Source organism: Cucumis melo, chromosome 7 (genome assembly GCF_025177605.1).
Source record: "Cucumis melo cultivar AY chromosome 7, USDA_Cmelo_AY_1.0, whole genome shotgun sequence".
NCBI lineage: Eukaryota > Viridiplantae > Streptophyta > Magnoliopsida > Cucurbitales > Cucurbitaceae > Cucumis > Cucumis melo.
The window spans coordinates 1555744-1660789 of record NC_066863.1 but is presented as its reverse complement, the minus strand read 5'-3'; the positions used below and the strand labels follow the sequence as shown (position 1 = coordinate 1660789).

The following is a 105046-nucleotide window of genomic DNA, read 5'->3' as shown; positions in this document are numbered from 1 at the left end:
AAAAGTTATTTTGTCACTATATTAACTAACTCAAGTATTTAGTTAAATTCGGTTGCAACCAAGAACTCCTTTTTTGAAAAATTGTCGGAAAAAAAAATTCGACAAAATATTTACCCTTCATATAAAAATCAATTACAATAAATTTTGTTTTTAGTTAACTTTAAGATACCAACGACGTTTGGGATTCAAATCTTCTATTTTTTATGATTATATTGAAAAAATCAAAACTTTTCTAAACTAAGGAATTAATTGTATTATATTTATACCGACAATTTAGCCTTTGTTTTTAGAATAAATTTATTGCAAAGGTTGAGGGTTAGATTAAAGCTAATTAATTTATTGGGTTTTTTATTTTCATTATTTTTCCAAGATGAGAAGCTTTTACTTTGAAAAATAAGTTGGTTGGTTGGTCGTTGCATAGGTTGAATATTCCAATCAATAATCCCTTTCTCGAAATTAGCAAAGGGTCACATGCTCACAGTCACATTCTAATTAGATTACAATGAAAGTAACATCGTCTGTGGAATAATATATTGTAAGTGAGTTCAATAGTATGATGTTATTTCATGTAATACTGATATCATAATTAATCAAACTATGTTTTAAAGCTAATATAGGTTTCACTTGTATAATTAAATTAATTTGCTAGTAATAGTTCACATCGAGTAGTTACTCCTATATTTTATATAATGTTATCTACATTTTTAACACGTATACATCAAATCATCGATTTAAGACGTCAAATTTAATTTTATAATAACATTTAATGAAAAAATCAAATTAAATTTTATAAAATGAAATAATTATCACAATTAAGGACAAAAAAATTTCATTTAATATTAAAAAGGCCATCTCGAAAAGAAAAAGAAAAAGTTACCAAAATGGGGTTTTTTCTTTTCCATAAGAATTTCATTCTTACAAAATAATGCAATAAAAATCAAAAGATGGTTTGAAATTTCTTCAGCAGTACTAAATAAATGATTGAAAAAGAAAGTTAATTAATCATCATCTCTATGCACATAATTTATGGGTTTGAAAAGTATGAAACAAATTTTTATTATATATAATGCAATAAAATAATATAAAATAAAAATGACTTTATCAGACACTTACAGATAATAAAAAATACAATAAAATTATAAAAATTAATTTAAAATAGACATAAAATTTTATTATATTTTATAAATATTTTCACTTATTTGAGACTTTATAATAATTTGATAGGGATTGAAATCAAATAAAAAACATTGATTATTGAAGTATGTAAGCAATTACGTAATGGAGGAGAGGGCAAAGTGGGTAATTTTCCATTTTTAAAAATTTCAATTTCTTTTTTCTAAAATAAAATATTTATAAAAGGAAAAGGAAAAGGAAAGGAGACAAAAGTAAGTGTTTGGATGATTGGAAAAGAAAAACAAAATGGGAAGAAACCCAAACAAGGAGCATAAGAATAAACCTGCCTACTCATTGGTCGGCTGCCCGTAAAACCCGCAATAACTTTTTTTTTCTTTTTCCCCCATAATTTCCTATTTTCTTCCCTATCATTAAAACTTATATTTAATTTTTGGCTAAACATTTTTCCTTTTTTTTTTTTTTTTTTTTTTATCAACTTTACTTCAATGCAACTAAAAATTGACCAAAATTAGTAAGTGTGGTGGGTTGAAGTTTTAAAACCACTACAAGTTAAGTTAAAACTTATCTGTTTTTGCTTATTACCTATGTGCAGTAGTACAACATGAACATTGTTAGTTGATAACTAACAATGTTCATGTTGATAGAGTATATGTGAATCTATGCAACATAATTTAATATAATTTTGTACCTCTATTGATAATAAATATTGCTGCATATTATAAGTATATATATATATATATATGCATATATGGGATATAATGTGTTTTGCCATGCTTCATAATTATGGAGTTGTATTTGTAGGTTATAGATTTAGTCTCCATGACCTTCATGATCCCATAGAATCTATAACCCATGATGCCAAATCATATATGGGTCCCACCTTCAACATCAGCTCCTTTGACAACGTGGCATCGCTTTCTACCCAATCAACATGACTATTCTATATTCCATTATTTTTCAAACAACAGTCTCTTCTTCTGTTCATATATTTTTATTTATTTTCTTTGTAACAAATTCTTTTAAGAATTTAATACTAATTGACAAAATATCATTTTAATTTTAGAGAGAACAAAGTTTGTTAGGTATCATATCAACTCCTTTAAATAGTCTCTTTCTCTCCACCTATCAAATCCCCAATAATTAGGTATAATTCAGGCAACTAATTTCTTGTTTGGTGGTACAAAATTATTATTTAATGATGTTGGTAGGTATATGGAATCCTTGTGCTAATTTATTTTTTTATTTAAAAAAAAAAAAAACTTTTTATCTTTCAAATGAATTTAAGTTTTTATGAAAATTTAGTGGAATAAAATAATTTTTTAATTAAAGGGAAGGTTTGAGAATTAAATAAAATATTTAGGAAGTTCCTAAAGCTTTACGGAACTTTTCTTTTTTCCCGCAAATGTGTAGTGGAGAATTTACCTTGTAAACTATGCTTACTCATTCGGTATGATACATCTAAGCCTACTAAACATTTTTATTATATTACTAATACATAAAGTTTTGATTAATTTATATATGATTTTAGTACTTTTTGTTTTTAAATGTCAAATATTGTATCATTAAATACAATTTTTCTTTCAACTAAAAAATCACGCCATTTATTTTCATCCCCACTTTTACTCGAATTCATTGTTTTTTTAAAGCCACAAACTCATTTATTATATAAGTGGTTTGCATTAAACAAATCTAAGAAACCAAATTAAAATTTGGGTCTAAACTAGAAGATAAAAGTTAAACTATTTCCAGCCATTGATATTATTAAATTATAAAAAAAAAAAATGCTTGTAGTTTATGTTACAATTATCCATCAACTTTCAAAAATTTCAAAAGTAGTCTTAAATTTTAAAAAATGGTTCAAAAATATATTAGCCAATTTATATCTTGTAATTTAACTTCAAGTTTAGTCTGAGTTAATTTTTATATATTAGCCAATTTATATCTTGTAATTTTTATATGTTCACTTTTCATAATCTTTCACAGACAAAAAAAGTTTAAAAACATACAATTTTATGAAAATTTAAATTTTCATTTGAAGTGGTCACATACCTCATTTAATGTCTCTATTTATGCATAAATTGTTTTAGGAATCCTTACTCAAAATACATATTTAAAACGTTTATGTAATTAAGTTGAACAATATTGTAATTTTGAATAAAATAATTGGATAATTTAATTTTACTTTTTGGTGATAATTATAATAGATATAATATAGATGCTATGCTACACACCACACCACGATGACTTAGGGAGAGAACCACAAACCAAACGACACCAAAATTCTTCAATTGGGCATCGAATTATTTATATATGCTTTCTTTTTGCTTTTATGTTGTTCTTTTTGGCTCTTTCTTTTATTAAAGTGATTTTAACTTTAATCTAAAACCTAATTATTCTCGACCCTCACATTACATAATACATTAAATATTAATAATAATAGGCTTACTGTTTCAAGGTCAATGCTTATCTATTTAACCCCACAAAAACTTGTCCATGAAGTCAAGAATATTTTATTTAATCTTAATCTTCTCATCACTTTCTTATCAATTACCTTTCATCTCTCTGTCCTAACATATCTTAGTGCTATAATTAAATTTGCTTAATCATGGGGTGAATTGTTTATATTTATCCTATCATTTTTATCTTCACTATTATCTTCCAAAAAGTCCCACTACGGTCTCATCCATATAATTATTTTTAGTGAATAAATTAAAAAGTGATCTTATACGAGGTAGGACAATAATAAATTATTTTCGCTCAATGATAATTAATATAATATTTGAACTTTATATATATATATATATAAAAGTTGTGTATCATGTGGTTTGATAAGTTTGTAAAACAATTTAAATAATTTATTGAATTGTTATCTTATTTATAATTTTACGCAATATTTACTAATTCATAATTAAATTGGTATAATTGTGATGAGTTTTCAATAAAGGCATGAATTATAGAGATGGATCTTAGGTTCTCAATAACAAACACAAGTGAATTGCTTTTGTTGATCTTTAGTTAAGCATTTTGTAAACATAATTTGAATATAGGTTTAAGTTGTTTATTGTGATAGCATTATTTGTTTATTATTACTACTGAAAGGTTCTGAGTAATCGTAACAATAACAATTAATTCATGGTTTTCTCAACGTATATAATAAAAATCATATTTATAAAAGTAACTTGTATTTGATACATTTGTTGCATGTCTAACGTAACTTTTTAAACACAACCTAATTGATTAATTATTCTTAACCCTACAATCTAATACGTCTGTTGATTATAAATTTAATTGGAGACTATATTTTGACCAACAAACAATCCAATCAAGTGAGATACTTTTCAAATTATTTGATGGATTGTGCTTTTGACAAATTACACATCTCCTTGTTTCAACCTAATTATTTTTTCAAAATAAAAAAGAAAAGAAAACCACATTTTAGAAATTAAGAGGATTTTCTTTTTGTTGCTTTGTGATGATCTCATGGAAAATACTCATTTGGTTGACATTATTGAACTAATCCGTTATACTAATGCATGTAAGATAAAAAGGTTCTTTTTTAAGTATTAGAGAATTTAATGTACGAAAACAACAAATATCAAATAGTAATAATAATAAATATAAATATAAATAGTTTGTTCATTTTACTCATTTTTTTTGATAATTTTTCTAATAAATAATAATAATAATAATAATTATAATAATAATAATAATAATAATAATAATAATAATAATAATAATAATAATAATAATAATAATAATAATAATAGTAGTTATGGAATGAATGGGTAAAAAAGGTTAAAGTTAATTGTGTGTAAGGTTAATTAAGGTTTAATGGAGGCTGGAAATTCAAAATTATTGATAATTATGAGTCCCATAAAGGGTGCATTGAACTTAAGGATTCGTCGGTGGATCCACCGTACCCTGTGGGTGTCACTTCCCATCATTTAATTATTTTCAATATTCAAAATCATAAAATGAAAAGCAAATTAATAATAATAATAATAATAATAATAATAAATAAATAAATAAATAAATAAATATATTATTAAAAATGATAATTGAATTATTTGGGAGTTTTCCTATTAATTCACCAACCGACAAGCTACCACACACCCAATCCTTATAACTAAGGTCAACTACATGGTTTTCCTAATTCAAACTTCACCATTACTTACTCCTCCATTTTAATCTTCTTCCCCAAAACATTGTCTTTTCCAATTTCCAAATAAATTCTTAAGTATCAATTGAATTCATAACGTTTCTACTTTCTACCTATGTATTCATTTGTATAATTGATTTTGATAGTTAAATTCATAGTTAATTACATGAACAAATTTTAATGTATTAATTTTATACTTTCTTCCAATTTAAATTTTAAACTTAAAATAATGTTAAAGTTAACCATTTAGAAACTAAATCAAGTATAGTGGAGTTTTTATTGTTTAATGATTGTCATGAAGTGTAAATTATTTATTATTTTATTATTTTTAAAATATCAAAAAAAAAAAAATAACTTTTAACTTAGTACGAATGGAGAGTGAATTTATTAATAAATCAATACTTTTTAACTTCATCTTTTTTTTTTCAAAATATAATTCTTTTTTTCTAAATCTACGAAGTATGATGAATCGATAAGTCTATCGAGATATCTCAATTAGGTTGACACATTTACGGTTTTTCTTTTTGTTTGTTTAGATTTAATTGGATGTTTCACATGACTACGAGAGATAGAGATAAACCAATCCATGTATATCCTAAAAGGTTACGTTTTCTTTTAGGAAGAGAAACCAATTTTATTGTATTAAGAATCAATTAAGGACCCCAAGTGTACTCGCTCCATACCTTGCCCATATTTTTGCTATGAGCCAAGAAATAATACAACCTAATGCTAAAAGGAAAGACAACTGATAACCCATGCTATATATATTACAATATATAATTTTTAAAATATATATATATTCTTTTTACTTTTCTTTTAATATATGCATCGATCTCTCATGCATGTTTTCTTATAAAGAAAAAAAAAAGACCTAATAATCATAGTTATGTTCACAATTTGTAAAATATTTTAAAGTTCAATCAACTGTATTACAAAACTTGAGGTATTTTTCGAGATGATTAATGTAAATAGATATTTGTTTATTGAATTAAGTAAGATTAGTAAAAGAAAGTATAATTTTATAATATATATATATATATATATATATGTGTGTGTGTGTGTGTGTGTGAAAGATCAAAGATGTGTAACGTATAAGACAACAAATTTATAATTTCATGATTCATGGGTTGTAGAAAGAAACGAGTGAATTTGTTTCTTTTCACCGAGGCAATGATGAAAAGGGAGCGTGATGAAAAGAAAAACAAAATAAAAGATGTTAGAAAAAGAAGAATATGATTTGAAAAAGATTAGTGCAAGAAGTATACGTTCAACTATTATTTTGGTCCTATGCTTTAAATTTGTTTAATTTTAGTTAAAATTAATCAAAATTTTATATTCGATATTTTCAATAAATATTTAATTCATTGTTATTATTTGTGTTAAAAAATTATTTTTGATACCTAAACTTTCACAAAACTAATAATTTAGCCTCTAAACTTTGTTATTTAATCTCTTACGTAAACAAAATTTAATGTCAATTTTTTAGTATTTTATGATGAAAACATTGTATTGTGTGACATTTTCAAATATAGCGTAATAAACCAACACATTTACAAAATATAGCAAACGTTCATATTCTATCATTGGTATGATAGACATTAATAGACTTCTATCGTCGTTTATCAATGCATTTAATGATAGAATATGATATTTTACTATATTTTGTAAACATTTTCAGCAATTTTGCTATCTTCAATAATTTTTTTCTAGTATCTTTTAAAATTATCGAGTCTCGAAGAAGTCTATTAATTTATTCATACAATAAATCACATTAAATTTTTACACATAAATTGATAATTAAAGACTAAATTATTACATACTAAATTGTTAAATTGTTATAAAATAAAAAATTGAGAAACTAAACTTTTTATTTTTTAACAAAAGTTGAGAACTAAATCTGATTCTTATCACTAATTTTTTTCTAAACTATAGTTAGTGACAGACTATTATAAGGGTAAAGTTAAGAAATTTGGATATGTAGAATAGAAGAGATAAAAGAATAAAGCATGACATTAAAAATCCAGTTGAAAGTAATAAATGTTAATTAAGAAAAAGTAAAAAAAGAAAATGCAATGAACCGGGAAGCCGACCCCGGTGCATGTACTACTACCCCATATGGTATATACCTAAGTATTAAAATAAAAACACAACTATACACTGTATTTTTAATTCCAAATTTTTTTTTAAAAAAAAAACTCTCAAAAAGGTAATTATAATTCAACTTTAAAATAAAAAATAAAAAAGAAATAAAAGAAATATTAAAAGGAAAAAGTTTCTTCTCTTATAATGATTATGCGTTCATTCTGTACACCCACAGCACACGCCTAATTCAAATCCATTCGCTCTTACAAGTCAACCGTGACACCAAAATCTATTTCCTTCAATTTCTCTTTTCTTTTAATAATAATAATAATAATAATAATAATAATAATAATTCAAAATTATTATTATTATTGGAATTTAATTCTCATAATTAGAGTCCCCACAATCCCATATTCCCAACCCTAAGAAACTTCCCCTCTATTTCTCCCCTTTATATTCCCCCCCTCTCAAGCTTACTTTCTTTTCATTTTTCATTTTTCATTTTGTCAAACAATGGATTCAGATTGCAACACGGGGCTTCTTCTTGGCCTAGGGAGGGTTTCCGGAGACGATATTAATGATTCTGTGCGGTCCGGTGTAGCCGGTGTTAATAAGAAGAAGCTGCAGGTTTTGAAGTTCGATGATGATATTTTGCCTTCTTTGACGCTTGGATTGTCGTTTGTTGTCGAGACTGCGACGGAGGAGGGATGTTCGGGTAGTCCGGTTTCGTCGTTTTCCAACTCGTCGGGGTTTAAGAGGGAACGCGCTGCTGGCGAGGATGTGGCGGAGACGGAGGAGTGTATGAAAGTGGGTGAGGAAGATGAAGATGGAAGTCCGAGGAAGAAACTTAGATTAACAAAACAACAGTCCGCCATTTTAGAGGACAATTTCAAAGAACACTCGAGTCTTAGTCCTGTAAGTTTTTTTTTTCCTTTTTTCTTTTTGCCCTTTTTCTTTTCCGAGGTTGAGTGAGAAATAGAGGAATGGATAATTGTCCTTTTTCCATTTTAAAAATAATAATTAAGATTTGTAATTTCCTTTTACTTCTTGATTATAATTTTAGATGATTGAGAAATTAATATGATAAAGTTAACTTATAATAAAAACTTATCCTTCTCTATTCTTTGAAAAAAAAGAATTCTTCCATCCAAAGAGCAAAATTAAGTTATTATTTTTTCCCTCAAATTTAATTTGAGAGAAATAAAATTGAATATATATACATATATATCAGACAAAATGTACTAATCGCTTATCCTACAATATGTTGTATTTAAAACAAAAGTTTATTTTATTAATAAGAAGATAAATAATTAACATAGATAAGATCTCACTTTTATTTTAAATACAACAATTATAGGGATACAATTAAACTCCATTTTTTGTGGTTTGTGATTGTAAATTTTCCATAAACAAGATTAATGCACCATTTAATAAGTTTCCATTTAATTTCTTATCCTTATATTCCATTTCTTTTTGCCACACTTATGTTTATTGAATAGAAGAAATATATAGGAAGCAATTAATTATGTTTAAATCCCTTCTTCATTAAATCTCTTTTTCAGTAATTTATTTCTCTTAGATTTTGACATCAATTAATCCATTTTTTAATCCCAACAAAACAGAAGCAAAAGCAGGATTTGGCTAGGCAATTAAACCTAAGGCCAAGACAAGTGGAAGTATGGTTTCAAAACAGAAGAGCCAGGTAATTAATTTTCTTAAAATGTTAAATTAATTTCCCAATTTGAGAACTATATATAATGAATGAAAAATAAATCCCATGCAGAACCAAGCTGAAGCAAACAGAAATGGATTGTGAATTACTGAAGAAATGCTGTGAAAAGCTAAAAGAAGAAAACACAAGGCTTCAAAAGGAACTTCAAGAAATTAAATCACTCAAACTAACGCCTCCACCGTTCTGCATGCAACTACAAGCCGCCACTCTCACCGTTTGCCCTTCATGTGAGAGCTCCATTTGTGGCGGCGGCAGCAGCGGCGGTGATGCATCTCCGGCCAATAACTTCTCAATTGGGTCAAAGCCTCAATTTCTCAAGTTCCCATTTAACCATCCATCGGCGGCTTGTAATTAGGCGGCAGCCTAATTTTAATTATAATATCATTAATTAAAATTGACCTGAAGACTGCTATTTTTCCTTGGGGCTTCTTGGTCAATATATATATATAACACTGATATTTATGTATTTAATATGTTATTATATGTACAAATATATTGTTGTGTTTTGAACACATTGGAAAAGATTAGGCTTTGTAGAAATCAAAACTATGAGTTATGACGACATACTTTGTATTTAAGTTTTCATTTTGGTGATATTAATAGTAAATTTTGTTATTGGTGGCGAAGTCCTTGTCCTTCATTAATCAATTTAGCTCGTCTAATTAGAGTGACATAATACCAATTAACTTTTAATAAAATTTAATTTATTTATACGCGTGATTAAGAGGAATGATCAGTTAAATAAATAATTGTTTAAAGAAAAGTGGACAGACTTTTTATTTTTTTAATTAAAAAAAAGTGAGACAAGTATCGACAAACCAGTTGGTGGGCTATGATTGGAATGAAGAAAAAGAATACAACAGAAGTAGAAACTATATGATTAAGAACAAAGATATACATTTATATATAATATATATTAAATTAAAGGATGTGGGAATTTGCCGACTTGATTATGTTGTATTTCCTAGATTGTTAAGATTGAATTTGACGACAATTAGGTGTCGGATTCTTGTGATTATTATTTAATAATTGTTCGTCATTATTGATTAAACAATTGAATTCTTTTCACCATAATTTAATCTAATCCAATTTGCTCAAGTATCTTACTTTTCGGAGCTAAATTCCTGTGGTTAATCATCGAACCCAACTGCCTTTCCTTTTTGGAAAAGAAATGAAGACTAATTGTGTTAGATCAATTTCATATCATTTTCCTAAGAAGGGGTGGTTCTTGTGTTAATCAAGTATGGTATCAAAGGTAATGAAACTCAAACAGAGATATTTCAATGGAATAAAAGAAAAAGGATCCAGATGCAAGAAAGGTAAACCTAATAAAAATCTATTATCAAAGGAAGATATTAAAGATCTCATTTTGAAAAGATTGAGAGACCTCGTAACTTTATAATTAGAAGAATTATAGAATAACTAGTAATTTGAATTTAATATTTGTTTAGTTGTTGTTAATTTAAGTTAATTAATATTTAATTACTTGTTGTGTGATTTTATGGTTATCCTTCAAAATAGAACATCCACTTCTTTTATCCTTCATAATAAATGTCTCTTGTTTGGCCAATATTAATTTGACCTAAAATCTAAACTTGCGCTATCACAGTTTTCACACAGAATTACCGAGCTTCAATAACGTATTTATTTTTCTTTTAAATACTTACAAATTGTGTTAAGTGAAATGTTACTCTTATTTCTAATTGGTTTTTAGATAGAAAATAAAATTTTAACAAATGATTTCGGAGAATTTAGGCAGGTTTGGAATTAGTTTAACAATTTCAAAATCATTTCGCTTAAACATAATGGTAATCCCATACTTCTATTGCTCATAATAAAAAACAATAAAAACGTAATAACCAATGATGTCAAAAAAATTGTTTTGAATCAATAGTTTAGAAATTTAAATCTCTCAAATTACCTAATGATATCTCTAGTAAATCCTATACTTTCCTTGTTTCGTAAAACGATCTTCTACCCTAACACCCGTGTTTGAATTAAAATATTTCAGAAATTGTTGCAATTTTGGAAAAGGTGTACACATCAAAACCTAATTTTCATAGAGTTAATCATAAAGAAAAAAATAATACTGGACATGATGTACTTATACATCAAATCGATTGATTATAATATATATGCATCAATTAGAAAAATTGCAATAGAATTAATTTGAACTTCACATCCTCAATTCATATTTAATGCTTTAAATTTTAATCTGACATAACTTGAGAATACTTGTAAAATGAAGAGGAAGGTCATGGCATCTAGAAATTCATATATAAACATAAATTTCTAGCTGCTAGAAGGATGTTTCAAATATTCAAATGAATATAATAAATATAACAATATATGTTTCATTGTCATCGAAATCAATCCAATTAATTATATAATGTACTAAAACAGATGTAATCTTGAGAGACAGATACATTACAAAATACAAAACTTTCGGAATTTTTTTATAAACACATAGCATGATTTTCCTAAAATAATATTTGTTTGTTGACTTATCATTATCCACTTTGTCGACCTCATATATAAAATATATTTTCCACAATAATAACATACATTATTACATTATATATAGGATAGATTTGTTTTTATGCGTCGGCGGGTAGATGGGCAGACATTAATTAGTAATTAAGATGTGATTATGATGAAAACACAAAAAATAAGAATATTGAAGGATAAGTAGAACAAAGTGGTTTTGGATTATTTGATTGACAATATGAAATAGATAACCTTTTTTTTTCTTATGTCATTACGGAATTAAAGCAATAAAATTTAGTAGCCCATGATAAGATATTGATTAATTGATTTTTTCCACTTTTGTTCTTTTAATGAGAGAACTTGCTTGTGTGGCCAATTATGAAATGTACCCCAATTTCTGAAACTAAATCTGACCCAAATTAGAATTTCACATACAGCCCACTGTCTTTGATTTTTCTTTTCTTTTTAGTTTGAACTCTCAATTTTCTTCCCTTAATATTTAAATTTGATTAATAGGTGTTTAATTAGTATTTAGAATTAATTAAAAATAGTCTTGTGAAGTAAAGTTATGAAAAGTTATCATTTTAGAGTTGTTAATAGGAAGGTTTTAAAATATCAAACAGAATATATTGTCCTTTGAGAGAATTCTCTCATTATTTTAGGGTTCAAAACTTATCTTGTCTGGTTATGGTTTTGACCTAATGCTCTCTTCCACCTGACTTTAATTTTGGAGTAAATTTTTCATTTAAGTTGGGTGAAAGGGATATGTAATTAAATTTTGAATTTACATCAATAAGTTGGAAAATATAATAAAAGCTTATATAGCCAATGAAAAATGACAAAAAACTCTAAACCACAAACATGGCCCTAGTGCCAAATACTAGTTGAAAGTGAAAGAATTATAGGATATACATTTGGCTTTCAACAAATAACAAATATTTCTCTTTTATTATACATTACTTCCTCAATGCATATTAAATAAAATGAAATATACTGGAAATACTACAATAAGTTTCAGCAACACAAACATTATGAAAATGAAAAAGAAGGGAAAAAACTAAAAGTAAATTATAAAAAAAAAAAAAAAAAATCTTCCATCTGTGTAACTTCCATAAAATATCAACTACTTTGAGTAGCCATATACCTTCTGCAAAGTGAAACTGAAGCTAAATTTACCCAAACAGGCTTTGAATATAAATGTAGGAAAAGTTAAAAAAAAAAAAAAAAAAAAAAAGATAAACTTAAGCATATATCATCTCTTAAAATCACACATATCATTATTATTTGTCACACTATTTGGTTGGTATTATATAAAAGAAATTAACCTTGTTGAATATTTCATAGCAAATCTGCATATACTTTTAGCAGTGTTTACGGTCGGTTACGGTCCGAGCCGATAATGGCCATCGGTCATGTAGTGACCGTCGATATAGAGTGCGGCACTGGGAGGATGAAGGCCATCCATCACCATGAATTGCATATCTTCAGAAGGTTTCCAGTGTCTCTTCCTTTGGTTAATGAACCAATTGTTTATTTGCTTTTGATCCAACCCAGTGGATTCAGCCAATGCCACCTTCTCCGTCTCCTGAGAAAAAGAAAAATCAAATTTTGAGTCGGTATGTTCATAATAACTTTTGAAGTGCTTAAAAATATTTTTTGTTTTACGGAAATATTGAATGAAGGAGGAATTGAGGAAATTACTGAAGGGTATGGCCATTTGTAATGTAACTCCCACCAATTAAGGAGTTTTTGCCTTGCTTCTTTTGGGAGTTTTCCTTTTTTCTTTTTCTTAGAAAGTTCTTGCTTGAGACTGCTCAAGTAACCACTGTACTTCCTCAGTAGGTGGTTCTTCAATTCTCTATCTTCAGCCCGTGGATCGATCTCCGGTAGTTCGGTTTCTCCACCGCTATTTTCTTGTTCCTCCTCAGACGATCCCATTCCTTCACACTTCTCATCTGTAATTAAAAAGAGAAATATCAAATTTTCAGGAATCCAGAAACTCAATGTATACTAATGAAGTATACTTTTCTGTTAGAGTCATCAATTTAGGCTGAAAACCTTGAAGTTTATAGATAGTACAAGATGAATCATAAATCTCTCATTGTTAGAAAAAGGAAAAGGTGTACACAAAACATGAATTATTCAAAGCTTCCTTATTAGGTATCACAAATACTGAAAAGCATTTTCTCAACTTATTTATGTATTTTGGAAAGACTTTTTAAGTGCTTAAAACTATTTCGTTAGACAACAATCTTTAATGTTACAAGACCGTGTTACACAAAGCTAAAGGTAGATTCATGAGGGTATAGCCCAAAGGGGCAAAGTGGATACTATAGTATGAAGTATCATAAGAGATATATTCAGAGGGTCATTGTCTCTAGCAAATGATATAATAGAATCCTCAAGTCTGGATAAAGAAGGGCGAGCCTTGTTATAACTTTTGAACCAACTTTGTATCACTAGTTTATATATACGTGTTATTTTTTCAAGTCTTGATAGATAGGGTCATAGTGTTGTTATGTGATTGAACTATATTGGATGGACAATGTATATTCTTATGAAAGAGGAATTGGCCTAAACAAGAGTTAGACAAATAGATGACACTATTTGAAACAATGAATAATGATCATGCACGTATAAATGAAAAAAAAGGATAATAAATGGTATGAGACGCTTTAGAAGAAACCAAAAGCAAATATATGAGAGTTGACACCCAAAAGAAACAAGATCATATCATTATGGATATTTTGAGGGCTGTTGTTTCTAATATTCTGTTAAGCACTTGAAATGCAGCATTTCAGATAGACCTTAAATGATGCAAATACCTCAAAATAGGCACAAAAGATTTTATTAAGCAGACATCCTACCACTTTTTCTTTCCCAATGCACAAAGAAGTACTTCAAAAAATTATCAAACTCGTTGTTCGATACACAACCAAATTCCTCGAAATATAAAATATAATGCTCCAACTACAATACTTAACCAAGCTAGCAGATAGTCAAGAAAAAACTTCACCTCATCTCAGTGATGTACAATAAGCAACATGTATATAAACTAATAATGAGAAATCGTTACAAGTTCAAATCCCCATACTCAGCTCATAATTACCGTCATCTAAAATTTTTCAGAAAAAACAAAAGAGAAAAACCCCCAAATAATGGTTCATATGTATATACTCATTTGTTTCAAGGTGCACACACATATAATTTGATAGAATTCCAAACATTCTAATTGATTATAGAAACAAGATGTTTCTCGGTACTTTCATGTTCCAGAATATTCAGCTCCTTATTAATTAATTAATAACAAAAATATTCACTAAGTTACATAATTAATATATCAGAATATGACAGAATGCGTTGTATCAAATGCAAACAAATTCCTCATTCATCTTCGAATATATCAAAAGTTCAATTCTTTTATTAATTTAATTAGCACAACTGATTTTGCATGCATGTGGTTAACATTTCAATAGCTTACAAAATCAACAACAGATAAAATTATTGATCTAAATACAAGAAAACAAGATGAAAAAACAAATGGTGAGTGAGAATAATAAAGAGGAAAGGGGAAAAAGGGGTTGATTTAGAAAATTTGGAAGAACACACAACACAGACGAGAAAAAAATGACACATTTTACAGATTGTAAATAAATTAGTAATATATTTTTTTCACTGACAGGACCTACATGGGGTAGGGTTTGATATGAACAGAATCCTATGTTGGACTAAATTTACTTAATTAAGCTTCAATTTGAATGAGTTTAAGCTCGTTAATAAGACCCATTTAAGTAAAATAACTAAAACAATGATACCATCAATCTCGGAATTGTTAACATCACCAAAACCAATAAAGATAATAAATAAACAAATAAACCTAATCAAACATATGGTCATAATTCAACATAGCTCATTAATTTAAGCATAATAATCAAACAAAATTACAGTGTCAGAGATCTGATTCTACATTAAAAAAAAATACCCATAGATTACAGAACAAACGTGGGAAGATTATGATTTGTTTTATTACACACCCATGATAAATATCAGTGCGTTTCTATCTTCATTATCATATAAATTAATAAATAGTAATTTGTGACTAGGGTTCCATTAAATTAATTGATTTCTACAATAGAAAAATTTACCAGAATTGAAGATCCGAACTGGGCCATTACAGAGAGATGTAAGCTGAGATTCAATCCTTCGCATAAAATCCATAGCTTCTTGAATCGGCCTTGAGAGTTCTTCCCGATATTTCACCAACATATCATAATAAGCTTCCTATTTTTTAATTTAAAAAAAAAACCATATATTTATAAAGTCAAATTATTTTAATTAGCACAAAAAAAAAAAAAAAAAAGAAAGAGTATAGGCCATGATTAATTTGTAACACACCATGAATTGATCAAGTTCTGGATCCTTAATGGTCTCTCCAGAAACCATGGAAGATCGCTGTCGTGCTTCAAATTCTTGTCGGGCCGCCACCAGCCGCTCCACCACTTGCGGCGGAGCACCCACCTTAAAAAAAAAAGTTTAAAAAAATTAAGATTGTTTTTTAGAAAAGGGTAGGGGCCCGTTTGTAACTTTATGAATTACCTTCTGACATTCCATGTAGGCTTCGAGGAGGCTGGAGTATTGAGGATGAGCAAGGATTTTTGCCTTAATGGCTTCAAAATCAACGACACCGTTTTGTTCGGGACGACATGTCGTTTGCGGCTGAGGTGGTGGTGGTGGTTGTCGGATTAAAGGGTAATGGAATTTGAGAAGGTGGTGATGTTGTGAAGTAGTAGCTTCAGTCTTGACAATCGATTGATGATGAGGTGTTTGAAAACAGTCGGCTCCTTGTTGAAGATGAAAATTATTAACATTCATCTCAGCCGTTGATCTTCCGAAATTACTTGATGAAGAATTCCCTGATCCATACAAGAAATTCCCTCTCCCATTTGAGTTTTCATTTACATCATTATTATATTCCTCCATTTCTTTTTCCTTCTCCCTCTTCAAAGCCCTAATTCTAAACCAAAAATTAAAAAACAAAAAAAACCAAACAAAAACAAAAAAAAAACCCTAATTTTGAATCGCCGTTGCCACGTGGCTTTTGAAGTACTCGCCGGGAAGAAGAAGGGTTATGATGAAGGGAAAACCATTTTGGTTTTTGATAAATGAGTGTGTGGATAAACTAAGAAACTGTTTTTAAGAATCGGAATTTTTAAGGAGGTTTTGAAGTGAATCTATTGCATGGAAGAGACATGGCTGAGGAAGAAGATGATGAAGGGATGTCGGATTTCACGTGGAGATGCGAAAAAATTAAAATAAAAATTTTGAAATTTGTAAACTGAAAAGTTGAGGTAACAAAGTTTCAATGCTCTGAACTTTAGAGCAAAGCTCTGGATTATTTTTCTTTTTTCTTTTTTTTTTTTTGCGTTTTTTCGTTTGGGGTTTAGGTGGTAGTTGACAAGTCTTTCTTTGTTCAAAGTGATTTTTAGAAAAATGAAATAAAATAATTGAGAAAATTAGAGGGACTATATTATTGATTTTGATTTAATTAATTGTTGGAATTACTAAATTGGGTATTTCTTACAAATAGAAAAAAGAAATGAGTGTTTCAAATCCAATTCCACAACCAAGACAAAGACTTTATTATTATTATTATTATTTTAATTTAATATGAAAAGTACTTTTATTGAAGTGTATTTTCTTTATCTATTTTTATTTCTACTCATTAGTTTCATTATTTTAACTTGTTTAAGTAAAATTTTCCAGCATACATTATTGAATGTCCTATGTTATTGAGAACAGTGTAGGGCAACTTAGACTGTTGAATATAACAAATATATTTATATATATATACATGACATTTTTAGAATCAATCCTATAATCTAGGCTTTTGCTTCATTTTCATTATTATCATTTTTCTTACTTTCCTTGGAAAAGAGTATGAAAGCTTAGTTTTAGTATTACTCTCCCAGGTCCTAACTACCACATAAAGAGCATATGACATAACTTTGTGTGCTTTTTAGCTTTCAAATATTTGAAATGTTTATCGATATCTTATTTATTGTTGAATTGACATAATGAATTGATTTTATTTTAAACAAAGTTGTGGCATAAAGATTGTTTGGGACATTGATTTTATTGTTATGGTATGTATTGAAGTCTTATTTTGACATGGATTACAAATGAAGAGAGATAAACAGTATATATAATGAAAGAATATGTGTGGTTTTGAGTTTCATATCATCTTTTCAAGAACAATTAATAAACCCAACTCTATTTTTATATTAGAAAAATGATAAATAAACCAACTTAGTTGTGCAAATGTGTTACCCATCAAATTCAAGATTTGCATCGATTAAAGAGAAAGGAGGAACATTCTTGATTGTGAAAATTATGTGATATTTTATTAAACAGTAACACAATAATTTAATGTGAAATTTAATTAAAGTTTTTTAAGTCATATTTATTTAAAGGTTTTGTGCAACAAGCTTTTTGTTTGTACTGTGAACGAATTGATGATGGTATATATATATATAAATATATTTATGGGGTTCATTAGTTGTAAAGTTGAGTTTATATATATATAAACAACTTTCAATAACTCCATAGCGATTTGATTTATTGACTACAAGTCATATTGGTAAAACACTGTCGCTCTTTGATAGAAAATTTCAGTGGACAAATTTTGGACTATTTCTTTAATTACATAAATTAATACACTTTGGTAAAATTTTCAATTCTTTTGTCATTTGCCACATTGTTTTTCTCAAGAAAAACATGTATGACTTTTTTTAAACTTATTTTGATTAAAATGAGAGAATATTATGTAATATAAGAGTAGATGTTTTCTTTTAAAGTTGTAAAGGAAACTGCTTAAATCATAAGGTAACATGAGAAGGTATTAGGACCATAGGTCCTGAATTTCTACGCGAATCAAGATCGAGAAAAGGAAGTTTTCTCAACTCCTTCCTTGTTCATTCAGGCTCCTTCTAAGTGGCAGAATAAGGAATGAGCTTGAAAATTCTTTGAACCTCTCCTTTCAGATGAATATGGATTTCTGAAATTCAGGGGGTCCGGACTAGCTTGAAGAACATATATGTCTCCAAAAAACGAAAAAAAAATAAAAGTCAGCGTTTTAGGATTTAGGTCAATCAACCGAGTCAAATAAATATATACCGAGATTCTTTGACATTATTTCTTGTGTGTGCTTAGATAAATTATACACCGTCGTTGTATTAATTTAGGCATTAGCTAGGGTTTCTTAGATTTGACACCACATCGATTCGAGAATCTCCTATTTCTATTAATTCAAAGACAAGATATAACCTATAAAAAGTGGTAGAAGGTCATGCTTATGGGAGGCTAGCCAACATCAATTAATGAAAATGTGACCTAATCGTTAATAAAAATATATAAAATGATTAATGATTAAATGTTAGTTTGAACAATAATTTTTTATGTATAATCGCTTTAATGCATGTTGAAGTTTGACAAAGCAAATTAAGCTATAACTTAGAAGTTTATAAAAAACTCAACAAGTGAAAAATCAACGGTTGGTAACAAGGTATGATAAATTTAATTATATTGATGCTATAACGCTTCTCGCTTGTCTTTCTTGTCTTTCTATCGTTTCTTGCTTTTTCTTAAAAAAACAGAAATGGAGTACTAATCGGTGAGGCAAACGACGAAACTGGAACTCGAACACAATTCCGATAATATTTTAAATCAACGAGTAATTCAAAAGGTAAATTACAAAGGAAAGGTTAAACTACTTAATTAGTACTTCAATACTACTCCCTAAATCCAAATGCCAAAATTCAGACACTAAACAACAGAGCTCTTAAGTATACAACCCAAAACTGAAAACAGGTTGGGAAGCTCTTAATGACAGAAAGAATAAAAATGTGGTACTTTGAAATGCCATTTTACATCATCACCACCATTCACAATTTTCCTTCATATATCACTCTTTAATGTAAGTTTTGCCTGACAAGTATTTGTACTGTATATATACATAAAAGAAATGAAAGAAAAAAAAAAGGCATCTCTCACTTGGAAAAATAAAAGAAGAAAAAACCAACAACAACAGAACATGGGGTTGGGAAATTAAACTTTGCATCCAAAGGACATGAAGAAATGAAATGTTACAAAATCCATATACAAAAATGAGAACTTTCATCTTTTTTACAACTATTATGTCTGTCATGTTAGATGTTTCTTTTAGTACCACACATTTGGTTTGCCCATTTTATTATTGAGTTTCCTCTTTTTAACATTTTTTTTCTTGGTTTAATTATGGCTGGAAAAAACATTTCACTTTTACGGCCTAATTAAATAATCATAAAGAATTGAAATAACACACAGATGAAATTAAGTGAAAAAGTTTCACCACTCACAGTTACACAAATTTCTTCTTTTGTTCGAATTAATATATATATATTATATCCAACACATTTACTATAATTTTCATGAACAAGTTTTATCAAACTCAACTCTACCCACTAAAATGCACTAAAAAAGTATTAGGAATTTGAACAATTGAAAATAAAAAATTAAAATGATATACTTCTTTTATAATATTTAGAATTCGTAATTTTCCAACCTTCTCTTAATTAATTACAATAAATTAAAACAAACGATAGTCACATCATAACTATTTGATAGATTATATATATATATATATATATATATATATATATATATATAGGAAGAACATGGGTATGCATCAACAAGAAAAGATTTTGAAATATCAATTTCTTCAAGGGCCACGTGAGCATACTTTCCTCCGCCGGCGGCTCCCTGATCGCCGACTAAATCCTTAGAAACAGCAATGAAAATCATAAACGTTTTGACAAACTCAATTTTTGCATCCATTACTTTCTTTTGTGTTTGCTGCCTCATTTTCTCTTACTCTTCCAAAAGATCATTCATATCTTTTAAAAACTGTCTAATAAATTAACTTTCAAGTTTTCGCAACGAATCTTTGAATTTTAAAAGTACTTAATAATTTTATACACTTTAATTTAGTCTTATCAAATATGTTAGAGATTTGGTGTTTGGCTATACTTTTAAGGATGCTGTGATCTTTGGAGATTTTTGAGGTACTGGTCCTTTGAAATATCTTTGCCCCCAATAATCATTTATGGGAAGACATCATAGACTTAGTTGCACACTGGAGATCTATATCACATACAACTCTGGTGTATATCCAAGGCTTTAATTTCTCTAGCCTCTACTTGTATTCCAATTTTGAGTTTCTTATCCCCTTTTTACATTTTATTATTTTTTTTGGATATAGGCATAATGAGGATGTTGGAAATGTGTAAACCTAATTGAGATATTTGGGTGTATCTACTAATTCCTTGACATGTCGTATTTTGCTAAAAGAAAAATCTGATAAAATGTCTCTCGAATTTTAAATTCTAAAAGAAATTTTTTTATATTGAAAAAATTGTGTGTTTATTTTTTGGATATTTGCTTTCTTTGTGCTTTCCATTTTGTTGAACAGGTTTGTTTCTTTTTCCTCCGTTGTGCGTATTTAAGAGGTGGTTGTAAGGTTGCTGCTCTCTAAGAAATTTTTGTGTTGTTGTCTCATGTGTTTGATATAAACAACAAGCTTGTCAACCTTAGTAATTGTAAAATAAGAAATCTCGAGGTGTTTCTTTAGATCGTCTTGAAGTTATATTCGTTATTTTGAGAAAATATTCACAAACTTAAGGGAGTCTAAATTTATAAAGTTAGAAACATCTAAGTTCTAATTGACAAAATGTCTCGTCTTTACGAAGAACCCTAAATTTTAATTGTAAAAGCCAAGCACTCAATAAAAACCATACAAATTTCAAAAACCACTCTAAACAATCAAATCCCAGCACTCAAACTTACGTAATTAAAAAAATTGTAACAATTATATAAGTTTGATAAATCAATTTATCATTTGAAGATCTAGTTTCTACGACAATTTTAAGTTTAATTATAAGAATTCAATTTAATAATACATATATGCAAAAGGTACAAAATGCACATGTGAACATTAAAGAAAAAAAGATAGACACCAACAATGATTAAGCTATAGATAGAAAGGGAAAAAGGGGGTTTAGTGAAGAAGGGAATGGGTGGATGGGGAAATTAGGAGGGTGAAGAAGAGAGTGATTAAAAGAGGAATGGGAGTGTGGGGCTAAAACTGAGAAAGAACTGACAGCCACAGCACCCACCCCCCGAGAGTCCCGCGGTGTAAAGGGGGCCTGGTGGGTGGTATTAGCCATTAGGGTTTTAGAGATAAGACAAGTCCATATATTATTAGTCCACACTCACACTCAGCTGCAGCTTCAGCTTGGGGAAATGGTCAGAGAGTATAGCACTACCACTCGCCCCATCTTTTCCTGATCTATTTTTCTTATTATAATTTCATTTGACTGTGTGTACGTAAGTGTGTAATAATGATGAAATTGTACTGTGTACAACAGAGTGCAACGCAGTGCGTGTGCTGCCCCGCCCCCCTCTCGCATCTTCCCCGTGCATTCCACTATTTATACATACACACACACTCACACAACTCCTACTGTACTACTGCTCAAATACGCTCCATCCCCAGGTGTTTTCCCTTTCTTTCCCATTTCCCAATTGCCTCTTTTCTTCTCTATTTTCACCCCCCCCCCCTCTCTCTCTCTCTCTTCCATTTACATTCCTTTACCTAACTAGGGAACACCTCTAAAGCAAAGAGCCCAATGCAACAGGAAGTTATTACTGTTTATACTTAGATTCTGTTATTATCTTAATTTGGATTAGTTTAACATTTGAGTTGTAAATTGTTTTAATTCGAGAAGAAAAAATAAATACTATAATAAAACATTAAAAAAAAATGATGATTGCATGTAAAATAAGAAATAAGAAATTTTGAAATAGTGTTAATTATAGTTATTTGAAAGTACAAAATATCATTTAATTATTATAGCAAGAGATGAGTATTATTGTCTTTGGATAATACTTACACAAAAATACATCTAGGAAGATTTGAAGTTACAAGTGACTCATCATTTGCAATAGTTTATGTACATCATTGGTGTGATGGTTAATGTATACACAAATTCACGTTGTCAATTATATTGATTGCACGCTACCTAAATAAATAATAATAGTTGATGACAACTCGAAAATTGATAGTTGAGGAGACATTCTATATAAACGGCAACAATTTTGTTTTCTAAAATTAAGTCGATAAGACACTACATCCACTCATAACTTTCTTTGCTTGTTATCTAATTTGTACCATTTGTTTAAAAATCAAACTAAATTTTAGGAGAAGGAAAAAAAATTGAGAAAACGCACACTTATTGTTATATACTATTTGTTGTATCGAGAGTTAATAACAGAAAGAACAACTACGGAAGCACGTTAAAATATAGAGAACACATCCAACTTTGGTAATCCAATTCGATGACACAACAAGGGGGTCTTAGACCTATGATAGGAGATTATATTGTTCATGTAATCAACATGCTGACCATAGACTGACTTCAACAATCAGAACTATATTGTACAATAACAATTGTCATAGAATTAATAAAGGCAACTCCCCCTTAAACAATATTCACGTGTAATCCTAGTTTCAAGCATCCTTGAATAGCGGATTGATCTTTTATGTTTAGAATGTTATATCGTCATATATTAGTTCTTAAAATGCATCCAAACACTTACCACTTGTCAGAATATTATATTCCAACGAACACATAAAGGCGAAGACTTCTTTTCCAAACAGTTGTGTACTCATAACCAACTTTCAAATAATCCAAAAGAATAAAGATCCAAACCCTCTAAGAAAGGTGGTATATTGTAAGAGTAAGCCAAAGAGTCTCAACCACCATATTTAAATATATAATTAATAAATCAATCTAATAAAGGGAGTGAGATCACATCATAACAAAAGAAATTTTAAAAAACTTGTTTTTATTTTTGAAATTCGACAAAGAATTCAACCATCATTTTTAAGAACGATGTATGAGATGGGAAGAAAGTAGACTTAATTTTTAAAAACAAAATGATTATCAAGTGAAGCATAAGGAACCTCACAGTTCTTACCAGATAGACGGATTAACACACTAATCATCGATTAATTTTTAAACGGAAACTCGTATTATCAAATATTGTATTATAAATCATAAAACCCATGTGGATATTCAATTCAATACAAATAAAATTCAAATACATCTCACTTACTCCTTATTGAGTTGAATTTAACCCAATTCATAGCAATTCATACTCTCGTTCCTCTTGATATGTTTCGAACTTAATCTTATCATGGGTAGAATAAATAAATAATTAAGGATGTTATTTGTGTTTGTTATTTATTAATATGTACGTATCTTTAACGAATTCAATAAAGCAAACAAATAATTTAACCCAGACACACTATTGGTTGTCCATAAATTGAAACAATAATGCTAAATCATGTCCAGATAGTTAACGAAATAATGAAAATTTTGTTTTGAGAAAAAAAAAATGATGTTGATAGTATTAATTATTTAAGATGATCGATAGTGACAATTATACGAGTCATATCTACTTTATAATTAAGTCATAAAATCTAGCTAGCAACTACTTGATCTATAATTTTTTAAAACAAATTCAACAACATGATAGTCCTATAAAAATCAAAATCTAAAAAATATTAATGGCCAATGTATAAACATCATTTTGAGTCACGTTGAATTAATACAGTTTAATGAAAATTTTACTATATATACTATAATTTTTATTTTCATGATGAATTATATAATTTAGAAACTAAAAGCATGTAATTTTGTCCATAAATAATGTAACGACGGATAGTGATTGTATAGGTGAAACCCACATTCAAATAACTAAAGTTATACAAATTTGGTCAAACTAGGAATTTAATTTGATTTCTAGATCTTGAAAAGCTATACCTACATTCGAGTTAGATCCTATTTCTATTGAATTCTTAAACTTTTAAAATTATATCTATGTAAGACAAAGAAAAATAAAACACTTATATGATGCTCACTATAGAAAATCAAGCAAGAAGTAGGAAGAACAATAACTTACTTTTGGAGGGAATTACGGTCTTCTATGTTATAAATGGAAGGATTTTGAATTATCTAATCAGGTAAAGATTCAAGATGTTAATTTGAAATGATCATGAAGACCCAGAAGAAGTGGATCCCTATCAAAAGATGAGAGTGTGTCATCGGCACATTGAGATTTTACCACTAATTTTCTATAATATTTTTTCTTGCTCTTGTTTAACCATCACACGATTGTTATTCGGTTTTACTTCTAAAATTTTCTCTCTTACACACACTTGTAGTATTTTTTAGAGTACAAAATGACTCATAACAATTTCAAATAAAAGTAATTATTGAAACAAATTTACTAAACAAAACTAAAAGTGGATAGAATACCACCTACACATTACCGTAAAATATACCAACCAAACCAACACAACCTTAATATCAATCATTTATTAGAGAATTATTTCGATTCTATAAATTCTCGACCAAAGTTACCTTTATAGAGTTGGATAGTTTGAAATTAGACATTTCATTTCATGATATCATGTGATTACATACATAAGCAAGCAAGCAAGCAAGCTAGCTAGATCCACGGGATGTAACGGTTTGACGTGGCACATTGTAATCCTAGCTAGTTGAATTGAAGTCGTATTATTTGAGAAATAAAACAGTTGAATCAATGGTATAATAATTGGAAATTGGGGGTTAGAGTTGTGTAATGGCCTTAGAGTTTAGAGGCCCTTTTCACTATCAAATCATACCGTCCTTTTTTAAAAAAGAAAAATTATTGATGATATCATATGAAATGAGCTGTTAGTGTCGCATCTCTATATGTCACACCCACACATTAAAGACTTCAAATTTCATGTTTGATATTTGTAAGACATGTTTTAACAATCTACCAACTCTTTTTGTTGATATTTGGCAACATAACGGTCAACCCCACCACCCCCCCATTAACTGCCCCCTTCCTTCTCCTCCATCCATATTTCTCTATTTTCTTAATTTTCCTCCCCCCTTAATCACTCCTTTATCCACTCTCATCATTCTTTACCTTCAATTAATTTACTTTAATTATCCACCCTTAATCACACCCACATCCATAAAAACATATTAACCTTTGTTTGAAGTCAAATATGAAAAAATGATGTTGAATTTTGATTTTAGAAGTTTAATTAAATTTGATTATATGAAAATTGCATTCCAAATTAAAAACTATGTCAAATTAGACTTTTTTTTTTTTTGTATGCATTGAATATTGCATATGAAATCATAGTTCTTGGCTAGTTACAATATGTTGTCTCCTACCTAATCATACAATGAAATGAAACATCTCCAACAACTCAAACTACTTTCTATGTGTTTTCACTTTTATCCAAATTAAATATATGTCTCGAGTTGTTGTGATTTTTTTGATAAAATGTTTTTAAGGTTTCGAGTTGATTGAATTAAAATGAGGAAGAAAAAACAAAATTGAATAGTAAAATTCACAATTATTGTTATATTTGTTTTAATTTTTAAAAATATTATTTATATGTAAGATGCAGCCTTGGATTGGACAGATCCTACGCAAGGCAAATTGGTTTTGGTTTGAAATTAAAAGGAAAAGATTATCATTTCTTGATTGACATTTCATTGTCTCATCATATCTATATATATACACATAGAACTGTGTCGAGTACATACATGGAGTATACTAGATGAGCATTGTTCTTTCAAATTATGGGACACACTTCCTACTCCTTCCATGTCTATTTATAAATAAAACATAAAACGCCAAGATTGCCTTACACATCATTTTTTACAAATCGTTTCGAGAAAAACGATGATTATCTTAAAATTATAATAACCACTTCTTATTGTAATAAAATACTATTTAAAAATTTTCAATTAGTTATAATAAACTTTATTTCAAAACTAATATAAACCTAACTCAAATTGCTCTAAATATCCATATTTGGTTTTTCAATTTTAGTTAAATTTTAAAGACAAAAATAGAAAAAGCTCGTAAATCCATAATGAAAAATATATATAAAAAAAAACATTTTGAGTATTTTACTTTTATGAAAAAATTTCAAATTTGATTATGTAAATGGTAGATAAATTGAATGGACAGCTCCCATATCTTGACCGTCCGTTGAGTACATTAAAAGACGAGAAGATTAATAAAGAATGAACAGTTTGCTATCTATATCATAATGGTAAAATCTGGATTTAATGCTTCCTAAAATAATAATTAAAATTAGTACTATTATTAATAATAATTTTGATTATTTAAATTCTTATCACCTCATTTATGATGTGAATTTAAAAACAAATTGAGGAAAATCCTCTATTTGTGAATTTACGTTATTTAATTTATTGTCCATCAACCATATAGTAATTTTAGCCATGTAAATTATTTCGATAAAATTGTAAAGAAATAAAATATTTAAATTTAATAGAAAAATTAAGCGTAATAAAATTTGTCTTTTAGTGATTTTATTGTATAAAATATAAATAATTTATCAACATTTTCTATTTTTTAAAAAATCTATAATTTTAAACGACTATATATATATATAGAGGAATGATATGATATGATACTTTATACATATATTAAATATCAACTAAAACATTGTTCGGATGAGTATTTGTACTTTAATTTTTCCTCTTTTTTTAGTATAGCTTTAAATAATTTTGTTCCTCTATCTTTTAATCTTAAATACTATAAACAAAAGAGATCATGACTCAATCGACATAATTTATAAAATTAATTTCTTATATTGATTCTCTCTAAAATAATTAATTATACTTTAGACTTCATTATTGAAATTTTAAATACAACTTTCCTAAAACATGCTCTATTGTACAATTTTTTTCTTCTTCCATCATTTATAAAATAGTCTTATATATAATAAAAAGGTATGTTTTACCTAAACTTTATAGAATCAATGATTGAAAAGGGTATAATTAATTTTCTAAAATCTTTATTTACTACTACTACTATTATTATTATTTGTTGATAATTATTTGGTACTCATTCTAATAGTCCCCACTTCATTAATTTTCATGGAAAACATTGGCAAGTTTTATAGTAATTAAATTGAATTGATGCCTCAAAAAGAAAGAAAGAAAGAAAAATGGCCTTATAAAGTCACCCTTTCATGAGCTTATTAATGGCCTCTTTTTGCAACCAAAAAATGCTTTATAAAAGTAATACAATGACGTCCATAAATTGAAAGATAGATTTGCCCCTTTAGAATCACTTATAGACAAAATTAAATAGTCATATCCAACTTTATATTCATTTCAAATTAGTAAAATCACAACCAATTATAGAAAGTTCTCCGATCTTAATTTATTTAATCATTGTAAACAAAATTAGTTTCTTCGATTTTTTTCTCTAAATTTACAACTTTTCCCCGAATAAGTCGCTATTTAAAACAATGCAATAAAATAACATGGTAATTGTAATTGAAAGTTAAAACGATAAAATTACATGGTAAGTAGTTAATTTCAATTAGATTCTTGAAGTCTATTGACCTTATCGTGTAATGCTCAATCATTAATTCCTCTATTATTCTACTTTATTGAATATAAAAATATGTAATGATAACAAATATGAGATAAAATTCATTAAATAAAATAAGTTTTAAAATCTCGAAAAGTCAAAATTAGGGAAACAAAATGATGGGAACATGGTTTTGTAGAAGAAACGAGGCGGGACCCACTAAATCATCATTTGATATATATTTTTTTAAAAAAAAAAATCTACAAGTACATATTACAGTATGCAAGATCTAGAGATCGAACGTCATGCCTCAAAATTTATAGTATAAGATTAACTTATTTGAATCACAAATAACATAGTATATGATATTTTGGTATTTTTATTTTTCTATATTTTCTTTTCATCTTTATTTAAATTTTTTTATCTTTTTCGTTATAGTAAATCAGATTATCATACAATAAAATGATTCGAAGAAATGTAACGTTTTATATTAAAAAATTTACATAGCTAAGTAGTTTACATAAAGATGTAATTAAAAAATTAAATGGAAAATGTAGAAATGATTACAACATTAAAAAGAAATTGATACTTTAGAATAAAAATATTTAAAAGGTGAACAAAGGTACAAAAAATAAAAGGACTAAAATTATGATTTATAATACTTTTATAAATATAATATAATATGGGACCCCAATATGTTTAAGTTTTTTAATATTTATATCTATACCCATAATCTAAAAGAGATTCTTTCTGAAAATATAATAATAAATAGTAAGACTTTGGTAACTATATATATCACTTTGTATAAGTATATTTGATATTTATACTTTTATTATTTATTATTTTCTCTTAATATTTAGAATAAAATAATTTAGATCAATCATTACTTCTTTTGGAAATAGTAATATATTTTCTAATTCAAGCATAAGTGAAAATTGATGTATCCACAATTTTAAATTATAATATTTATTTATTTATAACTTAGTTTAATCGATGCAATGAGATAATAAAGAAAAAGAAGTGATAAATTGATATAATTACTTCAAAGCGGGGGAAATAAATTAGGGTTAATTTTCATGAATGTAACAAAATTTTAAAATATTCACGATATGTATAACAAAATAAAAAATTTATGAAAGTATCATTTTTTAAAAAATATTTCATATTTGTTTTTGTTGTTTTTTAATTTCGTGTGGCTCTGATTGTCTCCTCCTTCCTTTCTATCTTCTTCGTAGCGGTAGTGTTCTTCATGCCTTATTCTTCTGTAATTTTTCTTTTATATTTTTTTGAAATCATGATCATTATTCTATAATTAATTATTTTGTATTATACTTTCGTTATTATTATCTTTGTTTTAGATCAATCATCAATCTTGTATTATTTTTTTTCCAATGTGTTGTGTACAGATATGAACTACATGATCATTAATTACCATAGGGCTTTTCAAAACCATCGTTTATCATGAACTATGTGATCGTGTATCACGAACTACACGATTGTGTATCATAAACTACACACGATTATGTATCATCATCCACACGATCATTTACTGGGGCTTTTCAAAATAATCGTATATCATGAACTAACAATCGCGTATCATGAGTAACACGATCAATGATCATTTCCTACACGATCGCGTATTATGATTGTTTAGAAGAAGAATTACACGCATGCATATAGTCGGTGATACTACCTACACGATCGTGTATTATTTTTTATATGCGAATATGTCGCGTATGTGGTGTATTATTCGCATATTGATTGGGACTTTTGTTGTATTTCATATTGGTTCTTCCATTTTCAATTAGATATCAATTTTCACTTATGTTGATTAATTATTATATTTTTATAAAAAATCCCTTAGATCAAGTACAATTAAATATTAAAATTTAAGGATATGTTTGGGGTGGGGTTTTAAGGGAAAAATGATTAGAAAATTGGGTCAAATCAATTATGATAAATGGAGATTAAGGTTATCTTAATCTCTAAATAACTCTATCTTATCATCTCTTCTACTTTCTTACAACCATACATTATCCTATCCAAATAATTCAATCCAAATTCTATTATTATTTTTTAAATTACTATAATCATAACGCTCCCTTAAACTCATATTATTATAACCCTACTATTATAATCTTTCCTCCAAACACATACTATCGTAACACTATCTTTCATATTTTTTCCTCCAAACACATTACTGTAATACTACCAATAATAATCTTCTTCTAAACATATATTATCATAACATAGTATTATCATAATCCTTTTTCCCGTAACTTTTTTCTCTCCCGAATGGACCTAAGAGAGTAAATAAACGTGAGAGAAGGAATTAGAAAGGGCGTCCGTGAAGCACGGGAGAAGCAGTGGAAGTGGCAGCCGCCGCAAGACACCACAGAACCACTTCCCCAAATTCCAAAATTGCTATTACCTTCCACTGCCACTTCACTTATGACGTCTCACTTTCCTTTTCCCTTTATTTTTCTTCACCATGGCATTAATTAAAATTTTGAATTTCTTCTGCGGTTCATCTTTAAAATATTCCTTTCAAAAAAAAAAAAAAAAAAGGTTCGATATATCTATCCACTTTTATCAAAAACAGAATTTTGCAACTTTTGTCCACTTCATCAAGTCTTTCTCCAACTTCTCATTTGCTCTATTTATAGTTGCACTTCTCGTTTTCTCTCTCATAAATGAAGGAAAGAATTAGACAATTTTGAAAAGAGTTACACAATCATACTAGAAAATTTTGGATCAAACGACATCTTCATTCTATCTTTTAGGATATTAATACGAAAATTTCCCATACTAATCTATGTGGAATAGGTAGTAGGCAGCTTGAATCTTATGGGCCTATGGCTAGATTCCTTATTAAATATTGGAAGCTTGATGGGAGAAAAGCAAAAAGGATGACCAATACGAAGATGGAAGAACCAATAAATTTGATCTTATATTAAGGAAAACATATATATTAGCTTCATCATTAATTAAGAATGAGAAGAAATTTAATAGCATTAAATAATTATTTATAGGCACACAGATTTAACTCGAGATTACGGCACTCAATAATTAGGGTCTTACATTGATCTCTAACCATATGACACTAAACTTTTCTTTTTCTTGATTATTATTTTTTATTTCAACAACTATAAAGTAAGAAATATAATCAACTTTTGAGTTAGAAAATGAATGCCTTTTTAACTAACTTTTGTTCGGATCAAAACCCCCCATGGTTTTATAGTATTGGAACTATGAGGATTTATAATATATCGTGTTGAGGATGATCATATCTACCGTAGTCATAGTTATCTCTAATCACAAACTTCATTTTTCACCGATATTTATAAAAAACACAACATACTATAAGAAGGACGAGAGAAGACATAATAAAGAGATTGAAATGGTAATATCCTCGACAATTTCGTTAGGGCTAAGGTAGACATACTCATTCTTTCGATCACAAGAGCATTTGTATCATATAAATTTTTCTTCTTAAAGGAAAACAAAACTTTGAGATGGATAGTTACGAAAGAGAAGGAGAGACAAAGATTAGAAAAGTGAAAAAAGAGGATTGAGAGTGTGGAGTGGGTGGAGGTGTCAGTACTAAGGAGAAGAGAGGAAAGGAAGGAAAGGGAGCGCGAGAACACCGCGGGGGGTACTCTCTCTTTATTTATTTGTTTCTCCATTTTTCCATTTTCGATCTCTCATCTTTTTCTGCAAAAGACTGCCAACTTCTCCACTTTTCTTTTCAAAACTCTCTCAAACAGACCGAGACCCCAACAAATTTTTGTTCTTCAACCTTTCCCTATGAAGTAGGACCCACAATTCATCCCCATCATATCAAACCTTTTCATCCTTTCTTTTTCTATACGACTTCGTTTCTTTCTAAAAGAAAGAACATGTCAATTATCTTTAGTATAAGACTTAAAATATATATATGCAATAATAAGATATAAATTTGAAAGTGGAGGAAGAGATGTGGACATTGAGATGGGGTCCTCAGTGTAAACCCATGTGGGAGGTGGGGCCTAAGTGAACCAGGTATTTAGGGACAAGGATGGGACTCTCTCTGGCTCCCATTCCCATCCTCTCCTTCTTACTTTACACAAAAAATATAATAGAGATTAGAGAGGGAGAAAGTTTTTTTTTTCAGTAGATGGTGGGAGCCTATCACTTTGATTTGATGCTCTATGGGGCCCTCCCTTATACTAATTCCAATCTCTCCTCCTCCTCCTCCTCCTCCATTCCCCGGGGAAACTGCTACCATTTTTACTTGATCTCTCCCTTTCTTTTAACCCAAAACAATCGAATATTACACATTTATCATCTCTTTTCGTCCAATCCATCAACATTTATTTATGTGGACCCACCCATTTGGGCCTATACCCTACTCCAGCCCAATACTTTTTTCCTTCATTGGGCACACAACTTAATACAGGTTATTAAGGATGGTTGCGTTCAACGCAACATCACCACATTCACAAAACCAACAAACAACACGCCTGTATTTATTGTTTTGAATTGGGAATATTACAGATTGGTATATGGCAGGAAACAGGATGGGGAGGTGTTTTAATTGTACAACCCCACATCTTTTGAAATGGATGCTCAGTGCTGCTTCATGCGTTAGCAGTGGGTTTGGTTTTACTTTCACAGATCAATAGATATCTCCACAGGTGTATCTCCCTTTTCCACTATAAATGTCTTTGACGTCGTCTTGGAGCCATTAACAATCTGTACCTCGTATGTTCCTTGAAACCCTCTGAATCTGAATTCACTTTTCTCATCGATTTGTCCACTTGCATGTGCAAGCCATTCTTGCTTTAGAGCCAAGTATCGTTTCCCAGCTTCGTTGATCTCGCCTTCTGCATTCACTAAATGAGAATTGTCCCGGCACATAAACATCTCCCAAAATCCCCATAACATTATACCCTCTACTGCAGGATGAGCATAAGCCTCTCGAAGCATCACTTCTAAATCGTCGGCCCTTACGTGTTCGTTGATGGACGACACGTCGAGTTCTGTGAACCAGATTGGAAGGCCTAGAATTCCAATTTTGTCCAAAGCAGAACAAACAATTGGTCCCACTGGACAATCAATATGCCCCTGGATACCAACTCCACCCACGGGAGCCCCTTGCTCTTGTAGTTGAAGAATTTGCTCGACGTACTTCTCAGGAGAAGATCTTGCATCACATCCATCCTCAATGTGATAGTCATTCACAAATAGGAGAGCTGATGGATCGAGTTTGTTGGCGTTCTTAAACATGTCTGCCCGAATATCTTTGCCAAGATGATCTTGATAGAATGATCCATGCAACATCTCATTGTTGACATCATAGTGCCTGAACTTTCCCTTGTAGCGTGTCAATAGGCCTGTAAGGCGATTGTGAACAGCAGCCATCATATCATGCTTGTTTAAGGACTGAACCCAATGTTGCACACTATCTTGCACTTCCCAAAAGATGCAGTGACCGCGAGTCTCTATGTTGTGGCTCTTGCAAAAATCCAATAACTCATCAGCGTCCCTATAGTTAAAGTTTCCTTGTTGCGGCTCTGTCCAATACCACTTGAGCTCATTTCCAAACACAGCCCAATTGAAATTCTTCACGAAAAAGTCAACAAAATCTTCGTTGTCAATGTTTGTCCTACTAATACAAGTCCCAAAAGGGAAACTGTTCTGCATTTGTTTAACTTTTACAAAGATGCCACTGGAGCTAGACCCTAAGAACTTGAGGGTGATATCACGCTTGCGAATCTGCACTTGTCCAATTAAAATGACAAAATCGAAATTAGCAATACCAAGTTGTTGGAACCAGAAAAGTTAAGCGCGTGATGCAAAACACAAGACCTAAACTAATCAATGAATGTTAAAAACTACTTCTCCACGTCAAACTAGATAACCATTTAAGAACTGTAAAACACTTCATGCTAAAAGTACTGAACCGAGACGCTAGTTTTCATTCTTCCGGTAGTTAATGTTTTATAATTTCTTTTTCTATGTGGACTCTGTGTGTGCGAATCTAAATTTTACCTTATCTGTCTGTGTCCTCAAATATCTTAACCTTGCACGGCGATCAACAGGAAATACTTGAAGTCCAGCAACCATCAAGTCAACACTTGGAGCAGGACCTTGTACATAAACTGTTATCTTTTCTGCTTGCTTCTCAATCCTAAAGGAACCCCCAATTTCATGCCATCTATCATCACTGATTTCAACTTGCCCTCCATTGACCCATTGGTTATCCACTCCGAGTGCAACATTGACAATTTGTGCACCAGTTGCCCTAGAGCCAATCTTTACCCAGGCAGACACTTGATATGTGTGAAAGAGTTTCACCTTATCTGTTATCATTTGAGCAGGACCCATCCAAGTTTCCGTGCGATTAGTTGCAAGAATGTAGCGGCCAGTTAGAGGCTGAGAAGGGCCAAGGGGGTCTCTAGCCATGGGAGGAACAATATGCGGGGACCCAGTTCCAACACCAAGTGTACAACTTCCAAGCGGAAACCATCCATTAGTGCCATTACTTAGATTGTTGTTCTCAATTATGTTAAATCCATAGGATAGATTCTGCATAAATAAACCATGAACAATAAGTCATTCTGAAACTCACACAATAACTCAAGCATGGAAACTCATAAAATCGATTTTCAATTGCTCGTTCAAAAAACCTCAGCAGGTGGTGGGGGTGAAGAAGAAATCTTCTGTGCCTGCTTGACAACAAAACTATCAATGAGAATATCAACTCCTGAAGGTGGACCTTCAATGTAGATGACAACCTTTGATGGGGAAGCATTTAAAAGAAACTTCCCCTGTAATTGTACCCAATCCTTATCTGTTGCCTGCACACTTAATCAAATCAATTGTTTTTTAGATTCTTCATAAATGGTACAAGTTTCTTTTGTATGCGGGTGGAAGATAAAAAGAGACACTGACTTGGCAATTCCGATATATTGGTCGCGAGAATTTGGTGTTTGCACCCATAAAGTAGCCCGTACATCAGTAGAGGTGATATTATTTCCAAATACACGAACAACAGCAGCAACATCATAAGCAACCTTTCGCTGCACCCTTCCCGTGATCTCCTGCTGAATCCCATTCCAGCTTTGTAGCCGCTCTGTTGCGGAGGCAAAAAACTTACCAGACTGTGGGAGAACTTTTCCATTTCCCATTGAATCATGTAGAGCAATCTTGCATCCTCTTCCAGACCAATTTTTGAGGTAATCATCAAATTTTGGGTTCAGACTAATGTTCTCGCCACCAGCGTTGGCAATTCCAGTCTTATCATAGTCATGAAAAGAGAGTTAAGTTAAAATCAACCACAAGCTTAATTTTTTCCTGAAAGAAAAGCAGGAAATTATTATGGATGACAACAATACATATAAGAACTATCGACAAGATTCTATCGAAGTTTTGGATGTGGACTGGAAGGGTAGGCAGACAAGGGGTTTCTGAATATAATTTCTCTTACTAAATCAGAGAAGGATGAGAGGTTGCAAAAAGAAATATAATTACCTCCAATTCATTTGGACAAGTACATGTAATCTCAACGGACTGTATGAGCAAATCAATACCCGGAGAAGGCCCTTCCAGATAGAATACAACACGGTCTGGCATGGTTGACAAGGAGAATGTCCCCTCCAGCTTCTCCCACTTCTCTTTCAACACAGAAGTTCTGCATGCACTTTTTTCTATTAGTCTTCCAAATTCAATTGTTTTCTTCTCAAGGAAAAATAATGGATATAGGACAATAAAGTTAGTTACCTCCCAATGCACAAATAGTTTGTAGTAGAATCTTTGTAAACTAGCTTTAAAGTTGCCAGGACATCAACAGATCCTTGAAGGGATCCTGATACCCCAACACTTGCTGAAACTGAATAAGTAGTACCTGGGAAAATTTTGTTGGTGATTTCCTGTTCCAGTCCGTGCCAACCTTCATTTCGATCAGTAACAACAGCATACTTAGCACATGTATTGATGGATGCTTCATCCAGGTTATGTGACTCGGCCAAATTTACGTAACCATTACAGCAATTGGGGTGCCAATGTTGCAGCCCCATTGAGAAGTCATGGTTCAGTAAGATATTGGCAGCACGTGGAGGACTTAATTTGGTCAGAGCTTCTTCCACACCCTGCCATAAAAATATAAGTTATGAAGAGAAAGGAAACCATCTATATAAATAAACTTTAGTCAAAATCAGAGTTCAGCTACAGGAACCCCTTTGATCAGGAAGATCGCTATGGCATATTAGATGATAAAGGGGATCTCAGCCTGGAAAAAGAACAATTGTAAAAATGGTGAAACAAATCAGTACCTCTGGAACTCCACTAGCATTATTTTCCTGGGTGCTCATCATGGTCACAATAGAGCTCTAGCCGAATCCAAATGCAAAACCAATCGAAAGGAATAATATTAGTTAAAGAGAAATAGAGTTTCTTGAGGAAGGTTAAGTGGCACCTGTGAAGGCTTGTCACAGTCGGTGTTTTGAGGTTTGATGTTGGAAGATCGGCTCGTGAAGCAGCATGTACATGCCCTCCTCATTTATACAAACTGTAATCACATTTACGAGTAAATTCTAAGGAAAGCCAAGATCTTTTATGTTGCTGATTCAATGACAATATGTACCACAAATGATTCGACGACGTAATGCGAACCTTAGTTCGACTTTTATTGCTTTTCTTAATTGGCTAATTTGCGTCAAAAAAGTTGGAAAGTAGCAAATCAAGTCCAATTTTTCATCTAACATTATTTAGGAAGAAGGAACAATAACTTCATATCATATATATAGACAGCGTAAAACAAGGTTTAGAGTTTACTTGTTTAGATTATAGTGAGGCCTTTATTAGGTATAGTTTAAGGCACAGAACTAATGAATATAAAGTCATATTAAAAATTGGTATCAAAGCAACATGCTACTTGCCCAGACCTGAAACTGAGTAAGACTCTCACTTGGAGGCCCTGTATAATCAATCTACCAATTGTTGTGTGATGGTCGATCCCCTTAAACCAACCATCATAGTGGAATTGTTGACTCATATTCCCCTGGATCGTTACTGACCAGCCTCATAAGTTCACATATGCTTCTTCCTCATAAGTTCACGTGTCTTATACACACCTGCATATATATAATATACACACAAACTAATGATGCGAAGTCTTAATCACACAATCCTGTAATTGAGAGAATTGGCATAGAAAAAGAAATTCAAGTAAGCACTTCACATTTAAATTGAAAAAGCAAGGTACATTGTTATTAGACAGAAATAAAAATAAATAATTCAGAAGAAGAAGAAGGAGAAGAAGAAAATCAATAGAAACTGATGTATACTCAGGGAAACTGCAGATTTGAGGATCATGTAATAATTTGCAGGTCTTGATCAACTTTGGCTGCTTATATTCTAAGTTCTGTTTACACATGAAAGACACTTCCCATTTGTTCATACACGTCAGGAGTAAAGATCAGAAGACGAAGTACCAGAACAAAATATTTGATGCCCCTAAATTTCTGCCTTTATTTCTTAATAACTCTAAAGAAAGACAACGCAATTGACCAAAGGAAGGACCTGAAAAAACAGGTCAATGCCTTATAAGTATGAGACAAAGATTTATCACTTTGATGCCACCAAATTTCTGCTTCGATTTCTTAACGCCAACAAAAAGAGAATGCAACATTCTCCTTTAGAAAAAGAAACAAAAGAAATCTGGCTATGGCATTGCTAAATATAAAATAAAATTTTGAAAAGCACTACTCTATAGTTCTTCGTACTCTTCTTGCACACGGAAACTACACCTTTTACTCTTAGCATTTCCTCTTATGTCCTATCCTAGATGATAGTGGCCTGGTGGTAATCTTTTCTTGTGCCATGGACATGAATAATTAGCTTTTCCCCATCAGAAGTACCAAGCATCTCAAGTCTATTTGACACAAACGATCTCAAATGCAATCATTCATTCTAAAACTATTTCCACAAGAGTTTGAACAAAGGCTCTAATACAATGCTAGATCAACAATCAACCACTTTGTGGGGCTGGTTCTTTTTTTGTATACCCTTATATTCTTTTGTTCTTTCTCAATGAAAGTTGTTGTTTTCATTAAAAAAAAATGCTAGATCAGCAATCAACCAGAAAATTTAAGTGGAGAGTTACGGTAAATATAACAAAATTGATGCACACAATCCATCTGTGACACCCAGACGAAAATTTTCAAGCAACTGATTGACTAATTAACAACTCTACTAATGAACTAAATCAAAACAAACGAACGATTTATATTATTCTATTTACGAATCTAAAACAACCTAAACTAATTACCTTAAATCCCCAGTAATTCTCTATTTCTTATTCTTCAAAATCTCATCAACTTTTACCATGAAAGTTTTGCAGGGCATCATAAGCAATGCGATTATACCAATATTTCTGTAAGAAAAAAAATAAAAAAAATCTGCACACAATTGGCTTCTTTAAGACCTGAAGTACTCTTTGAAAAACTAAAGAAATGCCTAAAAGGAATTAAGGCAAGAAGACAGAAACGACTAAATAAATTATGGAGCTGAATCAGTTCATTTGGTAATTCATCATAAATCAAGAGAGACAAATAAACAAGATTTATACCCTGGACGTGGGAGATAAGGAGAGAGCAACATTTCATGTTCCATGCTTTCGCCGTTGACCGTTATCGTCTTGTGTAGGGTTGGGTGGGTATGCTCCGATTCGGGTTCCTAACCCAAAAGGATTCTCCGATCAGGGTTGGGTTAATAAAGTACTGATATGAAGATGTTGAAGAAAACTGAAAATGCATGGGCCAGGCCCTATTGCTGAAGTAGCTCTCATTTGCAGGCCTAAGCCCGTAAACAAATTGAGATGAATAAGTTCAATTCCAGGCCCAAACCCAATACGTCTGAACGGTTGGGGCTTAAAGAGTATAAAATGGAAAGACCACAGGATCCAACCTCGATCCGAATCGGCGTAATGACAAAAGAGTATAACACAATGATACGAAAAAAGATCGACAAACTAAACTCATTATATTTTTGGTAGTAAATAAATACACAAAATGTTAACCAAATATTAACCAAGGTCTTCTCGTGAACATCATATCTAATAATTGTGTTTAACCAAATGCTTATTAGGGGCTTGAATTTCCAACCACTTGAACATTCTAACAAAACTCATATATTTGGATTCTTATATATTTGCTAGAATACAGTTTGACATCAAATCTAAGACTTAAAGAGGTCAAACTATTTAGATATAATTTTCTTTTTAGAAATTGAAGGAAAAAAATTGTAATTATTTGTTAATGAGTATCATAATTCATTGACAATTGAAATTTAGCGAAAAGCAGGGAGCACAAGGAACGTAAAACACGGACCCCTCGAAGACCGTACCCCCTTCCAAAACTATGTTCTTTATTTATATAATATTCATCTATGTTTCTATTATAAAAATAAATGTTATATATATATATAATATATATATATATATATATTCATTAAAATAATAATAGTAACAATAATAATAATAATAATAATAATAATAAAAGCAATATTTTTGGTACTAAAAAAGTAAAAGATTCTGGACAATCTTCCTCGTCCAAGGGGCGTGTTTATTCTTGTTTGCAACTTTAATATAAAAATATCACTTTAGGGCGACTTCTCATACTTATATAAAATTACAACTTGCAATTCTTTTGTTATTATATTATTGAAGAAGATAACGTTTCTTTAAGTCATCTTGTGGATTTGTTGATTAAAATATATTCCCCAAACCTCAAGTATGTGATCAGTTAAAGTAAACATATCTTCCATGTACAAATATATATATATATATATTTGTAAACCTTTGCTTAATAATAATAAAATTACTCAAATGTTGTGAAGTGATAAATCAATCTTATCGTTTTTTAAAATCACCGGAATAACATAACATATTTTAAATAATTTTACATCAGTTCTAATTATATAAACAAAAAAAATGTGATTAGAATTAAATTATAGGTAATTAAGTATGCTATTAAAAAATGAAATTTTATCAATCTATTCTTCATATAAATTACTTGTTTAGGGTTTAGGCTTAATTTTAACAAAGAAGAAATACAACATTAGGTTGTTATCTAAGATTGTCTTCATTTTTGCTTTTTTTGAAAATTACAGAAACTTAATCCATATAATGACACTTTTCATCAGAATTAAGGATCATAAATTATATTTTACATTTTAGTTTGCAAATATGTTTGAATCCTTTTTAATTGATTACTAGATTTACATATAGGTAAGAAATTCAATTAAACTTTAACAAACATGTGATTGAATTTAATAGCATGTGAACCATGCATTTAATAAATATTCTTTTCAGAACTAAATTGCTGTTACTTTAAAATATCCAAATTTAAACAATAAGATTGTTGAAGATATTAAGATATGAAAAAAAAAACAAAAAAGAAAAAGTTGATGAAATGAGTAAAACGTTTGTGATTGAATTACTATTGAAAACAGTTTAAAGCTATTGATTTATTAATGTGGTGTATAGTGAAAATGATCGAAAGTTGGATCTGAAAATGATATCCAAAGTTGCAGTAACCTTTTGATTAATTAGGTGACTTGAAAAATAAAAGCATAATAACATTTACTTTTCTTAAAATTATTTTGGTAAAAAAAAAGTTTAAAACATATTTCAAAAGTTGCAAAGTGATATAGTTTTCAAAGTGAAATAATATTTGTTAATATAAATTTATCAACGATGGACCATATTGTTAATAGGAGTTTAACGATGACAAAATCTATCATGAATAAATTTTATTATATTTATAATTATTTAAAATTTTTATAATAAACTTAATTATTAATCTATATGGAAAGGTTTATTTCAAAATTAATTAAAAATATAAGATAAGTAGTTGGTTATATATCTTCGAATATGTCCTCTTAACTTGATTTTACTAATATTAAGTTTTTCAACATCTCAACAGAAATTATCCATCAAAGATTGAATAAGATTGGTTTTAAGTTTTAATGATTTAATTTGGTAAAATATGTGGGATTTAACCGTGGGGTAAAATTGATTGCAAATTAAAACTCATTCAAATGTTTATAAAGCTTAGAGACAGCATTATGAACACTTTGGTCCTGATGAACTAATGATAAATAAAGTGTCTCCCTATAATCCAATCAAAATAATTGCATGAAAGAAGAATTAAAAGTAAAGTAATTAACAAAATAATTGTTAATTTTACTCTTATCTAATCAACAAACTTAATAAATTCCTAATTATTTTTTAATTTTATACATAATTAAGTTAAAAGGTTGTTTCCATTAATTCGTTTGCTCATATTTAATTTTTATAGTTCATTTTAATTTTTGTTATTATATTCTTTACATTGAATTCAACGATAAACAATGACGAGAAAATTCAAACATGACTTGTTCAATTGTACTTTTAGGTTAATTAATTGTTACATTTATGGTGAATTTACCTAAACTCAACAAAGGAAAGTTTTTGTTTTAAAATAACAATTTAACTATATGAATTAAATTTGCAATCTTAAAAACATTTAACCAAGTTTTAATTTATTTTTATCTCTATATATATATACTTTCACTTCCAATAAATATTTTGATAACTTCATTTTTAAGGGACCAAAATTATCATTTATCCAAAACTCAATAAAGTCAAAATACACTAAAATTGAAAGTATAATAGGAACAACTAGGGTGAGCATGATGGGTCGAAAAACCGAAACGAACAATCGAACTTAACGAACCGAGGTCGGAAAGTCGAAATAGTACAATCGGCGGTCGGGTTTCAGTTCTATAAACTCAAAAACTGAGTTATCCATCGATCGGTTTGGTTGATATGCCCGGTCAATTGGTTTGAACCGGCCCATGTATATCTTGGCCGGTCAATTAGTTTGAACCGGCCCATGTATATTTTTTTTTTGAAAAAATAATATATATATATATATATATATATATATATATATATAATATTATATAATTGTAAGTTTAGGTTTAAAAAAGAGAAATAAAATAAAACAATGAAATTCTTAATTTTTAAAATAAAAATTTTGCCCCAACCATAAACCACAATCCACAATATTTGTAAAAGAAAATTCAAATGTGAAAGAAAAAAAGAAATTGAATCTATATATTTTACATTTCAAAAAACAAAAAAAGGAAAAGAAAAAAGAAAAAAGAAAGGTAGGAAAAGTAAAAAAAAAAGTAAGAAAGATAGAAAGGAATAAGAAAAAGGAGGGAAAAAAACCAATCAAAACGGACCTACAGACCGAATGTGGGACAGGTCGGTTTTGTTGGAAGCAGTGGCTGAAGGCGGTTTTTCAACATATGTGTCCACTTGTGGTCGGTTTGAGGTGGTTTGATCTGAAAATCGACTCCGACCATCCGTTGCTCACCTCTCAAAACAACATACTTTTTGGAATAATATGGACCAAATTGACACGAGTTAAGAAAAATATATAAATCAAAATGAACGTTTTAAAACTATATAAGTAAATATTATGATATATTGTTGTGGGTGAAAATCTTGAATATATTGCTTTGGGTTACCCATGCAAAGCCTAAAACCGAACAGATCTATGAAGACAAGGGATTAACATCGGCAACTACAAATCTTACAAGGGAAAAAGAGAGAAACCTTAAGATATCAAGTAAAAATAATCAAGTCAAACTCATGATCACATTCATTCTAAAACTATCAAAGTTATTAAAAAAACCTAAGAGAAACATAAGGCCAGTAAGTAGTTTTAAGTGAGAAATTGTGACTTTTAACTCAAACATTATCATAATTTGAGAAGAGACAGACGAACAACACCGTATTTATAACTAAAGAAACAAAATAAAGGAATAAGGGAGAGAGGAGAAAACATTGTGGAATTCAAAAAGGAAGAAAGGATTAAATGGATGAAACTGTAGAGGACAGTTGCTTCCATGTTATAAAAAGAATAGAAGTTGAAAATAATGTGATTAAACAAACAAATAAATAAGAAAGTAGAGAGAATAAGAAAAGTAAAAATCTGGGTGGCTTTGCAATTAAAATTGGATTTAATTTGGCTGGTGTCTTGTCTTTGCAAAAGAAATTAGTCATCCAATCCCAAGTTGTCGCTATCCGAGTTTACTACACCAAATAAATTATTTTAATTCATTGCGTTGACAATTAATAGTTTCATATCCAAAAAAGTCAAACACGTGTATTTTCATTAACACTTTACTCCCCTATGTGAGCTCACACACGCAATCATAAAATCATATCTTATCGGATAAAACTTCATCTCCATCCATCCATTTCATTTCCAAATCTTCTATTAATATATATATATATATATACATTTTCCCAATGGAAAAATGAAAAACAAAAGAAAAGAAAAAGACGTGGTAGTTGGTAGCGACTTAGATCGTGGAGATCTCGAGGAACAGAGACAAACCAAAAGCTAGTGCCACCTGTACACATCACTGAGTCAGTGAGAACTATTACGACGCCACCTCACTCTCTACTTCGGTCCCATCATCTACGTGGATAAACATGAAGCTCCAACCTCTTCTTCAAGCACACGTGGCCTCACCGTACAGCTTTCTCCCTCGTCGTCTAAATTTACTGAAATTAAACTTTTCTTCAAATTTTCATTACATTTCTTTAATTTCTCTTATGTACTTTGATTTTTTAATTTATGATCTAACATCTTCATTTCACTTTCTTCCATAAAACACTTGGTTAGATTGTATGGTCCCATTTATCTATTCTTTGTTTGGATTTGGGTTTTAGGATGGTTTCTTGGTCTAGTGGTGATTTTGATGTTACCTGTTTTATTTTTAGTTTTATGTATTGGTTTTTATTAAAAATTCGTCTAGATTGTACTTTTGGGTTGACGACTTGAGAACTAGTCCAAGTAAAAATTAAGCGGTGAGTTCGAGTTAATGTCTCAAATACTGATCGGTAGATCAGTATCTGTTTTGTCTTGAATAAGAGGTCTACAAAGATCGAGGGATCCTTGATAGTTCTATTGCCTGTGGCGGCTGATTAAGGGAATTAACTCTCTTGGTGTTATGACATTAAGTTATGATGTTTATTATTTTATATGATCTTTTATCTGATGTTCTATCTATCTATCTTATTTAAGTGTCTCTTGAGTTGTTGTTCAAGTCATCAATGCAAATATTAACAACTGATACAAAATTAATTAAACGTGTGTTTTCTCACTTTTTTACTCGTGAACAACGAAAACTTACGTGATCATTTTTTTTTTATTCAAATTCATTTTATTTATTTTGATTAATTAAAATTTGTTTTCATATTATTAAACTTTTGAGAGAGTACATTAAGAGATATTTTGTGTAATATATATTCTATATATTGAAAGAACGCCGGCATCAAATTTCAACCTTTTTCTTTTTAGGTTTCAATTATTCTATCATTTTCAACAAGAATTGTTTATTCTTTTTTACCTCTTAGCTTTGACTAATTATTTATACTCTCAATTCCTACGTTTTGTCTACTTTTCTCAAATTAAATAATTGTTTAACTAATTTAATTTTCATTCTTTAATCTACGTTTTTCCATAATAATTTCAATTCAAACATATTAATTAATACCTTAATAAAGCTAACCATCAAATTGACCCAGTATTCCATTGTGTAATAATCAAATGGATACTTTAACTTAAAATTTCTATGAACCAAAGAATACAATGATTAAAATTCATAATTAAAAAAAGAATATAATAGTGAAATTTAACCATCAAAATTGGCTTAATTGTAAAAACTGAAAAATTCTCAATAATTAAATAATTAATTTTTTTTTTTGACATTCAAATCTCGTTAGGACCGGATGGATGGTAAAGACTACTCGTAAAGAAATGAAAATAAGATAGGTTAACAAGAACACAAATCGATGATTAAAAATATAAAATAAAATATAATGAATGATTAAAAAGTGAGTAGTTTCTTTAGTTGTTTTGGGAATGGAAGGCATTGTGTTGATGTGCATGCGTAGTGATTTGATTACTAATTAATTAATTAATTAGGCCTGCCTGTTTAATTCCAAACCAACAAAACTCATATACTTTTCTATGGGAGAAATTTGATTAATGCCAATTAAATTTTGCTTTTATGAAACCTAAAAGTAGACAAATAGGTTATTAGTACCTAAAACAACACCTCTTCCTTCCCATCGGGTAAATATTAATTATATTTACCTACTCCCTTTCTCTTTTACAACTACTTTAATTAAGACAACTTCCAAAATAACCCCATTATTAACAATTTAATTAATTACCAATCTAATATTCGCTTTTAGATTAAATTAATTTTGAATTAAGAAAATAAATACGAATTGTTAAAAGGAAAAAGGACCAAATTGTCATTTTAAGAATTAAATCAGTGGGACTGTTTTAAAACGGTGGGGTAGTATTGGACTTTATTGACGTTTTGTGTGATTAATATTTTAACCGAACCACGGTTAAAAACTTAACTCTTCTCTTTCCTTTACTTGGGTTTATCATTTATAAATCCGCAGCCGATCTTTTTCATTCTTCATTCACACCACTCGGCTCCAAGATGATGATCGGAGAACAATCTAGATTCAACCACACCATTCAAGTTCCTCCTTGGGACCCACTTGAAGACCATCATATAACCGGAGTTTCCTCGCCGGTTTTCGTTGCCGGTGGGGTCGATTCATTCATCGACTCTTTTTCCTCCATTCACCGGTACCTACCCTCTGCGGCGGATTCTGATGAATTGGATGGGGTGGGAGAGGCGGTGGACGGTTTTTCCTGCGATCATTTTCGGATGTTTGAGTTCAAAATCCGGAGATGTGCACGTGGGAGGTCGCACGATTGGACAGAGTGTCCGTACGCGCATCCTGGTGAGAAAGCTCGACGGCGTGACCCGAGGAAGTATCATTACTCCGGTACGGCTTGTCCGGAGTTTCGAAAAGGAAATTGTAAGAAAGGGGATTCTTGTGATTTTGCTCATGGGATATTTGAGTGTTGGCTTCATCCAGCTCGGTATCGGACTCAGCCGTGTAAGGATGGGTTAGCTTGTCGCCGTCGTGTCTGTTTTTTCGCGCACACGCCGGAACAGCTTCGGGTTCTGCCGCAGCAGAGTCCGAGAACCCCTGTTTCGGCTGATTCCGTTGATGGGTCATCACGAGTTGCACATGCATTCGATTCATATTTTAGTAAAGGGTCATTTGTGACTTCACCCACTTCAATTCTATCAACGCCGCCTGTATCTCCGCCTTCTGACTCACCACCCCTATCTCCGAATTGTCCGTTTAATTCAATGAATGGATTGGTCTCGTGTATGCGCAATCTTCAACTTGGGAAATTAAAAGCAACCGGTCCTCATTGGGGAAGGATTCAATTAGGATCACAAAACCCTCTCTCTCCCTCCGGCTCTGGTTTGTACAACTTACCGTCAACTCCAACCACCGGAAATTACGAATTATGGGGGAAGAATTACGAGGAAGAACCTGCAATGGAGAGAGTGGAATCTGGGAGAGACTTAAGAGCTCAAATGTATGCGAAACTCAGCAAAGACAACTCTGTGAAGGAGATGGATTCGACATTGACACCCGATGTCGGATGGGTTTCGGAGCTATTAATGTGAGAAATGGGTTCAAAAAGAAAAAAAGAAGAAGAAGGAAACTTGATCAATCGGTGGCCTTTTTGGGGTTTGTTTGTGAATACATATTTTGGTGGTGGGTTTGTGGAATTTTCAGCGTTTATTTTACAATTGTATTTAAATTTAATTAGGAGAAAAGAATTACTCTGTTTTTATTGTAGATATGAAAAGACGGGATTTTTAGGCTGCCGAGAAGTAAGTAAGGGTACATAAGGAAGGTTGTTGTCGGCTGGGCTTTGATTTAATTTAAAATTGTAATATGATATTTTCAGATTTCCAGTAAAAAACGAAAAAAGAAAAAATATGTAAAAATCTTCTTCTTTTGTCTCCTGATTAAATTCCCAAGTTGACTAATTAAACTCCGACAAGAATCTGAATTTGGTGTCTTGTGTTCGTTTATGTCAATGAAAATTAAGAAATGGGATAATGGAAGGAGATAAACAGATAAGGTTGTGACCTGGAAATTGAAGCTTCAAATTTACTCACCAACTCAGGGAGGCAGTCCTTATCTTGAAACAAAAAAAAAAGTTTTTTAATTTTATGTGTTAATTAAGATGGAGAGTGGAACCCACTTGGGTTTATTTTATTATATATATATATATATATTTGTTATTTACTTTATTTGGGTGCTAAATTGTATAATCCGCAATCTATAAAGATTTGAAGAGGACAAGATATGGTCAAGAGTAATGACCCTACCCATCATCACTTGAGTTTGGATGGGTCCCTACTACTGCTTCCCAGAAAATAATATCTATTTCTTCATTGTTTCTGGTCCTGCCTTTGCTTCCACATAAAGATAAGCTCAAATTGTTATTTATATATATATATATATATATATATATATATATATATATATATTATATTAAAGTCAATATTATTTAAATTTTGATTTAGTTATCATGAACTAAGTAATAAGAAAACTATCATATTTAAATGTATTTTATAATGAAACGTTTTAGTGAGGGTACTTCTTTGTGGCTTGTGTGTACTACTAACTTTATGCACGACTATAATTCTTGTTCTAATTTTTGACATATGGCTATATAGTTCTAAGAGAGTCAAAATGTAATTCTACCACAATTTGAAAGTTATCTTTACTAGGTGGCATCTTGATCTTGGGAAGGTTATATCATTCTATAATAAAATATCAATACTTCATTTGGTAAAAGCTATGATGTTTACAACTTCAGATGATTGTTTTCAACAATTTTTTTTCTTCTTTCAATTCATAAAGAAACAGAAAAGTTCGCATGTAAAAAATGTGGTCTTGGGTGAATTTAGTATGATTCTTTAGAAACTCTCGAATTGAATTTGTTTGGAGTCGATTGGTGGTACACTAAAGAGTAGTGTAGTTTGGGAATAAAAGTGGAATTATTGTTAAACCGGAATAGGAACAAACTGGATGGGGTTTAGCAAAAATTGTAATTTAAACAAAGATACGTAATCTCGTAACCAAACACACCCACATCTTGATTGACCAAATGCGACAACATTTGGAATCCACAATATGGATAAGTGGGCCTTTCCTCTCTTACGGCCCCAACGTTATTTTCACACAACAACCAAACATCTTTGTCTCATTCCCCTTACTCTATTTGCTACCTCAAACCCTACATTTCAAATTTCAATCTCATACTCTATTGTTTTTATAATGGGCCAAAGTCCCGCATCGATTAGATAAGAGGATGATCGTGAATATGTAAGTGAGAACAATTATTTTTATCGCTATGAGAACCTTTAGAATGATACCAAAAGCAAAGTCATGAGGGTGTATACTCAAAGTAGACAATATCATACCATTATGGAGATTTTAATTTAATAAACTAAATTTAAGATTTATTAGGTATGTAGAGACTAATAAACTTCAAATATGAGGATCAGAATGATGCTTTAATCTTGATTAACATTCAACAATAATAGATGTTCTATAGTATCGTTGACTATTAGATAAAAGTTTAAATCTTATCTTTTGAAAAGTAGGCATCTTAATTATCTAATGTCTCCATCGAAATTTTTGTTGAATAATTTATCGTAAAAAGAATGAGAAAAGAGTTGGTGAATTTTGTAGAATAATTTGAAGATGAAAGTACAATAATTTCAAGGAGTTTGAAAATATAACCATGAATTCAGGAATGTTAACTAAACCTTTCTCCATCTATATGACAAGACTTTGGATGTGTACAAAATTGGATTAAAAACCCCCCTTGGTGCTATTAAAGTAAAGTGTGACATCCATAATGTAAAATGTAATACATATTTTCCAAATTATATATGAATTTGTCTTATTATTACAAATTAATGCCTTTCTAATTTCTTGCATTTTGCGTGTGTTATTCTTTTTCAAACTTTATCTTCCCAATTCTAAATCATCCTCTTTGGTTTATTCTCTTAGAATGTCAATAATTCAAATTGAAATTGAGTTTCTTCCCCATTTCAAATCCCTCTCTATTTCGGAAAACAAGTTTTAGTTCGTTTGTACTTTTGTGAAATTCGAACCTATACATTACGCATTGAAATAAGTTCACTTAGAATAAAAACGATAAAAGAATTTTATGGAGGGTTTATAAATTTTAATCATTCAAATCTTAATTATTTACGTTCTCCTTAGTTAAGTATTTGATTTTTTAATTGTGTGTCAATTAAAAGAATCGGTTAACAAGCGAAGCTCATAACAAAAATTTGTGACCTTTCAAAATGAAAAAAAAAAAATGAAAGAATGAAGTCAAACGATTTGTTGGAATTCAAAACAAATGTGTTTGGATCGATTATCTAATTATTTATAAACATGTAATTAAGATTCTTTTAGATATCAACGACAATCATGACTACGACCAGGACCACCAAAGTAGAAGATAGGTTTAGTAGTATAAGATTTTTGGTAATTATAAGCAGAATAACAATTAGACTCATCAGCCCAAGTTCCCACTTTTTGTGGATACTTTAATTGTAATGAATTATCTACGATCCTTGGATATCTGACATAACAAGCATATTTGTTAGAGCCTACTTGTGTAATCTCCACTCCTCATGGCCATACCTACGTGCGGCACTTTCCTTACATTGGAGCTAAAAACTTCACCACCCCATTCCACTAACGTGGCGCTATGGTCCAAGTATCCAAATAATGTCTCCGACCAATACCCCACCGGTTTCCCTTGCACCTTCAACCACCAATTCTTTCACAAAGGATCCTACGTATACTAACACACATTCGTTTCTTTAGTACATTAAAATTTGAGTTTTCTTTTTTAGGACAGAAAACGTAATGATAAGGAAAGGTTAAAAGTATGTTCATTTGATTTGTTTAATTTTCTATTTAAAAATACCTTTTTTATTATTTAAAAATATTTGTATAAATTTTAAAACTCATGAAGTAAACACATATTCATCAAAAACTTGAAAACTAAGTGATTTTTGATTTGTAAATAATAAAAAGTAAGAACAAATAAAGAAAGAAAATCATATTTATCCATTTGAAAATGAAATTAGAGTAAATCTAAGAAGGAAGAGACGTAGAAAGAAAGTAGTTAAATAATGGAAAATTGCAGAATAAGAAAAGTTATAATTCAAGGCTTGAATTCTAGTTGACTTGAGAGAAGATGAGTGAACTACACATCAAATCATATTTATCTAAAACTTTATGTAATTTTTTGCCTTTCATTATATAAAATAAAAATATTATAATTTTCTCTCAATTCTAATTTCTTTTTAAAAAGATGGAGCAATGGATCGTAGTGTAATGGATTGACTATTAGTTGGTGATATCATTGAAATATTTGTTTTTCTCTTCTACTTATTTAAGAAAAGATCAACGTAAGTGATTAAATTAAAAAGTTTGTGATTTAAATTCTCCACATCGAAAAGAAAATTAAAAAAAAAAAGTTCTTGGATATATAGGTAAATAATAAATATTTAGATTAACCATTAAAAGAAAAGGTTTAGATGAGAATTTTTGTTTCCTAATTTAATTGCAAAAAAGAAGATGATGAGAAACAAATGGGCCTTGGAATTCAAACGTTTTTGGGCCTTTAAGAGCCCGATGTTACCTCAGCATTATGCATATTGGGCCGGACTATCAGGACCTTCCATTCGAGTTTGGGAACAAAGCAACGACGTCGTTTTTGTTTTTCTCATTGCTTTATTAAATTTGAGAGTTGGAATTTCTTTTAAATATACTTTTTGAGTTTTTGTTGAAAACCGTAAATATTATATCCCATATGTTTTTAAAAAATTGATTAAAAAAAAACACACACAGATGAAGTTAAACAACGGTTGGATCGAGATCATGATATATATGATTCTTAATTGTTTGGATTCGAAACTTGTATTAAAGGTTGCACAAATATTATTGTGCTAAGAAGATATATAAAAGACAAGAAAAAAAAGGGTGTAGATGAAGATGGTATCAATGACAGTCACGACTGAGACCAGGACCACCAAAGTAGAAGACAGGTTCGCTTGTATATGTTCGTTGGTAATTATCAACAGAGTAACAAGAGGGCTCATCAGCCCAAGTTCCTACTTTGTTTGGATATTTCAATTGGATAGAATAGTCCACAATTCTTGGTTGTTTGACAAAGCTAGCATACTCGTAAAGCCCACTAGCGTAGTCTCCACTCCCCATACCTGTCCCTGTGTGCGGCACTACCTTTATGTTTGAGCTAAACACTTCCCCACCCCATTCCACTAATGTTGCACTATGGTCCAAGTACCCGAATAGTGTTGGTGGCCAGTACCCCACAGGTTGGTCTTGATACTTCAACCACCAATTTCCTGACTTAGGATCCTACAATACATCAATTAGCAATCTCAACAAAACCTTAACTAAATATGTCTATTTAAAGCCTTATTGAATGTAATTTCATTAACAAAGCTAATTTATATAACCAACCTGAAAGATACCAAGGAAGATAGTGTATTGTTGTCCATTTGTAGATGACAAAGGATCGATGACTGCACCAATTGCGACACTTGGGTTCGTTTGGACGAACCCACTACAAGTTAGATCAAAGCAGCCTGTGGATTTGTAGGAGTCCACCTAATCCAATTTACAACACTTCGTCATTACAAATTCTTAATTAACCTTTGTTATTATTATATGCTAAATAAAAGGAGATGAGGGGATATATATAATTGATTAGCTTAATCTTACTGTCCAATAGAGACTAAATCGAGTTTTTGCATCTCCATATAACTTGGGATTTACCTGTACCAAACAAATATAAATACTAAATATTTTTAACCTCATTACTATATCTTAAATATTATTATGAGATTTTAGTTATAATTTAATGTAATATAAAACGAACCATCCACCCTGCTTCTACACTTTCAAATTTCTCGGAAGGCCCATTTTTCAACCAAATTTTAGAAGCTGTGAAGTCATTAGGTAAATCAACTTTAGGGTTCCAAACATTGATATTTCCTGAAGCTCCAATATAATTGAGTCCCGTTGTGATCAAGATAGCTGTCTGATGATATCATATTTAACACCAAATTAAAACAAAGAAGCAAATTAATCCATTAGATTATGAATCCATAACAAATAAGTGAACAAACTTTCAATTTATATATATACATACAGAACGATTGAACTCTTGGCCGAGTTTGGAAGTTCCATAAGGAAATTTCTTGCCAAAGTGATGGACAGAATTGGCTCTCAATAGGTCTTCTCTACGAACCCTGCGAATGGGAATTGTTCCTTTGGGACAACTCCCACTTTTTTGCCATATTTGAAACGGATTGGATTCGGATCCAAATGATTTGTTTTGTGTATTCGACATCTTCAAATCAATGTCCAAATCAGGTTTCATCTACATGCAATCCACAATATTTATTTGAATTGTTGGTTCATTTTCGTTCAAAATTATAATGAAACATAAGTTTTTATTTTTTAACTTTGAAATTTGAAAAAAAAAAAATAAATAAGAGACTTTTAACACAGTTGCATTTAAAATTTCAAGACCACATTTTTTCGGTTCTATTTAAGATACGTTTTGTACGGTTATTTTTTGGTGCAACCCCTTTTGGTTATCAAATCAAACTTAACAATAATTATGAGCAATCTTAGTTACAAGACTGTCAATTAGTAACTAAAGAGCATAAGTTTGATAAAAGGTTTAAATAAACATTGTGGTTGAAAATCATTTTTGTTAGTTTAAAATGATTTATAATCAACATCAAGTTTATGCATAAAAAGGTATGAGAAGATGTACAAAAAGAGAACCTGAATAGTATGATTTTTAAGTAATGGATGGTCAAAAGCAGGTTGCTTGTAAATATCTACACATCCAATAACATCTCCATCTTCACTCTGCAAAATTACAAATCAACAGAAGAATAATTCATTCATTCATTTCTACTAATATATATTACTTTCATTTCAAAATGTTAAAAATAAAACAATAAAACAAATGATAAAATATTATATTTACATAAATGGTTTTGATGGAAGGCTTATTTAGAAGCTTTAACTTATTCTCAATCTGCAGCAAATTAGACAAATCCATCTCCACATTGGTTGCATTTACATTAACAATGGCAACACCAACAACCAAAGCCACCATTGTTAAAACCATCACTGCTTCATCATTTCTCTTCCCCATTATTTTACCCAAACACACAAAACCCAATTGAAAAGTTCCAAACTTGTTCTTTTCTTTTTATTCCCCTTTGAAAAATAGAACAAAGAGTTCATATATATATACATACACATGAATTTCTCTGCCATGTAACCAAATGCCGTATATAGCATAGAGCCCTTGTGGAAGTTAAAAGTGAATAATGCTATGATTGAACTAATTAATGGATAGACCATTTATGGCTAAATAGGAAATGCCAGCAAAGTTTCTATTTGAGTGATTGAGAATTTAAACTTGGTAACTCCTTTTATAAATTATGTCTCTTTCTCTAATTTTTCTACCTTCCATGATAATAAGTATTCATGATCTAATTCTTTATTAACTTCATAAGATAGTCATTAGGTATTATTGAAGTGCTTAAATTTATGGTATTTTCTTTTAAAATAAAAACGTATTTAACCTTTGTATTTGGTTGGTTTTACGTATATAGGCAATGGACAATATTTGGATTAATCATTAAGCCTATACATTAAGATTTAAATGAGAATTTTTCGATTTTATTTCGTATTTTTATGGTGAGAAACAAAGTGGGCTTGGAGGTCAAACATGTTTGGGCCTATTAGAGCCCGATTTTACCTCAAGCTAGGTCCAATATGCTACATAATGGGCCGAGGGATCGGAACCATAAATTCGATTTTTGGGAAGAAAGCAATAGCATCGTTTCGTTGGTCTCGTTGCAATATACGTTGAACTAAAAATAAAGGTTAAATTTATGATTCGTTACGGGTTGTTCGTGTTCGAGTACTTTTTTGACTCAACCTAATTGTTCGAGTTGTGTATTCTTTCGCTCAAATAACTCTTATTGAATAACGAATCCAAACCAATTAAACCCGAATAATAGACATTAAAAAATATTGTTTTACTTTAAAATAACTTGCTTGAAAATATGCGAGAAATGAGAAGATGATAACAATTTTTCAACAAACGAGCTAAACTTAAAATTTTCTAACCATTTATAAAATGTTTTAATGAAAAACTCTGTAAAATTCAAAATAATTTTAAAAACTAACGTACGAAAGCCTATAAAATTATGAGATTTTTTGAAAAATATAATAAAGCGAAAAAAATATTTACACTAAATAGAATAATTTTGAAACGAAAAAAAACTCACAGACCTACAATGTAAAATACCAAAAGTACCCCCCCTTGCAGTCAACACACGATAAATCGGCCACACGCACACAATACACAATCGTGTAGATTTTGATACACAATCTTGGACATATCATGCCCCAAGATGCCTTGGGATGAAAGAACACAATTGTGTAGAACGATTGTGTAGATACTCTCGACCATAATAGGTTCGGGATAGCCCTCGAGATCCTTTAAACTTTCTTTTTTACCTTCAATCTTGACCGGACTTGAGCCCGAGATTGCCCGATAATCCTTAGTCTTGCTCGAAAATTTCCTCACGAGTTGGCTCGAGTTCCATCTCAAAAACCACTCTACCTTTAATCATTTGCTCTCATACCTTAATTACATCGAGATTACCCATAATTAATAAGTCGCAAAGAATATATAATTTGTAAGGACATATATGAAATTTATGAAAAAATGATTGTGCATCATAGTTTTTTTTTTTTTTTTTGTTATACGGGCCATATATATTATTTTAGTTTTATTACATTTATGAAAATTAACTTAAAATTATTTTAAAATTTTAAATAATTAGCGAAGAATTTGTATGTTTTTTTACAAACAAAACTATAAAATGATGTTAAATTTTATACGAGTTGAAATATGAATATTATTTACAAAACCAACTTATAATTTTTAGAGTCCATTAATAATAGATTATATTACTAATAGAAGTTAGTAATATATTATAACATTAAAAAGAATTAGATATAATCAATCCTTCGTAGATTTTTTTTATGTTTTTAATTCTTTAAAACACTATAATACAATCAATCAAAAGGTGGATTAACCCCAAAGTAGTATTAATTTCAATTACTCAACAAATAAAAGAATCTTCTCTAAACAAAAGAATGGAGAATAAGAAAGTAGAAGTTATTCAATTTTTAATTTTATAATAATTCAATATTATTTTTAAAATTTACCAATGTATTGTATAATAGAATTGAGAGTATATGGACTTGTAAGTGAAAAAAAAAACGTACGAGTTTTCAAAATAATTTAATATAGTTTTCAAAATCATCTAATAATTTATTACAAAGTCAACCAATAATCATTTAAATTACAACATTGGTTATGTATATAAATAAAATAAATCACATTTAAGTCAAAAATAAGATTGACAAAATATTTATTCGTTCAAAATTTTTGTATTTAGTTGTTTTTTTATTCTATGTTTTTTAAAATTTATTATAAATATATATAGTAAAAAAATAAAATAAATTTTGCTAAATTATCCCTAAAATTATAATTAATTTTTTAAAAAAATGATAAAAATAAAACGAACGGTCTACATTTCTTGAAAGAACTATAAGAAGTAAAGATATTTTGTTAATTCTAACGTAAAATTTGTACTATTATAAAACAAATGAGTTGTAAGTGAATCGTTTTGGTATGGTTGTTATTGATATTTTAAAATGATAGTATTAAATGGTTCATTTATTTGGATATGAATGATTCATTTATTGTAATGTACTATATGCTAAATTAGAAAAAATGTATGAAGCTATATTTACGTATACAATGGTTTTTCTTTTTTGAAAGAAAGAGATGAAAATATATTGTATTTTTGATGCAATAAGTTGACTGATTGCCATTTAAATCTTCATTGATTGCTTAATTATACATTGAACTAACTCCTTTTATGTACTAATTGTTGCCAAAATCATTAACTAAACTAACATTAATAGGAAAAAAATAATCCAATTATACACTAAATTTTGGAGTTTGATTAATTGAATTATTAAATCTTTTTTAAAAAAGTAAAAGATTAATTTTCATAAATATAACAAACTACTCAAATATTTTACCAAAAGTTAGCTATTCTCGGTCTTTCTTTTCCTCATCATTATCTTTCTTCTTTTTCTCTTCTCCGATTTCTTTACAGATTTTTTTCCATCGTCTTTCTTATGTTTTATATTTTTGAAAAAACCTCCAAATTAAAGTCTTAATTAATAAATGTATCAATATATTTATGATCTTGATACTCGTAGTTGATTTATAACTATTTTATTTTCATTTCATTTAAAATCAAATTAAACTCATCTAAATAAATTCAACTTCTCAAAATACTAAAAAAAAGAGAAATTTTCATAAATATAACAAACAACCAAAATATTATATAAAATGTTTACAAAGATGACTATTTTTTTTTTAAAATATTGCAGGTCTGCATTCCTTTTCATGTCTTTCTTGTTGCTATTTTTTTTTCTTTATTCTCTTTCTTTCTTTAGTTTTGCTATTTTTTTTCTATAAGTCTTATTCTCTCCATTTTCAAATAAATCTATTGTTGAAGATCGTGTATTAAATATTTTTTAAAACATAGTCATCAAAATATAATTGTGTACCAAATAATTTTTTTAAAAAATCATTTTTGGACGGTAAACTTTTTCCATTTTTAAAATCGTCGTAAATATTTTACTACCCCCCCCCCCCAAAAAAAGAGACTCAAAATAGATATTTTATCACAATTTTTATGTTTAATTGATAAGATTAAATATAGTTACAATAATTGAGTAAGCTATAAAAATATGAATTTATATTATATAAAATAGTTCAAGAAATGCAAAAAGTAGATCTTAATAAATTCATTAAATATCTATAAAATCACAAAGGTTTTAAGGTTTGGAGAATTCCTATTTCATTGGGAGAAGAAGCAAAGGAAATGGTAATGTAAAGCAAAGAGAGAATAAATTTTTAAAAGTAAAGTGAAGGACTGTGGAGTTTGTTTTGATTTTGATTCGTATGGGGAAAAAATTCGATTCAAAAGCAACTCAGAGCCGTAGTCGTAACTGACGAACGCCATTCTTCCCAATCTGAGTGGCCGCAAATTATGGACACCAAAAACATTCTTCAAATTTCTCAGATCAATTTTCTTGTTTCTTCATTCTCTCAACCATTTCATTCATTCCTCTCACTCTCCTAAACATCCACTTCCAACTCCTCTACACTCTTCTTCTTTTTCTTCTTCATCATCATCGATTCACCGCCAAATTCTGCAACTGTTTTTTCTTTTTCAAAATGGGGTCTTCTTCAAAACCCATCATGCAAAACTTTTCCTTTTGCTTCTCTCGATGTTTTCTTTAACTTTTTCAAAATCTTTTCAGTTTTTCTGAGATTCCAACATTTAAGCGATTTCCCGCTTTCATCGCCTCCCTCTTCCCTCCTTCAGATGAAAATCAGGATTTCTGGTGGTTTGTTCGTTGGAACAAAACCCGATCACCGGAATAGATTTGAAGGGTAGCGATACTCTTGGATTTTGGCTTACCCAGAAAAGGTTATTTTGATTTTAATTGAAAATGCAATCGAAAGTTCTGCCTCTGGAAGAAGGGAAAGACCCTGTACCTTTAAACCGGACCAACCAAGCTAGGCCGTTGCCCCTTAGGTTACTTCAGTTATTCGTGTTGTTTTTGGTTCTTTGTGTTGCGTTCTCGGTTGTTAGTTTGTATACGATCCGTCGTTTTGGGGTTGATAGTGCTGTGATGACGGTTAAGTCCAATTTTCTTCCTTGTTTGGAGGAATTCAATATTAGTTTGAGTGAGTTGATTAGGCCTCCGGTGGATTTGATGCATTCAATGACGGATGAGGAGTTGTTTTGGAGAGCATCGTTTTCACCTCGGATTAAGAATTACCCTTTCGAAAGGGTTCCCAAAATTGCTTTTATGTTCTTGACTAAAGGACCATTGCCGTTTGCCCCGCTTTGGGAGAGATTTCTGAGAGGACATCATGCCCTCTTTTCAATTTACATTCACTCTCTGCCATCGTTCAAACCCAATTTTACTCATAATTCTGTGTTTCATGGGAGACAAATTCCTAGCCAGGTACGTTTTGATTTCGTTCTGTTGTGCATTAGTACCACCAATGAAGTAGTTTGGTTGAATTTATCATGGTTTTGCTTTCGTCAATAATTGCTTTTATAAGCTCTTCCCCCTTGTTTTTAACATGTTAAATGGTCTGAATGATGCTTGAATGGGCTTGTGATTTACATTAGAATGGTAAAGTGGATTATGAGTTAACCATATATTTGCTTATTGGCTTGAACAAGGAGTGTTGAAACTTGTCTTAACATATGGTATTAGGTAGAAGGTTTCACATTCAATCGGAAAAGTCATTTTGAATGTGATTTGGCACCTCTGAAGTTTCTATGGCAACTCTAGGACTTTTACTGGAGAAATGTAAACCTATGCTAGAATGTTTCTCTCCTTAATTGGTTGACTAAAATATTTCCAACTTGTTTGTTTTCTCTCTCTCTCTCATCACATTATGATAAACAGAGTATGGTAACCGTGATCAAACATTAATAACTTTGGTCCATGTGCTGGCCATGGTCATTTTATTGATTTATAATTTGTGTTCATCCTCAATTGTAGTTTACCCATCAAGCTTTTTGATGTTATACATTTAGGAATGGTGTGATGAATTTTTGTTGATTCTATTTTGGCAGGTTGCAGAATGGGGAAGAATGAGTATGTGCGATGCAGAGAAAAGACTCCTAGCCAATGCGCTGCTCGACATCAACAACGAATGGTTCATTCTCCTCTCAGAATCATGCATTCCTCTCTTCAATTTCAGTGTGATATACAAATACTTGAAGGAATCCAAATATAGCTTTGTTGGTTCATTCGACGACCTCGGCCCTTACGGGAGAGGACGATATAGGGATGCCATGGCACCAGAGGTAAACATCACAGAATGGCGAAAAGGCTCCCAATGGTTCGAAGTAAACCGTAAACTTGCAATCAGCATAGTACAAGACACCAAATATTATCAGAAATTCGAACAATTCTGTCGACCACCATGCTACGTCGACGAGCATTATTTCCCAACAATGCTCACAATAGAAGCAGGAGACGTTATAGCCAACAGAAGCCTCACATGGGTGGATTGGTCGAGAGGAGGCCCTCACCCCGCAACATTTGGACGACGGGACATTACAGAAGAGTTGTTAGCAAGAATAGTAAACGGTCAAAACTGCAGTTACAACAACGGCACCTCCTCCATTTGCTCTCTATTTGCAAGAAAATTCGCACCGAGTTCGTTGCAGCCTTTGTTACGTTTAGCATTGGATGTGTTTGGATATTGAAGAACACAATTTGGTTAAATGATCAGAATAGAGAAAGAGGGCAGGAGGGGTTAGTAGAGTTGTAATATTCAATTACAGTACACAAATAGGCAAACACATAACACTAATTCTTTCAGAGTAACCCCAACAAAAAACAGTACAAAAGAAGAAAATACATGTAATATCTCTCATTGCAGAGTGGGTTCTGTTTTGAATGAATAAAAGATGCTTTGCAGTGAAGAAATGGAATAATGAAATCGATGTTACTCCAAAAGAGAAGAAAGTGATGGGGGAAATGAATGAATGGGGACCTTATACTGATTAGTATATTTTTTTTGAAGTGGAAGTGCACATGAAAAGTACTTTTAAAAAAAGAAAAAGGATCACGCTTGGTTGTTGTGTTATGTGTACATTCCAAACCCACAACCCTCCAAATGCATACGATAGCTATCTAGAGAAAACAAAACGTGATTTTTTTTTTTTTGAAAGGAATTATGCAAAGCTTTGGTTGCTTAATCAAAAGAAAGGAATGAATTCTATTTCTTAGTTATATTTCAACTTCTTTTATTAATAATAAATCATAATTTTTTCTCGAATATCGAAATGGAAGATTTAATAATATGGTTCTATACATTTGTTATTATTCCTAAAACAGGTATCTGTATATTCATATGGTTGGGGGAATGCTTTGTTGTGATATGTTACATTTGAGGGCATCGCATCATGTGGACCATCAAAGAAGGCCCATAACCTTCAAACCTTATGGGCCGAAAATATCATAATAGTGGGCCATAGGCCCCTCCCCTAATTTAGTCCTTTATGATTTTTCCATAAATAATCATTAAAAAGAGGTAATAAAATATATTAAAAGAAATAAGCACAAAACAGAGAAGCAATGGAAAAGGAGTAATTCATAGTGTTGGAAAAATTTGGAAACCAAAATACCTAATCTACTCAACAACACCCTCTTACCTAATTGCAACACAAAGCAAGTTTGTGAGTTCCCATCACGATTTATAAAACACAGAAATGTAATAGACTATTATAAATCTGTTTTGTGATTTTAATAAATTTTAAAAATGATCATATGCAAAACGTAATAATACCAAAGCTTTCAAAGACAAAGAAGATTGCATGGTCACTTCAAAAAAGACATGAAAGAGGTCTCTCTATAGCAAGTTAGTGTTGCTTGTCTTTATGCCACGAAGAATGTGTTTGTTTTTCTAAATGGTTTCGTTCTTGTTTGTTTAGAAAACAATGCTTATTTGTTAAGCAATAAACTTCTTTATAAATTCATAAACAATGCATGAAATTGTTTATAGGAAAGATGAGATGTATTTTTCATCAACTAATAAAACTTGGAAGTTTTTGGAGGAAAGACAAATAGGCAAGAATAGCATAATCCAACTATGGAGGACGATTTTCAACCAAGGTTTTGAACTAGCACAAAAAACTAAATCATGGTTAGTAGAGTTAATCTCGCAGTTGACTAGTTGTATGTTTATAACGATACTAATAGATAGAAAATATAGATGCAGTTGATGAAAACTTTGAACCGTCGTTTTGATATATAGCTTTTACAACCAAGATATTTCAAGGAATAAGAGAATTTGTTTCTTCCCAATCAAATCTACCCATATATAGCTTCAACAACAAGTTAACCTAGTCCAATGCAAAGGAAAATGGCTTCAACATTCACTTTTCCGTAAAAAAATAATCCACATAAAAAATTCAATATTTTAAAAGAGACGAAGGGAGAGGCTAACCAATAATAAACTTCCACGATAACTCGAGGCGAGGAGCTTGCATTATTACATGTTTAAGAAGCATATGAAAGTGGATAGATTCCATCATGTTCAACACTCACATAAATTAGATAGTATAAGAACATTGCAAAAGTGAAGTTGTAAAAACTTTGACTGTCGATAACTAACAATTTTTAGGCTAAACAAGAGGTGAAATTCACTACTTAGATACTTTTGTCGATTTGAAAAATTTTCAAATTGACATGCCTATATGTTCCAAAAATCATGATGCAGAAGACAACTAAATCATACTCATATTTTTACCTTTTTATATATTGCAAGGTAATGATTATGGAGCAATTATGATTAATAATGGACAAAGGCGTACAAATTCATATAATCAATTATGTATGCGACTAAAATATGTAATTAATCACTACACTTATTGAATACTTAATTTTATACTTATAAAAGTATGCAATATAGTTTATTAATAACCATAACGTGCTTACTACCTACTTTCATTATTATAAAATTAATGTTAACAAATTCATCTAATTCTTTTATTTATTTTCTCCTCCAATTCTATACTAAATTCTAAACCTTCATTAAGCATAGGTTAATGCAAGCTTTGTAGGCATAAGTTAAATAAAATAATGATTAAGAAGAAAATTTAACGATATGTGTTTAATCCCAACACGACCACCGTCCAAATTCCCTAAAATTCATGCATCATCGTACACGCGTCAAATTTCGATTGGTTCTTGGGGGTGAATAATAATTGTTTTGGTAAAGTGGGACCCAATAATAACGTGTGAAATCCCCACTTTGGAGCTACGCTTAGGTTCAACATTTTGGGTGTAGTTGGTAATTTCCACCAGCTTCTGTTTCTCCACGCTTACTTCAAATCCCAAGGCCTAAAACGACGACGTTGGAGTAGCGGAACCCAAAATTTTGTGGTGGAATTTGGACGGTGGATGATGGGGTGGGTGATCCACCCATCTAAGCAAAATGAGCTGTCACTTAGCCAATGGCCAGCTTTGTTTCTCTCCTTCCACTCCTTTCTATCAATCTCTCCTCTTTTCTCTATTATATAAACACTCCCACCCTTCTCTTTCTCCGTTGCCAAACCTTCCATTCCTTTTCCTCTCTCAATATTCTTTCTTTTCTTACAAAACCCTAATCTTTTTCTCTTTTTTGGAAGCAATGGCCGCCGTCTCTAATGTTTCTTTCATGGCTCTTGTTGCCCTCTTGTTCGCCATCTTCTCCATTGCGCTCGCACAATCTGCAGAGTCTCCTGCTCCTGCTCCGGCTTCTCCGGCTAACTCTGTTGTTCCGTCCTTGAGTCTTGCTTGTGTTGGTGCTTTCGTTGCTCTCCTCTTTGGATCTGCACTCAAGGCTTGAATGATACTTTGTACGCGTTTTGTGATTTTAGCAATGGATTCGTTTACTGATGATGCTCGATTACATTATGGAGGGTTTTTATTGACTATATTATTGAGTGTATAGGACATGGTTTTCGACGATGTCAAGAATTAGGTTTTATTAGAGATTGGTGGTTTGTATTCATGTATTATTATTATTCATTGTGTGTTATCTCATTATTAATATTGTTCCTTTTATATATCCACATTATTTGAGTAAATAAATTATTTCAGTTTTCTACTCTCTGTCTCGTCAAATTGATTCAAGATCTCTGTTTTCTCTTTCACTCTATAAACTGTATTAATACTTGTATATAATCGGGAAGCGGAATGAAGCTAGGGATTCCGTTTTCACTTTCTAAACTATTCCGTCCAAACAAGAGTTTCTTGACTCATTTTAAACTTCACAGTTCAAGATTTGAAATTCCAACGAAAACAACCAGCGGCTCCGTTACGTTAATGGCTGTGTTTGGTGTATAATTAGCGTCACAGTTAAACTAATGAAGAATCAAGTCCAAATCCATCATCGTCAAAACTAGAATTAAATGTCAAGTGAAAGGTGATGATGATGGGTTTTGTCTGGTACACTCTCATTGTCATCTCATTTCAAACATGGCTCTCTCATTTAGGGTTTCAGAGAGATAATTGAAGCTAGGGATTTCGTTTTGATTCAAACTCCGACAGACAGAGAGCTCTACATGCTGTAGTTTAGTTTTAAAAATTGAAATGGGCATAAGGTGGTGAAATTTGGGAGAATACAGCATGCAAGAAGTTGCCAAAAGAAATGGTTACGTGGCGAAATTTAAATGGTGGAGAAGGACGGCCTGGCCATGTGAGTATGGGGATACGCAATATCTCGAGTGAGAGAAGTATCCAACTAAATGATGACACGTAGCAGTGATATTTCAAAAGAATCACGCGGTTTGTCTCAGGGCATACGCATACCCAAATTAGGGTGGTGTGGTGTCAATATGAATATAATACCAAACTTCTGGGTTTGTGCAATCCACGCCTATTATATTTGTGTCTTTTGCAATTTACGAAAAGTCCATTCTTCATTAAATTTTGTACTTTTTCTTCTTCAACATAATGCATAATGCAGCAGTCAAGACAAAATATGGTTTTGAGAATGTGACTCTCCAATTTTTGAATTCTTCTCTGCTAATACTCGATTTTTCTGAAAGATGACTTTGTTAATATATATTGATATAAAGTCCCAAGTGTTTTTACTTCACGATCATGACAGTGCTGAAATTAACATAACTTAATTGTCATCTTGAGTGTTTAACATTAAATTAATTTAAGATAATTGAAATAATGTTTGTATTATCGATGATATTTTAAAGTACGTGGTTCATTCATCCCACCCCTAAAAAACCAAATTAAGAGGGAACTCGGGCATTAATTTCGAAATTAAACAATTCAACTGGTTCTTGAATTTGATTCCAAAACCTCAATGGCCAATTCAGAATTGAGAAATCCATTGGAAAATTTTCCCATAAGAGTACTAGAAAAAGGAATCTCCACTCAACCAATCTCCCTCCCCTCACCCAAACATCTTCCAAAAAAAGAGAAAAAAAGAGATTCATCACATTATCGGAAATCCCAAGATATCTTCGAGCTCCACTCTTCTCTATCTTCAAATTTCAAAGGAAAAAAATTCATCCTTGTTAGATTGTCTTATTTAATTTGCATATTTCCCTGACCTCCCCCCTTCCCCATAAAACCGCGAAAACAAACAGCATTTTCAAGAGGGAGGAATGAAATAGAATGAATAAATAAATCGAGAGAGGAAAGGAACAAAAAAAAAAAATTTGCCTACTTTCTCTGCTCTGCCCCTTCAATCTACTAACCATTTTTTAAAAAAGGGAATCCATAGAGTTTGTACATTTTATGGTGAATCCTGACTCATTTCACTCCGAATCTGACTCCATGTTACCCATTGCCTTCAATCCTCTCGGTCTCTGCCATCAAATCATAATCAAACCATTAATCACAACTCTCCATGGATTAACACAATCATCAAATCATATCATTAGTTCGAGTGACTCACCTTCTTAGAAATCTTCTTTTCCCGAACTTCATACCGCTCGAGAGTCAGATCTGATAGCCATGCCCCCGGACTCACCAGCTGCAACCATTTCAAAATGTTCAAACCCCATGGAATAAAGCAAAAGGCACCCATATTCAACAATATACAATGCATAATCAAGTGAAATCATAATTGTTAGGAGGTGGGTATTCATCAGCCAACAGCTTTGGGACCCAATCTAAAAAAGCACTTTCTTTACAAAAGAGCTAAGGGCCCCATTTGTGACCGATAACACACCAATCATCACCCTACACATGGCTGAGCATCAAATGGCATCCGATGCAACCACCCTTTCTAATCGTACCATCTCTCTTTATTGTTCTCTTAATTACAATTTATACCGTTTAACTAATCCCTCACCCTCCCCCAAGTAATTACTCTACTGAACCCCTTTTTTAAATTTCAACACTTATTTGTCTTTAGCCTAATTTTAAAACATTTATATAGCTAATGAGTTTACTTTACTATTTGATACTTTCCCGAAGTCATCGAACAAACCTTATCTTTATTCTTTAAACAAAGACTTGGTTTAACTTCCTTAGGTGGTTTCAGATTTTTCTTATCATCTTCCATTTTTCACTTTAAGAAAAGAAAACCCCTAAAGGAATTTATTTGTTTAATAACTTTTTGTTCCTAACCCTAGAAAATATAGGCTTGAGAATGCCGAGAAGACAAGGGGGTATGATACAAACAGCAGAGCAGCAAACCTGCAAAAAATAACCGTACACCGTGTCCTATCCTATACAAGAACGTGAATCAAACGCAGCCCGTGAAAGCTGCAGTGTTGTTTTCTTGTATTGAATAAATTTATTTATTTTTCATAATTTTTATGTTAAGGAAAAAAAAAAAAAAAAAACCCTTTTGATCATTTCCTATGGCTGCACAAAAAGATAATCGAATTAATAGTTAAAAGAGGATGAGATTAAGGGGGGCTTACGTTGACGGTGCGTTGGATAATCTTGGCACGTTTCTTGGGTCTTTGTGGCAATTTAGAGCCTTTAATGGCTAAGAAATCCTCCTCTTTCTCTTTGTTCGTCAAAGCAATAGCGAATTTTGGCGGCCATACTTGAGGCACAGCAGCTTCCCCACTCCCACCGGAGGAAGACCCACCTTTTTTACTATCGTGCGCTCTCTCCGATGTAGTCCCTGATTTGTTGTTATTCTCATTGTGATGATGATGATGATGGTTGTTGTTATTGTTGTTGGAATGATGATGGTGGTTATTACTTCCTCCTCTTCTATCGTGCGCCACTCTGTCCGGCGACGCAATTCCCCTAACCCCACCGTTGCCGTGCCCTCTCATCGCCCCCGCCGTCTCGGAGTTCCTATTTATTAAAAACAAAAAACAAAAAACAGAAAAGGAAAAGACGTTTTTAAGTATGAGTAATATGAAAATAAATAAATAAAAGTAGTAAAAATACTAAAAAAGAAAAGAAAGACAAAAAAAAAAAGGAAAAGAAACTAGATTTAGAGAGGAAGGAAGTCAAATTCCGAAATTGACCTTGAGGGGAGGGATCTTAAAGATCGGTGAGACAAAGTATAGCGAATGTGGGGGAGATGGAGATTTTTGGGTTTGCCTTTGGATTTGGTTTTGGTTTTTCTTGAATTTTCCTTTTCTTTTAATTTGAAAAAACAAATAAAAAGTAAGAACATAAGATGTGTGTTGTTCATAGCCGTCCGATTAACAAAATTCCCTTCACGATGGTTAAGATTACGTGTGACGACGACGTGAAGGTGTATTGTGACTGTACACACTGTGGGTCCACACACACTCTTTTCCCTAATCCCAAATTAATCATCACACGGCTCTCGTTCCTCCATACAAAAAGCTTATCATTAAAACATTTACATTATTCACAATCATGTGCTTAAGATTAAGATCTTAACAATTTACAGATCATCATCATCATCATCATACGATAAAATTAAGAAAGAAAGAAAAAAAAAGAAGATTTAGAATAAATACCTGAGAATGCGGTGGTGAGGAGGGGGGAGTTGAGGAGAAGATGGTCGTTGGCGGAGATTCAAATACCCATTGGCTGGAGCATGGGTCCGGTTCGGGGAGTCTTTATCGGTTCTAACGACTCGGCGGTCGACTCGGGCGGTGGTGGTACGGTGAGCCGGAGTGGCGGGGTCGGTTTTATCTCTGCCTTGGACCTTCATGCATCTAAGGCGCTTCCGGTTTCCCCACTGCAAAACAAAGTCCGATGACGGGGTGGTTGTTTGTCTTGTAGCATCGGAATTGGATCTGAGTACGTCGACTCCGCTTCTCCCCGATGTGTCCACTTTGTTATTGGCGGTGCCGTTGATATTATTATTATTATTGGTTCTTATGGTATCCCCTTCCATCAGGCTTTTAAATATAACTGTAATGAGGAATGGGAAGGCTAACCCAAGTTAGTTGAGGTTAATCAACCATGGTTAAATCTCCAATAAAGTAAATGAAGAGGGAAAATGGAGAAGTTGCGTTGGATTTTGCAACCCAACCCCCACATGGCCTAATTAGCGAAAACAGGTAAACAAGATGAACCTTCTCCAGCTATTTCCGAGTTCAGATAGACTCATAATTGAGAGAAGCTTGTGAGGGATTTAATTATGCAAGATTAAGGTCAGAAAAAAGATGATTGCAAGAAGAAAAATGAGGGGGTTTCTTTTCGATTTGATATTAGATCTAAATCCAGAAATCCAATAATAGGTAATGCATTCACAAAATAAAAAAGATAAGAGCATCTGGGAAATTTCGTCTGCTGATTGCGAATCTGAAGAACAAATCAAACTCGCATCTTTCCATCATAGAAAGAAATCCAATTGAGAGGAAAATCCTGTCCGCGAACATTTTTGGAGATGGAAATTTCAGAAGCCATACAGAGGAAAGATATTCTCCATCAACATATGAATTTTAAAAATTTAATAGTCTCTGATTCTTCGAAATGAGGAAGAGATGAACAATGGAAGAAGTAGAATAGTCTCTTCAAAGAGAGTAGAAAATGGAGGTGAATAAAATTTGATGCATTACCTGAAAACCTGAACTGAAGCAAACAAAAACCAGTGCGCAAAATGAAAAGGGAAGCGTAGGAAGGCGACTGATGCCATGAGATGAAGAATAACGAAGAATCAAAATAATCCCCTCTGCCCCAAACCACCGAATGGAGGAAAAAACGAAAGAAGCCACAGTACAAAAAAACAACTGCACATCAAACTCTCGAACTAAATCTGAAAAACCCAGTTGAATATATACGATCTACGATTCAGGATAATTTTCTTTACCTGTGATTCAAAGAAATTCCCAACCCGATGGTCGCTTCTTTTACTCTTCAGACTAAACGAAAATGCGAATCAGAAACCAAATTGCAACGACGGAGTTCCATCGCTCAGAGTTCTCTTCTTCGACTATCGAACAACAACCGTGTTTCCATCATCTCCAATCTTCCCAACAGTTTGGATTTTCTTCAACCAAACTAAAAAATCCGTTTAAAAAAATGCATCTGAAATGAACAAACAGATTACAGAAAATCAATAAGCGGAGTCATTCCACAACCAAAAACACAAATAACTAACAACCCAGTAAAAAGAAATTCTCACAAATTTGCAAGCCTCAGTAAACTTCAAGACCTCCCTCAGATGATTTCAAATGAAAAGGAATCGATTGGCTAAATAAGAGAGCAAAATTCGCTCGTAAATCAAATCCACTCCGAATTTCTTCAACTAGAAATTCCCAAATGTATTCGTGAAAAGAAAAAAAAAGCAAAAACAGTCACGCCCGTTTAATTATGTCTTTAAACAGATCAATTCCAAAAGACGGAGGAAAATTGAAAGCAAGGAGCGAAATTGTTCGACCCACAAGCTTGTTTACAAATGAGAGATCCTCAGCATTTCAGACTAGAATTGAGAACACTAAACTTCGTTCCGATAAGAGAAAAATAAAAAGGAAAAAAAAACAGAAGAAATTTTGAAAGAACGCCAAAAGAACTGGAGAGAGCTTTCTTCTTTCTTCTTCCTCTTCCTCCTCTTCTTCTTCTTCTTCGTTTCTTGTTCTTCTTCTTCTTCGTCCCTCCCTTTCAACAAATACAAAACACACCCTATGAAACGGAATTTTATACCCTCATTACAGATTGAATCGCACACTTGCTTTCTCCGCCGTTCATCATACATCAAACGACTATCCTTTCATCTCACCATCCTTCTCTCTCAGTGCCCGCGTTACGGCGTCGTATTGCGTTTTGGTTTTCCTAACCCTTTTTTCTTTCCTTTCTCACGGCCTTTTTTGACGTCAAACGGAATCTTCAACGCCGTCAAGTTTTTTATTACTAATATTATTTTCGAAAATAAATGTGGTTTGTTTTGTTTCGGGTGGGTGCGACGGCCCATTTGGAGCTTGGGTTTGGGTCCGCTTTCGAGAGTTAACCGTGGTTAATTATTTAACCACGGTGCCCACTTTCTCTTTTGAGTTAGTTTGTAGAAATTAAGATTAACATATTTTCCAATTTAAATTCAATTTCTTTACCCTCTTTTTTTTTTAATTATTATAATAGCTTTTGGTTACTATATAGTATGTGGAGTAATAGTAGTTTATAAAGTTAAATAATATAATCTATCTTTGACATTTATATTAGGGTTTCTTTATTAAAAAGAAAATTAGGGCTTACGTTGCTTTTTACTATTTTATTATTGTTGGTATTGCAAATTAGTCATTTTGTGTGTATAGGTATACCAATATTATATTGTTTAGCATCTACGGGATATGTTTTCAATTTTTGTTAAGAAGTTCGCAATACTAAAATAGGGTTTTATATTAGACGGTAATATGAAGTCGTATCTCAAACATCACTCACCTTTTTGCATCCTTCTTCATCACTCACATAAAATATATATTAAAGTATTTTATAAAAAAAAAATTCAAAATTTGTACTATGATAAATTATAATTTTACAATTTGATGAAATGCACAAAGATAGGTGATGCTTGAGATGCGCGCGCGCACGTATATATATAAATAGTTGTAAAGGAATGTTGGGAATATTTATTGCCTTACTATATAGTTTAATTTTATTATTGATATTTGTCTTGTATTCTTCAAATTTTGACATGATCCATGAGACAAGTTGTATATTGGAAAATGTTTGGATTTGCTAGGAAAAAATTTTCTTCCAAAAAGTCATTTTTATTTCTAAGCATTTTATATACAAAAAAAAGAAAATGATGATGCCTTTTATTTTAAGAGTTCATCGAAGATTGTGGTAGATATTTGAATTTTGACATATTGGTTGATGGCGTGTGCTACATAAGCTAACTTAGTTGACTCAAAGGCCAATTTGTTGCGTGACACAAGGTTTGATATATACCTATTGTCAAAACAGGTAAGGGCTTGTTCCAAAGATCAATAGCCAACTCAAGGAGCAACCCGACCTCCAAATAGGTAATAAATTTTACCTATAGTTAAATTAAGTTAGATGTCTAACCTTGACATTATATTCCCTCTAAAATTAATATATAGTGCTCCTCAAGAGTATACATAAGGGTACATACACCCTAAATTACAATAGGTATTTAACATGACCTTACTCAACTTTGACATTGATATTCTTGAAGCGAGTTGTTGGATCATGTACAACACAACATTGAGATTATATATATTTTTTTTTCATCTCAAATCACTTAACATCACACATCAACAACATATATATGTCTTAATTGAATTGAATTGTGTGTCATTGATGAAATTGTTTTTAGTATTTCACCTATATTTTTGTTTTTTTAGTACAATTGTTTCATAATAGAAAGATAAAAAAACCAAAATAGTATATCTTGTTTTGTTACGGTGTTTATTATATATTATAGTTTTAATTATTATATAAAATTCATCGTTTTTATATTATGTGAGATAATGTTTACTATTTTTCTTAAGTTAAAATAATTTACACTTCAAATACATGTTTATAATCCAAAGTAAAATAATCCACCATTCAAATTATAAACCATCATAGCTTAACTATAATGACCTAAGATCATAATAAATATCCATTGCTCCAAATGCTCCTAAAATATTATAAGAAGATTATAGATAGTTTAGAAATTCTAGAACGAAATTATCAATAATCTATAACACTCATACATATAATCATTAACTTTTTATATATATATATATATATTAACAGAATCAATAAAAACTTTACAAAAACATCATAAAAAGTCAAACTTTCCATTTTTTTGTGATATTTTAAAAGTTTTACTATATTTAAAAATACCGCTGTTAAATATTTAAACCAAAAAGTTGGTCAAACTCACAAATAATTTAAAACAATTTTAAAAATGATTAATATGTATTGTACTTCAAGGTGTACGGACGTTCTTATCGAAATTGTCAAAGTCATAGAAAAAATGTGGATGACGAGATCTAAACCACCCAAAGTAAAATTTAACTCCACGAAAATTTCTCGTAAAATTTATTGTCATTACCAATCCATCCCACATAGCTTGTCATAGGACGAACTTTATTTTTTACGTGAGTAATGAAAAAAGATATACAAAGATTTAAATCGTTAATACTTAAACTTTTGTTACTATCAATTTACGTTCTCTCTGAATTTGGTTGGATCAAACTAAATTACTAAACTTTCTTTCTAAACCAACCAATTCAAACATATATTTATATTTGATTATAATTACTTTGAACATCTTATCATGTATTACTTTTAGAACATATCAAAAATTTAAAATTTAAATTGGTATAATTACAACATAGTATCGTAAATATAAATTTATATTTTGTTTTGTTCTTCCATATTTCTCCCCCACATACATCAAATTTTGTTATGCTTCTTCTTTATAACTTTGTTTTATGATTTAACTTTCTGACCCAAAATATATTTACTACAAAACCAAAACAATTTTATTTCAACATCCTTCCCTAATATAAAAGCCGGCAGTCTCGAATTCCTACTTCCCGGCCCCAATCATGGCCTGTCCGATCGACGACGGAGAAAATGGCAAAACGACAGTCTTACTTACTTTAGTTTGGCGTTCATTGTTTTGGGGTTTGTAAGAAGTGGCAAATGACGGTGCAGTCGTCGTGTTTTGAAGAAGGGTAGCGTTTCCAAGCCTCTGCCGCCGCATCCACCACCGCTTTCGCCGCCGCTTCTTCGCTCTCCGCCGCCCAAACGATGGACGCTACTTCGTCGTTGCTCAGCACATCCCATATCTGAGAATAATCGAATCGCTAATTAATTTGATTTAAAAAAGAATCTATGAAATGGAATATGTTCTCTCTTTCTTCCTTTAAATGAATAAAGTAGTGATTTATTACATTTAAAATTAAAAGTCAAACAATTTTTTAAAAAATATAATTGGAGATGAAGTAAATTAAACCACAAACTTTTGGTTTATTAAATTACGGGAATCTTGGAGAATAATTATCGACAAAAAGAAGAAGAAGAAGAAGAGAGAATTACCCCATCAGTGGCGAGAACGATGAAGCGATCGTGAGAAGTGAGAGGGCGGAAGGAGACATCGGGGAGATTGATAATGCCATAATCTTTAAGAGCAAAATCACCAAAAGCTCTTGACATAGCCAGCCCCGGTGCGTCTTCGTTGGGGAGCCACACTCTTTGTATATGAGCCTCATCTTTCAGCGCCAAGACTCTCCCTTTACATCTTCTTATTCGCTCGCCCTCACTCGCCAATCCTGGCTTTAAATCTGTAGTTAATTGAACTGCTTTGATTCCACCATCGTCCCTCATCCTCCCCATCACCGCCCTTGAATCCCCCAGATTCCCAATCACCAAATAATCTCCCTGTTTTCAACAACATATCATTCATTATCATGATCTCCCCTTTAATCTATTATTATTATTTAAACATCTCTGACAGGATCTTAATCATTACCTGTTTGACGATAACAACAGCGGTTGATCCACTGAAAGAGCCATCCAAATTCTCTTGAAGTTTGATCTCTTTATCCATAACCTTGAAGGAAGTTTCAAAAGCTTCTTTCCATGTATTGAAACTCTTCCTCTTCACCAAACTTGACTTAGCAGTTACCTCCCTAAGCAATAACGAAGGCAATCTATTCTTCACTAAATTGCTCACAATATGACCATTCTGTCCATGCCCATCAAAAACTCCAAACAAATCACTCTCTTCAACTTCTCCAAACTCCTTCACAAAACAAAACACAAATTTAATAATTCTAAATACGTAAGTATATATTAAAAGAAACAAATATATAATTAATTACTTGATATGCAAAAGCAGCATCTTGATTGATTCCTTTGCTGCCTTGCTTAGAACAAATGGATTCGAGTTTCTGAATCCCGCATACAGAATAACATGACTTATAATGATCATCTTCTTCAATAATACTACCAACTTTGTTGGTTTCATGGCGAATCTGAGAAGATGCAGAGGATATACAGATTCCCATTGTCAAAGGTGTGTGTGGTGGGGAAGTTTGAAGAAATGACAATGTCCTTTGGGTTTAAATCAATAAATTGAATGGGTCCTACATGGGCAGATTAGCAAAATAATTAGTTATATTATATAGTCTTAGAAGCTGCCCGTTGACTCAGAATAATTCACTTCCCTTTGAGTAATTCTTAATTTATATTGGAACCAACAAAGAATATACAAAATTTTTCCATCTCAACACTCTACCCAATAGGCAATAACCCACACAGCAAAATAGATAGAGAAGAAAAATCTTAAATCTTTGGCTGTTTATTCCCAAAAAAAAAAAAAAAAAAAAACCCTTTGTTCATAATAATTAAAAATTAACTATATATATCATCCTTAACTTTCTACGAACGAGTTTGAATGAAATTTCAAACGTAAAATGATGAGGTAGTGAGATAATTTGATACCGTATGACGATCTTAAGTTTTTGTCATGAAGTTGAAAAAACCTTTAAACTACTACCAAAATAAACAAATCTTTCCTTGATTCTTATAAGAGAATTCTCCAATAAAATTATATTACTAATCCAACGGTTAGTTTACTTAAACTTAAAATGTCAAAATAGGGATGATTTTAAATGAAAATAATAACAAATTTCATTTTACAGTGATTAGAGACCGTAATTTTCTTGAATTTTTTTAATGTAAACAATTGCACTTGTTTTAGTTCTCCAATCTCATTCTAACATTTTTATGAATATATATTCTATTGTACTTTTCAACCCATTTTAAAAAAGTTTTTTTGTTTTCTAAATTCATGATAAAAATTAGTTTTTTTTTTTTTGTGTGTGTGTTTGCAATTTAATAATAAGGTAAATTCATATGCTGAGTAGTTGTAGAGTGTGAAGAAATGAATGGTTGACCAAGCAAACAAATTATTGTTATTATTAATATCATTTATTGCTCTTTTATATTTTTTAAATTTTGGGAGAGAAATTTGAAAAGTAGGGAATGGAATTTCTTGTGGAGAAGAGTGATTGTGGGAGAGATGAAGGGCCAATTTTTCATAATGAAATAATTACCGATTAATACATAAATTAAATTAATTAATATTACTTACAAGACATTGCAAATTTAAATTAAACAATCTTCGAAAAAGGGACCCACCAGGGCACTTGCTTGGATAAAGGAGAACCGTCGGATGAAGATGAAGATGAAGATGAAGACTAGAATCTCTTGAAATTGGAGATGACGTGGATCCATTGAAAATTCCACCAAAGTATGTGGATGGGGTTCCGGGTCCCACCTTCCCACTACAATGGGATCTCATCTCATCTTACGTCGCCATTTTTTTTTTTTTTAAATTTAATTATTCATTATACTTTTTATTTATTTTTAATTGAATCTCATAATAGAAGGTAAATTTGGTTAAAATCTCTTCAACCATTTTTTGGGTACACATTGGATCTCTTATTTATGTTCAAAACATTTGTTTCCAAATATTTTACCAAAGTATTGGTATGTGAAACTCGGGCCTTGAGCGTTCTTTTGACCTGTTCCTTGGGTCTGGGTGCAACGTTTGAACTGACACAAACAAGAATGTTTGTATGAACGTAATGTTGAGTTGAGCACATTTTGATTCTGATGGCTAAATTAATATGGAAAATAAGTATTTAGCTTAGCTAAGCACAGAGAGAGTTACTTCTATGCTATATCGATAATGTCAAAGTAGGTATGACTTTGAAGGTTGTAGAGTGTCTACAAACAAGGACAAGCATGTTTGTTCAACTTGGATGCCGAGGATTTGATTCATGAGAAGCAAAACTAATTTTCAATAAGGACTTAGAAATTCTAAGAAACATTTTCCAAGTAAGGACTTGGGAATTGTAATAAACAAATCCACCGTTCAAAAACCAAATAAAATTTATGAAAAGTTTAAGGACTTAAAGGACATTTAAATTTTAAAACTAAAACGAAAAGAATGATACAACTTCGAAAGTCAAAAGTTTAAAATAGAAATACAGCCACAAATTTGATTCATAAGAAGGCTAATTATGTTTCTATCAAAATCGTAATCAAAATATAAATAATTACAATTAGAGAGTGAGGTGGTTATGATCATAAGTTATAAGGAGATTTAACTTTATGTTCATGTGAAAGGGCAACGGTGTAGCTTTTGGGATAAGCAGAGAGCTTTTCTTTTTCTTTTTCCTATCTGGTTGAAGGTTGATCAGATTACAAAAAGAGATATCCCCAAATTCAAAAGTTGACTTATATCAATAAATTTTATAATGATATTTCTATCATTTTCAAGAAATTATAAAACACAGCAATAATTGAATCAGTTTGCCAAGTGGGAATCTATCAATTACTAGAACAAGCTTTTAGAATCTATAAATCAGACAAAAAAATATTCATCTCTTCCCTGATCTCAACAATGAAAGTCAACTTTCTAATACCCAAATGGCACCAACAACAAGTAATATGATCAATCAAAATATGACATTTGGAGCAAATAATCTGAACATGACAAAGATTAATATCATACCATAAGACCACTGTCTCTCTCGTCGTAGACTTGATGTTATGTACATTAAAAAAAAAAAAAAAAATCAGACTACAGATGAATAAGCGAGGTACCATTAAGCTACAACAACATCCACGTTTCCATTGTTGTTTCACTGGCTGGTAACAGGGACAACTTCGTTTGGAGGGGTGGAATCAGCGGGAGGCAATTTCTTTGTAAGAGGCTTTGGTATATCGAGATCATCTAGCGATATTCGTTGCTGGGGGTGTGATAACAACAGACACATGCAACGGTAAAGAACACGTGCAACTCCCTGGCCACTCTCGAAAATATAGCCTTCGTACTGGCTGACATGATCAAGGGCATCAACTAAGGCATCATACACCTCTTGTGGGCAGTTGTCAGGTCCAGGCTTCTCGTGGAGGTATATAACATCAAAAGTGAAGAGTTTTTGGTTTGCAGGCCATTGATGTTGGGGCCGTGTCGATGATCTGCAATAAATAAGAATCTAAATGCAACAAATGGTTATGATGCATCCACATAATCTTTCAAACATACATTGGAACATTAGAGGTTCAAGGTGGGATAATCTAGGCTCACTCTATATTCATATAACGGCTAAAAATTTGAGCTGATTTGGCAGATTAGGATTATAGGTATAATGAGAATACCAGTCGTAGAATCCGATTCTGGGCGGTTGATTTTCTTGATTCGTGAGCAGCTAATCGGAAAAGACTGGTAAGATCAGCATGATTGCAAGGGGAAGTAGCACCAAGTCCCCTGACAGCAGCCTCTGCGGATGCAATGTCACTGCTAAACTCCTTTTTGAGCTTCATTTATTAAAATTTTGGATTAGAGGCAGATATGTCGTTTAACAAGAATGCTACAAAAGAATCAGGCTCTCCTATGCAGAAGCTTGAATAACATTTCCATCAATTCAGAGGTTTAGCAACTTACCGTGTCATAAAGAGTGCAAGAGTAACAATAAATTTATAACTCAGTTAAATGCCCTCAACCAATTACTAGTTCTGCCTTCAAAATGTTGAGTCATGAAGATAATTTTTTTAGTTTAATAATAAGAAAAGACTGATAATAAATATAAAGAGAAATGAATGACAAACAGTGAAGGGCAAGAGTGATGGGAGCTATAGAAGCGAAGTGAAAGCACAATCTTTCTTGCGTGGTTAGTGCAGACAACTAAGGTTCGGTTTGGGAGGGTTCCAGATTAGTTCTTCTGTGTGTTAGCAGTTGACCATAGAGTGCGATAGTTAAGAAATTCAAGATACAACGATTTAAGGAGAAATCAGCTGCAAGCAACCGGAATCACCATGCTCATCTCCAAGTTCCATCGCCCAAGAAATGTCTTCAGAAGAAAAATGACTCCGAAAGTGGATAGTTGGAGATATTTCCTTCTCTTTTCCCCCCTTAAAATATCATCAGTATTGTTACCCTTTCACAATCTAATTCTAATACTGAAGCACATGTTTTGTTCTGGATCAGCACATATCAACATTATAAGGACGATATCAAAACAATGACTCTTAGTAAGAGTTAACAAAGTGGAAGGGAAAATGTTGGATCAGCACGGTCAAGTTATTTTCTTCAAATCAAAGATGCAAAATTGAGACGGGTTAGATCAGAAAGTTTGTGGTATATACTTCAACTATTAGATGGAAATCAGATACTATTTGGATCAGCAAGTTTTTGTTATATTCTTCTATTCAAATCTGGACTAACAAGATGAGCCAATAACGGACCTTCTCATTTTCTGCCCCACAGCTTGAACAAGAAATGGGGACCTAAGAGCTTAATCACGTTCACACAAAACAAAAACTTAAAGTTTCCAAGCCAGAGGAGTGATCATTTGAGGAATAGAATCCCTCGAGAATAAGATGTTTGGATCAGGGGAAAAGAAAGAACTCGGTATAATCTCCAGTACATGCTACATACAAACTCAAACCTGCAGAAGAATTTAAACTACGAGTTCCCAAGCATGGGACAATCCATTATTTCTCTACACCACATGAAGTTGTTCTATACGTTCAGGCGGGTAAATAGGATTCGAGTTCCCCAATCTAGGTAAATGAGTAGAATGATGCAGAGAATATATACTCCCCTAAAAACTAAAATTAGCCTTATACCAAAAACAGACAGAAATTACAGAAATCCAGTAATCCAAAACCTACATTTCTGAATGAAGAAAACAAAATCAACAAGAAATAGGTGATGGGGGGGATTACCCAAATGGCAGATTTGGCGATGGTGGTGAAAGCAAATCGATGGTCAGGATTCATGGAGAGTTTGGCGTGGACAAATAGAAGAATTGCTTGCTTAATAGAGTCCATTCTGGTGATGGGTCGTCCATTAGAGCCGGTGGTTTTGATCTCAACGGAAGATTCAGGGTTCACATCTATGCAGAAGAGAATGTCTTCGTTGTTTAATCTCGATGGTTTCAGCGAGTATCCACTTCCTCCTCTCTCAACTTCGATTGCTTCCATGGTTACTCAGCGTCGAAAATTGGAACACAAAGATCAGCGTTTGGTGTCTTGTCGAGCTAATTCTTTCAGAACTTAAATTGGGGATTTACTGTTTCCTTTTCTATCTTTGAGGGCATGTAGACGAAGACCATGTTTATAACACCAATCAATTCAGCAGTCGTATCAACTAAATTCTTATTCAAAATCGTAGTTTTATCTTCTACCAATTTTGATCCAACCCTTCAGCTGATTTGATTCGGAGAGTTTGTAGATCCCATCGCTACAAACATCAATTTCAAGTCTTATTAACTTCTTACATCACAGATCTCTATATTTCATAACTCTATTCCAAACAACTTTCAAACTCAAATCAAATCAAATTCTATGGTTTATATATTTATAAATATTTTAAAATCAAAAGATATTATAAACTAAACTTAAAATTGAAATTAAGGGAATAGTTTAATAATATATTATTATCATAGTTATTTTGCTATATTTAAAAAAAATAAAAATTTGATGAGAGACGTGGTTAGGATAATATTCTTGTTTGTGAGCAAATTTCATCTTATTTAGTAGCTATAGTCACATGATACTCATCTTATCATAAAAGTTGTATGTCCAAATCGATTGGTTTATTAATCACATATCAATAAAGACACAAACATGATTTATTCTTTTCAAGTATTAGGACTAAAAAATACGTTCAAAGAGCATAGAACCTAAAATGATTAAGTAATGGCCTCTAAAAAATCGAATTGAACAAAATCGTAAGATCAATTTGAAACCTTTAGAAGAATAATGTTGAGTAACTTTTAAGAACATATTCTAAAATTTGAGATTTAAGTAACTTTAATAAGGATAAAAATTAAGAGTTGAGTCGGTAATAATTATAGAAAAGTTATAAAAAGAATCGAGAGATAGAGATATATAATTGGTAGTGAAAAATATGAATTTATTACCATCCAATTAGTAAGGTTGCCATCACCCGTTAGGGTTAGGTTAAAAGAAATAAGAGAAAAACGTTTCTCAGCGGCGACATTTCCCTACGCACTCTCTCTACCTTTCGCGCCTCCCGACCTCTCGCGCCCATCAGCGACACGGTCTTGCTCCGCTTTCTCCGACGCCTACACGCCGCCGGCTACGGCAGGTCAGTCTCTTTCTCTCTCTCTCTCTCTTTCTCCCTCTGCGTGATTTGGTGCATAGCTTTCGTTCATTCAGTTTTTTTGTTCTCTACCTCACAGCACTCTCTATATCCTCTGTGTTTCTCTCCTGCAGCCGCACCCAGAACCTTCCAGTCGCCGCCACTCAGACGACGTCGGACATCGCTCAGGACAGTAGCCAGTCCGTTGGCCAGCAGGTGCTTTGCGACGTCAGTCTAGGTGCGGTGTTTCCTTCTAGTTTCTGAATTCTTCCCGCTACACATGACTCATTTAACTCTGATATTGATTATCCACTCCGTGGTGGGCTTTATATTCACAAATCCGAGGAGTTTTAGCTTAATGTCTATTACAAGGCTCCGATCTCGTCTTTGAATTTACTATCTAATGTTACTTTAGAGTTATAAACCTTGAATTTTCCTTGTGCTTAGAATTGGGTGGTTCGTTGAGGTCAAGAAACTAATTTTGGAATGGATATCAATTCGGGAAAATTTTGTAATGACCATGGGAGAAATGAAAATGTTACAGTGGTTTGGGTCTCCAAAAGCTTGACACTAAATGGGATTATGTTCTTAAGATTGGATGAAGACTTTCGGAAACTGAAAGCAAATTGATTTTGTTGCTGGATATTTTTTGAGCTCAGTGAATATATAACCCGTAAACCATGCTAGGTTTGGATTCGTTTGATGATAATTTTGGCCTCAACCAAATATGAACGCAATTACACCACTTAATAGAACTGATACATCATTCAGTTTTCCCGTAATTGATGTACTGCACAAATCCACGTTTTAGTGTTTGATACCTCTAGTAGATCCACCGAGTCTGAGTTTACTACGACGAGTAGTTGGACTAGTTTACTGTAGACGGGTTAATTGTCCAGACTCCACTTAGACGACAATACCAGATTAGTAATAGATCAATCACTTTAGGTTTATTAGTTAGTCTTCCAATTCATGTTGCATTGGGACGCATGGCATGAGTCTAGTGACGTTATGGTCCAGGTCTATTTTCTTAGAAACATAGTTAAGTACTCCATTAGAGTTTTTTCCCTCTAAATGTATACTTTTGTTTTCATTTTAGAATGATTTGATTGGTTGTTTTTAGCTGGGTTCCCAAAATAAAGTTGTTTAATTTTCCAATTATGCTTTCAATTTCAAGAGTCATGCACGCACATATTGTAGATCGATGTCTTAGAAGAAGAAGTTGCATCGAGACTGGTGCTCTAGGATTAGATCTAAGATTTTGAACCCTTCGTGCAGCTAATCTTATTGTATAAATGCCAAAGAAGAAATCTTCTAAAACGCCTAAAAAGGTGCCAGAGAATGCATCTACGAAACAGGAGAAGTCCGATGCTGTGGTAAAAGGTGAAAATCCCAATTCCGTAGTGAAAGAGGAAAAGCCCCCATCAGTAAAGAAACCCAGTGAGATCGATGAAATTTTTGCTGGGAAGAAGAGGAAAAAGCCTGAAGTTGCGAAGGCCGAGGAACCAAAACTAGATGTACAAGACAGACCGAAGAAGACAAAGAACAAGAAAAAGGATGAGGCTCAATCTAAAAATGGCTTTGGAGACCCACCATCGCGGCGAAGAAAGAAAACTGGGGATGGACTTGCAATTTATACCGAAGAGGAATTGGGTTTTGGCAATGCAGATGCTGGAGGCACCCCGCTCTGCCCATTTGACTGTAATTGTTGCTTCTAAACATCCTCAATGTTCGATTTTGATCAAGGTCGTTTGCTTCTAAACATCCTCAATGTTCGATTTTGATCAAGAGGTCGTTTCTCTATAGTAAACATCTGTTACACCTTCCATTTCTGTTATTCAATTTTTCCAATTTTATTGAGCAGTTTATTTATTTCCGTAACTACTTTGCATCGGAGGCGATCATCAGTTTTTAAGGTACAAAACTAGATTATATATAATTATGAAGCACAGCAAAGTATAAAATTTTGAAGATGAAATTGATTGGACCTTGTGAACAGAACTCTAAAGAGAAAATGCATCAGATAGTCTGGATCGTTAGAATTTGAAATTTAAATTTCTATCTTCCACTAAAGATATCTCTGTTTTGCAAACTAATGTTCCTCATTCTAAACAGAGAATGCCAGTGGTATTTTGTTCGTTTTTTGCGAATATGATTAAATTACCCATTTTATTTGCATATTTTATTTATTCTCATATCAGCTCCAAAAGAATATGATCCCTTTTTCCTCGATAAGAAAAAATATTTAATACTTTCAACTTCATGCATTGTGAGACTGCCCATTTGTTTTGTTTAAAGTAGCACCAACTTCTCAATTGTATAAGTTTGTGATTTTTTTTCTATCTAAATTGACTTGAATTATTTTTAGATATAATTAAATTAATTGCTTTTAAGAGCAAGTTAAATTAAGGTTTCGTAAGGATATGGATTAAATTTAATTAAGAATTGGCTTCTTGCTCTAAATACAAATTAGAGTGAGATTTGAAATAGGAGGAAAAAGAGAGTATGGTTACAAAGGATATGAAAGATCAAATTTCAAACCTTTGCCAACTGAGGCTTTTCAGAACTCTTAAACCATCACAGTTTTTTCTTTGCCCAAATGAAATCAAACATTAAGAAACAGTGATAACGAAAACGAATTATCCCTATGCCAACCGTGACAGATGATAGGCAAGAAACCCACGATTAGTCTCTCATCCGGATTGTTCCAACAAATGAAAAAGCGTTTTCTGAGACTACACAAACAACAAACACAGAGTTAGATAGTTCAAGCAAATGATTCTAGCAGATTAGAGGATAAGGTTTCTTATTAAATGTTTGAATACATTCTAACCAAAAACCAAAAACCCTATTTGCAAATCAGCTTATGTAAACCAAAAACATATTTACTAAGAATTCAGAATTTCGCTGCTTGAAATTTGAAGGATACCATATAAAACAATAATAGATTCCCCCAATCGTGTTCAGTAGCTCAATATAGGCACCGTGCAAAAGGTTGTTTGTTGTAAGATTAATGAACAAACACCCGTGTCTGATTTTAATGCCAATTCAAACTCTAATTCAAAAACCCTACAAAGACCTAATTGCAGATAATGGGATTAGAAATTTTAAAAAATGTCGACCGGGCATTGTATCTTAAAACTATTAAGTTTCAAGGATCTTCCTCCGGTAACAAAATATCGGCTCCATGCGGCAGACGGATCGCCATTAAAACGGCGCCTGCTGCTGACTCGATGATAGAGCCAATTCAGAATAACCAACCCATTTCATCGAAATTTTTAAAGAGAGAGAAAATAAACGATTCAAGATATCAAACGCATTTCGCTTCTATTGAAGGAGAAGACAATGAAAATCAAAACAAATCGGAAATTAAAGTTAAAGAAGAAGGAGATAATCTCAGGACGGACGGAAGATAATTCTAAAGGTGCGATTCGGTTGAAATTTATAGAGGATTTGTGAAGGAACCCTAAATTCTGATTGTGAATTTTATCGGAAAGACCGGAGAGGAAGCCCATTGTGTGAGGCCCAAAGTAACTGATCTGGGCCTTTTTTAGTTTCAGCCCAAACGGAAGCGACACGTCGTTTCTATGTAGAGCCAAGAGCGTGCCACGTCAACAGACGACGTCGGTTAGTAGGAATAATACCGATTTGTGGATTTAAGAATTGTTCATTTCGGTTTGTATCGGAAGTTCTGAATCTTGATCCGTGGCAATGGCCGCCGTGAGCCGAGCTTCCACTCGAATCCCTCATCTGCTTGCTGCACGGGGAGCTTTGTGTCTTCATACAACAACTCCGGCTTTGTCTTCCTCATCCACTGCTTCTCCGACGCCGTATGCGAGGCCGCTGCCTCCTTCGGCCTCGTCCCCGACGGGGCTTCCGAAGGCGGCTGAGTATGTCATCTCGAAGGTTGACGACCTCATGAACTGGGCTCGCCGTGGTTCTATCTGGCCTATGACGTTCGGCCTTGCTTGTTGCGCTGTTGAAATGATGCACACCGGTGCTGCCCGCTATGACCTCGATCGCTTTGGTGTCATCTTCCGTCCTAGCCCTAGGCAATCTGATTGTATGATTGTCGCCGGTACCCTCACCAACAAGATGGCCCCAGCTCTTCGCAAGTTAGTTCTCTCTTATTCTCTCCATTAAATAAAGCTTGTTGATTCCTGAATTTTTGGACCTGACTGGATAATTGACTGAACTATTAGATTGACGGAAAATTTCATATTGAGATCGAAGTTTAGAATTGTGTGATTTTTCAGTTTCTGGAGCTGTTCCTTTTGTCAATTGTTCCTGGCCTGTAGGTTGTAGTGCGTACTTGTTTTGCCCTTCTAAACTTGTGAAGATATTATTCCCGTCTGCAAAGATAATTCTGAATCTTATGTTATCTAAAAGGTCAAAGGTTTAAGTGGCTTATACCATTGTAATTATCTGCTGTATTTTCTTATTTATTGAATCAAATCAATTTGATTATATGTATTGATTGTCCAGAACACAATGCTTCAGCTTCTATGTCAATGGATTTTAGGGGATGTTATTCTTCTTCATTATGAAAAAAAAGGTCGATTACTTTTGATATATTGGATTACTTAATTGTGTAGTGCTAATTGGGAAATTTATCTCGTTAATCCATCTTGTTCACCTATTCATGTTATTTATTTTCATGAATTTTCACTCATCACATGACATCCATGGTTTACGAGGAAAATTTGTGAAGTAATCATGAAACTAGTTCTTGTTCAAAGTTTTTTCACTTCATCATCTTGGCATGGTGTCTGAAGAATTCTGTTTGGGTTGAATAATCATGATTTCTGGAACAGTAAAGCATCTATTTATATCTGTTCTATTTGTTCGAGTGGTTAATGTGTCAATGAAGCATGCGACTATTCTGTTTGTTTTGAAGGTTTCCCTTATCCTTGTTTTTTTTAATCTATGAATTTGAAATGTGCATTGTATAGTAAAACTTCCTAATACTGAAATATGTCAAGAAAGTATGCGTTGGGCATCTTTCCAAGTTTGACCAGAATTGCTGGAGTCATTTCACATAAGTAGCCAACTTCTATGTACGAAATTTTTGTTTATCGAGGAAATTGGAACTAAAGCCTAGAGGAATACACCAATTTAGATACAGTATCCCTTCACTTTAGAATTCTTATTGTCTAATCTTGATAGGTAGAAATGAAGTTTTAATATGACCAAGAGAACTCTAACTTCTATTCATGAGGATTTTCTTACAAAAAGCAATAATGACATAAGAAGTGAGTCACAATGATATGCAAATTTCTTTGAACTTTTGGTTTCATTTATATGGTGGTATTGCTTGTAATTGCGGTAGACTATGAAGTCCCTTATTTTGAATGAACTAAGGTTCCCATGTTTTCCTTTTCTGAATCTAGCTCTTTATACCTATGAGGGTTGTAGTGGCTAGTAAGGTTGCCTTTTCAGGATATTAGCTATTTTCTAAAAATATCTCATTGAAATGGTGCATGAATTTGAGAAATGCAATATAGACTGCAATCCAAATAAATGAATGCTACAGAAGCAAATAAAAATTATAATGGAGGAAGACGACCCGAATATTAATCCTTTATCAAAGTTAAATACAATTGTCTCATATTTGTATTTGTTTGTGTCAATGTTTATGTTGCTGCTATGGCAATTTTCAATGTTTAAAAGTCCCATTAATGCTTGACCTGAATGCTCCATGCCTTCATTTATCAAGCTTGGAACTCACACTTCTTGTTGGTGGTTAATGAACCATCTTTGTTGTTGGATCTGAGAATGCTACTATAGTCTAGTTTCAATTTGCTAAGTTTAGGGAATCCCTTGATTGTTACATTGAAGACCAATTTAGTCATATAAATAGGTTATAAATACCACCTGATTTGTTCGTTCCTTTCAATGAAAACTTGAAGAACGACTGTACTTAATTCATTGTTTCTGTAATCTGTTGGGCTCTTCAACAAAAGTTGTGGCTTTTAACCCCAAGGATAACCATGGTGGTAAAGGCCTTGGATTCATATAAGTTTTTACTCATGACTGTTAGACATTAAGTCATTAACTGACACACAGGCCTTTATTGCTAGCCCTTGGGTTTTTATTTTTTGAGGCTCTGTTCTGAGATTAATAATGTCTATGATACAATAATGGGAGTATTCTTATCAAGTGATTAAGAGATGAACAACTAGAACTTGTCAGGCTGACTGCGTGTGAGATCCTTTCACCACAAGGGAGGTTTTGGAATCCTCTGAACTAGGCCGATAATTTTTGTCTGTTCAAAATTTTAAATATTTTAATTTTTCTGTTGGGTTTTCTGATAAATCGATTCTCCATCCCACCCAAGCTACACTTACTCTTTGTTCTCTGCAGGGTTTATGATCAAATGCCCGAACCGCGATGGGTTATATCCATGGGAAGCTGCGCAAATGGTGGTGGATACTATCACTACTCATACTCAGTCGTTCGGGGATGTGATCGGATTGTCCCTGTCGATATCTACGTTCCTGGTTGCCCTCCTACTGCTGAGGCATTACTTTACGGAATCCTTCAATTGCAGAAGAAGATCAACAGACGCAAAGATTTCCTCCAGTGGTGGACCAAGTGAGACCATCCATCCAAGTCAGGTATTGCTCGTTGGTGGATGCTTCAAACTATAATAAGAACTGTATTACAAGTTTGTGGTAATGTAATAGAAGAGATTATGAGTGATGTTTCAATAAGACCCCACAACTGATCCTCCTTGATGATGTTTTTTCCCCGTTTTCTGTTTATCTCCCCCATGTTATATGGTGCCTTTGGATGGCAAAGAATTATATGTATCTCTTCAAATTTGGAGTTCACTAAACACTTCCTGAATTTTTCAACTTAGATTGATGTCTTCTGATTTATTATTGTTAATGCCATTTTTCAACTTCTCCTTCCAAATTCAATTCTGTAATCACCCTCTCTTTTACTACGTTGTTTGAGGTTACTTTTATTTACAATTACAATAATGGATGAAGATAATTGTTTTTGTAATTATTAATTTTTAAAGATTTCTTTTCCTCCAAGTCTTATTATATTCTTGAAAATGTCATTTATCTTTATATATACATTCTGGGCGGTAGAATTAGTTTGTGCACTCGTCAACCAATCTTGTGAAACTTAAAATATGCACTCTAAATTATTCATTTACCTTGACTTGACACTCTCACCTGTAGTTGTGATTGTAAATTAATGAAGTGTTCTTTATTTAATAAACAAAGATGTAGTTAACACAATGGGTACTATGCAAAAGAAAGTCAGCAAATATAAATTGATAGATGATTTGTGAAAAGAATTGCCATGGAAATTTATTTCGAGGTAAAAGTGCAAATGATTTGGTTATTTTGGTTAAAAAAAATGTCAAATTTGGTTTTTTTCCTTTCTCTTTCACATTTATCCTCGTCTCTTTCTTTTAATTTTCTTTTATCACTCGTCTTCTTTGAGTGGTTCTTATACGACTACCACTCTTCTCATTCAAGTATGCATTTGTCTTTCTTCTTAGGAGTGATTTTGAGAGAGAGAGTGATAGACAGAGAGATGAGCGAGATTGAAAATGAACAAGAGAGTAGCAATTTGAGAGTAATAAGAAAAGAGTGAATGAGAGAGTAACAATCAATAGCTAGATGTTTTTCTACGTGCGTATGTATGTTTTAAAAGGTCATTTAACATTTTTCTAAAAATTGGATCCTTTAACATTGTGTCTTCAATCTTTGAATCATTCACTCGATGATTCATGATTGTGGATGAGGAATCCACTTTATTACTATTTTAACTTTCTACAAGAGAGCACGAGTGAATAATTTGTGAATACATATAAATTAGGAGTAATTCACATCTCCTATTGCTTTGCTTTTAAAGCAGAGGACCGTTTAAAAACAATTTTGTCAACTCAAACATAACTTGAAGTAAAAGAAAGACTAACGTTGGAAAAAAAAATCTCTCTCTCAAATAAGGGGAGTTTAATTGAATGGATAATTAGGCAACATGATTATATCGGATTGTTTTTTTTTTTTATTATTTTAGAAAAAATGAAGAATCTTATGTCTGTCTTTAACGGATGATTAGTTTGTCCGATCGGAGAATCTTGTGATGAAAAAACAAATTGTCAGCTTTCTAGTTTTTCAGTTTTCTAATTTATGGTAATGTTATTATGAAAATTAATGGAAGCAGGCTTCTGTAGAATAGGATTTAGCTGATTTTGATTAGAGGAACAAAAAAGAAAAACCCAACAGCTGTGGAAGACGATAACGGAGAACCCAATGTTAATGAAGTGATAAAGACAAATTTAAGATTCATGGTTGGTGTGAAATTGAATTGAAATGGAGGGAAGGGGAAGAAAGATATAAATTTTTTGCTTAATTCTGCAATATTATTTTTAATTCGTTACGAATTCAAAATGATCTTACCATTTTCCCTCCTTTTTCAAAGCTTTCTTCAAAACCCGAGTATCTAGGGTTTCAATACTGTACTTTATACAGCTTTTCCCTTCCACTTTGTTCGTCTTTCGTCTTCACTATCAAATCCTCTTTCACTGCTCCAAAAAACCCATCTCTCCGTTTCACTCTGTTACTTCAAAATGAATGAAACCCGATCGCACCTCCTTCAACTTCCAAACCAACTTGACCCATATGGGTTGATGCTTTCTGAATCAATTGAACGGTTTTTCGATGAATATCGAAAAGGGGTTACTGATTTCTCTAGTTTCATTCCCATTTTCTCTCGGTTGCTCAGAAATTTGCCCGACCCACCGGTGGCCGTCGTGTGGTTTTACTCTGCTCTGACTTTTCACACAGCTAAATCCTCAGCTAGAGGTTCTTCGGAGAAGCTGCTGGCAGTTAAGGATTTATTCCAACTCCTTGTTTCTTGCACGGAGTCTTCCTGTGCGTCGAAAAGAGTCGCGGTGCTGGCTCCGGTTGTTTACTGTCTGTTCGATTTAGTTGTCGAGAAGAAAACGTCTAAGGAAGAGGCTGAGAATTTGATCGATGGGGTTGTTAGTTATATCAGTATTTGTTGTGGTCAAGAGTCCGAGGAAGTAGGTTGTTCCTTGGGGTTTGGTCCTTATTTTCTGGATTTGGCTCGTGTCTGGATGGTGGACAAACCTGGAGAAGATTTGAAGGGTTTTCTTCCGCTTGTTAGCCATGAAATTTGTCAAGGCATCAGCATCAATGGTGGGGTTGGCTACTTTGCTGGGATCGTTATGTTTGAAGCCTTTTTGTTGAGGCTGTGCTTGAAATTTTCCTCTCGGATGTCAATGGTAGAACTGCAAAATGAGCTCCACAGCCGGGCTGTTCAAATGATTGCTGGGTTCCGTAGCTGTCACTTCTATGGTGAGATTTGATTTTGGTATTCTTACAATATCACGAAACTGTTAAATAACCTGGTTATTCCATAATTTGTTCCCCAGCCCTCTTGTTTCTGTTTAGTTAAAGCACGTTAAGTTCTTAGTAGCCTCTATTTTGACCTTCACATAGCCGGAACATGTCTCATAGATGTCAGGGGCTTGTATTTCTCTATATATTATAAGTATCTTCATCGTATCTGCTTTGATTTTGGTATACATTAACTGGATGCTTTGTTCAACTATCCACCATATATCCTTCAGTTGACATATGATGCATGCAAACTAGGCATGAAGCACCGATATTGCAATATTTAAATTTTGCTAAAAGTGAAGACCAGGGATGAGAGGCACATATTCTCTTTTGGGAATCATACAATTGAGATTCAGACAATTCTAATTCTGAAAGTAGTATCTCTCTGTATGTGAGGTATAAAATAAAAATTCCAATGGCTTTTGCGTGCACGTTCATTATGTTTTCAGGGCTTCTCTTGTTCGTATGCCCTCTACATATCTGGATGACCAAGCCTTTTCTAGTGCTCTAATTGCATCCGATCTTTTCTCCTATTATCAATGACTCTGGGTGCTTGTAATCTGAAATCTGTTGGTGCATATCAGATATTTTCCTCAGGATGCTGCTGCACTCAGTTTTGCCAACTACCTATTTGTTGGTCAGTATTTCCTTCTTTTATATTTATTTCTGTGTACCATGTTTGTAGTTTAATTATTTGAGGCAGTAGTATTCCTACTTCTAGATTGATGGTTCTCCCTTATGAGATGTAGTTTGAGGTTCTGCAACTCTGCTACTATCCATCAGAAACACCATACACGCCCATGGTGGCTTAAGCTTGATCAGATACATCTTTGGAAGTAATATTGCTTATTCATCTTGAAGTGGTAAAGGGAATAGATCTTTGATTGTACTGAACTGTTTCTTCCATAGGGTTCTGCAGATGAAATTCTTCTGCGAGAAGTATTATATGATGCTGCAATAATTCCAGAGTACCCATTCCTTAAACTTCAATTTGGAACTGAACGACCTGCTGCTGATTTAAGAACTATTTGTTTGAGTTGGTTATTTGTTGCTGATAATGGTATTCGTTCCTTTAGGTATAACAAATCATAATTCGAGCATTAGCTACAGTATCTCAATTCTCAATTTGAACTTGACAATACCTGTGATAGAATGGAGTAAAATTTATAATGTGCACGTTCTGATTGGTTCAGAGACACTGGAAATCTGAGCAAGGCTATGTCCTACATAAATGCCTTCCGCAATTCTTGTTGGCCCTCTCAGTTGATCAATTGGATCAGAAACCAGCCAGGCTTCAGCGAGAGGATGAGTCAACCAAATATCTCCTCACCCACGGCTCTTATCGGTTAGTTTCTAAATATGTAGATTGACTTGTGATTCTATGAGCAATGATTTTTTCTAGTTTATTCATGTATTTCTCTCAATGATAATGAAGATATAGTTTGCAGAACATGAAAGTGACGTTCTGTACAACACGACTATTATGTGTTGAGCTTGATTGTAAGCCATCTATATTGTGAATCATCTTTTATGTTTGCTGGACATTGGGACTAGCATGGGAATCGATATATATATATATATATATATATATATATATATATGAGATAACTTCCTAATACTAGGGTACTACCGCTAACTAATTTTGTCGTCATCATCCTTTGAGAATGATCTGAGGTCCAATGACATTAAATAATTCTTTATGAAAGAAAAAATTATAGTATGAACATAGGAAGTATGTATGTAAGAGTACGAGAAATTTTCCAATATGTATGTGTATTGGCATGCTTTAAATCTGCTAGAAACGCATCTAATTTTTATTTTGAATTTTCGCATCGATAAAAATTGTTCTCTCTTTTTTCATGAACCACACTTTGATTCTCTATTGCTTTATATTTTCTGTTATCTGTATTTGTCGGTTCCATTACAGTGTGTTTGATGTCCTTCATTGACGTCTGATGTTCAATTTGATTATACTTCAGAATGGCTTCTGGTATTGGAAGATCAAGGGGTGAGAGTGTTCGACCATTCGAACTCCAAGCTCAGAGCAAGAGAAATCATTTGTAAGTCAGGAGCTGAGTTTGTACAAGCAGCAAAAGTTTCAAATGGCATGAACCTAGATGTTAAATTCTTCAATAATGCCTCGAATATGATGGATGAAGATCCTTCTGTTGGTGACTTTGACATGGTTGATTCAATGGCTACCGCAGCAGTACAGGCAACATCCATCACCTTAAATGGAAACGGCATTGAAAATGGAAGAAAAAGAAAGGAGTGTATGGATGACAAAGAGGACATGAGGGTAAAGTTCCTTAGGCAACATCTCCACGACAGTCCACTCAGAGAGAAATCTTTGCCACTTGTCTGATTAGGAATCCATCCCTTCACTGATGGAAAATTTATATATATATATAAGTAGACATTGTCTGTAACACAAATCTATGATACTATGGAGGAATTTTGTGCCTGCTCTGCAGCCAGCCTCTCGGCTATTAACGTTTTCTTTCTGTAAGGCTATACGGTCTTGAGATTAGATTCTTCAAATCGATTATGTTAACTTTTACATATATATTTGATCAGATGCTATCCAAGGCAAGGCCAGTAGGTTGTAAACGATGGAAAATTTGCCATAATACATATGGTCTTAAAATAACACTTCTCTCTTAGTTGTGATGAGGTTAATACTCCACTTCTAGACAAATCAAATACAACTTTAAAGTTGACAAAAAAGAGTTTGACTAAAAAAAAAAAAAGCTTTTTGTGATACCTACTGCTCATGAACTGAAAAGATAATATTTTTATGTAAGTTCTTAATAATGAAGTTCGAAGGTCACATGTTTCCTATGGTTTGCTCACAAGCAATCCCCACGATTCTTTTATCTTTTATAGTCATTGTCATTGAAAATCCAAACCTTAGGGATTCACAATTTTTACTTTTATTAAATTAATTTAAGAACAAATTCGTGTATATTATTTCCTTTTAGAAGTACTTGCAATTTCACAATAGAACGTGTGGATAAACAAGTACACACATAAATATAAAAATCAAAGTCTATGATAATACATTTTTGTTAGTTGGGACAGAAGAAACAGTCAAAATAATTAAAAAGTGTGGCTGAAAAGTCAACTATATGGATAGTTTTCTTTTTCTTTTCTTCTCTTTTCTTTTTTAATTTATTTATTTCAAGTTACACAATCTTATGGTAAGAAAAAATAATAAATTTCCTTAATAAGCAAATTATAATCCAATAATGAAGTTGGATTATGATGATCAAATTAAGCAATTGCATGTGAAAACCATCTTTAAGGACTTTGCTTTTGCCTCATGGAAAGGACCCATACCCTATTCATTATATTACAATTAATTCAATTTAACCCAACTTAGATCCAACATTTTATTTCAATCATTCCAAATATAAATTTAAAAGTCAAGAATATCCAATATAGAAAAGAAAAAAAAACATCTATCCTTAGCAACAGATTCATGAGAAAATTAACCAACACTCTTATGTAAATCTTTTATTGATAAAACATGAATTAAGACAATAATTGTCGAATATATATATATAATCTGAATAATATCATCTCTTCTAAGTCTTTCCAAACCAATCCATTATCGGCCGACCCAATAAATAAGAACAAGCTAAAAATCAAATTCAACTTGCAAAAAAACAAACCGACCCATCCACTAATCCCATCCCATCAACTGCCGGCAGAGATCTCCGCCGCCGCCGCCGTAGCCGCCGCCACACTATTCATGTTCATGTTCATGCTGAGAGGCGGTGGCAACCCCAGCAAGTTTTTGAAGATTCAATTTGATGACAGTATCAACGAACATTTTGGTATCCTCGCCGGTGTTCCCTTCTGGTATGTCAACGATGTAAGACTCCAAAACGATGGTGTAAACCTTGCCGTCTTTGTTAAACTCGTTCACCGACGTCACTGATCGGTAATTGTTCAGCCGGTGCTCTCCTCCCACCACCCTGAAGCTCAATATATGCTTCTCGTCGTCCAAAATCTCTAGCCTTTCTGTGCTTGTCGATGCCGGAAGGCCGGACACCACCGTCACCTCTCTAATGCTGCCGACCCCGCCATCTCCTGCTGTTTAAAATTACTTCAAAACATAGATAGGTAACAAAATTTTGTTTGAAATTGAAGTGTAAACTAAATACTTAAACAGAACCTAAAGTAACACAACACCAAGAATTAACCCGTCTCTTTGTAATAAATAAAACAGACAATTTGGGCAATCCCTTGGGTGAATTTAGCATGAAAACAAAACAAAATAAAGCTTTGAAACGATTAATAAAGTGCTTTGTAGAAAAAAAGGAAAGGAAAGAACGAGAGTATTTTTAAGCAGTGAAAGGTCTTGCAAGAAGAAGTTATACCTGACATCTTGCAGCTTTTGATGAAGTGCTTGTACTTTTGGGGATTATCGAAGCTGCGAACGAAAGGCCAGACGGCGTCGAGAGGGGCGTCGATACGTTGGGTGATGAGAGAAGTGGTAGTGTTAGGAGAAGGTTCAAATTTGTGGTAAGTTTGAATGAGGGATTGAAGTTCTTGGTATTCATCAGCTTCTAATCCTGGCAAAGGTGACGTTTTCTTCGCCGCCATTGATTCAAATGATATCACAAATCAAAATAATATTAGATTTAAATAAATCATTTCTCAATGAGAAACACTCCAATTTCCAGGATTCTTTAACGCAATGCTTTGAGCCATTTTTTGCTGACGAATTTATCTCTCTCTCTCTTTCGCTATATATAATCTCTCCTAACCCAAAACACTCTCTCTCACACACACGAACTACTAGATCCATGTGGGACCCACTTTCATTTTTTTTTTCTTTTCCACTTTTGGACATCTCTGCCCCTTCGGATTTTCTATTATTATTTTTTAAATATGGCAGGTTCGATATTACGGATTGAATCCAATCCACTAAAATAAATACGCGAGCTTTATGTTACATTTCACTGTAAATTCGTTTCATCGCATATCTCCAGACATGTTTACAAAAATACTTCTCAATGTTAAACGAGAGAGATTAGGTTAGTTATTATAATATGTAGTTATTACATCAGTGAATTATAACATTTTATGAGTTAATAATTGAAACTGATATACAAACTATTTTAGTCTAAATTATAATAGTTTTTGTTTGAAGTGTATAATTAAAAAATATGAATTATAAATGAGGAGATAATTTAATTACAAAAAATAGACAATAAGATTTTTCAAGTAATCATTAATGTAACAAGGCCAAATTGATAACTCACTCCATCCAAAGTAAGTTGAAGACTCAAAACTCGTTTGAAAGGTTTAGTCTAACATTTTCTTAGTTTTTCTAGAAGTTAATCTCTTTCCGAGACAGTTGATGAAGTTTGTTCGATATCATATAACAGATAATTATATGAGTTTACTAATTCCTTGCTTCTATTGGACAATAATTCAATATTGTGAGATTTATATAATGCTATAAAATAATTATGGAAGTTTTGGGTATATTAATGCACATGGTTGTATTCTATTAATAAGGTTCTAATCCATTCAATATGAATGCTAAGTAATTTTTAGATTTGAGTCTCCATTGGGTCATCTTCTTGTTCAATTTGTTAATAACAATAGTACACACATAAAATATCATAAATTGAACTCACTTTTACATATCAACTTTTTCATTAAAAAAAATACTAATAATCTACTTAGATTTTAAGTCTAATCTTAATTTATTAAGCTAAAACTAAGATTTTTTTTTTTAAATTAAAGAAAGTTGTGATTGGTCCGGTGATTATAAATGCTATCCCTCATAAAAGTTTCCCATTTTTCAATGCCCTAAGGACATCTGGCTCAAAAATAAGATTTTTCAATATGGTCTCGAATAATGAAATTGAGGTTGCTAACCTCACAAACTTGCACATAAAAATTATACTATATAACACCCTATTGTGATACACAATTCAAACACAGCTGTGAGGATTCAGACTTTTCAGACTCAAATTGCATAATTCATAAAAATCATAAAACAGAGAGAGGGAGAGAGAAGGGAAGGACTAAAATGTAAAATAAAGGGAGCCAGTGATAAACGTTGGAAAGGAAAAGGTGGAGATTCGTGGATCATGTGAAATGTATAACAAACTCCTGCGTGATCTTAACTCCTCTTTGCAGGATTCCTCACACTTTAACCTCAAAAAATAAACAAGAAAAGAATATAAATACAATATGAGATCTAGAAATGAGTATTAATAAAGTTGGATGGTTTAATATGATACAGCATACAGATAATGGGTTTGGTTATCTTCATCCAGTACTTTGTTTCTTGTTTCAATAGAAAAAAAAAAGATAAAGAGAGATTGTTGTGAGTCTGTGACAGACAGCTTTAAACATGGTCTGGTCTGTAATCCGGAAACTTCTGGTTCAATCCCAAACGTTGCCAACCCAGTTTGACTTTGACTATAATACTTTTATATGAACAAAGCTTGGTTTCTTATTCTAACATATCTTCATACTCAGTAGTGTTTGAATTTGATTAATATTACAATTGTGTTTTTAAAGATTATTTAGATAGGAAAATGGGAAAGTGGGGTCAAGGGAAGGGACAGCGCGGAGGAAACCCAAGAGTGAAGAAAAGAGATCGAGAAGAGGCATTGGAGGAAGGAGTAAAAAGGAGGGGGGGTGTCGGTGAGATTACATAAGCCATTGAGGATGAGACATCAATCTCGGGCTTATAATGTCTGCCTTCCTCTGTATCCAATCAAACTCAATGCTGGTTTTGTCCCAACTCATCCCACTAGGACTTGGGTTTTCCCGTCCACTTGCCTTGGATTCCACCTATCCTACCCTTTTACTCTATTATTATATTTCAGTCTTAAAGCTCTAGCACACTGGTTTCCTTCGGTTTCTTTTCATACTTGTCAAAGGATATCTGGCTCACCGCTATGAGTTTTTTTCTCCCTTCTTTTTTCTGTCTTAAAATTAATATATCAAACTTATCTTACGAGACAACTCTTATAAGATATAATATCATGAAACATACAATATCTGATTCTACAACACAGTTCCCCACCAAGAAAAGACTTAAGTCATTGTCTTGAAATTAACCATCCTTATCTAAATGATCGGTTAATCAAAGTTTCTATACAACTTCAATATCTTATATAGAGTACCTTTGAGTTTGAACTTATTTCCTCAAAGTTTCTTTACTTGCTTTTACCTATCTTTGCACAACAAGACCAATATATAGTGGCTACATACTCAAAAGTTAAGAAATGTACCTTTTATCTGAATTCTAACCAGAATCATCTAAATATAGATTATTAGAAATTAGATCATCTAAACAGTATTTTTCTCTATAAAAAAAGGTCACTCAACTCCAATATTTTCTTGATATGTACTTAAGTACTAAGAAAATAAACTACACCACTTTTAGATTGTTAAGTTCAAAACAATAATATCTGAAAGTCTGATTTATCGATTTCCATGATTTCGAGCAAGGACTTCCTAACTTCCAATTCCAACAGGACCGAACTCTTATTCTGTTATTCACATCCTTTTTGCATTCCAGATAACCAAGGGCAAAAGGCATTTGAAAGGACGGTACAAGTGTTGTCAGGTTCTCTAATCAAAGGGTTTATTTTTGTCCTTGAACTTTGTAATCATTCCTAAACACCGTTGAAATTTTGATAACTAGAGTCAGACTTTTGGTGACCAGGCACGCTCAACTCTTTGACGAACTGACATTATGAAGCTGATTTGTAAACACTATTCACATGGGACTGTCAAAATAGCTAAGTAATATTTTCCCTACCAACACTTAGCTTTAAGATGACCGTTTCAGAACTGAGTGCTGGAGATTATAAGACGTGGATTTGGAATACGTTGGTGTGAGCTCTCTGTATAACGCACTAGTATCAATGGGTGATTTGAGAAGACAACCGTAATGTCAGAATGTTAATTGCGCTAGCTCCTAATTGAGCCCTCTAAATTTCCTGTATATCTACGGTAAAAAGCAGAATGAAGGTGTGGGTGGATGGATGTAGATCTTTTACTTGATTGAACTACTATAAGGATGTGTGTTGTCTCAATTCTTTCGGTTACTGATTGTTGGTCTTCCATCGAGTAAGTTGCTTTGTTTTATGAAATAACTTGCTGATATTTGTGCACTGATATTGTTTTCCAGAGGCTTCAGTTTTCAACGAATAATAATTACCGAAGTGTAAACCACAATAATATCTCTTTCATGGAAAGGGCATAGATACAGTATTGGAAACAGTTCTGCTCCAACTTTATACAAGTCACGTGATTAAAGTAAAGCCATGCCAAATGGCTCGTACTGAATAAGACAGGAAAACAAAGTAGCTCACTTGGTGACTACATTCTGTCTGGAGAGCTTTCTGTATCAATTAACCTTTGCTTCGAGAGATTTTCAATTGAATCAGCAATGACTTTAGCACTAGATTTCATATAACCGCCTGGAGAGGAATTTATAAAAAACATCGGTGAATAAACATTACTCCAAGCGACTAGAATGGAGTCGGCAAAAAAATCAAATGGTAAAAGATAAACTTGATCATTTGAAGTGGTATAAAATGGCAAATGTAACCTGTTACTCGAGCAATTGAGCAATCTCACATCGTACCATAATGTTTCTATTTTCCAACAATCATAATGTTCAAGGTACAAATTTGAAAACATTTTTCCCATCATCGAGATAAAGTTTCATACTACCAAGAAATATTCTATAGTTGGCAAGAAAATAATTATCGTCGATCCTATGCTATATTCGAGGCCTTAGTCATTTCAATTTCAAGATACCACCCCATGTGAAAATGGTACAATAATGAAATTAACTTCAATCATGAGGGATAAACGCACCTAATAATATTAAGAATTGAAGTTGAATGCAAATGTGAAAGATACAAAGCCGTTTAACTTTTAATAAGAAAGATTTCTAAATAAACCACCTGGTCAAAGAGTTAAAAGTTAGTATTAAATAAAAGGATGGATGGGTGTACTTTTTATAAATACAAGAGAGAAAGGTCAAGCATAATAAAAAACGTGCATACTCAATAAACTTCATCGACAAGTTCATGTAAGGGAAAAGACCTGATGTCAGCATCACAATGGGAATGTTCCTCGCACGAGCAAATCTGAAAACCTTTTCATCTCTCTTAGCTATTCCCTCGGCACTAATCTGCAAATCAATGTGTAATCAACACCACAACCAACAAACCTTTTAACCTAACCAGAAAGCACGGAAGGAGAAATCAAATTCTTGCAAAACTAATTTGGGGGGCACAGTTACCTTTAACAAGCCCAGAGGATCTCCATCTAGAATATCAGTCCCAGCATTGTAAACAATTAATTCTGGATCATATGAAGTGGCAGCAACCTACAATTAACATGGTGAAAATAAGCAGAGAGTTGACAAATAAATAAATCGCTCATTCCCCAACATTGCCAAATGTTACAAACCCAGATGCAGAGTGGGGGAGTAGACGATTCTGTTGCATAAAGTTTGAAACCCAAGGGTAAAAGGCTATAAGAGAATTTTCAATATTTGGGCACAATGAAGAACATATTTTTGATAAACAATTAAACTGTAAGAAATAAACTTAAACAAAGGTAATTGATAAACAATTAAACTAAAAAAATGAATTTAAGGAGAGCTGCCTACCTCGAGTGCTTCATCTAATTTCTTCAAGTATTCACTTGTTGTGGTCCCACTCTGCATGAGAAAACGCATCCATGAGCACCCAAGCAACAAGAGAAACAAACAGAATCTATTTCCATAACAAGCTTTACTTACAACTACTTCAACTTTCTGATCAATGCATCTTCTAGCCTCATAATCCTGATATACGCACACATAGAGAGAGCCACAAAACTTCTATGCTCAATCAAAATGGTAATGGTGACTTTGAAAATGAGATGGAAATAGAGAATTGGCAACTCTTAAAAAAAACTAACAAGAGGGCAAACACAAAACAGCAGAATCAATAATTTCATCCACCATTGAATATCAGAGTGACTTACAAATGGATATATTCCAGGATTGAACATATCAAGAATATATACTCGTCCTGCAAGCATAGATAAAACCGTTACCAATAAATATTGCCAATTAAAAAGCTATTACTGAAAAAAAAAAGTTCCCATACTATCATGAGCAAAATCCATTTCATGGCCATTTCCTTGATGGGCATCAAGATCAATAATCATTACCCTGCAAATGTAGAACATCACTAGGATAAGGCTTTATTACCACAGGTTCACAAGTACTTGCTATGCAACAAAATTCAACAATGCATGAGTTCTTTTAGGTCACCATGGTGCCAATTTATGTACAGAATACCTTGATATATTTAGCTGAACGAAGGCGTAGTGTATACACAGAGAAATATCTGCATATACACAAAATCCCCCTCCTTGTTCTGCTGAGCAATGGTGAAAACCACCTCCTACATTGATAGCCCATCCTTTCTCTTTTGCTACTTTTCCAGCTAATATGCTCCCTCCAACCTGCAGCAGGATACAACATTTACGACCCATTCTAACTTTGTCATGAAAGAAGAGAGGGGAAAATAATTTGAGATGAACCATATAATTCACCTGGTTACGAAATGGACGTTGAACTTTCTCCTTGACAACACAATGAGGAAACAATGCAACAGGAGGGACCTATATTGTAGTAGTGCATATCTATCAAAACTGAAAAGACTACAACCAAAAATTGAATCTAGGAGAGGGAAAAATGAAAACAAGTCAACTCAGATTCAACTTCAATAAAACATCTAAGGCTTTCATATATTACAATTCTCACCATGTCTTTTGAAAAAGGGACTTCAACTTAAAATTCTAAATAGTATGCCTACTGAAGTTCCACTCCCAGAAAGTATCAAGTAACTAGTAACCATCACGGAGGATAATGTTCAACAAAACCTAATTATAGCATAAGAGCAACAAGATGACTCACAAAGAAAGAGGATATGATGCAATACCTCAATAATCTTAGCAACATTTGAACTGTTCTTCAGACTATTCAAGTATGATTCCGGATGTACCTGGTCAAAGATTACAAAGATAGGTCTTAGAATTATACTTCAAATAAGCAGTTGCACTTCAGGTTCGTGGGTGTTGCAATTTGAGAATTCGTGGAAAAGTGCGAATGTACCAATCTACTCATAGCGTGCATATAAAGTTAACAACAAAAAGGTAGAACCTAAAAACGCACCACAAGAAGATCATTCTTCTTAGCTTCCAAAGGCTCGATAATTTGATCTTTCCTTAAAACTCCAGCGGCAATAAGGAATTGGCATACACGACCCCATTTCTTTGAATCAAATGGATGCCTGATGGCAGGATTTCCAAGTAAAAACTAACCAACTTAAAAAAAATAAAACTTTAAGGAGGCGGCAACTAAAATTATTAAGAAAACCGAACGGGATCCAAACACAAACAAAGCAGGAAAGAATAACGCGCCAGTTACTTACAACTTCTCTATTCCAAGAAATGAGATGTCATACGATGACGAATATATCACCGGAACCTGTTTTTCAAAAAAAAACCCAGAAACACACTTGAGTACAGGCGACCAGCAATCAGCTTACATGCACACTGAGATTAACCAAAATTCTGGTCCACTACCTTCGAAGAAGGAACATCAAAATACAGCTTGCTGGAGAGAATTCGGTCCCTACGAACAGTTTCCCCATTGTTCGCATTCGGAGACAGTGAAGAGGACATGCCCCGAGAGAAGAAATTGGAATAACAGAAAAGAGAGCGAAATAATGGCCGAGAGAGCTCGATTGTGGGCACGGTTGAAAAGGAGTGAATGATCAGCTGCGTAAGTTCGTGGGTGGGTCGGTTAGAGTTGAGATACTGGGGCGGTGAATCGGTATGACTCGGGATCGTTAACTTGGATTTGATCGAACCAAGTATAGATTGGGTCCATTCGGATACAGAATTTTCTTTGGAATTTTCGAGGCGAAATCAGCTGAGATTGGGATATTCAATCGGTCAGAGAGAGATGGCATTTTTGCCAGTGAAAAATCGGACAGTTACCGGTCATTTGTTGCCACGAGACCATGGACTATGCAATTTACTGGATTTGACAATACAAGCTTGTTTTCAACTTAGTTAATTTCTCAAAACTAATTTAATATTTAATATTTGACTTTATACTTTTGAATACAATTTTTAGATTCAAAACCAAGAAAGGAGGGTGACCCTATGAAGTTGGGAAAAAAGACCCCTAATTTGTCAAAGTTACAAACAATTATTTGAATTGAAAACAATTGCAAAGGAAAAATAAGAAATAAAAGCACGAGAAATGAATGGAAAACATCATAAATAAGGACATGCAAGTACACTTGTTGAACGTGAAGAACACATGCACACAAGGAAGAAATGAGCGGCACTCCAGTATGTGAAGAACACTTGTATTATTTTTGTTTGAATGCAAAGACTGAGCGCGAGAGAAGAATGATGAACATGTTTACGAGAAAGGAGAACCTTACCAAGTCCTTTAAAAATCAAACTTGTAAAAACGGGACAAGTCTCTATAATTTATAAATTCATGTTTTAGAAGTGTTTTTGTTTCTATTATTTAGATAACTAGGAATTCAAGTGTTACCCCAATAGAAAATTGAGAATAACCTAACATAAAGAAACTAATAAATTTGTTATCAACCTCGATGCTGAAGCTTTCAAAATAATCAAAATAGTGTCTCAATGTTGAAGTCCAAAGTTCAACAATATGGACATTTTCTCTCGAAGTTGCAAACAAGAATGGATAGATAGAGCACCATCACTCAGCTGATTCTCAACTACAAATGTTCATCCAAATCTAACATTCCAGCAGGCTTTTTATACAATAAGTACCCAGAACAAACCAACCAACCAAAAGGAGCGAAAGCGACAACAGACCAATCAAGAACGGCCATCCAACCATGGCAATGCCCAGGCAGACCACCACTACAAAGGGAAGAAATGATCTTACAATTGACATTGCATCTACCCAATGCCCCTTGAACAGAATTAGAGCTGCTACATTTATCATGTTCCAACTCATCGATCCATCATAGCAAAGACGGTTCAGACAATTGGCAATAAAGGAATGGCAGTTGCACGTAAAAAGGTTGTACGATTTATGCTCAAAATACCGTATACTTGATTGTAGGCCATCGTCCCAAGTAATGGCAGTTCCATACTGTGAATGCTGGTAGCCCTGCTTACATTTATGTGCAGCTAAGCACGTTGGGAAGCAACACTGAAAAAAACACAAGGTTTCAATAATTGTTAACGATCCATCAAAGAATTTTACACTGTTTACAGAGAAAAGAAAACTAGTAAGAAAGAGTAGGACAGCTATCTCCGAAAGAAGTTGGTATTGAAACCAAGGAAGATTAGCTAACATGAAAACAGAAAATGGTAAACGCACATAAGTTCCATTAAACTTCCTTGAGTGAAATTTATGCACTTCAATCAGCATTGTTAGGAAACATGGGAATACTTTCATGAAATATTTATGTAAGCCGATAACTATTAACTTACTTTTTCTCGGTCGAGTTGATGGTATCTTGCAACAGAACCAAATGCAAAATCATTAACATTCACAAAATTTGATCCTGCGAAATCTAAAGTGACTCCATCCTCCCTACAAATCCCAACATGACCAATGAAAGGTGCCAACCAAGAGACAACAGGAAGAGGTGTCCAAACCAAACAGCATGGAAACTTTGCTTGACCCGGGTCGATTGGATCTAGAGGCCAAAATTCATGTTTTATACTCTCTGTAGAACTGATAAGTTCGACATCATAAACTGCTTGCGCCTTCATTTTAGAATATCTTCCAGGTACCATATAGCTTTGTTAATAAATGGAAAAGAAGCATCACGCTGTCAAACCACACACTGGCATAAACTGAATTTGCTCGCAGCTAAAGAAAAGTAGAAAACAACCAAATCTGCAATTGCTTCATCATTATGGATGCAGGGTTCAGAGAAGTAGTCTGTTGCAAACGCAAGACTTTCTCAAAAGGATGAACAAACAAGAGTATCTAAAGGCAAGCAAAAATCAAACTTGAGAGTAATTATTCAAGAACATTACAACTATCAGTTGTCAGTTCAAAGTATGGCAGACATAAACCATTTCAAATTTAATAAAAAATTCCAATATCTAGATCCAATGGCAATGTAATCAACCTTACATTAAGTGTCTTCTTCTAAGAAAAGAAACACTACACAACACAACTAGGCGACGAAGAAAATCAAGAAAAGACATGTTACCAATACTTTCAGTATAAAGTTCCGTGGCTAATCAAATACCAGAGATTCATTTTTAAAAAATTAATCAGGTCAAGAATCTAAGATAAGATTATCCTGAATCAAGCGCCAACCATTTCCAAGACACACAACATTTGTTTTTTAATTCTCTAACCCCAACTAACTTCAATTTAATATTACGTATCATTCCAAAGTTATTATCCGCCAACTTCTGGATTTGAGCTTACCCCACTGATCGACGAAAAAACCCTTGTCGCCCAATCCCACAATACAATTATAAAACTTCCCCATCTGTTAAACAAATATCATTTCAGGATCTATCGATGGTTGGTCGACCGATTTCAAAATCAGTCAACAACGAAAAACTTATCCATTATCGACTTTGATCTCTAGCCCCATCGGATAAAATTTGGATAAATTTAAATTCCTCCCATCTAAATGAATCTTCGCACGCCCCTAAATCAAAGTTTTTTCTTAAGGAGTACCCAGCATTCTAAAGCAGAGATGGAAACCCAGGAATTAAAATCGGAGGGCAACCCACGAATTAAAAAAGATCCGAAAAACACGTATTCATCACCGCCTTTTTTCTTATACCCAAAATAGAACTGGCAGAAAAGTGGAAACCTACTAAATTTAGAAGGAAAAGAAACTCAATTTCTCAGAGTGCTCAGTCAGACACACAAAGATGATCGAAAAAAATCGTAAAAGATTTGAGTTTATTAGAAAAGAATAATACATTGAGAAGAAGAAGAAGAATTGAAGGAAAGTTGAAAAGGAAGAAGGAGTTGGTTGATAAGAAACTCACCTCACCGGTAATGGGCAGTGGAAGAAAGAAAGCGGCAGATTCAGAAAAAGAGGAAGAAGATCGTTGATGGATGCGAATTGAATCCCGCCATGATGGGTACAATTTATTCGGAAATAATCGAGAATTATTAATTTGATATGATAAATTTATTAATATGTTGTAGAAATGAGAATTGGAAACGACTTTTCTTTTTTACTTTCTTCTCTTTTTCTCATTGCCCTCCCAGGAAGAGAAGGCGGTTTGAGTTGAAGATTTTAAGCGGCAGATGCATGAACCCAAATATCCTTTTTTTTTTCTTCTTTTTCACCTTTTCCTTTTTTTTATTATTATTATTTCCCATGTGGGACCCATGTTCCATAATTTCTTTTTTCTTTTTTCTTTTTCTTTTTCCTTCCATATAATTTCATTCGGATCACCAAATATCCATACTCTGAGTGCATTTGAGGAGGTGGGAAAGAGTTATGATAATTAAAGATTATTATTGATGGTGTTATGCTAATATGTGTTTGGGAGAAAGAATATGAAAAATAGTGTAATGATAGTATATGTTTGGAGAAGTGATTATGATAATAGTGTTATAATAATATGTATTTGAGAAAAGTATTATGATTGTAGTAATTTAAAAAACAATGATAGAATTTGGATTAGGTTATTTGGGTAAGGATTTAGATTAGGTTATTTGGGTAAGGTAATATAGGGCCGTAAGAAACTAAAAGAGATGATAAGATAGGGTTATTCAGAGATTATGATAATCTTAATACTCGTTTATCATAATCATTGGACCAAACATGATTTACCCCAATTTACTAATCCTTTTCCCCCTAAAACTCCACCTCAAATATACTCTCACGTCTTATGTCCAAATGGGTTTGATCTGAAAAAATATTATAAAATACTAAGTTGTTTTTATTAGTACAAAAGATGAAAAAAATAGAGATATATTACTTTTCTAGTAATAGTATTTTATTCTTTTAACCACAACCATAACAAAAGCAAACAAATTACAAGTGAGAGATCTCTCCATTGACAGATGGAGAAAGCCAAATGGAAACAACATCAGACCAAACACCATACACAAATTTGAATGAATTTAAATCAGCTACGAAATGGGCTGCAAAATGTGCTTCCCCTACCACATAACTCAAAGTCCACTATATCTGTTTTGATCATCCCAGTCCATTATTTCCTC

The 105046-nt window shown here is 32.3% G+C and overlaps 15 protein-coding genes and 1 long non-coding RNA gene across 25 annotated transcripts; 6 read left to right on the top strand and 10 right to left on the bottom strand.

Moving 5' to 3' along the window:
• Positions 1–7780: 7780 nt before the first annotated feature.
• LOC103493636 (homeobox-leucine zipper protein HAT9-like) lies at positions 7781–9729 on the top strand. Its single transcript, XM_051087860.1, has 3 exons — positions 7781–8290; positions 8998–9077; positions 9159–9729. The coding sequence occupies exons 1-3, from the start codon at positions 7889–7891 to the stop codon at positions 9460–9462; spliced, it is 786 nt and encodes a 261-aa protein (XP_050943817.1). The 5' UTR covers positions 7781–7888; the 3' UTR covers positions 9463–9729.
• Positions 9730–12823: 3094 nt separating this feature from the next.
• LOC103493637 (homeobox protein knotted-1-like 2) lies at positions 12824–17079 on the bottom strand. Its single transcript, XM_008454468.3, has 5 exons — positions 16191–17079; positions 15990–16112; positions 15740–15875; positions 13296–13549; positions 12824–13179 (listed from the first exon to the last, which is right to left on the bottom strand). Exons 1-5 carry the CDS (start codon positions 16572–16574, stop codon positions 12976–12978), a joined length of 1101 nt encoding a protein of 366 aa, XP_008452690.1. The 5' UTR covers positions 16575–17079; the 3' UTR covers positions 12824–12975.
• A 15466-nt stretch (positions 17080–32545) lies between these two features.
• LOC103493638 (endo-1,4-beta-xylanase 1-like) lies at positions 32546–38873 on the bottom strand. 4 transcript variants are annotated; one of them, XM_008454469.3, is made up of 10 exons: positions 38725–38873; positions 37040–37228; positions 36571–36663; positions 36428–36484; positions 35877–36244; positions 35628–35787; positions 35049–35392; positions 34784–34961; positions 34146–34682; positions 32546–33869 (listed from the first exon to the last, which is right to left on the bottom strand). In XM_008454469.3, exons 3-10 carry the CDS (start codon positions 36652–36654, stop codon positions 32763–32765), a joined length of 2835 nt encoding a protein of 944 aa, XP_008452691.2. In that variant the 5' UTR covers positions 36655–36663; positions 37040–37228; positions 38725–38873; the 3' UTR covers positions 32546–32762. The 4 variants fall into 4 exon arrangements, with proteins under 4 accessions (XP_008452691.2, XP_050943816.1, XP_008452693.2 ...); XM_051087859.1 differs by having other exon boundaries at positions 37040–37284; positions 38725–38845; XM_008454471.3 differs by lacking the exon at positions 38725–38873 and adding an exon at positions 38425–38598.
• A 6602-nt stretch (positions 38874–45475) lies between these two features.
• Positions 45476–47060, top strand: LOC103493640 (zinc finger CCCH domain-containing protein 20-like). The gene has a single exon (XM_008454473.3). It carries the CDS (start codon positions 45678–45680, stop codon positions 46731–46733), a length of 1056 nt encoding a protein of 351 aa, XP_008452695.1. The 5' UTR covers positions 45476–45677; the 3' UTR covers positions 46734–47060.
• A 4096-nt stretch (positions 47061–51156) lies between these two features.
• LOC103493897 (uncharacterized) lies at positions 51157–57502 on the bottom strand. The gene is made up of 8 exons (XM_017045803.2): positions 57461–57502; positions 53186–53236; positions 52978–53064; positions 52334–52564; positions 52061–52222; positions 51904–51957; positions 51643–51789; positions 51157–51537 (listed from the first exon to the last, which is right to left on the bottom strand). Exons 1-8 carry the CDS (start codon positions 57500–57502, stop codon positions 51157–51159), a joined length of 1155 nt encoding a protein of 384 aa, XP_016901292.2.
• Positions 57163–59832, top strand: LOC103493641 (glycosyltransferase BC10-like). The gene is made up of 2 exons (XM_008454474.3): positions 57163–58347; positions 58971–59832. The coding sequence occupies exons 1-2, from the start codon at positions 57826–57828 to the stop codon at positions 59607–59609; spliced, it is 1161 nt and encodes a 386-aa protein (XP_008452696.1). The 5' UTR covers positions 57163–57825; the 3' UTR covers positions 59610–59832.
• Positions 59833–64501: 4669 nt separating this feature from the next.
• On the bottom strand, positions 64502–69046 carry LOC103493642 (uncharacterized). Of its 3 annotated transcripts, XM_008454477.3 has the most exons (7): positions 68432–68923; positions 68117–68334; positions 67866–67978; positions 66816–67215; positions 65787–66174; positions 64811–64888; positions 64502–64721 (listed from the first exon to the last, which is right to left on the bottom strand). In XM_008454477.3, exons 4-7 carry the CDS (start codon positions 67196–67198, stop codon positions 64671–64673), a joined length of 900 nt encoding a protein of 299 aa, XP_008452699.1. In that variant the 5' UTR covers positions 67199–67215; positions 67866–67978; positions 68117–68334; positions 68432–68923; the 3' UTR covers positions 64502–64670. The 3 variants fall into 3 exon arrangements, with proteins under 3 accessions (XP_008452699.1, XP_008452698.1, XP_050943815.1); XM_008454476.3 differs by lacking the exon at positions 67866–67978 and having other exon boundaries at positions 68432–69046; XM_051087858.1 differs by lacking the exons at positions 67866–67978; positions 68432–68923 and having other exon boundaries at positions 68117–68409.
• Positions 69047–71539: 2493 nt separating this feature from the next.
• LOC103493643 (probable protein phosphatase 2C 72) lies at positions 71540–73286 on the bottom strand. The gene is made up of 4 exons (XM_008454479.3): positions 73083–73286; positions 72731–73003; positions 72298–72639; positions 71540–72047 (listed from the first exon to the last, which is right to left on the bottom strand). Exons 1-4 carry the CDS (start codon positions 73266–73268, stop codon positions 71871–71873), a joined length of 978 nt encoding a protein of 325 aa, XP_008452701.1. The 5' UTR covers positions 73269–73286; the 3' UTR covers positions 71540–71870.
• A 2435-nt stretch (positions 73287–75721) lies between these two features.
• On the bottom strand, positions 75722–78622 carry LOC103493644 (uncharacterized). The gene is made up of 3 exons (XM_008454481.3): positions 78004–78622; positions 76435–76593; positions 75722–76271 (listed from the first exon to the last, which is right to left on the bottom strand). The coding sequence occupies exons 1-3, from the start codon at positions 78259–78261 to the stop codon at positions 75915–75917; spliced, it is 774 nt and encodes a 257-aa protein (XP_008452703.1). The 5' UTR covers positions 78262–78622; the 3' UTR covers positions 75722–75914.
• A 2057-nt stretch (positions 78623–80679) lies between these two features.
• On the top strand, positions 80680–81102 carry LOC127150293 (uncharacterized protein C6G9.01c). Its single transcript, XM_051087697.1, has one exon. It carries the CDS (start codon positions 80680–80682, stop codon positions 81100–81102), a length of 423 nt encoding a protein of 140 aa, XP_050943654.1.
• Positions 81103–81890: 788 nt separating this feature from the next.
• On the bottom strand, positions 81891–82892 carry LOC103493645 (uncharacterized). Its single transcript, XR_538487.3, has 2 exons — positions 82314–82892; positions 81891–82119 (listed from the first exon to the last, which is right to left on the bottom strand). It is a non-coding gene; the product is annotated as an uncharacterized LOC103493645 (long non-coding RNA).
• Positions 82893–83009: 117 nt separating this feature from the next.
• LOC103493646 (NADH dehydrogenase [ubiquinone] iron-sulfur protein 7, mitochondrial) lies at positions 83010–86245 on the top strand. The gene is made up of 2 exons (XM_008454482.3): positions 83010–83499; positions 85748–86245. Exons 1-2 carry the CDS (start codon positions 83096–83098, stop codon positions 85980–85982), a joined length of 639 nt encoding a protein of 212 aa, XP_008452704.1. The 5' UTR covers positions 83010–83095; the 3' UTR covers positions 85983–86245.
• A 1305-nt stretch (positions 86246–87550) lies between these two features.
• Positions 87551–91423, top strand: LOC103493648 (uncharacterized). The gene is made up of 5 exons (XM_008454483.3): positions 87551–88728; positions 89358–89410; positions 89683–89849; positions 89967–90118; positions 90753–91423. Exons 1-5 carry the CDS (start codon positions 87978–87980, stop codon positions 91136–91138), a joined length of 1509 nt encoding a protein of 502 aa, XP_008452705.1. The 5' UTR covers positions 87551–87977; the 3' UTR covers positions 91139–91423.
• An 840-nt stretch (positions 91424–92263) lies between these two features.
• Positions 92264–93523, bottom strand: LOC103493649 (abscisic acid receptor PYL2). Of its 2 annotated transcripts, none has more exons than XM_008454484.3 (2): positions 93159–93523; positions 92264–92871 (listed from the first exon to the last, which is right to left on the bottom strand). In XM_008454484.3, exons 1-2 carry the CDS (start codon positions 93382–93384, stop codon positions 92522–92524), a joined length of 576 nt encoding a protein of 191 aa, XP_008452706.1. In that variant the 5' UTR covers positions 93385–93523; the 3' UTR covers positions 92264–92521. The 2 variants fall into 2 exon arrangements, with proteins under 2 accessions (XP_008452706.1, XP_008452707.1); XM_008454485.3 differs by having other exon boundaries at positions 92264–92868; positions 93159–93522.
• A 3449-nt stretch (positions 93524–96972) lies between these two features.
• Positions 96973–100959, bottom strand: LOC103493650 (histone deacetylase 2). 2 transcript variants are annotated; one of them, XM_008454487.3, is made up of 13 exons: positions 100414–100938; positions 100260–100315; positions 100001–100118; positions 99768–99830; positions 99379–99447; positions 99122–99288; positions 98928–98992; positions 98803–98849; positions 98576–98620; positions 98444–98494; positions 98072–98158; positions 97873–97960; positions 96973–97238 (listed from the first exon to the last, which is right to left on the bottom strand). In XM_008454487.3, exons 1-13 carry the CDS (start codon positions 100510–100512, stop codon positions 97138–97140), a joined length of 1056 nt encoding a protein of 351 aa, XP_008452709.1. In that variant the 5' UTR covers positions 100513–100938; the 3' UTR covers positions 96973–97137. The 2 variants fall into 2 exon arrangements, with proteins under 2 accessions (XP_008452709.1, XP_050943811.1); XM_051087854.1 differs by lacking the exon at positions 96973–97238 and having other exon boundaries at positions 97626–97960; positions 100414–100959.
• A 487-nt stretch (positions 100960–101446) lies between these two features.
• Positions 101447–104143, bottom strand: LOC103493653 (protein REVERSION-TO-ETHYLENE SENSITIVITY1). Of its 3 annotated transcripts, none has more exons than XM_008454488.3 (3): positions 103858–104143; positions 102322–102778; positions 101447–102037 (listed from the first exon to the last, which is right to left on the bottom strand). In XM_008454488.3, the coding sequence occupies exons 2-3, from the start codon at positions 102628–102630 to the stop codon at positions 101615–101617; spliced, it is 732 nt and encodes a 243-aa protein (XP_008452710.1). In that variant the 5' UTR covers positions 102631–102778; positions 103858–104143; the 3' UTR covers positions 101447–101614. The 3 variants fall into 3 exon arrangements, with proteins under 3 accessions (XP_008452710.1, XP_008452711.1, XP_050943813.1); XM_008454489.3 differs by having other exon boundaries at positions 102322–102826; positions 103858–104111; XM_051087856.1 differs by lacking the exon at positions 103858–104143 and adding an exon at positions 103280–103781.
• Between the last annotated feature and the right edge of the window lie 903 nt (positions 104144–105046).

What these genes read in the sequence shown, in the direction of transcription:
- LOC103493636 (XM_051087860.1), top strand. Translation starts at nt 7,889, where the DNA reads ATGGATTCAGATTGCAACACGGGGCTTCTTCTTGGCCTAGGGAGGGTT. An exon ending in AACACTCGAGTCTTAGTCCT is followed by an intron (nt 8,291 to 8,997) that starts GTAAGTTTTTTT and finishes CCAACAAAACAG; the next exon opens with AAGCAAAAGCAGGATTTGGC. An exon ending in TTTCAAAACAGAAGAGCCAG is followed by an intron (nt 9,078 to 9,158) that starts GTAATTAATTTT and finishes AATCCCATGCAG; the next exon opens with AACCAAGCTGAAGCAAACAG.
- LOC103493637 (XM_008454468.3), bottom strand. Translation starts at nt 16,574, where the DNA reads ATGGAGGAATATAATAATGATGTAAATGAAAACTCAAATGGGAGAGGG. An exon ending in AGTTCGGATCTTCAATTCTG is followed by an intron (nt 13,550 to 15,739) that starts GTAAATTTTTCT and finishes TTTTAATTACAG; the next exon opens with ATGAGAAGTGTGAAGGAATG. An exon ending in ACAAATGGCCATACCCTTCA is followed by an intron (nt 13,180 to 13,295) that starts GTAATTTCCTCA and finishes TCTTTTTCTCAG; the next exon opens with GAGACGGAGAAGGTGGCATT.
- LOC103493638 (XM_008454469.3), bottom strand. Translation starts at nt 36,654, where the DNA reads ATGAGGAGGGCATGTACATGCTGCTTCACGAGCCGATCTTCCAACATC. An exon ending in ACTGTGACAAGCCTTCACAG is followed by an intron (nt 36,485 to 36,570) that starts GTGCCACTTAAC and finishes GGATTCGGCTAG; the next exon opens with AGCTCTATTGTGACCATGAT. An exon ending in CACCCCCACCACCTGCTGAG is followed by an intron (nt 34,683 to 34,783) that starts GTTTTTTGAACG and finishes TTATTTATGCAG; the next exon opens with AATCTATCCTATGGATTTAA.
- LOC103493640 (XM_008454473.3), top strand. Translation starts at nt 45,678, where the DNA reads ATGATGATCGGAGAACAATCTAGATTCAACCACACCATTCAAGTTCCT.
- LOC103493897 (XM_017045803.2), bottom strand. Translation starts at nt 57,502, where the DNA reads ATGATGAAGAAGAAAAAGAAGAAGAGTGTAGAGGAGTTGGAA. An exon ending in CTTCCATCAAAACCATTTAT is followed by an intron (nt 53,065 to 53,185) that starts GTAAATATAATA and finishes GTAATTTTGCAG; the next exon opens with AGTGAAGATGGAGATGTTAT. An exon ending in GATTTAGTCTCTATTGGACA is followed by an intron (nt 51,790 to 51,903) that starts GTAAGATTAAGC and finishes AAATTGGATTAG; the next exon opens with GTGGACTCCTACAAATCCAC.
- LOC103493641 (XM_008454474.3), top strand. Translation starts at nt 57,826, where the DNA reads ATGCAATCGAAAGTTCTGCCTCTGGAAGAAGGGAAAGACCCTGTACCT. An exon ending in GGAGACAAATTCCTAGCCAG is followed by an intron (nt 58,348 to 58,970) that starts GTACGTTTTGAT and finishes CTATTTTGGCAG; the next exon opens with GTTGCAGAATGGGGAAGAAT.
- LOC103493642 (XM_008454476.3), bottom strand. Translation starts at nt 67,198, where the DNA reads ATGGAAGGGGATACCATAAGAACCAATAATAATAATAATATCAACGGC. An exon ending in CCTCACCACCGCATTCTCAG is followed by an intron (nt 66,175 to 66,815) that starts GTATTTATTCTA and finishes TTTAATAAATAG; the next exon opens with GAACTCCGAGACGGCGGGGG. An exon ending in AAAAGAAGATTTCTAAGAAG is followed by an intron (nt 64,722 to 64,810) that starts GTGAGTCACTCG and finishes ATTTGATGGCAG; the next exon opens with AGACCGAGAGGATTGAAGGC.
- LOC103493643 (XM_008454479.3), bottom strand. Translation starts at nt 73,268, where the DNA reads ATGGGAATCTGTATATCCTCTGCATCTTCTCAGATTCGCCATGAAACC. An exon ending in ATGCTGCTTTTGCATATCAA is followed by an intron (nt 73,004 to 73,082) that starts GTAATTAATTAT and finishes TGTTTTGTGAAG; the next exon opens with GAGTTTGGAGAAGTTGAAGA. An exon ending in TCGTTCTCGCCACTGATGGG is followed by an intron (nt 72,048 to 72,297) that starts GTAATTCTCTCT and finishes GATTATTCTCAG; the next exon opens with ATATGGGATGTGCTGAGCAA.
- LOC103493644 (XM_008454481.3), bottom strand. Translation starts at nt 78,261, where the DNA reads ATGGAAGCAATCGAAGTTGAGAGAGGAGGAAGTGGATACTCGCTGAAA. An exon ending in TCGCCAAATCTGCCATTTGG is followed by an intron (nt 76,594 to 78,003) that starts GTAATCCCCCCC and finishes TAATAAATGAAG; the next exon opens with CTCAAAAAGGAGTTTAGCAG. An exon ending in AGAATCGGATTCTACGACTG is followed by an intron (nt 76,272 to 76,434) that starts GTATTCTCATTA and finishes TGTTGCATTTAG; the next exon opens with ATTCTTATTTATTGCAGATC.
- LOC127150293 (XM_051087697.1), top strand. Translation starts at nt 80,680, where the DNA reads ATGCCAAAGAAGAAATCTTCTAAAACGCCTAAAAAGGTGCCAGAGAAT.
- LOC103493646 (XM_008454482.3), top strand. Translation starts at nt 83,096, where the DNA reads ATGGCCGCCGTGAGCCGAGCTTCCACTCGAATCCCTCATCTGCTTGCT. An exon ending in ATGGCCCCAGCTCTTCGCAA is followed by an intron (nt 83,500 to 85,747) that starts GTTAGTTCTCTC and finishes TGTTCTCTGCAG; the next exon opens with GGTTTATGATCAAATGCCCG.
- LOC103493648 (XM_008454483.3), top strand. Translation starts at nt 87,978, where the DNA reads ATGAATGAAACCCGATCGCACCTCCTTCAACTTCCAAACCAACTTGAC. An exon ending in CCGTAGCTGTCACTTCTATG is followed by an intron (nt 88,729 to 89,357) that starts GTGAGATTTGAT and finishes GGTGCATATCAG; the next exon opens with ATATTTTCCTCAGGATGCTG. An exon ending in AATGGTATTCGTTCCTTTAG is followed by an intron (nt 89,850 to 89,966) that starts GTATAACAAATC and finishes TGATTGGTTCAG; the next exon opens with AGACACTGGAAATCTGAGCA.
- LOC103493649 (XM_008454484.3), bottom strand. Translation starts at nt 93,384, where the DNA reads ATGGCGGCGAAGAAAACGTCACCTTTGCCAGGATTAGAAGCTGATGAA. An exon ending in CAAAAGCTGCAAGATGTCAG is followed by an intron (nt 92,872 to 93,158) that starts GTATAACTTCTT and finishes AATTTTAAACAG; the next exon opens with CAGGAGATGGCGGGGTCGGC.
- LOC103493650 (XM_051087854.1), bottom strand. Translation starts at nt 100,512, where the DNA reads ATGTCCTCTTCACTGTCTCCGAATGCGAACAATGGGGAAACTGTTCGT. An exon ending in ATCAGAAAGTTGAAGTAGTT is followed by an intron (nt 98,495 to 98,575) that starts GTAAGTAAAGCT and finishes TTTCTCATGCAG; the next exon opens with AGTGGGACCACAACAAGTGA. An exon ending in AATTAGATGAAGCACTCGAG is followed by an intron (nt 98,159 to 98,443) that starts GTAGGCAGCTCT and finishes TGTTAATTGTAG; the next exon opens with GTTGCTGCCACTTCATATGA.
- LOC103493653 (XM_008454488.3), bottom strand. Translation starts at nt 102,630, where the DNA reads ATGGTACCTGGAAGATATTCTAAAATGAAGGCGCAAGCAGTTTATGAT. An exon ending in ATCAACTCGACCGAGAAAAA is followed by an intron (nt 102,038 to 102,321) that starts GTAAGTTAATAG and finishes TGTTTTTTTCAG; the next exon opens with TGTTGCTTCCCAACGTGCTT.